This window comes from Platichthys flesus, chromosome 6, assembly GCF_949316205.1.
Source record: "Platichthys flesus chromosome 6, fPlaFle2.1, whole genome shotgun sequence".
In the NCBI taxonomy this organism is placed as follows: domain Eukaryota; kingdom Metazoa; phylum Chordata; class Actinopteri; order Pleuronectiformes; family Pleuronectidae; genus Platichthys; species Platichthys flesus.
Window position 1 is genome coordinate 11,280,031 of NC_084950.1, and position 118,358 is coordinate 11,398,388.

Genomic DNA, 118,358 nt, shown 5'->3' on the forward strand with positions numbered 1-118,358 from the left:
TAAAACGCACAATTCCAACCTCGACTCACCCTTAGACAAAATAGTCCGTCGTCTGGCGGCCATGCTAAAGGAGCAATATATATTCCAGCCAAATTTAGGAAAACAGCGGAAACCAACTGCAAAATGGAAGAAATTGCTTAAAGAGAAATGAGAAAAGGCATTCAGGGAATTGTGAGGGGCAAAGGTGCTCTGGGCTTATTTGAAATCACTTTCATTTCATGATTTCATTGGGTCAATCACAGCACTGAGGTCAGAGGTCAGCTGAATAAGGAGATTTAAACTCTTCCCACTGTCCCCCTATAGAGAGCTCGGCAGCACTCATCCAATTTTTGCTTTGTCAATACGTGTGTGTGTGTGTGTGTTTGTGTGAGAGCTGTGCTACAAATCACATGGTCTGACGGCTGTGTTCTGTGTGAAGAGGCTGATGTGAAGTGGATCGTGGAGCGTTCTCTCTCGGGAAAGGCCCTGTTTAAATATGCTTTATAAATGAAACACATGCCTATAAACCCTGTTCATGGAGGTTGCATTAATTAGATGTTAATTAGCTCGGTGATAATGAAGTACCACATCAGATTTCACCTCCTCGGCCCCTGAGCAGTGTTTCAGTTTATAGCTCTTGTCTGTGATCGTGCCGTTCTGTGGCTGTTCAATTAAATATTAAGACGTAAAGTTGTCATGCGTGATGTCACATCAGTGGTTGCAGCTTGACAACACCTTAGCAGAGACGTCTGAGTTGCCCAGGCCAGTCTGCGTTTTCATCAGTGCAATATTAATGTGATGTGATGGTGTAACAGCCACTGATCACAGACACACACTTTACCAGCCTCAGACCCTTGATGTTCTCTTTACGGATGTTTAGCCACAACACTATGGTTTAATTAATTGATGAGTGGATTCATTAAAGATATTGCTGCTTTACTGCACGGTGATGGCTCAACCACCTGTTTTGCTATGGGAAGCTTATGGAAAGCGTTTTTGTAAGATTTTGTTACCTCTGCCAGGGAGGTCATGTCTTCACCTCTGTCCATGTGTTTGTTGGTTGATTGGTTTGAAAGCAAGATTAAAAAAATCCAGATTGGATTTGCATGAAACTTTTGGACTGTTATGTGTCTGAAGGCCCATAACTACGGTGGCCCTGAGAGCTCAAGGAACAGCAACTTAAGAAAACACATGCAAGTTGACAAAACACAAGCAAAGTAAGAAAATATCTTCATCAATTTCACAACACAACACAACACATTACAGAAACGCGCTGCAAATAGACACACGCGCTGCAAATAGACACACTCGCTGCAAATAGACGAACGCGCAGCAAATAGACGAACGCGCAGCAAATAGAGGCGACAACTCAACGGAAGTGTTTCCAGAGGACAGGTAAAAGGGATAGACACAGGAGACACTAAAACGTCCAATACACCATACAATTTCGGTTCCGCACAGGGTTCGGCAACCGCGGCTCTGGAGCCGAACGCGGCTCTTCAGTCCCTCTGCAGTGGTTGTACTGTACAGTGTTGTGCATATGTTTCGCGATCGCTGAACTTAACGAATCACGTTTCATATTTTTAACGTGAACGTAAAGATGAACGTGATTGAACGTCACGTCACTTTTTTTCAATCATCATCGTATCAGGCCCTCATGAAATACCAGGAGCGGGTGTTTGTGTGTTGTGTCTGTGTGTGTGTGTAGCTGGCTGACCGGTCTCGGGTCTCGGGGCACCGACCCCGCCCACTCGCTCAGAAGAGGGGGCAAAATGTCTCTTCTGATAGTAAAGGTTTCAAACCCCTGCTCACTATGGACAATACATTTCCTCACAAACAGGGGCTTGCTTGTTAGCGCTTCTTATTCAGTTTAACAGGAGAAGACGGCATGTCTCTAGATCGGACCATCTTCAGAGCTCACTGTGGCTCTCTCCGAGCGAGTGGGCGGGGTCGGAGCCCCGGTGCGCTGGCCACACACGCGCACACACACACACACACACCCACGCCCGCTCCTGGTATTTCATGAGGGCCTGATACGATGATGATTTAAAAAATGAACGTGACGTTTAATCACGTTCATCGTTACGTTCACGTTAATAATATGAAAACTGATTCGTTAAGTTCAGCGATCGCGAAACATATGCACAACACTGTACAGTACAGCCACTGTAGAGGGGCTGAAGAGCCGCGTTCGGCTCCAGAGCCGCGGGATGACAACCCCTGTGCGGAACCGAAATTGTATGGTGTATTGGACGTTTTAGTGTCTCCTATGTCCATCCCTTTTAGCTGTCCTCTGGAAACACTTCCGTTGTGTTGTCGCCTCTATTTGCTGCGCGTTCGTCTATTTGCAGCGCGTGTGTCTATTTGCAGCGCGTGTGACTATTTGCTGCACGTTTCTGTAATGTGTTGTGTTGTGTTGTGAAATTGATGGAGATGTTTTCTTACTTTGCTTGTGTTTTGTCAACTTGCATGTGTTTTGTCAACTTGCATGTGTTTTCTTAAGTTGCTGTTCGTTGAGCTCTCAGGGCCACCGTACATAACAGTCTTGTGAGTGCTATTCTAGTTATTTGTGAATTAGTATTTAAGGACGGTTCCTGTTACTAACTGGTGTATAATGAACATGAGTGTAACGGTAATGAGCATTAATGCCCATTAGTTTGGTCAACACAATTTATTTTGTGTGATCAACACAGAGGAGGCCTGCTAAACGTAAACACTTTTGGTTTTACGTTTGGCGTTTGGTGTCCAGGCAGTGAGGCCAGTTACAGTGATCAGACATGAACCACTCATGTCTTTACACCCCCCCCCCACCCCCCGCTGCGACTGAGAGAGGCAACAGGCATGTACCTATTTTTATTTATTTCTCTCCTTTCCTTAATGGTCTCACCGCCTCCCAGTGCTCCGAACCCAACGGGCATTGTTGCCATGGCAACGGCAAGATGCAGCTCAGAGCAGAGGTGATGATTTGTCCTTGTGTTGTGTCCACTTAGGGAGGACATTGACACACACTTAACACAAACACACACACACATGGAGATGCAGATCCTGGTGGTATAGCCTCACCTCTTCCATGTCCAGTCTGTGTTTAATGGTTTAATCTATTGCACTGAAATAAAACCAGAAACCTTTTGACATCCAAACACTGTTGGAGCAGCCTACAATGGGGCGGCCATGGTAACCTGTCACATGTTGTGAATGTAAACAGTAGGTTATGGTGCAGCTTCAGCCGTGTGAGCATATGTGGGTATGTGCGGGAAGTAGGATCACGGTTTGTGTGTGTGTGCGTGTGTTCGTGTGTCTGTGTGTGTGTGTGTGTGTGTGCTTGTGTGTGTGAGTGTGAGTGTTTGAGAGGGTGACTCATGTCTTGTCTATAAAGAGAAGGGTGAGGGTGATCAGGTTGCTAGGCGATTAAGAGCCACTATTGTCCCTCCAGACAATAGTGGACCCGTGAGTGCCCTCTCCTCTCTCTCTCTCTCTCTCTCTCTCTCTCTCTCTCTCTCTCTCTCTCTCTCTCTCTCTCTCACACACCCACACTATAAATGTACATTTCTGCTTGACCCCCCCGGTCAGGAGCTTGGGCGGGAACTAGGAGTTGACAGTGAGCTGGAGGAGTGGAAAACGAAGCAGTATGGGCTGAGAGGATGAGAAGATGAAGGGATGGAGGGAGAGAGAACAGGAGAGACAGAGGAGGGTGTGAGCAGGGGAAGAGAGAGAGGAGGAGACCTGTACCACGAGAAAGAAAAGACCTGCAATCATTTGCCACATTGAGGGGAACAAACGTAGCTGGAGGCACCGAGGGGAGAGGGAGAGAGAAGGGGACATGCAAAGAGAGGGAGAGAGGGAGAAAAAGAAGCCAAGGAGAGGGAGGGAGGGGGAGAGAGAGAGAGAGAGAGAGGCCGTCCATGGACATTGCACATTGAAACCACAGTGCTTTGTAGAGGAAGATCACAGACCAACTGACAGGTCGGTGGAAGAGGGAGAAGCACTGGAAGTTTGGCTCTGCCCTCGCTCCTCCTGCTCCCCGCTGTGTGTGTGTGTGTTTGTGTGTGACAGTCACACACACACACAGACACACACACAGACACACAGACTCTCTCTGTGTGCCTGTCAGTTCGCCCGGCTCTCTGGGTGGGTAGGGAGCTGCGTTGTGGAGGAGATGTTCGCTCTGAGGATGAGACAGCGTTTCTAACAGGATCTATTCGCAGACTGGGATAATACACTGACACAGCCGTGGGGACCCGAGCCCACCAGAACCAATCCAATCAGCCATGGAGGGACTACTGTCTCCAATGAGGACGCGGGTAGGTTACCATGGGGATTGCAGGGCACTCTCCTGTTTTCCTCCACAGGACAGCAGCACCAGGATGGCACACGGGGCAGATGCAGTCTGTCCTGCGAGCCGGCAGTCTGCTGAAATGAATCAGTCCCTGCCGCACATCACCGTGGTGATGCTGGAACTTGAGCTGGGAAGTTTCCGAGCTGCCGGCGTTGCTAGGGGCGCCAGGCAGAATGCTGGGTGTGAGTGGGAGACACAGCAGGTCTCAGATAGTACTGACAAATGTTACCGCTGTGCAGAAACCTGAAATAGAGTTACAGTTTGCATGCAGTGTGTGTGTGTGTGTGTGTGTGTGTCTGTGTGTGAGTGTCTGTGTGTGTGTGTGTGTGTGTGCCCTTGCACTGATTAACAAGGGTGTCTTTGAATGACTCTGTGTTTCAGAGTGGTGCCCATCTCCCTTCAGTACAAACCACTGGCCCTTTGATTTACGATAGAGAAGGACAGAGCGGAGAACAGCGGTGCAAGGGAGGAACTGGTCTCAGCAGTGAATCGGGTGAATGTCTAAAAGTGTCAATTCACTATTGTTCTTGTTAAACACAGCCAATGTCTGTGTGGTGGGGGTTTTTGCTTCATCAAAGTACAACATGTGTCTCACAGTGATTATTTGTGTCCACACAGAAAAAGGCTTTATGTGTGTGTTTGTGTGTGTGTGTGTGTGTGTGTGTGTGTGTGTGTGTTAGTGATTGTTGTGTTGACTGTAGGGACGTGCATCACTGAGGCTGATGGACACACATCATCATGAACTGACTGCTGCATATGAAGCGCTAATTAATGCGATGTGATCACTGCTATGCTGCGGTGCCTCGGTGTGATTCAGCACAATGCGAGATGATGAGAAAGATTATGAAGCTTCCCACTGTCAGCTAGTCGTCTCACTCGTGTGCAAAAGCAGTGGTCCTGTGTCTATGCTGTGTAGCAGCACGCCCCAGATTTAGCAAATTACATGCATATCGTCAAATTGTGGTACCAAATTTTGCAGATTTTTAATTGTTCGACCCTTCCTCCTCCACGATAATCTGTGACAGCTCTTTCTCAGACAACTTTAGATGAAACTAAGTCCAATTCTGTTCAGGGTTGGAGATTCAGTCTGTCCGTCGAGACCTTCATCATATGGAGGTGGGGGTCTGAATCCTCCCAACCCTGTTCATAGTGAACAGTAATGGACCCTGTAGAGTTTCTTCCCCCAGGCTGAGATTTGAAATGAAAACCTTAATGTTTGAGAATAGTGATTAATATAGGCCGATGTAATGTGTTGGAGAGGGAGTACTGTAATAGAGAGGCTGTAATGGTCTTTTTGATATTCATAAAAGGCATGATTTAACCTTTTGCTGTAGGGGAGAGTGATTTTCTGACTGCCATTAACATTTCTGACCATATTCAGACGCAAATGTAATGTTGGATTAACTGTGAAACATCGCACCAATTTAACATCAGCTCAGAAACCTAAAATTCACAGTTTTTTTAGTCTCTGTTTGTTCTTATTCCTCCTTTTCTTCCTGTTCAGGACATATAATTAAGGAACCTTCCTCTTTCCTATACATTCCTCCCTTCCTCCTTGAAGTTTTATTACCACCAGTACAGACCTAAGAATAAATATATGCCCTCTGCATCCTCCGACAAATTTGCATGTATTTTTAATGTTTGATCATATTCCAACAAATAGAATTAGCTGAAACTCCCACGACAATAATGGGAGCCTACACATGCTTCTCTCCGCTCACCTCTCCTCCTTCACCCTTTCAATTCACATTTCTTCCTCTGCTCTTTTATTCACTGTAGTTTTGGCCCCTTTTATTCTTTTTCCCCTGTGGAATATGTGCACACACGTATTGCTTTGAAAACAAAAGAGGGTGCACATCTCTTTCACAACTCTCCGTCCCGTTTGTCTGCCCACCTGCCCATCTGCCTGTCTGTCGGCCCCTCACCGCTTCTTTGGCAGTTAATATGAGCCCTGTAATTGGTATTTGCACATCGGCCCATGATCTAATCCAAAGAGGAGAGTTAGCGGGCTGTTTGGAGATAGACTTGGCTTCAAAAGATGTGGCGCCAAATCAAGCCTGCTATATCTGTGCTGTCTGCCACCATGGCCAGATTTGCCCAGGAGCTGTGGGACTCATTTTCAGCGACTAAATGACTTTTGCATTTATCTTCATCAGCCACATTGAGCTTCACATGCCCCGCAGTCGATCTGCCTATCTCAGATTTGGGCATCAAAGTCACTTTCGTAGATGTATGTGAATGAATCACAGCCAGATGAGCCAGTGCAGGAGTCTGTCAAAGTTTAACACCGCATAATGTAATGTTTCTCACCCCCTGAAATAAAAGATAGAGAGGAACTGGAGGAAAATGGCAGCTTTGATTTGAGATTTTTCATCCAATCTTTCAATTGCCTTGTAAACAGCGGCAGAGTTGAGAAATGTAGAGAAACAAACCTCTGATATACAAACTGTTGGTGACTTCCCAGAGAAATGTCAGGGTCTGGAACAAATCTGAGAAAAACGACTTTAAATGTTTATCCTCTTTACCTTTGATCTAAAAGAAGTGGCAGCATCCCATTTATATATTTTGAGGTTTTGATTTTCTTTTTTTTGCCCCAGTATCTTTCACGTGTCCAAAGACAAAAAAAGAGGAAAGAATCAATTCCTTCTTGACTTATTATATGTCCTGTTTCAGGTTTCCACTAACTGTGACCTCAACCCAAGATAGCAGGCATGGAAGAGCAGACGCTTGTAAGAGCTGCACCCCTCCTTTTCTGCAGTTCACTAAAAATGGGAAAATAGTGCTGAGATGGCTACGTAGGCTATCTACTGGACTTAAGTGGAAGAGATGTACTCGTGTCTCCACTCGGCTCCCTTTCCTTTTTACCTCGCTCAAGCACATTTTCTATTTTTCATCCCGGCCCTTTGTATTGCTCTTCCTCTCCATTTCTTTATTTAAAATGACAGTAATGGGCAGTGAAGCAGGAAAATGAAATAAAACAAGCGCCAGTGAGTTGTGCGTCTGTGTTATCCTGCGTGTAGTTACATGAAATGGAAAATCAGGTCAACACAAACACACAGTGCGTTCAGAATATAGAGAGAGCAAAGTAATCCTGTGGGAGTCTGAGAGAAGTGGCTGATTTGTTCTTTTCACTCCACGAACTTTGCTCAAGTGCGCTACTTGTTATTGTATAATATCTCTTCTGGAAATATGGGAGAGAAAGATCAGATCAAGACATGCATACACACACACACACACAAACACACACACACACACATACACAACATAGTAAAGCACAAGTTCCCCAGCTGTTTATTATATATGCATATAAGTAGAACACTGAGCTCCAGCTCCACATAAGTCTTCCTCCTGAGGATGTGTACTGTCATATAAGTCACATCATGTAAACATCAGTTAGTGTGACTACGGCTTGTGTGTGTGTGTTGGTGTGTGTACGTGTGCACGTGTATCAGCTCCAATCAACTCCTCTCATGTGTTTGCAAATCAATAGGGAGTAGTTATCAAGAGATTAACCCTGTCGATGCTCTATCAGTCTAATCAGAGAGGCTCCTCTGCTCCTCCTCTCTCACTCCTGTCGTTTATCTGATTGCTCGCTCGCTCTTTCTGCACAGTGTCACTGCCTGTCCCCTCTCTGAGTGTGTATGTGTGTGTGTGTTTGTGGTTCCAGCTGCCCCCTAACAGATGGAGCCATTACAGAAATGGCCAAGCACTTGGACATACATGCACACTCGCCCACAAGCACATATTTATTGCATTAAGGAATGGCGTAACAACACACACACACACACTTATCACCGTCTCCGCACGGCGAGGAGGATGAAACAGCCAAGGGGGAAGTGACCACGCTCTGGTCCCTGCAGCCAACCGCCTTGCAGCTTGGATGAAAATAATTAGGAGAGAAAGGCAAAAGCTGGTGAGGTTTGGATTTGCAGCACAAGGTGGAACTGCCTTTGGCAACACACTCAGACAAACACACACGCATGCAATGCACAGCAGGTCGGCTGGCAGCATTTAAAGGCCAAAGTAAGCAGCAGGGGGCGGGGTCTTGTGACTGGAAGTACATGGGGCACCTGCTAACACACACACACACACACACACACACACACACACACACACACACTCACACACGCACACACACACTGATTGGATGTAGAGCACCATCTCCCAGCTGTCACCGGAGCCTAATAAGTACATTGTCAAGGGTATAGTCGGTATCAGGGACAGTGCAACAATGGATTTGATTTTGCAAATGTATTCACGTCTACTGTGATTTAATTTAAAATATAAATATATATAAACCAACTGGAAGAAAGCATGCTTTTTCATTTATTATGTATCTTTGCATCTGCGTGATAATAGGGGTATAATCATGATTTGGTTTTGCTGATTGAATAAGGTGAAACTGATACAGCTCGTACAAAGCTAATTCCACGTAATAGTGTCTATTAGCTTTATTAGTTTCAGTATCTCGATACAGCAGAGACAGACAAAGAGCAGAACTGCTGCTTTACTGAAGATGACATCAGCGCACGCCAGTGAGAGAGAGGGAGAGAGAGAGAGAGAGAGAGAGAGAGAGAGAGAGAGCTACTCCCACATGTCCCTGTTTGAATCTTTTTCTTTCTGCCGCACATCTCCACTTTCCCCCGTTTGGTGAAGCCTCGCTGATTGTCAGCCGTGCACCATCTCTGATCCTGTGGGTTTGAGGGTGTTTTTGAGCCTGTGTGTGTGTGTGTGTGTGTGTGTGTGTGTGTGTGTGTGTGTCAACGCGTTAGAGAGCGCACGGCTGTGTCAAGCATGTCAAATGTGGTCTTGTCCCCTTGAAGAGGCCCGAACGATGAGATCAATCAGAGCACAATTGAGCGACCAGAGGAGCCGACCGGCGATGCACTTAATGTTAGTCGTAGTCATGGAAACAGGGGGGGGGGGTGCAGATTTTCCACTTCATTGGCTGCCATCAAACTACAGGCATGTTGAAATTATTCTCCAAGAAAGGCGATTGAAAGATGGAAGGGGGGGGGGGGAATTAGTCAAGTGTCAAAGTGCAAAGATACGCAGCAGAACAAACATGAGCGTTGTAATTATGTCAACAATACTTCAGTTAATGCATTTGTGGGTGTGTGTGTGTGTGTGTGTGTAGTCAATGTGGAAACCTCACACTCTTAAGGGGCTGCCGCCTCCCGATTATTTTTTCCCTGTACTGCTGTTAGCCTTCAGAGAATAAGAGGAATTGCAATTACGCTTTCTCATCCTGGAATATAATTGCACACACACACACACACACACACACACACACACACTCGGACATCTTTGATGAACGAGCAGGGGATCAGTCGTGTCACCCCTGCGACAAAGGGTGACCCTGCATTGCACATGTATCATACATCATCCTATCACTACATCTCCATATCAGACAATTTTTCCCGCATACACATACGTTCATTAAGGGAATAGCAGCCTCCTTCCTCCCCTCAACCTATTAGCCATTACTCCTTATCTCTTTCAGTCTCATGCATCTTTCCTCCTCCCTTTATTCTGCCATTTTCACCTCAGCCTCCACAAACGACCCACCATTACTCGCCTCCATCGCCATACGTCGTCCCCTGGGGCTCTGAACTGTGACCTCTTTGCATGAGCAGAGAGCGAGGAGGCCCCACGGCAGTCAGTAGAAGGAATCCTTCGAATTTGATTGGTCAACCAAGACCTTGACTGGTGCCATCACTGCGCTGAGGGGAGGGAGAGAAAGGTGAGTTCTCGTAGAAGAAAGACAGAAAAGAGGGAAAATAAAAGCATGCAGGGAGCTCCTGAGAGTGAAACTGCAAGGTGGCAGGGATCCAGAAAGGATGATCTCTTTGTATCTGCTGATGGCTAAACATTTGGGGCCCTCATTCAGAGCTGATCACTTGGAGCTCCACATGTGATGAAGCTGCTCGCTGGCAGGCAAAAAAGAGGGAACTTGTGACTCGATGCACTTCAGAGGTCTACATCCTCCCCAGGCCAACAGAGGGAGTAAGCAGCCTCAGAAACTGCAGTGCAGAGGGAAGTGGCCTCTTCAGAACAGAGGGGGGAAAACTGTGAAAGCCACCATTCAAATACTGGCATTATTGCATCAAGAAGACAATCTCTTCAGAATATAATTTTGCAATACATCTGCGCTTCGATTGTGCACCTTAATAGGTACAAAATAGCAAAAGATAAAGGCAATAATAAGGAAATCTGTCAGTTTATATCAGTCATCAGTGCAAACAGCATGCACATGGTTTACATTGGACTGTAAGAGATACTTGGGACTTCTCCTTATATAGACTTACAATATTACACGTGCAATACAAACACCAAATGTGCACACCCTGAACACATACAGACACACCGGTCAATTTGCAAACTCCATAGCGTCTCCTCAGCTCCAGTCTGCCACCAGACAGTCTTACGATGTTGTCGATTCAGGCTCCCAGCAGCGAAGCCCTGGGCAAGCATGTACAGAGCCGCTAGAAGAATGGGTTGGTAGATGGGTGGATGGGGGCAAAGTAAGAGGTAGAATGAGAGATGGTGTAGGTGAAGGTGCCATGGAGGTAGAGGAATAAATATGCTCAGAGTGGCAAATTGAACATGGAGGATGGAGGAGAATCTTGGAAGCTGTTGGAAGCATGATTTTCTGAGCAGTCGTCCATGACACCACTGGCAGATTACCGATATCCTCCTGCTTGAGTGATCTTATTAGGGGGGGCTTCTTCTTGGGGAAACGCAGGGATGGGGAGCATGCATTTAATAAATGTTTCTGTCTGGAAGAGGCACATATCAGGGGAGTGCTTCCAGTATGTGTCTGCACGCGCTCAAGGTCATTTCAAAATTTGCTTCTCTATCATCAGGGGCTTACCCTCTTTCTTGCCTCATTAACAAAGTGTAGCACAGTGTGTTTTTATTTGACACCTATTGTCTTGACACCAGGTCCGTACACTCGACAGCGGCTGCCAGGTATCCTATTATCACCTTGCCCTCACGCTGCATTAAACCCAAGTATGAAATCAAGGTTGCCAGATTTGATGCTCATCCATCCTCCGAGGAATACTTACATCATCCTGATAGTCTTGCTGACCCTCTGTGCTCCCATTACTTCTTGTTAAAACAATTAAATGTGGCATGTTTCAGATTTATAACTCATCCCTGTGTGTGTGTGTGTGTGTGTGTGTGTGTGTGTGTGTGTTTGTTTGTGCATGCACATGTGTGTGTGTGTGTGTCTTATTCTGAGCAGATGTGAGCATCTGCCATTGCAGTTAGGGCCATTAATATGTGTCTAGAGGTGTATGTATGTGGATGTGTCTGTTTTTCAGGAGCAGATGTTGTTATCTGCTCTGTTTGTACGAGCAGCGATTTAAAAAATGCATGTGTGTGTATGAGGCATGGGTTGTCTCATACACATGTTGAGGGTATTGTTTCCATTTATAAAGAAATGGATCCTACTCATATAGATTTGATATCACATTTAGGGATCCTGAAAATTGTTTTTTCTCATATGCAAACAACCCTCTAATATGAAATACCATTAGACTTTGAAACTGTTTTTCAACGTTAGACACTTTGCTTGTTTTTACCACATGCAGGATATAATTAAAGCTACATGTCAACTCTTGCATTGGGGAACAAAACCAAGGAAGTGCCTAATAGTAGATAGAGCTAAAGCAGATAATAAAGAAGAGGCCGACCCCTTTTATTCAGTGCACCATCAATCTTACATGGAATGTCATCATACTTGTCCTCAAGTGGGTGCAGTTGGGAGCAGGTTATTATTACTCCTCACTATCAAAGAGTTTCCAAATGATAGTGCTTTGTAAATGGTTATGTAACTTTTTGTGGGAAATAAGTTTGTTGATTCCCAGAGGCATCAAACCCTAAACCGCCATGTTGCAACATAACTGTTAACCGTCTCTGTGTGAGCGTTGATCTGCTCTACCGGTTTGTCTGTGTGAAAGTCTGTTTGAACCTCTTATAAATGAGTTACGCGTCCCTTTAATTCTTCTTTCATGAGCCGTCTCTGATAGCGTGTTTGTGGAGTCTTTTCCCAATAAGATGTTGTGTGAGACTTTGAACACTAGAGAGCGCTGTGCGATGGGACTCCCTTGCCTTTCCCAGAGCTTCCTTATATCGTGAGCCTCAGTACTTCAGTGTCCATGTCCATGTCAGTCATTCATTGAGGGAGAGCGAGTCCTCGAGGCCTTGCTGTTGTATCTGTGTCTGCACTTCTTTCTGTGAGTCCCTCAGTAAAGTGTATGAGAGCTGAAAGAGAAAAACTCCTGACATCGCTTCAGATGATTGGCTGTTAGATGCAACCGGCCTCCTCCCGGCCGTGCTCTATCTGATGTATCGAGCCAATAAGTGGAGACCTTCAGCTCTAATGAGCAGTGGTCTGTGGCCCTGCTGCTGCTGCTGCTGCTGCTGTGTGTGTGTGTGTGTGTGTGTGTGTGTGTGTGTGTGAGCGTGTGCGTGTGTGTCTATGTGTCTGTATGTGCTTGATGGACGTTTGGCCCCAATAAACACCAAGCTTTTATTGGGCAACTTCACACTTGCTCTTATCTGTCATCACACACACACATACACACAAACACACACAAACACACACAAACACACACAAACACACAGGCCAGTGGAGGGGACCAGGTGGGGAAGGAGGAGAGTGTGTGTGTGTGTGTCTGTGTGTGTGTGTGTGTGTGTGTGTGTGTGTGTGTGTGTGTGTGTGTGTGTGTGTGTGTGTGTGTGTGTGTGTGTGTGTGTGTGTGTGTGTGTGTGTGTGTGTGTGTGTGTGTGTGTGTGTGTGTGTGTGTGTGTGTGTGTGTGTGTGTGTGTGAGTGTGTCTGTGTCTGTGTTTTGTGACAAGGAAACAGTAACATGTATAATTAATGACCTTATCCCGCTCCTCCTGCTGCTCGAGAAGGAGACATCGAGCGGGGGAAAGACAAAAAGATGGGAAATCATGAGAAATGGGAAAAGTGAAAATGACAAGGATAGAGGGAAGGACATGGGGGGGGCATAGAGAAAGGAAGGAAACATATGTTAAAGGCTCCACTTGATTATTAATCATGAGTTCATCATGAGTTGGCCATCGCTGCCCCTGCTGTCTACTGGAGGGGCAATTATGTGGGATATGCCTCCATGTTCCCTCCCCACCAAATCCTCCTCCACCTTCATTTGTCTCTCTGTTTTGCCTCCTCTCCCTGGTGTGTCGCCTGCAGCTCCTCTGTTCCCATGGCAATAACAGGAGCCGAATGTAAATAAATGGTAAATACCAAGGGACCGGACCTTAGCTCCCTCTGACTGATCAAGCCCTGTCAGTCACTGCACATCGTTTTTTGGAGTTGCAGCAAGGACAAAGGCTAGAGGAAGATGGGAGGTGCACTGGTTCATAAACAGGGAATCCCAGTGGGGGCTGTGGCCCCAGGGGGGGGTCAGTCTGGCTCTGCTCGGTCAGCCCACTCCCTCTCTGGATCCTTCTTTGATTCCATGGTTTATGCAGACATTTAGACAGAGAGAAACAGTTGCAGACTGAAAAGAAAACAATAAACTCAACTACTGCATTGTTGTGATGTTACATTTTTACTTACAAAGATGGCAGTGATGGCCTCAAGTAAAGTCATGAGGTGGAGATGATCAACTCAAATTACATCTTTCTCTCCCAGAACCCTGAGGGCTCCTCTCCTCCTCCTCCTCCTCTCCCATGTTAACAAAGACACTCTGCCTGAGTCATTTGGCCGACGTTCGTCATTGGTTTGTGAGGCAGTGGAGGAGCTGCGGCACCTGTCATAGGTGCAGGGCCCCATCTGTACAGTAACAAGCAGCTTAGTCTGCTGCCTGCAGCAAGGAGTGGAGCTGGCACCGTCTGGCTTGGGTTACTGCGCTCCTGGGAGAAAACATGCACGTGTGTTGTGGATCATAGAATGAGTAGGTTAACAAGAAAATTAAGGTTTTACTTAGTGTGTGTGTGTGGGAGTCTGTGAGTGTGTGTGTGTGCGTGTGTGTGTGTGTTTGACACGGTGTGCACAGGTGCATCCTCTTTGAACTTTTCATTTGTTTGTGCGCATACTTTTCTTTTTGTGGTTTGCTTGTCACAATGATTCATTGTCCATCAAGAAGGAGAATTGTCTTCTTATGAAGAGCCGAGAGGTTTACGAGGGCTTTGTGCACAGCTGCATCCTGCATGTAGACAAATGGGTCGGAGGCAAATGTCTGAGCGATGAAAACACTTGTGCTCGAGTGTGAGAAACACAGGAAGACTTACATTAGTTTATGGGTTTTCAGTTGTCAGCTACAGTTTCAGAACGGCTCATCAGATTTTCCGTCAGAATCCAACTGAAAGGATGACAAATCAGATTTTTCAAGGTCTTCTGTAAATTGTGTAAGTTTATGTTTGTTGGTTTCGAAAACAGGCAATTTGAGTTCTCGTCTTTATCTCTGAGAAACTATTGCAGGCATTTAACTTATTTCTGATATTTCATGGAATAAATCATCAATTAGTTCCACCTATCCATCATCAATGGGGGAGCTGGAGCCAATCCTAGCGGACAATGAGCGAAAGACAGGTCGCCGGTGTGTTTCACAGGACGACTATACAACCACAAGGAGGAAACAAGAAAAAAACAATGAAAACACGCTAACTCCTCACAGAAAGACCCCGTCCAAACCGAATACCTTCTTACTTTGAAGCAACAGTGCCAACAATCTCACCATTCTGCTGCATTAATGAGTTATTTAGAGAAAATGATAACTCATAAGTGAGAACACCAAGAAGGTTCGACCCGGGTCATTCTGCATGAAGTCTGTACTGTATGTCCTCTTGGTCGGTTTTCTCTGGATACTCCAGCTTCCCTCCACAGTCCAAAGACATGGGGATAGATTAATTGGAGACAATAATTAGACTGCAGGTCTGACTACAAACAAGCATCAATATGTAAATCATCAGAATATAGGGCAGTGATCCATTTCATATTCTCTGCCAACTATTAAAAAGTAGTCACACACACACACACACACACACACACACACACACACGCATAGACACACACATCAACATATGTTAGCCCATGTTCCCCTCTTTTTCCCAGTATCCCAGTGTTTCCCCCGGGAGAACGATCATGTATAACCCATTTCCCCTCATGATCTGGTCTGTAAATATAAAATATTTAGGCGTATCATCAAAGATTTAAGGCTTACAGGGCTACAAATCAGATTCCTAATCGTAGGTGGTCTTTGGGGTCGCGAGTCTCACGTGCATTTCTTGATGCTAAGTCAAAGTGAGTGTGCCATTTGCACGCTAGAGTAATTCATAAACACTGAGCAGACATGCGTGCCTGCTCACCAGAGTGTTAATTGTAAAAATCAGTGTTAAGGAAACAATGTTTTCTCATCCACTTAGCGGTGTTGCTGGGTACGTGTGCGTCTTCCCGTGTCTATTTCTGTGCATGGCAATCGACTGGGAAGTCTCCTCGGCGCTGGGTAAAGTGGGCTAAGTTTACTGGGGCAGAAAATGCTGAAGCGTGACTCAATCCAGTGCCTTTATACAACCAGCCACGAAAATATGCCTCTGTCGCATTCTGTCTGCTCAGTGCCTCTCAGACACACTCACCCTGTGGTGAGAGGCTCGTATGTAGGACAGGGAGGACAGACGTAAAGGCTCCGAGCAAGTTAGCAAAGGTGGAAGGTGCGTGTATTTGTTTTGTGAAAGTCCTACATATCTCGTGTGTTGTAAATCTTTTACTCGAGTACATCCAAGAACATTTCTACTCTGGGCTGAGGATGAATGGGTCCAGCTACAAAGTCCAAGGTGACTTTCACTGCAGCATGAATGACATAAGATAGGAGAGCGCACCTGACTCTATCCTCACAGGGGCTTTTGTAGAAGTTTCTATGCAGACACACACACACACACAAACGCTGAGAGGGAGAGAGACAACAGAGAGCCATTCACTGGAATGTGCAGTGACATATTTGGGGTGCAGAGTGACACAGCAAAATTTCCGATTTGTACGAGTGCTGCAGAGAATGACTTAGCAGAATCCCTTTTATCTGCACCGCGCTGTCCTTCATCACTCGAGGCCGAGGGAACGAGACGCACGAGAGGAAATGAAGAAAGCTGTAAAAGACGGCACAACTGTCAGGGAGAAGATAAATATAATGACAGGCAGCTACAGGACGTGTTTGGTTATAATAACGCATTCAGACAGGAAAGGGCAACAAAAGGGATAATAACCGGGAGTAGAGCGAGTCAAAGAAGCCATTTGAGGTTGTTTGGCAGACATGGGATCAGATAACGTGCACTGTGTTGCCTTCGTTGCAAACATGCAGACTTTAACACCTGCCTGCCCAGTGTATAAGACTGGCAGTAAACCCTTTAGCTGCAAACAGGTGCCTAAGAGGCTTTATCAACATGTCTGGAATAGATACTATTTTTGTGTGTGTGTGTGTGTGTGTGTGTGTGTGTGTGTGTGTGTGTGTGTGTACCAATTGGAAGCCTGCCCACATCTTGATTAGCACACATCCCTACTTTCCAAGCCAGGTGGACATCACGATCAATCAGTCTCACCCAGACCCACGTCCTGTGTACTCCTGCTCAAAGTGAGATTTAAAGAGTTTTCTCTCTGCCGCCATGAATCGGAATCACAGGGGCTCACTAGGGCCAGTACTGTGATGCAAAGTCTGAGCTGCTGCCACCACCCCGGCGTTCTCGTCGCTTACGTGGTCACGGAGACGGTCGACCTGCAGGCGGAGAGCGGCGGTGAAGAGAGATGGAAGAACGCTTCCGACAGTGACTGCTTGAAACTGATTCATCTCAAGGTAGCGAAGTTCATATTTAGCTAAAGATAGTAGGTGAGGTTAGATTTTCTCCCCTGTTTGTTGGTATGTTTGATGGTTTTGTTTGTTGACAGGAATATGCAAACATTACCACAACAGATAACAGATTTCCACAAAACGTGGGACTTGGGCCAAGATAGAAGCCATTACATTCAGGCATGGATCTAAACAAATGACTGGATGCTAAGTTTGTTTATTTTTTCCCTTCTGAATTTTTTTACCAATATTCCAGTGAATAATGCATGAATCATGATGAAAATGCATATTTAGGAGATGATATACATGTGCAATATACAGGGTCTGTTGGGCATCTCTATTGAGAGTCATTCTAGTTCTTATGTTAAGTATTTGGTTAATTATTCCAATTTATCATGTTTTTATATGTATCAATATATACTATATAGGACTCAGAGGAGTTTCTTTTCCATATTTATATTAAAATAAATCAAGCGCAGAAACCGAAGCTTGACAGTTCAAACTCCCTCTTTTCCCAGTAATACGCTTGTATATGTGCATTTGTAAGAGCATGTGAGCATGTGATGGAGCATAATGTGTTTCTTGCTTCTGTGAGGTGAGGTGATTTTTAGCTCTTTCTGAGACGGCTGGTGTGGTGATTCATTCCTCTACCTTTACACACACACACACATACACACACACACACACACACACAAACACACTAACACACACACACACAGACACACACATACACACACATACATTGGATTACGCACAGAAATCTGGGTTTTAACCCCAGCCGTGCCAAGAGGAACTCACACTGGGACACGCTGTCCTGTGTCGCCTCTCTGTTGGGGGCTAAGCTCTTCATTAATGGGAGAATGCTGTTCTAGATGGGCTACCTGCCGCTCTCTCCGCTCTTCACTGCATCCAGACTCCACGTGCCACCTGCCTCACAAGTCTTAGTGGCCATATACTGTCCATCTTCACCACCCTGTGTATTTATAATGCATGAGTGGCATGCAGATTGGAATTAGAGGGAGTTATTAATGGCGTGGTGTTACACATTCACAGCATTAGAAGCGACTTCAGGAAGACAGGGAAGCCTCCTGAGGGCAACAAAGGCCTGATGGATCCCAGCACTCTGTCGTTAACATCCAGTGGTGTGTATTATGGTGTGTGTGTGTCTGTGTGTGCGTGTGTGCACAGAATCCCAGCCGTGCAATAGATTTGGTTGCACCCCGCTGCTCCTGACCGCGGAGTTGATGCGAGGGCTGATGAGTGGCTGTTCTTGTCGACCTCACACAGAAGAAAAGGTCAAAGGGCAAAGGTCATTGGCACTCTGGGTCTATGTGGCTTTGGAAGAGAGCCGGATGAGGACATGGGGGAGAGATTAGATTGAACTGGACGTCTATGAGGCTGAGAAAGAGAATTAAAGCAAGAAGGAGAAGAGAGAAATGGTGAAAAATGTTACCTGAGACATTAAACCCAAATATGTGAAGGGGTTTGATTTGGAGAGAAAGGAGGAGAGATAACCATCAGATTAGGACGTCAGTGATATAGAGTTGCATCAAAATCCATTGGTTCAAGGAGAACAGTGAATTCTTATGTCAGAAACTGGGTTTTGTTAAGATTTATCAAGAAACATCTTCAAGTTCTGCTGAAAACCCCTGATGAACGATGGTTTCTTCACTGTGTGCGCATGTAGATACGGTTCTAGTGGCGGAAGACAGCATGAGGGGTAAAAGGAGGGAGAGAGAGAGATGCATGTATTAACATTGATGTAACAGCAAATCCTTATGTGCCTCATAAAGAATGCTGTGTACATCGTATAGTTTGGCCAGATGAGAATAAACCCTTTTGCAGTAAATCCTCCTTTAATTGCAAATAAATAAAGCATATACACTCATCCACACCTAACAGTAGAACATTTGAGAAAATTCAGAAAGAATTCCAATTTAAATAAGAATACTGTATTTCCATAACACTTAGAGAAACACTAGAGACATGTAGAAATGGTCAAAATTTAAGCAATTGATGCTTATTGTACATTTTAGACATTGCATCCTCACTGCGACATCATCAGAGACATTATCTCAGACCTGATAAAACTCCTCCAGAGCCACAGAAGACATCATACAGCTGTTTTCACAGGCTGGGTGCTACTGTACATGCCAACTCTACATGACTGACCTTCATGTGTGAAATTGGTGGAATGCCTCTTTAAGGAAGAGTGTGGCTTTGTCACTACAGAGCCTGTTCTTTCCTTGCATCTTATGTCACTGGTAGATGTGGAATAAAAGGACCCTGGATCAGTGGGGTGGCTTTGAACGAATCAACGTACTGTAGAGAAAAACTTGTTCTCAGATCTTCTGCCATCTTTACAGTCTCTCTCTTTACAGCTTGTTACTACACAGTATAGTCATATCCTGTTTGGTGTAACAACCCAATTAAACTTCCTCTGCTGTGTCTGACTCAGTCGCCCTCGTCCTTTATTCCTCTATGTCTGGTGAACTCAGAGACTAGCGGGGGTCGTTCCACCAGCGCTTGCCAGAAAAACAAAAACAAGCCCTCTCCATGGCATCCCGTCAACATCCTTCTTCCCCCTGCTTCCCTTCTTTTCTTCCACTTTCCTTCCTCCCTCACTGAATCACTGCCCCATCTACCTCCCTCCCAAACCCTCTCCTTGCCAATCAGCGCTCTACCCCACGCGCCCTGTCCTCTTATCACCGCCGCCCACCCCTCCCTGCCACTGTTACATAAGCTCCAAGTCATCCATCCAGGCCATATCGCTGTTTATTTCCCCCTGTGTGTCTATGGGAGCCTCGGCAACCCAGGGCCGACCCTTAATGAGGCCGCTACAAAGACCCATTGATGAGAGGCCCAGTGTGAGAGACGATGACCCCAGCCAAGAGCACCCAGAATTGGGCATCAGCTGCCCCGGGCTCTCCCGCCACACAAAGACGTCCACTGTGGACAGGGACCTGAAAGGGCACAGACGAAAGAGAGGGAGAAAAGAGAGAGGAAATATCCCGTTCAAACAACTTGGAGAATGTGAGATAGAAACATGTAAAAAGAAAAAAATGAAACAGAGACATGACCACATCACATATTATTCGCTTCCTCCTCCTCCTCTTCTGTGCATCCTAGCAGGGACAGTGAGGCTCACTCAGAGCCACGGATCATAACTCAGATCTGATCTAGGGACAGTATAGGCACAGGACACCATGAGGACAGAGTGAAGCCCTTTGAGGGGACCCCGCACTCCTTTTTGGAACCATTTGGAGCACTGATCAGAATCCAGAAGTTTTTTTCGGGAGCCAAGTTTATTGGAGATATTGTTTATTTATCCGACTTGGACTTTGGGAAGCTGCACTGGATGGAGAATGAAAGGAGGCTGTGGACATATTAGGCTGGACTGAAAGGAAAAGAAGCTGTCGAGGCATGGTTCGTTGGGGAACTGAAATATCTAAAGTCTGAAATGGCTGAACTACTCAAGTCGTCTGTCAATATCCCATAATAACACAAAATCCGAGAGAGGAAGGGAAACAGGAGTCCGGGTCCTGATTGAGAATTTTGTCGGAAAAAAAACTAAATCTAGATTCTTATTCGTCTGCGTTATTTTGGGATCAGATGAACGATGACTCTCTCGGCTCGACTCGAGGACATCGAGGTCACCCTGGAACACATGCTCATGGATGTTTTTGTAAGTTTGCCCACTCGCTTCTTTTGTTCAGTTTCACTTTTAACACACTTATCTGACATCAACTGAAACGGTTCAATCGCCGCTCTTCTCCCAGTTGTGACCTCTCCAGTGCATAATTGCAGTTGGAGACCAGAGGCAGACATATGTTCGGGCCTTTGTCCAGATGCTCTCATTAATTGGCAGAGGGGGGGAAAAAAGTGCTGATTAAACATCAAACTCAGAGAGAAAGAGAAAGAGAGAGAGATACAGCAAATAAAATGTCAGACCACAAATCCAACCTGGGTTAGCCCCCTGAGTACAGTCTTTAGGAGCTGTCATCCAACTAACTCCGAAGTCTTAAATCTATATGCATGGGCTTACACTCTGCAGCATTCACATTTATTTGCACCTATCGGCATGAATCTCTTGACGGGGAGTGAATGAAATCTCCCAAGTAAAGGAAGTGATGATTGACGACTGGGAAATGAGGGATGAAAGATGAATGAGACAAGAAGGAAAGTGTGATGGCTGTGATAGAGGTGGATTAATCAGGCCGCTGCGGTTTACAAAGCATTCTGGGATGAAAAGTCACTCACACACATACACACACACATAAGCAAGCACTCACACACATTTAGCCACAAAAACATATGAAGGCAAATACAATCCATCTCTCTGCAGACATGCGTGCGTTGTAAATGCAACAACAGGATCCCTGGTTGCCTCGGTTTGCCGGCTGCTGTAATGAGTTTGGTTGTTAAGCTGCTGTTTCGCTTTAACATTGTTTACAGGCTCAGGCATCTGTTGGGTAGAGCAGTAATCTCTCCTTTTCCCTGAGACGTTGTGTGCTTCCAGTATCAGCACTCGTTCTGCTGCTGCAGGGCGACAGCGTCACTGATATGTGCAGAGATTTACCGCCTGAAACCGTCAACCTATATATCGGAGATTTTCATTTTCTGTACATCCAATCGACGATTTACCATCAAAGCAGAAAGGATTAGCGTTTATGGCCAGATCAGGATTTGGGTTATTTATGCACTTGGTGGGGGGGGTTGAAAAATGGACGTCACCAAAACGCTTCCTTCCTCTATGCTTCCTCTTAGCATCCTAATGAGGCTGCTTATTTATTTATTTCTCTAATTGCTGGAAGAGGCTGGGAAACAGAGGGTTATCTGGCCACTTTGCATACTTAAATGAGAAATATTCAAATTGGCACGCACCCTCTCCAGTCTGGTTGCTCACTTTGCATGCATATGTGTTGCATGCGTACTTCATACTCACCCGCACATTAACACAGCTGCTTGGACATGCAGGACATGTGAGCTACGAAGAGTCTATTTCAGTGAAATATGTGGCATGGACCAGGCGTGATAAACTCATGAAAACATTGAGTCAGAGGACGTTAAAGCACGAGACTAATACAATATACAGTATACTGACCTTCTGTGTAGAGTGTGCGTTCTGTGCGTTTGTGTAAATTAACTCCGCTAAGCACAGAGCCGGGGGTCATTATAATACAATCATGACTGCACTTCTTCATCCTCGAGTAGAAATGGACCTCTGGAGCCCTTCCCGTGCTTCTCATTGGCCGGGAGCATGCGGCTTGAGTGTACAGCTATATTCAAGGACGCGGCGCTATTTTTCATTAGCAAGGCAGCGCATATAAATGATTCAGAAAAGCTGAGAGGAACCGAGGCTGTGAACTTTCTTTGCAACCTCTCTTATTGCTAAGAAAAGGAGGTCACTGTTTTGTTGCCGTTGTTTGCTCGCAGGGAAGCTGAACCAATCGTTGTTGCTCTTTCAGGTCGACACCTTTATTTATCTTCTGCATTCAAGATAGTAACAGCTTACTGACAGCTTAAAATTCAGAAAGAGTAAGAAATCCCCAAAAGTCATCGAACGGTTTCAAGAAACAATGCACAGGTTTTTAAAAGAGAAAGTCTTTTCATTTACAAGGCAAAATACCAAATCACTGATAGTCATTCATTTCATTGAATATCTTGATATCCTTGACATTTTTCATTTTCTGATTTAATTTTTCTAGCTGCTGAAAAATGTGTTTTATCAGCTCCTGGCAAGGCTGCTGTGTATTGTGTGGCTGGTCCACTGAACTATGAGGACAGAGAGCGAGAGAGGGAGAGAGGGAGAGAGGGAGAGAGGGAGAGAGGGAGAGAGGGAGAGAGGGAGATGGCAGCCCCGCTTTGCAGAGGATGCCTCAGAGTCTTCCACAAAGGCTGACACTCACATCAGGAAATGAAGCGGCGTGATTAAAAATGCATTCAGTCCTTGTGTAGTTTAATTGAATCTCCTCCTCGTGCACCCCACAAATTGCCTCCCCCACTCACTCACCCCCAACGCAATCCTCTCCCCCCCCCCCCAACATCCTCATGTCTTCCACCATCCTGGCCTGGAGGCAGAGCTAAACGTCCCTTCTCTCTCACTCCTGTTCCTACCACATCCCCCCCCCCCCTCTCCTCCTCCTCCCCCATACCCCCCCTCGTCTCCTCTGAGAGGGGACCTCGGCCGGATGTGATTGTTCCCATCACAGCTGCACTGCACTGCTCCGCTTTGCTCTTTTCTCCTCAGCGCCGTCTCCTCTCTCCTCTCTTTCCAGCAGCCATGAAGCACCATGGTTCATATCTTTGGGAGCGCGGGTCTGTCACAAAGGGTCTGCGGGCTCCGCCAGCATTCATACTGCCAAGAGCACAGAAACAGTGACGCAGGATACCACGAGCTTGTGCTTTCTCCACAGTGAGGAGTGTATCACGACATTGTACAGTGTGTGTTTGTGTGTGTGTTTGTCTACTGTTCTCTTTTAATTGTGCCACTGTAGACGTGCCAGTTCAGATAGAGGCTATTGACTGGGTCGGTTATGTGTGACCATTCTTTTATGAAATGGGTATGTCTTCTCCCCAGTGACCTCCTCCATCTCCTCTCCTCTTTATCTCTCTCCTTTTCTACCCCTCTCTGTCTTTTGCTCTGCCTCGCCCTCCATCAGCACTGATCCTGTTAACGTTAATCTGATCATGGTATTGATCCGCATGAAGCGGTGAAGCAGTGTCAAGTTGCATCAGGGCCAAGGCTTGAATATGGAGAGTTTTCAAAGCAATGTCTCTGCAACCTGACCCTTTTAAAATAGAATCAAGATGGTGACATGCTTTGTTTTTCTCATGGTGAACAAAATCCAGTGGATAGACACCAGCAACGTGTTAGTCCACCTCTCAGTACTCCTTTACTGTCATAGTAGGTATCACTCCTCAGATTATGATTTGATCAGATTCATTTCTTTGATATCCCCCACCCCCCACACACCACACACACACACACACAGACACACACACACACACAAACACACAGACACACATTTTTTTATTAGGCCTCATGACAGCAAACACACCAATCACAACATAGTTTAGCACAGGTAATCCAAAAATCTGAAACATGTAAAGCTGACATAAACATACTAAAAACATTAATGCCAAAACAATTTAAATAACCTTGTCAGATTTACTACTGAAATGTGTGTCTCAGTTCCTTGTCTCGTTCATTCTGTGTGAATAATCATCCAAATAGGTGTGGGGGGGGGGAAGAACAATTTACCATATCCAATTTTCATGTCTATAAACTGATATTATCATTCAACCTTTAGTTTCCATCATGAGCAGGATCATGATTCTGCCGGTCCAGCACGCTCTGAGCTTTTCCAGTAGACTTGGCTGAATAATTTAAGAGCCTTGAATGCTTTTCATTTGGCCAAATTGCATATCTCGCAGCCCATTCAAGTCTGCCTCCACTCTCATAATAGACGCCCGAACGTCCCATTGGAATGATATATTCTAATTCCATTAAGGCATCGATGGCTTTATGATAGCTGCTCACGAGTCTGGATGTGAACCCAGAAAAAGACAGTTATCTTTGAGGGCGACGTCTTCTCAACTTATCAAGGTTATAAACACAACACATTCAGAGTGATGTTCAGTCTAGCCACATTCCAATGGCTGAAATGTTTAATCATACTGAAACACACAGACACACACACACACGTGCACACACACACAAACACACACACGGTCACCTCACAGCAGGTTGAGCAGATGTTGTGCCGATCGACAGGGTTTGACCAGGACAACCTGTCCCAGACTTTCACCAAATCGCCCAAAATACAAATATGGCCTAGTTTTCACAGTGAGTCACACACATGTCCGCATTTCCTCGGGTGCTCTGTAACCTCTCTGAGCATACCAACGATTTTTTTCTTCTGCAGGCCTTCTTACGTAGGCACTGGTGAGGGGAGGATAATTGAGGTGGATGGTCCCCTGTGGAGAAGCCATTATGATTGGTTCTGGCCTGATGAAGGAGGCCCCTGCTTTCTTCTCGCTCTCAGGAGGAAGAGGAAGACGTCACCAGCGTGTACACTCTGAGAAATGAATTTAATTAAGCCATCACGGTTGTATTGTTTACTACTATATGACTCTTTGTGTGTGTGTTCCTGTGCTGTAGCGCAACCCTCTGTAATTTGCGAAAACCCTAAAACATAAACATTCAAGCCCCCTCCCTCGCAGGCTGCACAGAATGGGTCCAGCTAGAGGGTATTTCCATAAACACACCCACCCACACACACAAACACACGCGCACACACACACACAAAGATACATACATACATACAAACAAACACAGCGGGGAGCAGGACCATAGGGATGAGTCAGACGGCCGTGGGCAGAGACTGGCTGGGCTATCAGGGCAAATTACTGTGTAACAATTGCCGGGATTCTACTCTTGTGAATCACTGCACCCTATTATTACAGCTACAGAGAGAGGCAGACACACACTCACACACACACAGACACATTGCAGTAGTAAAACCTGGGTAATCAACTTGCTTTGTGCATCCTCATTAGCATCTCTCCCAAGCAGTCAGTGATCTTGTCTCTTTATTTCTTTCTCTCTCTACTTATCTGCTGTTTTTAAATGTTTTAATAGCGATTAGTTCAGTTTCAGGAAACTTGTTCTGAGTCTTGCAGCTCGTTTGCCTGATTTGTTTTACATTTTTTCTTGTGTTGTGAGTTCAGTTTTGTATTTCATATATTTTCATTACCAAGTCTAAGTCCCATTTGCCTTCACTTCTGCATGCACGTTGACTGAAATGGGTCATTGTGCATCCAGCCCGAGGCATCAAGAATAGTAACATGTTGTTTTTTCCCTTTTAATTATTTCTTATTTTATCCCTGGCTGTCAAGAAGAGGGCTTATCACCTCGCAGGATTTGAAGAAGTGGAATTAAAAAAATGTTGAAAGGAGAATACACGAGCTGCGGAGGAGAACAGACGAACACAAACCGCACTTAAACTGTTCAATTAGGAGAGTGTGCTGCCATGTCCCTGTCAAGGTCTCGTACGAAATCCTTATTAGAACAGCCAGGTTTTGTCTCCTGAATCCGCGGCGGTGGTTAATCTCTGAAACACACACTCACAACTCAAATAGAGAGAAATGAGTGGACTCTTCTGGATTCGTTTTTCAGTTCCTTCAGTACGTCATCTATACGAGCAGGATGTCTGCAGACCACGCTTATATAAAGCCCTCTGATATTTCTCATGTAGGCCATACACTGATGTGGGCCAGGGTGTTGAATAAATAATGCTTACTGGGGATTACCTCTGCAGATGATTTTCTCCTGTATATGCTTGTCGCTCGGTTTTAGCACAGTGTGTGTGCGTGTTTGTGTGTGTTTGTGATAAATACAGTGACATGTCACTAAAGCCGTCAGGGGTCCTTGCTTTAAGAAAGGCTATGGGGGAATGGAAAGGGCGCTTGTTTGGTTGCTCATTTCGACTGGTGGCTTTAATCTAATTTTACACCCTTATGACCCGGCATCAAATCACCTCATAACTATGATACACAAGCTAAATCTTCCTGGTTATAATCCAGAGCTACTGGGTTTACAACAGCCACCAGGACCTGCACGGTTATACAGTGTAGGTGAACCGGCGTGTGCGTGCATATGTGCATATATACTGGACATCTGCCTGCATGTCTGCATGTGTGTTGATCCACTTTAGTTAATCAGCTGGCAGTTCAGTATTGATGTGCAGAGGCAAACAGAGCTCAGCGGTGAGTGATGACGAGAATATGACAGTAAGTCACTATGGTGCAGCTGTAACTCACGGGTCCAATAGCTTTAATGGACATGTAAAGACCACCATGGTGGATGCAGGGGACTGACTCAGCTCTGTGGCTGCAGCTGCAGCTCTCGTGATGAAGGAGCCCGAACCCCCACTGTACTGTAAAAACTGCCTTTTCTGCATGTAGACGCTGAAGTGATAGGATGATCAATATCTGCATGCATGAGATGTGTGTTACAAGGATGCATGTGTGTGTGTGTGTGTGTGTATACTATCTTTGTGTCCTAGTCCAGACAAGTGCAGGGAGAGAAAGCTGGATGTGGGATTTCAAAGATAATCTCTCTACCAGATGGCAAAACATCCCATATTCCTTTTGAGGTTCCCCACGTGATCCCCTGTGAGAGGGAGTGTGCTTGTGTGCGTACGTGTGTATGTGTGTGTGTTTGTGTGTGTGTGTGTGTGTGTGTGCGTGGGGTTGTGTGTGTGTTTGTGGGGTAGTGGTGGGGAATACATGTGCTCAGACACAATTATTAGTGGATCACGTGACACCAGTGCGTATGCTAATAACGGGCGTAACGTCACATTAATCCAGTGACCTGGTTAAGCCCCCAACTGAAGGAAGTGAGTGTGAGCGGTGAAGAGGGGGAGCTGCCAGAGAGCTGGAGTAGAGGGAGGAAAGACAAAGCGCGCTCCCTCTCTCTCTCCCTCTCCCTCTCCCTCTCTCTCGCTCTCTCTCCCTCTCACACACACTCATTCACGTCCTGGGCGGCAGAGGGGAGGGGAGCGTCTCTGAGCGGAGCAGCATGGGCAGTGTCCTAACTCAGAGGGAACTAGAAGCAGAAAGAGGAACATAGGAGCAGTTGTGTTGCTTCTGCACACACATACACACACATACACACTCACACTCACGTACACGCTCACACCACACAGGCTTCTTTCCACATTTACGCACCCACGCACAAGCTTGCGTGAACCCCCGGCTGCCAGGCTGGACGGGACGGCGAGGACACCCACCTCACACACCCGCACACATGCTCACACACCCACGGAGACACGCACTCTGGAGCGCACTATGGGGGTCCAAGGCGCAATGACACCCGGGAGGACCCGCCGGCTGATGCTCAAGCTGCCGGTGGGGACTCTGCGGAGGAACAGTGGAGAGAGGGTAAGACTTCTTCCCTTCTTCTCTGAAATTCCTCTTCCTCACTTCTCTCTCTCTCTCTATCTCTCTCTCTCTCTCTCTCTCTCTCTCTCTCTCTCTCTCTCTCTGCTTCTCCTTTCTGGAAGTCTTGCCGTGATGTTCTGTGTGTGCAGTGGGATTTAGAATGGGAAGGTTCTCAGCTAATCCAGGGGACGGCATTAGGTTGGAGTTGGTGAAAGGCAAGTCAAAGGCAAAGCTTTTAATCTCTACAGTGGACAATGTCAGTCAAAGTCTGCCAGTCCTTCCAGTCTCTGTCACTGCTAATGTATTCCACTGCTGTCCCGCAGCTCCCAAGGTTACAGGGGAAGTCTCTCTGCATGTGGGAGAGCTGTCTTTGAGTGCAGCTTGTTTGCCTGTCACTGTCAATGCACCTCAACCGACCTGAGTCATGGGTTGACCTCCTGTTATCAGGTAAAGCTGCTCATAGTCTTCTCCTGCATCTTCCCTCTCAGGGGTTGGAGCATTGTCCCATGCCTGGAGCTCTGTGGAGCAGCTTGTGTGTCGGGGCATCAGGAGCCTCGGTGTTTGCGTGTTTTCCCGTAAATGTGGGCGGGTGTGGGCCGAGGACAGTAGATAATAGTTTCCTTGCAAAGATTAGACGTGGAATGTGAGTCTCAGAATTAACCTTTATGTCTCTGCGTAGACGAGACAGGCTCTAACCTGCCAGGTGATTCATCTCTTGTGCTGCTCACAAAAGTTGTTTGCACCAGGAGAAAACTGCATGTGTGTGCAAAAGGAACGCACACAAGAGATGCGAGTGTGTGTGTGTGTGTTTGTGTGTGCTTGATTCCCCCATGCTCTTTCATGTTGTAAAAACACTGGGGTTAAGTGGATCAAACTTCAGTGCAGTGTGTGTTCAGGTGATGAGTGACTCAGAGTTATGGCTCATCTAATCTGCTTTCCCCTCAAAAAACCCTGATGCTCAAAAAATTATACTATAACTAATTTCATCTGGCTACTCATTTCCTCTGGATGTGATGTGATGTGACTTCAGTTCTTCTAAACGCCACAAGCCCATCGGTGGCTTTGTAGTTCTTCTCTCTTTGATTGAACGTGCGCACAGGGGGATACACGCAAAGCACACGCATGCTTTGCTCATGCTACCGTAAATTACGCAGCGTGGCCACTGTACATCAGATGAAACAGCTTTCACTTTAATAAGCTCAGACGTACATATTCCCACCCTGCAGCCTCTACCCGAAAATAACTGCGATGAGCTTCACACTCTGAGCACATAAATACTTTAACATTATTCCTTTGCAGAGGAAGAAGAAGAACAAGTCATCTCACTTCAGAGAATTGAGGGGAAGACCCATCTTTGAGACTGTTGAGTTAGAATTGGTCCTGATCATTTCAGGACTCGCTTTTCAAAAACTTCCGGACGTCACTTTTTTCAGTGGATAATAAATTGATTATACGAGATCTATAGAATCTGGATTGATGTAGTAATAGTGCTTGATTGGAGGAAACTATTCACTATCCTGAGGAGAGAAGTAATTGCTACCGGTAGATTGGCTGGCAACCACACACGCATGCACTCACACTCACTCACACACACTCTCTCACACACACACACACACAAACACTCACACACTCACACACACCCAAATCTCTAGGTTTTCTAACGCAGGAAAGGAGGGAGGCCTCTCTCCCCGCTCTCTCTCCTGATTGCGTTCTGCCGCCCATCTTTCTTGCAGCCAGCTGTGTGCAGACAGACTGAAGGGGGATTACTTGTTGTGATTTACATACTCTCGCTCATTCATATGACTGTTGGGTTGTGCTGGGGGAAAAAAACGACTGAATGGTTGCATGTGCATCAGCTTGCCTGTGTAAAGGCAGCGACTGCATCAGGTTTTCTAAGCGGTTATCTATCGGACCACGCGGGCCGAGAACAGTGCTCGATAAATCGACACAGACGTCTTAGAAACTGAATTTAAATCATCAGAGTGCCGGACCGACTCCTCTGCCTGGTGTTGGCAGGTGAACAAAGCTGAGTGATCTACCGGTTTGTTCCCCTGAGGGATTTTATAAAAGGTATTCTGTCTGTCGTGTTATGATTTTACCCTCCAATGTCCTTTGCAAAGCTCTGAAATACTTTCTCTTCTACACACAGCTGCAGCTTTGTCCTGCTCTGACATGTTGTGTTAGATAACGCATTTTGTTATCATCAGTCTCTGCCTTATATAACTGCGTGAGCTGCATACAGACACAACCATACAGGAAAACATATTGACAAAAACTGTATTTATATGCAGCTGACTGAGCGGAGGGGAACGCTGTAGTGGCGATGTTTACTGCTGATAATGTTAAAAGAATTTTTCACTTTTGGAAAGCCTAGTTTTTTTCATGGCCTTCTGCGTTTCCTAGAGTACACACAGAGGTCGGCGCACATCCCCACTGACTTTCCTCAAAAAACCATTAGCAATAACCAATTTGTTTGAAACATATCTTAACCATGGATCCTCCAGATTGCTTTTCTACCACCTCATCTGGGCCCTGTCACATAACTAATGCAGATGAATGGTGTCATGTCTGTGTCAGAAGTTTTCTGATGGATGTGGGGTTCCTATCACAGTTAATTGAGTAATATCTACAGGGAGAACACAGCAATCCTTGTTTCACGGTCGACAGCGATTACGCGCCTGAATAGAACATGCACCGTTAACCACAGAACAATAAAAGACGAGACCAACTTGGTTTCTGGACGTTGTTTCGACGTGAATCGTTGTCTTTTCTCAACCTCAACTTCTCCCCCTACTCCTTGTTATTGTGGTTCAGAAATCCCATCTAAATATCCAGACTTGTGTCGCTTCCTTCCCCCTCGTTCTCCCTTTTCTCTCCGTCTTTGATTAAGTAAAAGTGGCCGCGATGAATGAAGTGCAAGAGCATGCAAAACTGGATTGATGGGTTTATTTGGTTATATAGTAAATATGTTGACAGTGTGTTATCATGAGGATGAATTACACAGTTGGTGTTGACGTTTTAAAAACAGCTTTTTTTTTTTAGATTACATCTGTGAGCAGTCTGAATTAGGATTATCCTCCTTCTTTGTTATCCCGCTAACGTGTTAAGCTCCTCAGGTCTTTTCTGGTGAAATTAAGAACAAAAACAACAAACAAAAAAAGGAAAAGACTGGATGTGTGTGTGTTTGAGGGGGAAGTGTTAAACAGATGGAGAAAATACATTTCAGATTTTAGGAGGCTCGAACGCTCTCCGAGGAAACATGTTGTTGTCAGGGGCACCACGGGGGAGCGAGGGTTTAAAGGTGGGAGGAGGGGGATCACTGTCAGCGAAGGAGAAGTTCACACACGCACACACACATACAGAGACGCGTACAAAACACATTCACGAGCAGGACAGGAATGCAAACAGACAATAGCTCGACTGTAATTTGCCACTATAGGCCTGGGAGCTGGAAGCAGCCAGACGAGTGGTGAGGCAGGAATACTAATTGATCCTTGTTACCTTTAAACATCTTGTCTGCACCAATCACAGAGAAGGTCAGCGCTGGACTCGGGCGTCCTGCGGGTCAGCCTCTTGGTTCTCATCACACTGATCTAATTGCCTCGATATTAGAGTCAGGATTCATTTGTGCAGGTGTTAAGTTAACGTGGAAACAGAAGGAACACCATTGACTACAAGTTTCTGTTTATTTTTTTAAAGCCAAATAGCGGTTTCGAACATTACCCCTGGAGCGCCACTCTGCCTCGCTTCAGTATTGATTCCCAGAGATCTCAACCTGGCCTCAGGACAGTAGGTGAGAGGGCTTTGGTCAGTCCGTCCAATTAGGGAGACAAAGAAGAGAAGGAGAGAGAAAGAGGGGAAGAAAGAAAGGAAGGTGGGAATAACTGCAGCTAAAGGCTCCTGAAGCCCCCTGCACCACACCCTGTTCGTTATGAAAGGGGACCCCCCTTTTCTCCCCAAGGCAACTCAAAAGGAAGAATGTTTCTGAGCGAGGGAGGCGGAGGGGAGACAGGGGAGACTCCAACCCCTCCCTCCACCTCCAGCTCTTTCATCACTCTCTGCTCCGATTTCTCTTTTCTCCATCTTTTATTCCGCGTCCAAAATCAACCAGCAGACGTACAGACGAGTTCAAAGTAAATCTGTACAGAGCTCGATCAAACAACAAGGAGAGGATGAACGTCTTCTGACTGTGAGCGAAGGCCCCAGCCACTGAGCTGCTCATAATGGGTTTTCTCTGTGGAGACAGTTTGCTAGCGAGGTAGCTATGGTGAGAGTGGACTCCTCTGTCCTCTGCCAAAACATCCTCAGTGTGTGATTGTGTGTGTGTGTGTCTGTGTGTGTGTGTGATCCTATCCTCTGCCACCTCCAGAGTGATTTCCTCATTATCTCTGCTCCTCCATTCTCAGAAATGGCTTCGCTGAATCCGTTTGAGAAAGACTGGGAGACACGGAGCAGAGAATAAAGACAAGTGTGGGTTGATGGGAAGACGCTGAATTCCATCAACCCTCAAAACAGGATGTGGAGACCCCCAAAATGATTCCTGAAATATCCCCATTACAATCTGTGCCTTTTGTTAGACAGAGATAACACAACTCAGTGTGAACGGAGGCGGTGTCTGTGACTCACTCATATGAAGGGGTTTATTCATAGTTCATAGTGTGTGTGTGTGTATGTGTGTGTGTGTGTGTATTGCCTGCTATGACTGAATTAGGAGAATAAAAGGGAAAGTTGGGGAGAAATACTATGTGTTAAAGACTTTGTTATAGTATTCAACCCGCTCTCGAACTATGTGTGTGTGTGTGTGAGTGTGTGTGTGTGGGTGGGTGGGTGGGAGTGTGTGGGTTGGTGTTTATGAGTGACAAAGAGAGACAGAGCGGGAACGGGCTAGAAAGAGAGAGAGCCAGAGAGGCGCAGTCTCTTGTTTTCCCGTGGGTGTACTGCAGTAACACAGTAATCCTCATTAATATTTATCTGCCAGGCAAAGTGGAGAGAATGATTAGCTTGAGAGTATGCATGTGTGTGCACGAGTGAGTGTCAGTGCACGTCATATCCCCTCGTGCATGTGTGTGTGTGTATGTGTGTGTGTAACGTATTACAGCATATAACACATGAACTAGGTCAACTTTTATACTTAAGAGACTTAAAAGTCCTGATGCTTCAAAGGTTTTGTGTCATCATGGGGGTTGTTTGTTGCGTGTGTCACAGTAAACTGTATTTTCAATTTAATTATTCCAAACACATATGACCAGGGGATACTGAAAGTCGTGCCGTGCACACATATACGTGCACGTGTAGAAGCTCCTTGGCTCCATCACTCTCTATCGAGCCACATAACGTTATGCTATTGATTTTCCTGCTTGCACCTCTAATACGATCACATTAAACTAGACTGATCAGAATTGAATTTCAGACTTGGTCCATACATGTGTGTCACTTATAATCTCTGTCACAGTGATGCACAGTGACGGTGGTGTGTGCATGTGTTTCAAATGAGATTGTAAGTGCAGCTGTGAGTTGTACAAATTTACTCTCATCTAAACATTTAAGTAGAAGAAGAGAAGAGTCCTGCACTTTCTGTTGCCTCGTTAACACAGCAGTCTAAGGGAATTCAAGGGCCCAGAGTTGTGAACGTTCTGTGACCCATTTCCCTCCACTGCTCTCCCTCCGTCTCTCTCTCTCTCTCTCTGACACAGCCTGCGCTCTGGTATAACACGCCTGAGTGAAGATCAGAGAGCAGGAGCAGGATTGAGAGATGGGAAGAGATATGAGGGGAGATGAGCGAGAGATGAAAGAGTGAGAGACAGAGAGAAATGGAAGCAGGAGAAAGCAAAGAGGGTAAGAAGGAGACTACTGAGACCAGGCGAAGGGGGGGCGAGAGATGAGCGTCTACTCCTGATTGTCCTAACTCCTGCTAAGCGTGGGCTGACCCAACGAATGATGCAGTACAGATTTGACAGGGTGGCCTTAAAAAAGTCTACAATGTTACAAACAATGAAAATGAAAACCATGATTCAGTTTGAGTCGAACCAAGACCAGTCCTTTTGGTAAGACATAATTTGGTCTATGGGTCTGGAGTGCGATTCGAGGCACGTGGTTCAGACGAAACTGTAAAGTCCAAAGGTCTGGACCAAACAAGGTCGGCTTGAAAGCATCCTAAACGTCTGATCTGATGTATCTTAAATGTTCTGGAAGGACTCCAATAAAGGTCATCACGAAAAGTCTCTAATACAGACCAAAGAAGAAATGATAGTTTTGTGTTTTTGTTCTGTTTCTGGTCAAGTTTATGCATCAAACAAGCCTGTGAGCTGGTTTGTTGACATTGGGAAATGCATGTTTAGTAGCTTGAGAATGATGAGTACTTGTTGTGTTTAAACCCAGTCGCCGGAAGTGCTGATGAAACAAGCTGTGCTCTGTATCAAAAGTCTTTCAAACTTTGGATAATTTAGATCAAGGCAGTGGAGTCTAAACGACACAAATGTGTTATACTTCTAACATATATATTTTCATTTAGGTCTTTACAAGTCTTACAGGGAACTTGTTTACAGCTGTAGATGATCTGATTTGAGGTTTATTTACCCTCATCAATACGTGGATGGACGTGTGTGGGAGAGAGGACGAAATAACACACAGATTATCTCACTGTTTGGCTTTCGACTCCATCTGTCCATCTCAAGGCTGATTGTATAAGCCCAGCTACAGTGTCTTCTCCTCTCCTCCTCTTGCCGACCAGCTGACACTCCGCCGCCGTCGTCTGTTTACATCATGGGGTTTGCGCGACCTTTCCCAGGATTCAGCAGGACATTGCAAACACATAGAATCATGGGAACCGTGCTGTGTCATACCTAACCTCCCGCCTTTCCCCCCCTCACGAGCACAACAAATATTTACACCCCTCGTAAATTACAGTGGCTGAGAGGTGAATGTCTCCAGCCTTCGAGTTCACCTCCAGCCAAACTCTGATTCATTAAGGAAAATTCTCACTATATAGAAATACCACACATTCCTCATGGGTTTCTCAAGGATTCAGTTAGAGCGCAACACAAGGCCCTGAGAGAGAGGGGTGGGAAACTGGGACTCACACTGCGGAGGGAGCGATTGTGGAGCATGTGGTTGGTGAAATTAAAAAGATGGGACTTTAATGTATCATTGGGGATTAGGATTTTTGTGCAATGAACCATTCTGTGTTTTCAATTAGACATCAGCCAAGGAAAATGTATAGTGAAGTCAGAGATAGAGAAATAGAAACATAGAAGATACTCAGCCTAAGTGCCGATAATGAGCATTTATTTAGTCTTTATTTGACTTTTCTGTGTATTGCAGTTTATTATGATATGGCAGTAATTCACACATGTTTGTGCTGACTCTCAGTAACAAACAAATGTGATATGTCAGACACACAAACGTATACACACACACACAATCTCAGCAGTACAGGATTGACCCTGTGCATCGATAAACCCCTCCATGTATCAGAGGGGGCTGCGATAGGCCATTTAATCCACACTGCCAGATTGGGTTTGGTTGCAGGGCAGAGAATTACTGTACAGTACCAAGATATTGAATTTATTATTGATCAAGGCTTTCTGGAGAAAATGGAAGGAAAGTGGAATAAATGAATCAGAGCGGCTACGGGAAAAAAAAACTCCCATTGGCATTTACATTTTTTTTTTTTTTCAAATGTTAAGACTGATGTATGAGTGACCCAGAAAAACGTGGGCAGTCAGCCAAAGGTAGAACAAGTATGTGTGTGTTTAATTTTAGGCAAGATTTAACATTTATATCAAACATAACACATGAGAATTGATCATTAAAGCTGTATTGTTTCAGGAGGACTGTTAGCTACCAGAGTTGATAACTGACTGGCACATACACATGAGCACTGTGGGCTGGGCACAGCTTGTATACGGAGGATGTATTGCCTCCATGTGGCCATTGTTGCAAATGGGTGTGTGTGTGTACTCAGTAAGGATAAGGTTTTAATAAAGAATTAGGTTTGATGTAATCATTTATATTTACATTCTTTCAGTGTTTAGTGTGCGCTTTGGTTGGTTGGAGTTGCAGATGGGTTTGATATTCCTTAATTTGGGGGAAGAATTCAATAGGTCAGGTCAGGATAGTCCAGCCTGGGAAAACAGGCTCAGGGGAAAAATGTTAATTTCCTTTTTTAAAAGCATTCTGGCTCAAATCCCAGCGCTGTTAGAACAGGGTTACATGCTCGAGTCTTTAGGGACAAAATGTCAGCATGTTTCAGCTCAGTGACTATTTTAGTCCGTGTATGCATGAATGCACATGTGTGTTTCCTCTTAAAATGAACAAACACACACTAAGACAAGGTGTCTGAGAATGTTTGCAGCGTCCCTCTTTCTCTTGGAAAAGTGAAGTTGTGTGTGCGCGTGTGTGTGCACGTGTGTGTGTGTGCGCGTGTGTGAGAGCTGAAGTATTAGAGTGCATATCGCTTTAAAAACAACTACCAGTCAGGGAGACTGAGAGACCGGCTGCATTTCCTTAGTGGGAATGTTTGTGTTTGTAGCGCTGAGACCAATGAACAGAGGGTGCATTGCTTCAGTGAGAAGGAAAGAGAGAGGAGAGAGGAACGGTCAGCAGGGACCATTAGCTGTGTGGGACTGGGGCAGGAGGACGAGCAGGGTTTGACCTTCAGGAGGCATCAGTCTGCTGAGTCCCAGGGAGACTGAGAGGACAGACAGGGACAGGGGAAGGAGAGGAGAAAACCACAGGGTTATCCTCTCACTGTGGCTCACCTCCAGAGATGACCTAAATATTGTCTGTTGGCGCTAAGTGGTATCAAGAGGACCATAAAGGCGAATCATATCTTCTCATTCCCTGCTGGGCCTCTGTGGATTTTACCTGTAGTGACTCACCTGGGCAAATAGTGGTTTGCTAATGTGATGTCCCACTGATCAACCCGTGCTGCTCTACATACCTTTTGGAGGCACGTCACTCACAACTGAGAGCTCGGTGCCGTAATGGGGGCTGTGTTGTTGAGTCTAGACGAGGCGATCTTTACTCGGCAGGGTCTGCTGTGGACTCTCACCTCCACGGCCTTGCAACGCTTGCGTGTGCATGCCAGGAAGCTTCCTGGACCCCTGCACCTATTTCACACAAACAGGTGTGTGCCAAGGCCACTGTACCAGGTAGGCTGAACCTCACCTACACACGGGAAAAACATAAACTAGATAGACATAAACATACTTTCAAACTGGCACATAATAGAAGGGATTTAAAACTAAATAATATCTGTTAAGGTACATGGGGATAACTGCAACCAACTGTTGTCTGACTCCCAGCTGTCCCACCTGTGGTGATGGGCATCCAGGACAGTAATCTATCTTTAAATGGATGGTTCCACACTTGTGTCCAGGTTTGTGACGGACTGAGAAAGAGAGGAGGAGAACAGATGAAGAGCTGCAGGTCAGATGTGTCCTTCAGGCGATAGAAGAGGTCCAGAGACAGGGGCAGGGTTAAACATGACTGATTTGTGTCATTAAACAGTGGAGGACAGAACTGGGTTAGATGTCATGGCAGAGCCCCAGCTGGTGAAAACACCCAGCTGACACTGTATTGTAACACAGTGCTCCCTTGCTTGCAGTGTTGTGCCATCAACTAAATCTTTTGCACGGAAAAAAGCTGCGTTGTGTTATATTGCTGTCCCTGGGTAAACTGCTCCTCTGTTGGGTGTTGTTGTTGTGTTCAGGACTAATAGGAAGTTGTGTTGCTATGGTCACTATTAAGGAACTGGTAACTAAGCTGGTAAGAGTGTCGGTGTAAACGTGGATGGACTACGCTTTCACACGGGAAACCAAAGAAACACTTTTTATGCACTGACCTGTCACTGTAGTTCCCCTCGTCACTAATTTAATTGCTCTATTTAAACCGATGGGTCCTTTGTGCTTCGTGTTTGTCGAGGTGTGATTCAGCAAAATGGTTGATCAGTATTCACGTCACCGTGTCGGGATCAGTACTCTGGGCTTTCACGGAGCCATTAGTATTCCCCCGGCATCTCACCTGCCCTGTGTGCAGCTGGCACCACCAGGACAAACCCAACAGTCTCACAGATGACAAAGACCACTTCACATCCCCAAAATGATCAGTGGAGTAACATAAACACACACATGCAGAATACACATCAACACAAACCCACACTCATCCTGCCTTTTTCCGTTGAATTCCCTTTTGAATCTCATGAGGGGAATAAGCTGGAATTTGTTATTCTAACTTTTGTCTTCAAATGTGTTTTCATCTGGCTCCTAAGTAAGCATCCTGAGGGGAGGTAACACAATGAGAGGAAGCTGAAATAATACACCAGACCTCCCTGAGACAAACCCGTGCTCAATACCCCCTCCTGGTGCAGGGACACACTATAGAGGCTGCGCTAAAACACTTATCGAACGCAGATCTTTCCCAAACATCCTACGGAGGACGGCTTAGATGAGCTGCAAACAATATCTCCCCCTAGCCCGATGCAATGGTACGCTCCAAGGTGGATCAGTTAATAGTGGAGGGAGTTGAAAAGGCAGGGAAGGAGGGGTCAGTGTGTCAGGCTGCAGGATGGGGATATCCCTGGCTCACTGCGCTGACTCCCTGCCCGGCTTCCTTCATTACTGTTAATGAGATACCCATCCTTACACAAATGGAGAGAGAGCGCGACAAAAGACAGAAGCTCTTAACCGCGTTGTTACGTATCATCAACTTGTTTCCACTTTCCCTACTACCTTTCCACCTTCAAGTCTCTGCCTGAAGTGAAAATACATTTCCACTCCAGTGCTCTGATCTGAACCTGACTTTATACTTTTTGCCCTTTTTTGCAACCTAAATTACTTCTTCATTTCTTATTTAAGTCTCTCTCCACTCTCCTTTCAGCTCTCACTAGGGAAGGGATCCATCAGCAGCAGTCCTCAATCAGGAGACAGGCCCAGACATTTTTTCCGGACAGTGACTCATTACAAACGGGTGACAACGTAAAGGAACCGCGCTAACATGCCTCAACTACTGGAGGGATGAAAAACATTCTTCCAAAATATCTTCCCCCATTCTGTGTTTTAATGATGGTGGTGGAGGGCCCAGTCTCACGTTGGTCAAAAAGACATTCTCTTGTGAGGGCCACAGCGTATGATTCAGCAGCTGGTTTCACGCGTGACACATTAAATGTTTCACATATGAAAGAAGGCAGCAGGAGATTGTCTGGGTATGATGCGTTTATACCAGGAAAAGGGGCAGAGCAGTCAGGAGGCATGACGTAACGTATGTATTCAGCTGCAGAACACCACAGGATTTTGTTTACAGCACATTGACACCGGCATCAGCCCGTATCGTGAAAAGCTCTCGAGTCATTCCAAGTTCTTGGCGTCTTCTATTCTGTTACGAAATTGAAAAGGACATTTCCCTGCTGTATTTCCACATGCGCAGCTGAACACGTGTCCAGAAACTCTTGTGCGATCAGGTTGAGATCCTCCGGTTTCTCTACTCATCTTCCATTTGTTCCCTTTAATCTGTCGCCTGTCTGCACGTTGAAGTGACGACTTTATACCCAATGTGCTTTGCATGTTGCGTGGATCCGCCGTCTCGTGCGACCGATCTGCGGCGTGACATTAGCAGACTGCAACATTTGTGAGATGTTGTTTGCTCACCCATACGTGCTCTTATTTCTCTCGTGAGAGAACGCAGCAGCGTGTTCACACTTTCATCAGGCTGAGCGATATTGACTCAACGGATCCAGTCACACATTTTCCTCCGGTGGCGTGACCCTGTAAGTAGGGTTAGCACAGTCGGGCGTGTGAGGGCAGTGCTCAGCGGCACAGCTTTAGATGGTGTCTCTGGGTAATTCTTTGTCACTTCTCGTGTCGCCTTCCATTCCCATGGATTTCAGATGTGTACAGTGTATCTTACTGCTTCTCATCTTTCTCACATCACCCAATCCCCCTTATTAACACAACACCCCATCCCAAAAGCAGGATGTCCTGTGTGTGTTGGGAGGGGAGGAGGGGACTATACAAACACAGGTGGCTGGACCTCCCGCTGAGCTGCAGGAATTTAGAATTTACCTGTAATCATTCCTTCCCTGCGACTCACAGGAGTTGCTACACACGCCATCACTTTGTTCTCAAGAAATGTGAAGTGACACGTTGTTATGCAAAAACTCATCCTCAGCAAGCTCAACATCCCTGTAAAACATTTCAGACTTGACAAGATAAACATCCTATCACAGAGCCGGCTCATTTCCACGGCTATAACAGGAGCAGACAGGAAGGTTCTCCTTGTCTCCATAAACTGAGATCCAAGCTGGTTTCCTAGCAACGGGATCCCGCTGAAAAGTTTTATACATATTTTAAATCTACAGTATCTTACATATTCATGACAGGGTTTACTGCTGTTAGTTTGAGGCTCCACTGCAAGATATTCAGCATTGAGAAACAGGCCAGTTTACTCCCACTGAAGTCATCTGGTCCTGTTTCCTGTGAGAGTCGTCCTGTCACTGATCATATTGCTCGCTCACTGACGAGTCCCAGCTCCTCCTTTATGATACGAAGCAGAGACACTGCAGCGGAGACCTAAAATAGCCGAGATACACAATCCTCCCTCTGTCTGGGAGCCGGTTCACTTACGTCTCCTGTTCATGGACTGATAAAGTTTGGGCGCTCAGTCAAACTGGGGTGTTTTCAAGCAAGTGGATTTCTTGGAAGAAGACCCGCTGCGATTTCCTGCAGCCCCCCCCCCCCCACCCCCCCTTATTCTGGGTATGACTGCACTCAATTCAGCCTCAGTCTCCCCGACACTCATGTTCAATTTATCATCCATTTGTTCTTAAGTTGCACTGAAACAGATGTCAATAGATACACTCATGGCAGACAGGCACATATCCAGCACAAACAAATTGTCTTACAGTCCAGTGATTGTTGAGGTTGAAGATGAACTTGTGACTTCCTACTGACATTTTTTTTGGATCATTAGCCTCGTCTGGCAGCCATCTTTGCTCTCACTGCCAAAGGCATGGATCTGAATGTGAGAAAAATCTTTTCCCAGAACCCGACACAGAGAGATTTGGGTAAGGGAGGGGTTAGAGGGCCAGAACAGACATTGTCTCGCATTTTTCCAGTGCCTTGCTGTTTTTTTTTTATTATTATTTGTTTGCAACTCGCTGGAGGCATGTTTGTGTTTGATATCCCTACATAGGCGCGCACACACTCACACACACACACAAACACTCGTCGGTGGTTGAAGCCGTTTACAGTGTCTCCCTTGGGAAACAGTCTTATTTGCATGGTTTGTCTGGAAAACATTTCCACTGGTCCATTCCCAGGCTTATCAAAACCATGGTTCGTCAGTGAACATGTGTGTGTGTTAAAGAGAGCGAGGAAGAGGCTCATTGGTGTCTGGAATTAAGAAAAAACAGATTGCTGCAGAGATTCATCAGCAGCTCAGCCATGTGGAAACAATTTCCTCACCACTCCAGAAAATCGTAAATCATGATCAAACTTTTTTTCAGTCATTGCTGTTTCGTTGATCGAAGTGTCTGGTGGAGGTTTGCAGTCTTGCTACATGTTAAACATTTCAAATTACTCTTCTTCATGTGCCGTGTCATTTAGTAGGTGTGCACCCCAAGCTTCTTTGACATGCCAGAATCTAATCTCTCTGGTAGTATGAATATCGCACGCTGCTTGATAAAATGATCGATCACTTTATTATTTACAAGAGTTTCTCCACGCTTGCTCTTCCTCACATGGTCACCATACAGTCCAGCAAATGGGCTAAACTCTGATTACTGATAAAGCATTAGTGCAGTGCCAGTTTTAAACCTGCTTATTTCAAATGGGTAGTTTGCTTTGGCCTGTGGTGATGCTGGTTGCAGCTTTCATTCTGAAACTGTAAAAAGTGACCTGCAGTAATTGAGCCGCAGCGAAGTAAGGACCTGCTGCTGGACTCAGTGTGCAGGATCCTGAAGCTGCACAAAGAGCTGTTCACCTAATTCAAAGTTCGGCGGTTGAAGCTTGACTTATTGTGCACTACTGGAATATCAGTTGTCGTTGCTGTTATTATAATGTGCCCATTGTCGTGAATGTGCTGTCGTCGTGATCAACAAATCGCACCAAATTTGACATTGCCCTTCCTCGGGTCCTTAATATTACACATGCCGAGTGTGACGCCGATAAGATGGACGATTCTAGAGATATGTGTTCCACAGACAGACAGATCAAGATAGAAGGAGTGAATTACAATCCATAGTGCATTATTGTATTTGTCAGGCATTCTCGGATATCAATGATGTAATGACTATCGACTGTGTTTTTTATTTAATCCAAAAAGGATTGCCGAATATGAACCCTTTCCCAGATATCAGTTGCCATGTTGGAGACGATTCGGTTGTCAAACAGGATAAAACATTTGAGTTGCAATAACTGGCCGGAGCTACACTGGGCCAAGTTCAAGCAGCCTGCTTGATAAATCTGGCTGGTATCCCTCTAAATCCTCGACATGTGTCTGAGCTGATGTGGCCACAGCCAAAAATGAGAGTCCAGAGCAGAGTTGATATGAGGCTTTTTGGAGGTGGTCCTCTTCTATTGAGTTAAACTGTGGCATTAGTGACAAGGATATAAGGGTTTATAATGCTTTAGGTTCAGAGGTTAGGGCCTCAGTATAGAATGGTAATCCCTGGGGATTACTGAGAGAATCTAGTGAATATCTGAGGAAATCCCTCTCAGGGACTCTCAGATCCTCTGTTAGTATGGATATTAGATCCCATAACAGTGTGTCCACATGTGTTTACCGAACAGAGGTTTAAAGAGGTTTAAAGTGTGTTAACCATGAGGGCTTAACGAAAATAGTCCGAATTTTTCTTTTTACAAGCATCAGACCGGAGTATGTTTCTCTACAGTCGTATTCAGACATGAATTTTCTGACAACTGTGCCAACATATTCTCCGTAGTTTTCACTAGAGGACAGGCAACTCCGACATTTGCATTCTTGCATACAGCCACAAAAGAATTCTGAAGATTATCTGGAGTTCAGTGCATTTCTGAACGCATTGTATTGAAAAGATAAAAAAACTTAGATAGAGACAAATACATAAAGAGTTGAATGTATAAGTCACACTAATGCTGAATGAGCTCAGACAAATATGATGTTCACGTGTCTGAACAAGCTCCTCCACTTGATTTCCAAATGTTCCTTTGGGGAAACTCAGTCAGTCATAACTCAAATCAGTCGTCATTTAGAGATTAATGTGAAAGCAAGCTTGAGGACTCCATTTTGGCTCATTAATTTTTACGATACGTTTTTTCAGCACTCTCTCATGTGTCTCTCTCAAGCATGAACACCTGTAGACTAAATTATGTATATATATATATTGGACTCTAGTAATATATGCACACTCACATGAGCCCTGCAACTCTTTGGACTCGATTTCTGTTTTGGTTTTCGTTGGTTTCATATTTTTCCCGTGGATTTCAAGCTTACCTGTAAGAGCAGGTATTTGAGTAATATGTCTACCTCTTAAGCTAAAAAAATGAACCCACTTCTCATCTGTAACTTTGCTACATGATTGATCAGGTTTTCCTTATTTACTGAGCAAAAGCTTTCCACCTCACTCTTTCATATTCTGGCTCTCCTCCCCGAGGGGAAGAGGCCAAATGGAAGACATTCAATACCTTTACAATGACAGGATTCCCTTTGGACAAGAGGAATTACACTCGCACACACAAACCCACACAGAGCACACATACTTGCCAAAGGGCTCTCCCTGCAGATTAGCTGGGTCATTTTTCATTACCCTGGCTCAGAGGAATCAAGTGTGTAGTAATGGAGCACGGTCACATTGAGCCAAAGCTATGGAGGGATAAATCCTGGACTGCAGAGCACATTGGAGGCAGACCAGACACGCTGCAGGACAGAGCGCCTTTCGGAGAAACAGACAGACCCTGCGCTTCTCCATTTGTCATTAGACGATACCCCAGACTAGATCCTGGAGGGAGGAAATATCTGAGGCTGCAACATATTCCTACTTTCTCCTCACCCCTCTCAATTACTTCGGTTTTCTTTATCAAGTTGCCTCTATTTGTTTACCTGCCTTGTTTTTGGTTTATTCCCACTTTCTGTTCTTCTCTTCCCACGTGAATTAATTTCCCCTGCTATCGTCACTGTTGTTTATTGCTTTTTTTCACACCTGTCTCTGTGCTGATCTCGCACATAAACCACCCCGTATGCCATCTGAGCCAGTTTAGCCTGAGGGAGACCAGGAGTGGTAGGACAGGGCGATGATGTGGTGGCGGTATGGGGATGTCCCTTTGTAAAACCGCAATGTTGACTTTGCGGAGCTACGGGTTCCCTTGTCTGTGCCGAATCAGAGGATCACGATACTGTCGTCAGCTGGATCAAATTCTCTTTGTGAGGGAGAACCTTCTATTCGTGCCTTTTTATTTTATGTTTATACCCCAGGGCCGTACTGTGCATGTTACTGTGTCTGAGCATTGTCTTACAGTGCCTCCTCCTCTAAGTGCCCTACGTTTCTGCCAAAGAGTGAACCACGGAGACGGCTAGATCTCCCAGAAAGTTGTCATGACAACTTTTGTTTGCATCTTAGCCTGGAGAGCGTGGGGGAGTTGGGCTGGTCAAACATTTATGTGTGTGGGTGTGGGTGTGTGTGTGGGTGTGTGTGTGCATGTATGCAGGTTCTGTCCATGCCACTCTGAGTGCTTTTAAAACCAGATATTTATTATGTGGATAGAAGCCTGCGGAGCTCCTGGAAAGCAGGTACCTTCAATGATGTTGTTCTGTGAAAGTCTCCCTAATTAGCCTGTAGATCTCTCGAGCCCCTGAAGGACACACGCACACAAACACAAACACACAAGGGCAAAATTAGCCAAGAGCAAAGAGGATTTGGGCTTCTTTTTTTTTACCCAAACCCCCTTTTCTCCTCTCCCCTGCTGTTCTGGTCTCAGGGTAAATGTTTATTAGGCCAGTAGAATACATCAGGACTGTGACACATCCACACACACACATGAACAGCCTTATCTTGTGACTTCTGAGGACTTAATGTTGACTTACATTAATTTCTTTGGGACTGACTCAAACCTTAACCATATAGCTCACGACCTTAGTCTAATCTTCACCGAAACTGAACCTTACAATGACATTAAAACACATTTTCAACCCAATTTGTATGATTTATCTTATGAGAACTTGCCTTTTACCCCATAAGTCTCCATAATGTAACTGTTCAAACAGATTTAGGTCCCCACAACATGGGTAATACCACACACACACGCACACACATCGAGGCACTGCACACAGGAGTTTGCAGACAGGACTGTTTAATATTCAGCATGCTAAATGATTAGAGTGTTTGGTATTCCATCCAGTCACAGGACAGAGGATAGAGGCCACTGGAGTTCAACCGCTCTGCAGTGCACATTGTCCTTGGGTTTAAGCCGAAACCTGTGTGTCTCTGTGTGTGTGGGGGGGTTTGTAATTGTGTGTGTGTGTGTGTGTATGTGTTTGTGTCATAAAGGCTACGTTTGGGGACAAATATCAGAACAGAAACTAGTCGATTGGGTACAGCTTTGCCAATTGTGGAGAACAGCTGTGTTCCCATTTGAAGCAGCTTTTTGGGTCAGTGGTTAAGGTCAGGGTTTGGGTTAGGCAAGCATTGGTTATACGTGGGGTCAGGATCAGTAAGTCGCTTTTTTGCTTGTGTCAAACTGAAAAGTCAGGAAGTCACAAGAAACAAGAGATAGAGGTCATAGATGAAGATTCCTCCATCAACAAGGTTCAGTGGGTTTACAGACGGACTACAAAGATAACACACACCACACACACACACACACACACACACACACAATACATTTATATATAGAATACTATAAGCACTGTGGAACCAAACACCCACACCTACGTCACACTGTCTTCTTCATGCTTTGCCAGCAGTATCGGTGAACACAGGGTCACTGGGGTCTACAGTGATTTCTCACTATGTGAATTATAGATGAAGAGAGGAGGTGTGGGGGTAAAAGATCCTTCCCCTCTGAATGACTCACACTTGCATGCACAGACACACATTGACAGCCGAGATCCTTGCGGATCAGCCCCCATGATCGCCTAGACCGCATATCAACAAGATAACAGTCCCGAAGACGTGACATCCCTCACACCTATTTGGCCCCAGACCTCCCTGCTCTTCTTGTTAGTGTGTATATGCGCTGGCTGACCCTATACCCGCCTCCCCCCATCACTTTGTCCTCTGTCCTTCCTCAGAAGCTACTTTAGATACTGACTCACCTCAGATCTATTTCAACCCGAACACAAAGCAGATGTATGGCCACACTTTCAGAGGCACACCCACCAAGCTATACACCAACAGACGACACACACGGTCGTGCTCATTATGGCTTCATCAACTAAGTGCTTCCTTTAGGTCGGGAATTCAAGGAAGGTCCAATCCTTGTCAGGAAAGGGCAACTCTGACCGGGGGAAAGAAAGAGTTGCTTCTTCTCCCTCCTGTGGGAAATAAGCAAAATAGAGTAATCCGTTTCGACTACTTTCAATAGAGCTGATCACTAATTAAATAAGTGCCAACACATCCGAAGTTATGGTGGCATTAAAGACGGATGACCTGAATGCAGACTGAACACAGTGGCCAGTGGTGACCTGCTCTCAAACTGGCACACTGTGGCGCAGTATCGTCGCACTGTGCTTTTATTTGCTTCTTGGATATCATCAAGCTGTTGACGTTTTCTTTGGTCCCCTTTTAGAGCTTTCTGTATTAAATATAACTTCAGGCTCCATAAGAGTGCCTGTGCACACGTGTACAACTCTGTGACCCAGTTATTTTCTGCAACACAGTGAAAGCAACAGAATACACAGCAAAAGCAGGAAAAGAGATTGAGTGAGTTGTGGATTCAAATAGGGAGAGAAAGGAAACAAATGAGGGAAGAACGAGGATGTTGACATGAAACGAGTGAGTGAACAGAGAGGAGCAGGCTCCATTAGCAGAGTTTTGCATGAGCTGTTTCGAGACATGAGCTCCGGGAAACTGGGTCCAGACATTCACAGTTTGCCTCTCACATATGAGGGACATAGCAGGTGATCGTCTGGGTCAGACACTTTCACAACCAAAGGAAATGGTCCGGTGCAGTCAGGTGCGAGGGGGCGTGGATATGACCTATCAAATTCCGCTTTGACCTCAGGCTCATTTTATGACCATACAACTTGTTTGACAATTTTGCAGTCTTCCCTTAAAGCTGTCCATTCTCATTGTCTTTCAAAGTTGCCATCATGGTCTGTCTATGTACAGTATATGCCTATATCCACATTTGTCACGTGTTAGAAATGCCATCAACAGCACACAGTCGCTCACTGTCAATTTTCTCTGATATTTCCCCTATGTTTTCTTTCATGGGCTCACGCTGACATTTTCTGGACATTTCACCAGGGGGCTGTCAGGAAAAGTTCCAAAACAACTTGGACTATCCAACACTCGCATCCCTCTGGAAAATGTCTGCACTTGAGTGAATGTTTGAAAGCAGCTATGGATACAAAAAGAGACTCAGTTTACACCAGAAGATAAACACTCAGTGTTAAATCAATGACATATTTATGCTGCATATTTACAAAAGCATTTCATTCATTTTAGATCAGATATTTCAACTGTGGAGGAATCTGAAAGGAATGAGAAGGGGAATTTTAGACGATCAGGAATTTCTCAAGAACAAGGTGATGTTGAGTTATGACAACAAGGCAGATTCAAATTTACTGTAGTTATATGAAATACTAGCTCACTGCCTTTCTGTGCTATTCTGAAACCTTTCACAGCAAAGTCATTTTTTATGTAACGTCTTATTCTGATTCATTGTGGATTGAAGCCCCTCTGGGTGCACATGGCTATGAAGTGGATATATCATGAATATGAAGGCAAAGATGGGATGTGTCGCTTCAACACAGCTAAAGTTAGGATCACGCATAAACTATGTAGCATGATTTCTGATGTATTCATAGCGCTGAAAGAAACGGCTCATAGCTACTTTCACAATAAAAGTCTATAAAATTCACAAGCATCTCCATCTGTCAGTCTTAGTCAAAGTTGATGCAATAGCTACAAATTTAGGTAACCATGTCCTGGGAAAAAAACAAAGAGAAAGGTTTTTGGTCGAGTCTGGGAGCAGAGCTTTGTAGTAAAATGAGAACAAAGCCGAGCTGGCTACAGAAATATCTACAGTTTGTTTGAAGTGCCAGTGTGTTTCTGATTTAAGAAAAAAAGAAAAAAACGCCCTAACTGGAACCACATTTCAGTCCCAAAGTCACTCACGGGCAGGGAGGGTGGAGCTCACAGACACACAGAAAAACACACACACACACTCCCACACACACATACACACTTATATATATTGAACAAACAAAACAGATCTCTCACAGTCGTTTCTCCAGACATTCCAGGCTGCTTTTCCATGACCCTCCCTGCTCCATCTCACCGTCCCACTCCGCTGCTACTTGCTAAATGGAGAATAGGTCGGGATGTGGCGGTTATTATTTTTCCGTTGGATTCTTAATAACCCACTGAGCTGAAACTGTTGAGACCCATCGTATGATTTGTTGAATCTTATGTTGTAGTTTAATCAGCACCATCTGCAGATACCTTTGCATCAAAACTGACGAGGAGTCATAAAGCTTATTCAGCTATAATGATCTCAGCATCATAAATCATCGTAGGGACCGCTGGTGTCAGACCACGCTTGCGCTCAAAGTGACGTGTTTAAGAGAGTGTGTTTGTTTAGTCTCCACAAGTACGGGAGAGACGCAGGCAGAGACAGAGACCGTGGAGAGTGTGTGTGTGTGTGTGTGTGTGTGTGTGTGTCAATCTCAACTGCCTACCGCAGCGTCCCGCAGTCAGGGTTAAAGAGATTCCCCATCTTGATTCAATTAACCGTTCAGCGCTGTTTATATCACATTCCACCAATATAGGTTACCTTTTCCACCACAGACCATCAACCCTGTTCCCCCCCGCTCGACCCTAAAACCTGACTCTTAATACCCACCGCCGGTTAAACCCACCTCACCCATTCGGATCTGTTCCCCTTTGGAGCCCTCCTCCATAAAAATACACCAGATCAGCACCTCATTACAACCACACCTCAGCCCAGAATAGAAGCCCACCGGCTCCATAGCACTGCTCTGTCAGGGCCCAGATATGTCACACCTACAAGTGTTTCTCAGCTTGTTCCTCTTGGCAAAGGTCCTGTAAAGGTGACCGATGTGTAGGGGACACAGCAGACCAGCAGCTGTACCGTCGCACACTACCTGCCTTGTTTCCTGTCTGCCTTCCTTTTCCTTTCTGTCTTATTTTGTGAATCTTACCCCCCCAGCTCATTCAACTTCTCTGGCAGTAGTCACATCCTTTCCAAACAGGATAAATAATTCATAAACTCTTGTAGCTCAAGTGTTCAGGTCCGTCCTTCTACATATTCTTCTTCTCCTTTCTTTTTTTTAAGCTCCTGTCATTTTTTTGTTTTACCCCATTCCTCCACTGCCGGCATTGTCCCCTTCTCAGCCCCCTGTGCTCTGGTCAAACAACAGGGCCCTTGTGACAGCTAACCGAGGAAGCAACCAATAAAGAGAGATATGTATTTGACCGGAGAGAGAGGGACCAGTGTACGCAATAAAGCCAAAGAAAGAGTCATCTGGAGATGTTTAAGTTGGACAGGCCAGTTTCCGGTGTCTGGAGCAGGCCAAAAATATCCAGAAACAGAAAAATCCAGCAGGACAGGAAAGGATACACCTCCTCGTTTCTCATGTGACCTTCTACATTCAGCCAACTAAGCTGAATTGTTGGGCTTGCAGCACAAGCGATGGTAGCAGCACAACTGTTGAAGCCAAGCACATGAAATTGAATTGCATCTTTGTGTTGCTTAATGTCTGGGAAGAGAGTCTTTGTTAGGGATTCGGAAAATTCTAGATAAAGCCTTGCCAGTGGTATTTCAAATATGGTGCAACTGCATTTGATTCAGACACAGACGCTGACCAGTTAAGATTGAAAACAAATGACCAATTATCCCTGATGCTGCCAGTTCAGCTAAAGGGATATATATGGATAGCGTATATGTGCTGGGCTACATGTGGCCTCTGTGTTTTCATAACATGGGGAATTACTCGTGTTGTAATTCAGTTACAGGCTGGTCTACAGTTGCAGAGTCATTCAAGAGCTTTATTGACAGTAGGTTTGGTTCTATCCCTGCCTTCACAGCACACATTAGTATCTATTTATGGTGCCAAAAACCAGACTGATTTTGTTATGTTAACAACTTGTGGTTTCAACGGCTGCTGCTCCAGCTGTACAAGGTGAGTACAAGTGCCCAATTTAGGTCATATAAAAAAAAAAAAAAGCGAGAGCGAGTGAGAGTCAGTCCAACGGCTGCAGCGGAGAGAGAGCCAGAAGTCACGCCAGCAAATCAAACATGAGAGCGGGGAGGTTTGGGTTTGAAAGTGCAGACAGGAAGTGACAAATCCCAACTGAAACTCCTACTTGTTGTTGCAAATTATCATTCAAACATTTAGGACTTATGGGGAAAAGAACATGCATACGATGTAGGCCTGGTATATATCATGAAAGAAAACTTAGGGCATTTTCACAGCTTGAAGATTCATTTCTTTGTTACATTGTTTACATCAGATCTGGTTAGTTTTGGTTTCACATTGCAATGTAGGGAGCTCTTATGTGCTCTTATATACATACTTCCTGTCATCCATCCTACCTAAAGGACATTGATTGGTCTGAGGACAGTCATCCGTCTGACGTCAGCGTGTTGTGTTCTCGTCTGCTGCATTGGTTAACATTTTGACTAAAGTGCATTGGAAAAAAAGTAGTCTTTCTGTTCTGATTTACTTGGTAAATTTTGTTACCACTGTAATATTATTATGGTATTACTACCAGCAAAACAAATGACCTGCTAGCAATCCTGTGAGCCTCTTCCGCTCCTTCTTCTCTTCTTTGCTGTCTCTACCAGCCGCAAATCGTCCCGAAGTCCAAGCCATCCCAAAACAAATCTCACCGAATCATGGTCAGAACGAGACCATCTCTTTGGTCGGAATAAATGTTGGTCCAATAGGCCAGACCTTGGTCCAAGGCCCCCTCCACACCTGTTATTTTGACTGAAAGATCAGCCAGTCCAGACCAAACACGGCAGCTGTGAACGCCCCTTGTAACAAATACTTTATTAGGTAACACACAAATGAATCAGGTTTTTGTAAAAATTGAAGTATGCAATTGTGTTGCTATGACTTCACTTCAAGTTGTACGAACTTAATTCACAGTTTCTTCCAATTTATGTCATGTTGGCGCAACATATTTGAATATGTTTATATATATATATATATATATATATTTATCTTTTTTCATTGTTATTGTCAAAGTCCTGCGTGGAAAGCGTCTCTCAAGGAGAAACCTTCCTCCCAGGCATCGCTCACTGGTGGTGACTTCATATGAAGACTGTGATCCACGATCACTGTTATTTAACGGCACACTTTAATCAGTGTGTGTCTGCGGACTGTTTGGGTTGGTGGGCGCGCACACACACACACACACACAGAGAGAGAGAGGGAGAGAGAGAGAGAGGTAGAGAGAGAGAGAGCTGCAGTCTCTCATGGCTGGGAGCTGCTGCAGAGCGGCCCCGCTCCTCTCCCCGCCCCCACATCTCGCCTCCATTATTCCCGTGTCTTCGCGGCAACTCCGGTGACAGCGGAGAGAAACACGGCGAGGAGGAACCGCGGAGCTGTTACCTGTGGTGTCTCCCGGTCGTCGTCCTCTCCTCCCCCCTCCGCGGTTGCTGACCGTTGGTACAGTCCCCCCCTCCACGCACCCGCACACACACACACCCTCTCCCTCCACGCTCCCGTGCCGGTAGCGAGAAACAGGAGGAGGCGGAGGAGGAGGAGAGGTGGTCGGGGGCGGAGGTGGTCGACCGGGACTAGACCCGTGAGAAGCTCCCTGCTTTCGGAAGGAGGGATGTGAGGAGGCAGCCTTTCGGAATTACCTCCTATCGTGAATGGCGCGGACCTCCGGCAGCTCCGAAGCGCTTCGAGGACACCGGGGATCCGCGGCGACCCAACTTATCGGTCACTGACATGGATGCTGATGTGCCTCCTCCTCTAGGCCGGCGGGGAGAAGAGGGGTTTTTTGACGCTTCTCTGGCGGCAACACGACTCGTCTCTCGTTGGATCTAATCATTTCATTTATATATCTATTCTCTCTGTGTGTGGGAGCTATTTTTCCTTTGCGTGGGAGCTTCGCAGGGAGCGTTTTTTTGTTTGCAAGGTAACTAATGATACTGCACTGACCAGGCATCACTGTCAACTGTGTGTGTGCGTGTGCGTGTGTGTGCGTGTGCGTGTGGGTGTGTGTGTGTTGTTTTCGTGTGATGAGCCGGTGTGAACATGGCCGCCTAGCGCTGTAGTGTCAGCTCTCATTCTTCATTTTCATCTCCTCAAATCCGCCTGCTGTTGTTGCCGGTGTGTCAGGCCCGAGGATGGAGCGAGGTTCGGCCGATTCAGACCTGACTGCTCGTGAAAAGCTGCCGGAGGAACCGACATGCATGAATCACACAGAGCAGGGAGGCGGTGAAGGGCTTTTTCCACATGTGCCTGTCATGATAAGAAAGTTTACAACATGCACCAGAGCACCAGTGTGCTGCTGTGGACGAATCCAGTGACTCATTGTAAATATATATCTGCTTTAACTTTAGATATAGCAGGGTTGGTGTGTTGTCCTCCACCAGCTATTCATAGAAACTTCAGTGCATTTGATTTCATGTTGGGTAGGAACCAAGCAGCATGCGTCCAATACCACAAAGTGAATTTTAAGACTCACACCAGCAAGAGTCTGTCTCTGCCACATTGAGCTGCCTTGGTTTTAGCCTGCAGGCAATGATTTGTTTCCTTGACGTTAAGGTTTGTTGTATTCCCAGGTGCCTCAAGCAGAGTCCCAGTGCCAGTGTGTTTGTGTGTGTGTGTGTGTTTGTGTGTGTGTGGCTGCATTGCAGTTTGAACAATTCTGCAGACAAGCAACCTCAGTGGGATGTTTTGTCTGTATTTAGTCTCTCATCTCATGTCCAGGCTCATTAATGGCTGATTCGATTTCCGATTAGTTTAGCCAGCAAATGCTTTCACATAGTATTTACATCCAGATTGGTGACTTTGTGTATATACTCGCCACATCAGGGTTCTTCTATCACTTTCATTAGGTTATAATGAGTCTATTTGCACCACTGAGCTACTACACAGTAGTCATGGCAGTAATTGCCATCACTGTATACAATATAAAGACGGAAAGATTTGGAATTGTAATCTATCTCCAAGAAGAGACATGAAAACAATGGGCAGTGTTGGAAAATGTACGGTGTGTGTGTGTGTCACGGACTGTGTGCACAGGTGCACCCAATCTAAACCCTCAAACCACAGGAGATCAATGGGGAGTGGGAGGGTAAACCGAATCCTTCAAAGTAGCAAGAAGCCACACATGCACGCACGCACACACACGAACACGCGCACACACACACATTCAGAGTTCACACTGGGATGACCGTGGAAAAGAAACTCTCCCTCCCCTGCCTCTGAATTTCTTCACTTTTCTTCGTCTCTCCGTTAAACTCTCACCTCCAGCCTGCCACCTCAATGCCAGTTGGCCCGAGCTGTGAGAAAGTGGTTGTACATTATACTCATGTTGTGGACACACCCTTACCAAATTGCCAGGGCCTCAGGTGGCCAATATGATCCTTCTCATGGTGAAGAGTTACAAACCGGTTGTGCTTGTGCTCATGTTTGTGGCATCTGTGCTTTGACGGGAGTTTCTCATCGAATGTTGGACAATGGGCATGTCTGTCTCTCCCCCCTTTCGCTTATGTCTCCGTCTCCTCCAACATTTCTTACCCCTGCACCCCACCCATGTATCCACCCACGCACGCACACACACACACTCACACAGACACACCACCCCCCTTCCCCCATCTCCCAGATGCGAGGGAAGTGTGGGAGGAGCCAGGGGGCTGTTCGTGTTCCTCAGGGTCCCCGCTTCCTGTCAAGTTTTGGAGAAACTCCACATGTGCTGAAAACACCATAACATACACACACAAACACGCTACATGCTGAACACTGAACAGAGTTTGTATGTCTCTTCTGAAAGTCTTGTGGATTTTTATAACCTTAGTCTTCTGTTTGTTTGAACAGTGGAGAACTTTCGGACATGTTTTAGCTTTATCTATCGTGGGAAGTGTTTCATCTAACTTGTATGCATGCGGTGCAAATTTCCCACAGTTGACTGCTTCGTCAGTGCACCTGCCTCAGTGTTTACGGATGAGCTAGGCAGATGGATATTAACAGTTTTTTTGCAGCTCAGCTCTGCAAACCTTGCATCAACAACGCAGACAAACACTGGAGTGAACACTGTCAGCAGGCAGCCTCACTTGCTATGGGCCTTGTGCTGATGGATAATGGATTTCCTGCTCATGGAGCAGCATTAGAAATGTCAAAGGAAGGTAGATGTGCAGGACGCTGTCTCTAGTGGCTCATGGTGTGCAGTTAGCTTGGCTGTTCTTGTTAGGACGTATGCAGACATGCTAACACCAAGCTTGTCATTCAGCCAAACTCGAGTTGCTTGTACATTTAAGTTGTTTTCTTCACATTTGGCAGCAGTGGATATCCATAAAAAGACTGCTTCTGATATGCATTAGTATATTATGAAAATATACAATATACGCATATAAACAAACTGATTTCTTTTTTTCTTTGTTTCTTAGATGACAGAGGGGAGGCGATGTCAGGTCCATCTCCTCGACGACAGGAAGCTGGAGCTCCTTGTACAGGTGAGTGTCTGATCTCTCCTCTCTCTTTGCAGAAGCTCATTTCTTTAGAGCGAGGGAGAAGGGATGTCTGGTGTCCTCAGGGACTGAATTACTGCTGACCGAGGGGAATTCAGTCAGCAGTAGGTGACTTTGCACTTTCTTGATGCTCACCTGATCTCTCTGCACACACACAAAATCCAAGTCGGGCGTTGGTGCTGCAGACCCTGTCCTGACTTGCTGTCCTACAAGCTAAAACTTTCCCCCTTAGCTCATGTTTATCTTTTTAATTCCCCATTATTTCTGTAATCGTTACATAATCATCTATCTTTCTATATACCTTACTTGTCTGACTGTCTGTCAGTGTGTCTGCATGTCTGTTGACGATGCTGCATCTTATCTTTCAAATGACTTTGAAAAGCCGAGCAGCATGATGTCCTCCTCCTTCTACATTCAGCTTTAAATCCTCCCAGCAGGTCAAAGGCAGCAGAAGCACTTACAACAAGCCAGTCTCTCCTCTGTTTTCAATTGTATACCCTTACTTTCTCAGCTAGCTCTTTGTGACTGTAGATGTGCTGTCACACTTAATAGGAACAAAAAGTATTTTATGACACACATTAAGGGAAGATAGGGATTTTTAGTTTTACAGAAGCATTATTGTAAGAAGCTCATTCAACTCTTCCTGACCTCCCAAGCTCCTCTGGGGTCAGACCATTACCCGACTCCACTGGAAAGAGAGAAAGACAAAAGGAGGTAATTGCCCAGGAACAGGAGAAGAGGCGCAAGCAGAGAATAGAAAGATTGATTCAGAAACTCAGGGGGTTGAAAAGTGAGATGAGAGCTCAGGAGTGGAGAGACAGGAGATGATACTAAAGGGATGGGAAAAGAGAAGAGAAAATGGAAGGGAGAGCCGGGGATAGGTCTGCTGACTTTCTGATTTGATTACTGTGTCAGAACTGATGCTCTCTTTCAAATTGGTACTTCTCTCTGGTCTCTCCTCTCTTTCCTTTTCCATCTTTCTGACTTTCCACTCTTCACCCTCCATGTCTTGATTTGTCGCTCAGCGTCTTGCTTGCCTTCACCTGCCTATTCGCCACTGTCTCCATCCAAGGCTACATTCACCAACATACATTTTAGTTTTATATTTCATATCACTTTTGCTACGTTTGCACCTGCTATACATCCTACTCTCTAAAACTGAGGCTTTTTAGAAACATTATACAAGTCATGTTGGCACACTGGGGTTGTGTTTTTATGCTCGATGGAGTAACTGAGACCCATGTTCACTTTCTGATTGAGTTTCATCGGTCACTACTCTACTCAAGTGGTGAATGCAACATTACGTTACGAACCGTTACTATCAGTAATAGTTTCACCTCGTCAGTCATCAGTCTGGGCTAATTTACTTTTAATATGCTTGTTCTTAATCCATTGCATTTTCTGCAAGCGACCGACTCCATAGTAGACAATCTACTTCCTGTTTACACCAACACACACATGGCCACTGTATTTTAAATTGCGAATTTTCATGTGATTTGCATTTTCAGGTGTGTTTGTATGGATGGAGATTATTTCAGACATAGAGCCAAAGCCAAAACTAATTTGAATTGAAAACAAATAAGTGCAGACAGCTTGAATCTGTAGACCTCCTCATCAATCCATCCTCTCTCTTTCCCGCATTATTCATGCTTTTGTCCATCAGGAATGGATATAACACAAATGGACTGTTGTAGGGTTGAATGAAAACGCGATTCTATTGAACACAAGCTGCTATTGAGACAATCTTTTCTGTTTACCACATAGTATATGCACGTTTGGCAATGTTATTAGCAAGTGAGAAGACATAACAGCAAAGGCCAGAAAAGGGGATGTTTTTAACAAATCACTGTCATCTAAATCAGGAAACTGCTGTCTTTCTTTCTCTTGCTCTGTCCTCGTTTCTCTCCGCTGTGCGGATGTACAAAGAGCCAGGGAGTTGTTAGTAGGACCGCAGAGAATTACAGTGTTATTCTTAGTTTTCCAGTCTGGTAAGAAGCAGTCACGTCCTCTGTTCAATTCCCTAAAAATGACTTTCCTGAAGGGATGATCATAATTCATGAGCATTGAGAACATTTGTATTTTTCATTACTAAGGATGTGTATATCCAGCATTGCACGCTCCACTGGGCTACTTCATGTCTCCACTGATAATTTACTGTGGTCAATGCTGTCCTGTCAAGGTTTTCAGTCACAGTTCCTGTCTCCACTCCAACTGCTCCAGCCAACTCGCCCTTCTAGAGACTGGATCTCACTACTGTCACTGACTTATAACACTGACCAGCTGTTTAATCCCAGTAGTGCTGTTCACCCTTTTCCTCTTCCTCATGCCTCTCCTCCTCCTACCTTTGATTGCATGTCCTCTGTGGTTTGTTTATGGAGCACCGCCTCATTGGCAGAGAACCTTGTGCCAGAAGGCTCCCATGGACCAGGTTGCAAAGATTGAAGCTAACCACCAAATACACCACCGTGTGAAGAAATGTCAATCATTTGGCTATCGCTCCCTCGGGCTGGTGTGATGTAGGGTAAAGAGTGAACAGGGTATTGAGTCTACATGCCAGTGTTCATTTGAACGACCTTATGTTGGAGACTAGAATGCTCCGCCCTGACACAACGCTCTTGATTACCACATTTATATCTGGATTATTAATTAGATCTGCACCAAACTGAACACTCTCACAAATATCAGTGTTCTTAACATAGCAGATTTTTCATTAAAATCTATATAACTATATAAAAATCAACAAAAATGTTGCAGAACTCCCTGTCTCGCAATGTCAAAGAAAGTCAAACAAATGTACTTGATCTGCCGCCTGATCTGGGTCAGCACCAAAATGTATTGGATTCTTACCTGACCCATACCACATTCTCCCACCAAGTTTCGTTGTTATGGATTTAGTTGTTTCTGCGTAATCCTGCTAACTAAACAGAAAACCAATAAACGCAGACAAAACAATAACTTCTTTGGTAAACATTTGAATTTTACTATAAGGTGCCTGGTGAATTGCTATAACGATTAAGCACTACAGCATAGTTAGCTGTAGTTAAAATATCAAAATCAGACTTCAGGGGCAAAATTGAGAAAATTAATGATAAGCATGTGAGTAAAACATTTCCTTACCCATCCTTGGACCCTTAACGACTGCCGCTTATAAATCATTTAGCTCACCATAAATCTGAACAACTCTGAAGGACTGACTAGCTGTTTGCAGAGATTAGGCTGTGACTCGCTGCCAGCCTTGCAAGTTGTTGAGTGTTGTCACTTGTCTGCAGGTTTATTCTAGTATGTCTCCTCCTCATTTGCCCCTCTGTAATTCTTACGCTGTTAATTACCTGTGCTGCTGAGGAGGCACAAGGTAAATGTCTATTAGCAGTAATGCTGTCTGAGCCAGCAGAGAGTTTAGTGTCTGAGAGTTGGCTCTGTACTGGGTGTTTGTGTGTGTGTGTGTGTGTGTGTGTGTGTGTGTGTGTGTGTGTGTGTGTGTGTCTGTGTCTGCATAGTCCGGATGTGTCTGGAGTGTGTCTCTATTATTATTACTTATATTATACCTGTCATTCACAGTATACAGTATATTGCTCTTGGTATCTTCCAAAACATTAATAAACACTTGTGTTAGGTATCTGCCATCTCACAGACAGTGTGCAGTGTCAGGATGTGTGTGTGAGTGGGTGTGCGCGTGTGTGTGTGTGTGTGAGAGAGAGAGAGGGGGGTTGTAACTTGAAGAGAATCAAATTGAATTATACAACCCAGTACAGCCCATGTGATTTTTACATTCTGCTTGGTATTCATAACAATGTCGTGACAAGAAATTCTTTCCTTGTTCTTTCTCATCTTCAGTCATGCACTTCTGATATTCAACAGTATATCTGGGGTGTATAATGCTTCTACTTTGGCAACAGCTATGGCCGTCCTTAGACCTTTATTTGTACGTATGTCCATCCCATTCTCGTTAAGGCGATATCCCAGGAATTTTTACAAATTTGGCACAAACTTGCACTCAGGAATAAACTGATAAGATTTTAGGTTAAAGTCGAGGTGACATTCTTGGGAACAGACAGGAGGAATTACATCTGCCACAGACGTTCTCTAGGATTCCAGGATGACCTGATTACAATTTTACGGTCAAAGGTCAAGGTCACAGGACACACTGTTGGCCATTACTCAAGAATTAATAGACTAATTATGTCTAATTTGCAGATAAATGTCCCATAGGAGAAAATTATGAGTTGAAGACTTTCAATATGCAAAATGTCAAAGGTCAACCTTACCGTGATATCACAATCAGAAACTCTTTGAAAACCACATAAATCAGGAACAGAAGGGATCGTCACCATATTTCCTTTAACTCGACTCAGGGATACGACCATGAGGTGCTAATTCTGGTTTTATCTTCATATCATCTTTGCAGGGGTTTACTGTCCCTGTCCGCCATCTCATTGTTTTTTATGCCTTGGTGGCACAGATGATGTTGTTTAATTGATAGTGTTGCCAAGGCAGCTGACTGCTGCTTCGTGGTAATAAGAGACCACCACTGCAACGTGCCCCAGACTGAACCAAAACACGTATTACTACTAATGCTATAAAGACTGCCTGTTACTAGACCTTAAATTTCCACATCTAAAATGTTTTGAGCACTTCAAAGAGCTCTTGTGTTGCTCTCCTGAATGGCTAGAGTCCCATTTGGAGAAACAACAGAGCCAGTTAGAGCTTTTGGGGATGTGACTACCAATTTTCTCAGAATGAGACAGATCAGGACTTTAAACACTGTTATGGTCAGCTCTATAATCACTTCTCGTGATATATTCAAGTAAATGTAAACATAGAATAATTACAAACCTATCATGTTCTTGATCCTTTTCTTTGTCATTATTCTTACTCCAATTATGTATTTGACTTCAGCAGGGATACGTCAAAGGGACATAGCGACAAAATCATTGAGCACAGTAGCCCTTTTTTATTCAACATCATCTGTTTTATAAGTATGATACATTCAAATGTCATAAGACACAATCAACCTCTATTTTTGCTCCCCCTCCAGCTCGCTCTATCACTGCTGCTCTCTCCAGTGCCTTTTTGTGCAGCAGGATCACTGTAGGCGTTGTGCTTATATGAGATCTAGGTCACTGAAGATGCATGTATGTGTGTGCATGTGTGTGGGTGTGTGTGTGTGTGTGTGCGCTTGCTGTCTGCATGACATCACCTCCTTCTCTTTAAATAGCTCTTCTAGCCTCTGTCACTAAAGTTGTAGCTGTGAAGTGAGCACAAAGCTCAGGACCCTTGGGGAAAGATTATTAAGAATGTAGGCAATATAGCACTAAACTGTAGCTGTGTGGGTGTGTGTGTGTGTGTGTTCTACAGCAGTGCTCTCTGACCTTGCTTTATATTCTTATTGAAGAACTCCATCATTTAAACACACACCACACACTCCACTGTCTGTGAGTGTGTGTTTGTATTTGTTTGCACACAGTATGTTTTCCTCACCACATGTGTTTCTCTTGCTTGTTGTGATAGGGCTGTATGCATTCGGTATATGGGCTTGTCTGTTCAAATATGCATGTAGATTTTGTGTGTGTGTGTAATGAAATTGTAGGCAGCGAGGCACACCCATGGTTAACCTCAGGGTGGGGCGTGCTGCTACTCAGGATGTCACAAACCAGCAGCATATGGCAGCAGTCCCTGGCCTCTGCTTTGAGATGCTCTGAGGGATGTGATGAATGGAGACACATACACTATATAGCACGGACAGTATTCCACAACATTAACTAGCTAGCAAGCTCTTCTGCTAGCTGCACAGCCCTCTCCCTGCAGTAGCGTCATTCAGCCCAGAGCCATGACTCTGCAGTAGAGGTGTGGGTCAGGGAGTTGGAAAGGGGAGAGGGAGGGGAAGGGCAGGGTACCTGCACTGTCAGCAACATCCCCACACTCCATCCATCTTTCTCGCAGGCTCTCTCTCATTTATCCCCTCCTCTCTTGCTCTTTTCCCTGGTGTTTGTCAGAATGCTTAGTCATTGCATTAAATCAATAGCTGAAAGAATACATTAAAACTCCACCACATGTACTTGTTCCAATTAAACTGCAGTTTGATAAACCACTACACTCACACATGACAAGTCATAACAGATACATGCAATCACAATAAATAGAGCAATTCTAACATGTTTGTCTCTTTGCAGCCCAAACTGATGGCAAAGGATTTGCTGGATCTCGTGGCCTCTCACTTCAACCTCAAGGAGAAGGAGTACTTTGGAATCGCATACACAGACGAAACGTGAGTTTAAAAAATGCAGTGCACAAGATGTCTCTCAATAGCCAGAGCTGTTCCTTTAGTTTATCCTGTTTGCTGGAATGGGTTTTGTCACTGCTGCCCCTGGTGAACAAAGGAATAGAGAGATCACTAGAGTGGAGTTCACAGGGACATTTCGATGGGTTTCTTTAATCTCACAAAACCAGTCTCAGTTTCTTGCAGTGTCACTGACACCTCCACCAGCGCTGCTGTCATTATAGACAGAGTTAGAGAAACTGAAGCTAAGGAGGATTCTCTGTCAAACACAATGTGGAATAGCAGGCTTAATTTTCAGTTACTTAAAAAAGACACAGCCACATGTAATTGCCTTCTGTTTTGGGTTTATAATATAAAATGTTTCCACATAATGTGACTGCTCCACCACGACCTTTTAAACTAATAGTACCCATAATTGACCTTTGTTGCATTAATAAAGAAATCTAAATACTGCACAAAAGACATGAACTATTGTAAAATATATATATATCTTGTTTTGTCCTGTCTGTTCCTTAGGAATTTTCAGTGTGGTTCTATTGACTTAAATTGTTTGTTGCAGCCTGATTTAGGTATGAAATGGCTGTTTGATGTAAAAATATTCTCTTTTATCTCACCTCCCTGGCATATATCCTGTGCTTTTTACTTGTTTTTCACTTACAGATGAAAGGTAAAGGGTTGTAACGCGTTGTGATGTTTGGATGAGGCTATGATTGTCTTGCTCTGGGCTAGCAAAAGGTTGTAAGGGCCGTGTCTGCCAGGAGGATTGTTTTGAGAACTGTGCTTGAAATGCAAAACTGACATTCAAATTAGCTGTACTGTGTTTTGTGACTAGAAAGATTTAAGCATCACAGCATGATAGCCCAGAACAAGTCGTGCACGCATACGAAGGATTTACATACAGGCAAACATTTCCACCACCTCCATGTCTCTACTTTTGTTTCATCTCGTGGATCTGCTGATGTCAAGCAAGAATGGCCTTTGCTCTGTGGCATTTACACAGCTGTGAAACATTATGTAGCCAGTGTCAGTCCAGCAAAGCAATATCAGCATTGCTGTCCTAGTCTCCCAGGGCTAATCCTACGGCGTGTGGATTTTTAAGGTGTGCCCGGGGAGAGCAGACGCCTCAGCTCTGAGTGCTCAGTGGTCAAAGAGACTGTATGGAGGGAGGAAAAATGGAGGGAGAGACAGAAGGAGAGCGACTTGGAGAGAGATGTTGCTCAGTTGCTCAGGATACCATGCAGGGTTACCAGGGTGACAAGCTGTCTCTGCAATTTCCCTCTGTTGGAGAGGGGAGAGAGAAATTAAAGGAGGGGCAGAGAAACGGGGGGAATTGAAGGGAAGGGAATGATGGTTACACAAAAACAAAAAATAGAGCGTATTGAGGAGGAAATATTATTTGTATAACCGTGATGTTGTGATTCAGACATCTCTGGATGAAAGCACTGATTATTTTTCTTCCTTTGTCTCATCAGGGGCCATTTTAGTTGGCTGCAGTTGGACCGCAGGGTATTAGAACATGAGTTTCCCAAGAAGTCTGGTCCTATTGTCCTCTACTTTTGTGTCAGGTGAGTCTTTACTTTTCTTCAGTAACTAAATCACCTCATGTTCACATATCATCTGAACATTGATGGTGTTTGAATGTGTGTGGGAGAGAGACAGAAAGATGGAGAGAGTGTGTCGGTGTGTATTTGTGTAAACGCACATGCAGTCATTTGGTAATGGGAACAGATTAACAAGGTTAGTTATGACAAGCCCCTATGAAATTGCTTTGACCCCCAGTGTTTAACTCCCGCCACAGGGCCTCTCAGCCAATCATGAGCCACTGAGACCTCATCAGTATGCTGTGCATGCAAATCCCATCACATGGCTTCACGGCAGAGTACCATACTCCAAACAAGGTGGCAGAATGCTTCCCCATAGGGAGAGAAGTCCTATCATTTATTGTTTAAGCCAGAGCTGTAAATGTTTATGTTGACACAATGAAACAAACAAAAGTTACAGTGAAATGCTAAATAGGGTTGAAACTATCACTGTGTTTAAATATAAAATATGATGATATCCTTTGTGGGCTCTAATTATTACTGTTGCTGCAGTATGCCCCGCCCACACCTGTAAGTTTTAGTTTTAAAACATAACTGGCACCCACTACTTTTGGTATTAACCTCCATCCTGAGTGAACCGATCACAAGAGGACTTTGTTAAGTACAGATTTCAACATTGAATACATCCTGAGATTTGATCACTTAAACCACATTCGAAGGCGTCCTGAGACTCTTGTGGCCCAATTTTTTTAGCTGTGTGAACAGGGCTCCATAAGGATCGACCTCTGACCTGCAACAGTTTCACAATGAATCATACAATTGTGGTTGCTGGTGACACATTCAGGTCGTATTTAGATGAGGTGTGAACATATACTGTCCCTAATGCTGTTCACTTGTGATCGGATCTCTCAGGACAAATGTTAATACCACGTCTGAACAGGGCCACTAAAACGATGACACTGTTACCCACATTTACTTCCTGATTGGGTCTCAATGGTCATGACTCCAATGCTAGCGGGGGGAATGCAAAGCTTTGCTAACTCCGACTTTCATTTATCTCATACATCTCATCCATCTTGTCATTGGTCCAAGCAAGGAAATCCCTGGTCTCACTTCTCATCATCACTGTTTCTCATTGTTATATTTTCTTCAACTAAGCACCAACTGCAGAGCAGACAATCTGCTGCCTGTTCACACCCGCACATTCATGACTAAAGGAATGGTCATTTGATAAACTTTAGTGTGGATGGAGATCATTTCTGATATGCAGCTCATATGCTCCTTAAAATCAGGTCCTCAGTTAAAAGCCAACATTTCTATGACCTGTTGTGACAGAGTAATGAACACAATCCCACACTCCTCTCCTAGCCTTTATACTCATCATACAATGACTCCACTCATATAAAACTCTCTTGACTCACACACAGGTCCTGGATCATTTGGGTATATGTGACACAAATACAGAGTGCATGCTTGTGTGTGTTTTTTTCTTGTTTGCATGTGTGGGTGCTTGAATAGCCTTTGGAAAAAGAAAGAAAAAGGCACCTGACCTAAGAAGATATTTTCTGATCTTTTTAGCCTCAAATAAAAACACTCAACCCTACCAACCCACTCCTGCCCCAGAACACACAAACACAGACTCACTCACACGCACACACAGGGACTTTCAGTGGGACCCTGAAAGGGAAAGACAGGGCTTTGTTTCGGGTCCAGCGGATGTTCTCTGTCCCTAACATATCTCGATGATGTCATATACACCCTAGGGACTGAAACTTGGTTAGCAACGCACATGGCAACGTGACGAGCATTAACCCTCCCTAACAATGTGAGTGAGCAGTCATTTCCAGCTGACATTTACAACACGGCTCAATTAATGCCACAAGGGGTCGGCCGTACAGAAATCATGTGTAGCACATGCACCCATTGTTCATTCTATTTTGTGGGTAATGTAAGGCTGAGATGAATACAGTATATATATAGTTGGTATTACTCATTTTTTGGCCATATCCAACCTTTCAGAGGAGTTACACTGATTGCGTCTGGTACTGACTTATTTAATTGCCCCTGTCTTTGTCTTAGGTCAGCCATAGAGCCATATTAAACAACTGTGTGTTTGTGTCTGTAATGGTGGCGGGGCAGTCAGGCTGGGGGTCAGTGTGTGTGTATTTGCATAGACTAATAGGTGTTTGAGGATGTTGGTAGCAGCACTGTGACATCATGAACTTTAACACCATTTGGAGGCTTTATACCTCCCCCCCTTCTCTCCTGCAGTTCAGCCCAATCTCTAACCTCAATCTCTCCAAATGTCACACTGACTGCACCACTGCTACTCCCACCCCCCTCGCTCTGTTCGAACGCCACCATGCTTCTAAATCCCCCTGTTACACAGAGGTCCTGTAATATAGTCATTAGGAAGACTGTCCATTATGCTGCTTTTACTGACCCGAACCAGCTTGTGCTTATTCTGCTCCCATGTTTGATTTTAACATAGCATGCGGCTGTTCCCTGAATCGGAGGGATCGTGAGTCCAAGTCCCACCAGCTTGCCCTTTTACACATATAGCCATCCAGCTCTGTGATTACATCAGTTAATGGTATAAAAAAAGAAAAAACATCATCCTAACATTTGGTTTTCATTACTTTTATACTGAATATTAAGGTGGCATAAAGGTGCAACATTCCTACCACCAACAAAGTGTGTAAACGTGGCTTAAGAGATACATACATTCAGCATTCAATAAGAACAACCATCAGTCTAAATGTCAGGCCTGAATCCATTATCCGTCCGTGCATATTGGTTTCATTAGCACAATGACAGGTTTCCTGGGTGTAGGTGTGTGTGTGTCTTTCTGCAGGTGCGTGCACATCATATATTTTCATGCTTGTGTGGTATTATTGTGTTACTAGTAAATGCCAGGCTCATGCCCACCGCCTGCTGATTCAGTGGGTGTCTTTTTGCATGCTTGCTGCTGTGCTGGCAGCGTGTGTATGCCTCATCAACACAGTGGCTTTAATTAAATGTTCACACTGAATATTGACAAGGTTCCTCATTCTCTCTTGCAGCTCAATGGGTAACGCGATTTACACCCTCCAATATTGATCCCCCTACAATCTCTTTCACTCAATACCTACGCACACTCTCATGCACACAGAGGAGCACATTCATTCAAGTACCCTCATAAGAACATGTGCATGGGTCACATTATGACCTCTTCACATCAAGATTTATCAAGTCATACTGAGGGTGTTTATGGTGTGTGGTGATACATGTGACTTTCCTGTGAAATGTTATGCACAATGCACGGAGGGGGCTAGAAAAGATATGCCAGGGGACACATGAGAGCATCTGCACCACATAGCATCTTTTTGATATACGTTTCCACCAGAGTGGAGCTAACAGTGAGCAGCTTCCTACTGTAGCATCCAAGCTCCCCTCTAGCTCTGCATGCATTCATGAGCTAAATTTAGACTGCATTATTATGTTAGTTCCCTGCTCACCATTCTGCCAGAAGTGGGTTACTGTGCTTCTCTCTCTCCAGTGTGTGTGTGTGTGTGTGTTGTGGAATCACATGTGCACATGTGCATGTGGAATCACTGCTGATGAAGCAGAGTGGTAAACAATGGGTCCAGTGCATCATGTGCACATTCTATCCGCCGGTGAGTGTGTGTGAGTTTGTTTTTGCACATGCGCGTGCACATTCACATTGTGGACGCTCTCACAAACAAATAGTGTATCATGGACTGGCACCATGGTGTGAGAGAGAACTGGTTTAAAGTGGAAGTGAGAGGACGATGCACTTCAGATCAACCTTTGGTATGGTGTGCCCCCCTGTGGTCACTTTAGTCACTGCACTATTTCTGTCACGTCTGCACAGTTATAGCATGCATGTTAAATCTGTTCTTATTTCTATTTGTGAAGCAAACACATTGTACATCACTAATGGTCCTTATGGGATTAAAAATATTTCTCATTGTACCCAAGGTCAAGCACCGTCATTGTTTCCTTTACTGTTGCAGATTTATTGAGGTTTTTCTTTCTGTGTTTTCAGATTCTACATAGAGAGTATATCCTACCTGAAGGACAATGCCACTATTGAGCTTTTCTTTCTTAATGCAAAATCCATCATCTACAAGGTAAATGCATTGATCATAAGGTGCTATATATTTCCCGTACAGTTTATCTGTGATAATGGTCAATTATAGTGTTTAGTCCAGAGTCCCATTGAGCCGTTGAGATTCTTAGAAATGTTTCTATAAGAAAGATTTGCTTCTGGGCTGTTACGCTGTGATTATGTTGACTATCGGGCTCTGCACCTTTAATAACATGCCACTTCATCAGCCCTATTTCTGTTTCTAAACGAAGAGATGCCCAATGAGGCCATCTTGGAAACAATAAAACCCTAATGAAAAAAGGACACATATTTGACAAATAGAGCCTAGAGATGTATATTGTGCATTAAGTAATTGACTTAACTAGTTAACTAGTTCATGATCTACTAGTTGTGCTTTAATAACTTTAATTTATTCGTTATGTCCAGAGGAGGGCATATGTGGCCCAAAGGAAAATAATTATCAATACATTTCTCAGTATAGACCTAGTAGAAAATGATGATATATATATATTAAATTATTTTCTGTGCTGAAACTGGTGGCCAGTTTCCTCTTAATCAGGTCCAGTAAATTTTAGAATGAACTCAGAGCTAATATTTTACTTAGAATATAGAGTTTTCTTGTTCGTCTCACATTGTGAAATAGTCAAACAAACCTGAGTGTTCGTCAGAGGCTTCAGGTTAAGGTTATAGACTCAGTTGTAACACCGCATGCAAGTACATGTATCAATGTCTCGTTAGCAAAATGCTGAAACTTGAAGAACAGTCACAATGTAGCCAAGTAATCAGAGATAAAACTGTCCCACAAACAGAAGGTATCTGTATGCTCCCCATCAGCAGCTCTGGTAAAATGTCCTTGAAGAGAACACCTAATCCCAATCTGGTCTTTTATCTCACATCTCCTGATAAGAAAATCCGCTGAAAAAAGTGTGAGGGACAAATAATCTCCCTCGTAGCTCCACTGTGAGATGAGGATCCCAGAGGGACAGAGCTACAATGTATTTTAAGTACACCTGTTTTGCAGATATAACGTAACAGATGAGGATTTGTTGGTATTATTAATGAGAAACATTTAGATTCTCTGCTGTGGGTATAAAGTACAAAAACACACAGTGTATGATGATTTTAGGGAGAGTTTACCACCCAGGGAGGGTTTACACTGTCTAGTGTTTCATTCTGGCCGTCAGATCTCCCCACTAATTAAGAGGCGGATTGTAAAGGGAACATTCCTGGCATACTTGACCCACTACTACTAGCTGCCCTTATCCTCCTCCTTCCCCCAGCCAGCAATGCTGCAAAAATAGGCATGTATATATGAAAGCATGTGAATGCGAAGGTTCAAAATACAAACCAACACTGATTATCATACTCTTAAAGAAAGGTCAAAGCAGCCAAAAATCTCTCACACTCACGGTCACATTTAATCAACCATGTCTGCACTCTGCCTCATTCCTTCTCCGTCCGCCTCAAAACGTACAAAAATTGTATTCAAAAAATGAAGTTGTTTTGGAGTAATCAGTAACGAGGGCATCCGTGCCTCCCCTCAACTCCCTTAAAAATAAACTTTCCCAACCCCCCGTCACTTTGCCTCTAATCTCTGAGCTCCAGCCTCATGAAATTAGAGAAGGGAGAGAAAGAAACATAGAGGGAGAGTGGTAGGGACATGAAAGAAGCTACCGACCCATTTTTGAGAAATGGATGACGTTCAGAGACATGTCTACTTTTACTCTCCACATCAGCATATTGTATGTTTTTTTTTTAACTTGATGCCAACAAACGCAGAATATTAAACTCACGTCTTTTCTTTTCTCTTCTCATTTCAGGAGCTTATTGAGGTGGACAGTGAGATTGTCTTTGAATTGGCTTCCTATATTGCACAAGTAAGATAGTGTGTGTGTGTGTGTGTTATTGTGTGTGTATGTGTGTGTGTGTGTGTGTCTAGATATCTGTCCTCTTCCAGCACTTTCTCTCCTATCCCTTTTTCAGAATAGGTTAGTCCATTAGCCATAGTACTGCAAGGTCATGTTACATATATACTGAGTGGTGTGTGTGTGTGTGTCTGTGTGTGTGAGGGTGTGTGTGCAGATGTACAGTATCAGGTATCTGCTCTGCTCCCTCTGAGATTTGACTCCAGATGGAGGCTGTTTCTCTCGGATTCTCGGGCAGTAGACCTGTCTGAATGTTCACATTTGCAAACAGAACAGAAACACACATTTATATTTCACTATATTCTCTTTCTGTTTCTCTTCTGAAGGAGGCCAAAGGTGATTTCACCAGGTAAGCACACAACCAAACAATCTCATGTAATGTACATGTGTTTGTCCTCGTAGCCGGGAGCATTTAGATTACAGGTCATGGCGAACAACAGTGATAAAGCTTCAATTATTTAAAGGGATCAATAAATATTACACATATCCCCTTCGGTAACCAGGGGGGATATATAAAGAAAAAACATCCGTTCTCTTGTTCAGCAGTGCATGCAGTGATCTATTTGTCTCACTATTTATGACCGTTATTATGATTATGATGAACCACATGTTGGGTCAGGAGGTGAGCATCCTGGCACCAGATTTACTCACCAAGAAATCAAATCTGTAATCAAGTTTTTCCAACCAAGGAACCTTGTCTCATAAAAGCGAGAGGTCAGTTACAGATCGTAACGTTCACAAGGCTACTGAAACCACACTGAGGACTCATGGGTAATATATAGCTCTGTAGCAATCATTGCGGTGATGTAGCTCATTGTGAGGCGAGCTGTTGCTTTTCTGATTCTCTTTCCCAGCTCTATCCTCTTCGTTGTGTTGCTGTTGTTTTCTTAATTGAAAATCCAGCATGCTGTCTTGGGTCCAGATTTCAAAACAAGGCATCATGATACCAGTTGTTTTTGTAATGGACGTGTGACGGCCCAAGCTACTTCTCTCCTTTACCAGTCTTTATGTCGCATAATCTGTCTCATCTGTTTTGTCCCTCGTGATGGGAGTAGCTGGGTTAGTACATTGATATTTAGAAAGTAGCGGCACAGACACAGACAGATGAGCAATAGAGATGATATCAGTGGTCTGTCTTTTCCTCTGCTCCCCTGAGCATCGAGGTGTATCACTGACAACTGTATATGTTTCCAAGCTTCATTTACATCTCTCCCTTCTATCCCTCTTCTTTCCATCCCTGTTCCACTTTATTTCACTTGCCTTCAGCCTGTGCTCAAGAGAAAAGCATGGATTACGAGAGTTATTTCCTTCCCGTTTAATACAGAGCTCATGATTTCCTGACACAAGTTAAGAAAAACATTAACATCCATCCTTAAACACATATTAATTAAATCCTGTAGAGACCGAGCTCCACAGTCGATAGATTACATTACACGTCAATTAGCTGACACTTTTATGCAAAGCGACCTCCAATTAGTGCATTTACATCTATGAGGGGCCATTCGGGGTCCAGCATCTTGCTCGAGGACACTCCGGCATGGGCTGGGCCGCCGACCTTCTGGTTGGAGGACGACCGCTCTACCCCTGAGCCACAGCCGCCCACAGATGTTTCATGTGAGCTTCTACGGCCCACATGTGGCTCCTCAGACGCACTGTACATCTGTGTGATGTTGGCTTAAATGTGTGTCATCCCCAATCCCCCCTCATCCCTTTGTTGTATCGCACAGATAACAGACTAGAGCAGTCATCACCTCTGACCTCATTTCCGTCTGTGAAAGGAGTAAATAAATACAGCATCCCACAGAGGGCTGGAAATGTGACACACGCTCTAGACATTCCTCTTCAACCTCCTCCCACTTTCCTTACCCCTTCCTGCCGCACACATGCCTCTTAAAGAACTGTAGACCCTGCGCTCAGTAAACATCTTCATTACCATGAACTGTCACACTCATCCATTCACCTCTCACTGCTCCTCCTCCAAAACACTCATTATGACGATATATTGATAGAAAGTGTCATTGTTAGAGCTGTTTCCTTATGGCCAGCTCCCCCACATATTCTAACAGGGTACTCACTCAAATGGATATCTACCAATCTATTCTCGCAGCTGCATTCACACGTAGAAGAACAGTTGGGCGGGGTGGACGGGATGGATCTCTTCCAGGTCTTTAGCTCATAGGTTGTCATGTTCCCAGGGCTTTCCCCAATCCTCCGGGGCCTTAGCAAATGCCAGGGAGAGGCTGAGGGATTAAAGCGGGATATTAAGACCTTCTGCCATTAGAGGTCTGAAAACTGAAACCACGGCCAAGTCTGTTAGGCTCGCTGCGTGGCTCTGTCTTATTTACTTTGTGTCTGTCTTTACCTTTTTCCTCACCCATCCCTGTTTTTATCTACCTTTATTTAGAGGTGTGCGTATGTGTCTCTGTTCCAGTTTTTCTCTCCTCTGTTTTCAACTGTCAGTGTCCCTGCAGCTGTTCAGAAATAGTTCCCAGTTTCGGAAATACAGAGCATTTAGGACATCTGTATTCATTCCTCTTGACTAAACGTAGTTCCTGTCTCCGCATTCTTCCAAAGTTAACATTTCAATTCTGAGAAACTTCTGGGAAAAAATTATCCGTTTCGCTTTAGCTTGTTATGCTAGATATTTTAAGCGTTCGTTTTTGAATGCAACCTTGAGGCCTACAGCAGAAAATTGCTCTTGCAGAAGTAGTGTTGACCATGTATTGTGGTTTCCTCTCCTCCAGCAATGATGCAACCAGGTGTGACCTGAAAAAGCTGCCTGCTCTGCCCACCCAGGCCCTAAAGGAGCACCCATCCCTGGCCTACTGGTGAGCGAAAAGTCCATTATCCAGAAAACCACCAGAACATTGCACAAGCTTTCCCTCTCCTTCCTTAATAATGCTCTTTTTCCTCCTCATTGTTTGCTCTCACAGTGAAGACCGGGTCGCAGAGCATTACAAGAAGCTCAACGGGCAGTCCAGGGGCCAAGCTATTGTAAAGTAAGTGTGTGTGTCTGTGGTTGTGTTTGTCGACTGTATGGAAGGTTGTGTTTTCTGTAACCCTTACATGTCTGTCTTTCTGCTCCTCACAGTTATATGAGCATTGTAGAGTCTCTGCCCACATATGGAGTACATTACTATGCTGTTAAGGTACAGTTTTACTACTCTGCCTTTTCTTTTTTTCACACACGCACCACACACATTTTTGTTCACTCAGAACCTGCAAGCAGACTGCTTGGGATTTGGAAATAGGATGGAGCTAAAAACTGATGTACACTTCTTTCTGTATCGGTCTCTGCTTCTGTTGTTATTACTCTCTGTCCGTCCCACCCTAATGCTCACTTTATCCTGAGGTATTTTTGTTTTGTGTTGTAGGACAAGCAGGGGATCCCTTGGTGGTTGGGTCTGAGCTATAAAGGAATCTTTCAGTATGACCACCAGGACAAGATCAAGCCCCGGAAGGTGAGATGTTGTGTCGACTACACAGCTTTTGGCTTGCCTCTCAATTAGCATTAATAAATTCACAAGTATAATTTACACAATTTTATTAATTTTCTTTTGGTTGTGTGTAAACATAATGATCTTAAAGATCTTTTTCATTGTTTTCGCAAGATCTTTTTTCTGGCTTTCTGTCTGTGCCGTGTCACCTCTGTCCATTTGTTCCATTCAGTGAGTGGTGGTATTGTTTTTTGCAAGAACACGAACAATGCAGAGCGAATACTACACTCTGGAGACGTTCAGTCTTGGAATGTTTTGCGTCCTGTCCTGCTTTTATTTCGGTGGATGAAGTCCTCCCCCCATCCTCCAGACTCCACCCAGCGGGTCGTCTGTGAAAGTCTTTCTTACCTCACCTCTGACCCCCAGTCGTGTTTGGGGCCTTCATCTCTGGCATTCAGCCATGTCTCATAGGTTGTTAATGGGGTTAACAGCGTCCCACCATACTGACTGATCACCCAGGCACATACAGTGTCGCTCATAAACCCACACACACACACACACCAACAAATGCTCGCACTCTCCCACACACAAGAACTCCACTGAACTCTGAACTCACCATCCTGATGAATACTTCCTGTCTGCCACAGCTTTCCTGTTTGCTGCTAACACTGTGCTGAATGTGTGTGTCATGTGAAGTACATTCCAGTCACGAGCCCTAATCCTGCCTCATTCCTGAATTCTCCAATCATGTGGCTGCCAGGATGTTAAATCGCAATGGTGATGGGAGGCGGGGGGGGGAAGCACCGTCCAATTGCAATACAACCAACTTCACAATCCAATCACACTAGACTCAGACACAAATGCCAGATTATGCAAGATAGGAAGCCTGTTTTTTATCGCACAATGTTTATAAAGCGAGAAAGTATTAAGTTATTGCTTTGATTGTGATTAATGTCACAATAAAGAAATGAGGAGAGGTGGAGGGAAGAAGGAGTTAAAACCTTCAAACACAAGTGACTTATCAAGCATTCAGCTGCCATAGCAACAGTCAGTGTGAGTCATTGGTTCGTTGAGCTTCAGGTGTGAGCCCCTCACTTTCCCACTCTCCTTTTTTTTTCTCATTCTCCCTCGCCCTCACACACACGCTCATGTTTCGAACAGGAGAAAGAGACTGAGCCTCCTCGTTGGCAACTGTGATTGTAGTCTAAGAAGTTTGACTGAAAAGAGATTTGTTCATGCAAGTCTTTCGACTACAACCTCCAGTGAACACAGTTGGGGTTTTACAGAGAAAACAGAGTTGCTTCTTTATTAAAGCTGGTCATCGTTTCACAGAAAAAGACTCATAGAGGTCACCAGCAGCGTTCCATGTTATTTTAGTAATGCGAGTCATCCCTGTTTCAACAGACTGAAGGAAGAGCATTTGATTTGGTGATTAGTCAATCAGCCGGCCAGTCCACTACCAGTAACCACGGAGTCAGAGTGTAATCACCAGTTTGTCACTGTTCACATTTTCAGCCCAGTGAGGGACAACACTACTTATATGACATTTTGAACCAATTTGTTTATGTTTTCATCACAATCATTTTTATTTATTAATAATTGACTCCATGATGTTCGGCAGTGCCGTATTATACTGTAGGTGTGTGTGTATGTGTCCTGAAGGCAGTTGTGTTTAATTTGTCTCTTTACGAGGGAAGTTCCTGTTGTTTCTAAATGAAAACCATCCACTGCACCCTCCACGTTTATTTGGGGATACTACTTTTCCCCCTCAGCTCACCGCAGGCCACATGCAGCACACACACACTGACAGGGGCCTGCAGCCTAACCACACACGTGCTAATGCCTTGTTAGTGGGATCTGACTCATTAAGGGAGAAATTATAGGGTCTGTGTATTGACTGACTTAAGGCTAACACGGAGCAGCTTCTGTCGACACTGATGAAAAACAAAAGACTATGGTGAAAACTGTTGTCATCTTACTTGCATTTCAGTGCAGGTTTCTATTTTCTGCAGTGGATCAACACACTCATTTACTTCAGCCAAACTCTGTCTATGTTGCATTTTGAGCAAATAGGGAACTTTATTTCCATTTCGGGTTTTTCCTCCCACTGCATCACCACAACCAAAACAAAAACAACAGGAAGCGACCCCACAGTATATCTGTATCTCCATGACAACCTGTGGATGTAGTATTGCTCACCAGAACCCCACCTATGGGTGAAACAATAGTCTTTGGTACCCTTAGGTCCACCTCTAGAAAATAATAATACGTGGCCTCACAGTTATTCTGGCCTTTGCTTTTTAAACGTTCTATTCTTCCCAGAGTCCCCAGGGAGTTGACTGCACCGAATAAAGGCCTTTACCCTCTATCACGTCTGACCTTTTCATCTGTAACGGATGTGTAATCATGTTCACAGATATTATTATGAGACAGACATGGGTTCGTGCATATGAGCACCCTGTTGCTTGTGAACAATGACCAGTCACTTCCTTTTGTCGTGTGTGTGTTTGTGCCAGTAAGTGTTTCACAGTCAGAGGGAGGATTTATAGCTGACGCACATAGACATGCAGGGTCCTCGCCCTAATAGCAGAACAGAGTCTTAAAAAGAGTCTGTCTGCAGGATTTCATCAGATATTAAAGCTATTCACAAAGTAGTCACAAAGACTACAAAGGTCCAATTCTCACAACATGCATATGTACCAAGAGCAACAGTTTGAAACCGCACGGAAACACAACACAAGATGTCTAGTTTAAACTCGACACTGACCTTGTTGCCCTTTGTTCAAAGTCGTGTAACTTTTGTTAACGTTCAGCATTTTTATTTAAACCCAATTTGCACACATGTACACATGAAAAACTTATCCCGAAAACATCAAAGTCCACTTACAAAATTACAGCAACACTGCAAAAGATAACTTTAGTGGTCTCGTGCCTGAACACAGTTACAAACACCTGTTTTATCTCTACGGCTCCGCTCCACAGCACACGCACACATACACACACACACACACACACACACACACACACACACACACACACACACACACTCACACACACACACACACACAAACACACACATACACACACCAAAGCAAACTCACTATCTTCCCTGCCCACTATTAATAGCACCACGCTACATTAGCACTTCACACTCCATTGAAAATTTACGGTACACAAAGAATCTTGATAAGAGCACCAGTTTGCTTTCTTCATACTCATGCACTACACACACATTGTGCATAAATACATACATTAGATTGTGTTTACATTCTGTCTTCGTAATATATAATATTTCTCCCCCTGCTTCCCTTTCTTCCCTGTCATCCATCTGTCCATTGTTTTCCCAGCCTGTTCAAATTCCTGGGCTGTGACCTGTTCCTCCCTCAGCTCCCTTTCTCCTCGTTCTTTCCCTCCCTCATCCTGTCATAGCCGGGTCTTTGACTTTGTTTTGATTCCCCCTGTTTGCCTGTTTTCTACTTCCCTCACTTAATGGCTGGTGCGTGGCTGTCAGACGTTTGTGTGTGTGTCCATGTTTGCATGCCTGCTCCAGCTGATAGTTGCAGGCCCTTTGTGTTCTGAAATAGTCCACACCACCTTTTCTCTTAACAAGAAACAGGCTCCGACAATGTCACTGTGTGTGCGTGGGTGTGTGTGTAGAACCGAGGTCTGACTAAACAAAGCAAGAGCACTTCAATTGCAGGGGCCACATAAACCTTTTTCCCCCTTCATCACTCCTCCCCTGACCCCTTGTTACATACACACACAACCACACACACACACACACACACACCTCCCAGCCACAGGGCCCAGAGCAGGAAGCACAGTCCCTGAGGGAGGGAGGAGGGGTCAGGAGGAGGGAAGGCATGAACGCCCCCTCCCTCAAAGCAAAGCTCCAGGAGAGGTGGAAACCTAACTTCACACACTTTCTCTCGACCAGCACACACACAGACACATGCCTGCAGATGGTGAACACCCACCATCCAAAAACTTTCTGTTCCCTTGCGTCTGGGAGGATTTAAGCAACACACACATGCTGCGCAGTACGTCTTGGGGGAAACTTTCTCGCCCAGCTGGCTTTGGCTTCATTTAAAGAGCAGCCGATGGTTTATAAAGTGGACGGAAAGAGAGCAGGAGAAAAAAAGTTGAGCAAAGGAGAGAAAGCCTCCTCCCTCTCACGGTGTCTTTCTCCAGAGTGAGGTCATCCAGCGCAGGGATCCGCTGTGGACAGGACAGCCTGGTCTGGACCTGATCAGAGAGCCCCAGACGAGGTCCTCTTCTCTCCACCTCCTTCTCCGCTCATAACTCCTCCTTCCATTTTTCTCCTCCTCCTTATCCATTGAATTTTTTTTTTTCATAACAAATTGGAACATACATAGACGAGAAAAGAGGATTTGGCTGAAAGCTGTGTGGATCTAATGTGAGGCTTGTTTTTGCACGAGCAAGCCCTGAAGATTGTGTGTTTCTCCTGAACCTCAGGTGTTCCAATGGCGTCAGCTGGAGAACCTCTATTTCCGAGAGAAGAAGTTTTCAGTGGAAGTTCATGACCCCAGAAGGTAATTTTATATCACAAACTTGAGCAACTTGTCAACTTGCTACAGTTTGACTTTCACTGTTTGTTTATTTTTTCATTTCAAGTTTAAATGTTGAATCTTTGCTTGGATGATTATTATCTCATATGGCTCCTTTCATGATTGAATGTTATTTCAAAGTATTTCAGTTTCCCCATAGTTATGGATGCAGTCCAGTAGCATTTACTGTACTTTACCACTGTGCCATATGTGAATGTGTAAAGACTGAAGCTACATACGATGCGGTGCAGGAAAGGAGAGATTTGAATCTAATTCCATAATGGTTGTAGAATTTGTCTTGGCAATAGAGCAAGATATTGGGGATGTCCCAGTGGAGCCTGACATAGATTGATAGGCTGATTATTAACAAAAAACCATGTGCTCTCTCTCTCTCTCTGTCAGACACACATTCACACACACATGCAGGGCAAACCCTTGATAGAAGGAGAGATGGCTAAGTAATGGCTGTTTTGCGGAGGAAGTGACCTCTCTCATGTTTATTTAACATGGCTATATATGCTGAGTGTTATTCTACAGACGGAGGGAGGGAGGGAAAGGGAGAAAGCGAGACTGACGGGGTGAAAGAGAGAGCAGTGGTGTTTTCTTTGAAGGAGGCTGTCATTTGGGGCGAGCGGGTCTGTTGCTCAGCTACAGATGTGTGTTTAAACAAGGATGAGTAAACAATGGGGAACATCGTGTGTGGCTCTGCAAGAAATATCTCTATCAGGTCTGCTCTCTAATATTATTTCATCCTTCTCAACAGCAGCCGCAGCACTAGTCTTTTTGTTAATAGTCTTGCTGGTAGCGCAGTTGAGTGTTTTCACCTCTGCCTACGTGTAGCTGTCTTTTGTATTCAGTGTATATAAGGAGGCCTTGTGTCCGCTCCTACTGTAGGGCGTCGGTGACAAGAAGGACGTTTGGTCACAGTGGCATCGCTGTGCATACGTGGTACGCCTGTCCCGCCCTCATCAAGTCCATCTGGGCCATGGCCATCAGCCAACACCAGTTCTACCTGGACCGCAAGCAGAGCAAGGTCAGTCAGTCTCACAAGACACACACTTCAAAGCACACAGACCACAGACCTACTTAGAAATGTACACGCAAACGCTGCAAGCGTTGTCAAGAGGTTTGCAATGACTCTGCTTCATGTCATATCTTGAAACATTCTCTGTGTTCTTGTCTGTCCAGTCAAAGATCCACGCAGCACGGAGCTTGAGTGAAATTGCGATAGACCTCACGGAAACAGGAACTCTGAAGACCTCCAAACTTGCCAACATGGGCAGCAAGGGCAAGATTATCAGTGGCAGCAGTGGCAGTCTGCTCTCCTCAGGTCAGTTTATAGTCTATATTCGTGTGTGCGTGTGTTTGAGGGGAAAAAGGGGATGTATGTGTGTCTCTATGTGTGTGGTGGGGGTGTTAATGGACAAAGGGGGAGAGAGGAATTCTGATATGTGAGTGTATTTGTGGTTGCATATGTGGTAATGAGGGGAGTCTTGTTGACAACTGGAGGGACAGAAGCAGCTGCTTCTGGAAAGAGGCCCCTGAATCTCTGCTGAATGTTCTCACACATCTACTGTACACAAATCCCCACCCACCGTCTTTCTGTATGTACCACTCCCACCCCCCCATGTCACACAGACTCATCCTCCAGAGGCCCCCGGCCCCCTCTAAATTTAGAGAGTGAAAGAATGAGGAGAACTTTGCCTCGGCCTTCGAAACAATGCTTATCTGTGCTGAACGAGTAACGAGTGTGACAGACATGAGCTAAAATAAGCATAGAGAGAAAAATACCCTTTTAAAACCAAACAGCCATGTAAGTGTGTCGCAAAACACAATTACTGAACCACCAAGTTAGCTACTGCTGCAGAGACAAGTATGTTAGTCCTGGCATGCAGCTATTTAGATTACAGTACATCTTATCAATCAATTACTGTTGCAGGAATGTTCTACTTCACTAATAATTTCCTGCTTGTTCCTCTGATTGCATCTGTTTCTTCCTTAACCTCTATTTCTGTCAGTAAAGATACATAAATCTCTCCCTTCCTCCCTAATCCTTGGCTTTTATCTCTCCAGCTCTCCAGTCCTCCTTATCTCCCTTTTCTCTCCTCTCTGTTCTTCTTTAGTTCCCCCCCCCCCCCCCGGCTCATCACACACTGTGTCTCTGTCTAATCTGACTTAGTCTTGTCAGTTGTCTCATTGGTGTTTGTCAGCTTTTTGTGTTTGTCAGATTTCATGATCTGCAGCTCGCTGACTGGAGGCCATCTTTGCCCAGCAACATAAATACGTCACAGGAGTGGCTGTGTCACATCTATAATAGTAATAAAGTTTATTTATATGGCACTTTTCCTCAAAATGATACAAAAGACTTAACAGGAAGGAACAAAACCAAAATATTACAAGCTGAAAAACCAGATCAGGGAATAAATCGAAATAAACAAATTAATAAATGGAAATCAAATATTCCAAAATGGTCTCGGACAAAGAGGAATATAAAAGAAGCTAAAGAGCGAGTCTGTCTGAGTTCAGTGGGCAGAGTTTTGGGACTTAATAATAGCCAAAGCTCGATCTTCCTTTCCACTGAGAATTGTTTTTTAATCACCTCCATGTTCCTCCGATTACTGCCACAGCCAACTCCTCTCTGTCTGTGGCACTTTAAACAGAAGGATCTAGATTGTAGGATTTGTCAAATCAAATTAGAACTCTGAAAGAAACGTTGCTTAAACAGATCTAAAACACTGAACTTAATTATAACTGTTTTGGAACAACAGAAAATGTTGTGCTGCCTCAAGTTTCAGCAGTGGTTAGTTTTGTTTTGATGCTATATTTGACTGGATAGTGAACCACAGAGGGTCACAGAGAGAGCAACAGAGAGAAACAGAATGTGTGTGTGTGTGTCTGTCGAAGTGTTTGTGTTGTTTTCAACCAGGCATGTTGCAAACAAGACTGGCACAATCTGAGTCTTGGAAATTGTGCGTCACAGACTTTGTCCTAAACTGCCCCTTCCTTGAAACACTGAAACTCGGTTTCCTTATCGAAGCACACCATTCACTTCCCTGTAAACATCCTGCAAGGCTCGCAGGTGCATGAACCATTTTCTCCTTCCCCTCCACAATCGTCTCCACAGAATGTCCCCACAAATCTAAACATACACACACTGGCTCCTGTCTGTTGCCCTCACGTCTTGTGCTGTCTGTACCCCTCAGGCTCTCAGGAATCAGACAGCTCCCAGACAGCTAAGAAGGACATGCTGGCAGCACTAAGGGCCAGGCAGGAAGCTCTGGAGGAAACGCTAAAACAGAGACTAGAGGAACTGAAGAACATCTGCATCAGAGAGGCGGTATGAGAAAACACAACCTTGAAAACCAAAATACCTTTTAGCCCTTCTTTCCTAGTTTTATTAACCTGGCACGCTCTTGTGTTTTTCAGGAACTGACAGGGAAGCTTCCGAAGGAATATCCTCTGGATGTGGGAGAGGAGCCGCCCACAGTGAGAAGAAAGATCGGTACGGCCTTCAAACTGGACGAGCAGAAGATTCTTCCTAAGGGAGAGGTGAAGATTCAACTCTCAATTCTTCTTTGTACCACATGACCACACTCTCCAATGTCTGTGCACAGGTTTAGTGAAAACAGGAGGTCAACTGGAGGTGTCAGTGTTTGAAACAAACTGCTACATGTATCTCTGACGGGCACTGGGCTGGAGGAATTGGAATATGTTGAATGATGTAGAGCAGAGAATCGGCTTTATTGATCACAACTGCTGTTTAACAGCTCAGTGCAGATCAAGTGTCTGTTTTACCATCCTCCAAGGTCTTAAGCCACAAAGCCAGCAGAGCATCTTGTTCAGATTTAAATCTGGGTGGTCCTAATTCTACAGTTTAACAGGTGATCGGAATTTGCATCTCAGCTTGGTCCATTACCGACATCGTGCTCTATTCACACTTAGATCTATATTATCTACATGTCACACAACGAAGAACATGTGTCGAACCAAAGCTCCTTTGACTTCACAGCCTGTTATAAGAATCAAAACGGCTTTACAGCCTATCACCTGTCTTAAACCTAAAAGGACACAGCTGTACCCTAGTGCCTCAAAGCAGAATGACACAAACAGAATTATAACGTGTAGCATATTTGACTATTCAACATATAGAGATTGTCATGTGAACTTATAAATAACAATTTTTTATTTTTAATTAAAACATATATAAAATGACCTTTGGCCAAATAAAGGTTAAAAACTTAATGGATTTTACAGGTTGTTCAGAATTAACACAAAACCTTGTGCGTAAAATGGCACAGGGTGATGATTGATGATTATTAAGTGATCCCTGCTCATTTGTTAAGAAAGCAAAGGAAAGTGAGAGCACTGCAAAGCACCAGTCTGAGTCGTGAGTAGCTGTACTGCGTCTTTGTCTTGCTGTCTTTTTTTGTGCCATGGGTAGATTTTCCAGAACAGCAGAACATCTAAAAATAGTCTGGCGGCATGCTCGCCATAGGAAGTGGTGATAGTAGGATTTTGTGTGTGTTTTGGTATGTGTGCAGGCATGTGGGCCGCTGAGGTTTTAAGCTTTGAAAAATAAAAAACGGTGGAGACAATATCACACAACTGCCTTGCAAAGCAGAAAGATGGTGTTTCTTAATTCATGCTGAACACCTTAAACCCGTACACACACAGAAACAGAAGCCGCCCTGGCAGCAGTGCGATGTGCTGTTAGTGAGAGGGATTCCACAGAACTGAGGTCGTCCAATAAGATGTCGACCCGATTCAATATACATCCCCCCTCGCTCTCTCTCTCTCTCTCTGGGGGGGGAAGTCAAATCATGTGTTTTCTGACATATGCGTGTACACATAAAATGCTGTACAATGTGTGCGTCTGTGTAACAAGACTGCCTTAACTCTGCTACTTATCTGTAATTACATTCACAAGTTTCTACTATGCTGTATTTTAGAACAGTGTACGACAACATGTATTCTGTTACACAGACACACATATGGCTGTGAACACATTTTCTATGTTCTTGTAGCTTAACAAGTCTATTTTTATTGGTACACCTTACAGTCTCTGCTCCACAAATCTCAGGAGAAGTGTAACGGAGGATAGGACGGATTGATGGAGAGGTTTTATTATTTGGGGACAGAGTGTGTCAGTATGCAGTGGTGAGAAAGTGCGGGGCGGCAGCACAGATAAATTATTTCCTCTGTGTGTTTTCTCTGGAAAAGCTCGGCCTGTGTTGAACCAAATGTGTTCATGGGAGAGTTAGAGCCTGAATACGTGTCTGCAAACAAAGCTTTGTTGATTTTGGATTCTGAGTCGATTTCTGTTGCTAAAACTGTGAGCAAATCCAGTGTTTTTGCGCTTGCTTGTGTCACTCTGCTGGCACTAAAACCATATGTGTGTGTGCTTATCCCAGGAAGAGGAGCTGGAGCGGTTGGAGCGGGAGTTTGCCATTCAGTCCCAGATCACAGAGGCAGCCCGGCGTCTGGCCAGCGATCCTCACCTAACTAGTAAGAAGCTGAAGAAACAGAGGAAGACGTCTTATCTGAACGCACTGAAGAAGCTCCAGGAAATTGAGAACTCTATCAATGATTGCCGGGTCCGCTCTGGAAAGAAACCGACGCAGAGAGCATCACTTATCATTGAAGGTACCAATAAACACTATTTATATGAGCTATAGTTGCCCATAATCCTCTTTCGTACTATTTTCAGAAGGCTTTGAGTGAGGCCTTTAAGACATCATCTCTAACATCTTGCTTTTGTTTCTCTGTTCTTTAGAAGCCAATATTGGTTCTGAAGACAGCTCACTGTCCGACGCACTGGTCTTAGATGATGGTGAGTCTTGAGCCTCCTCATTATTCCCAGATATATAGTTCGTTCTAATGATGAAAACTGGTGTGGAATCTTATTTCAATTATTTCTCTTTTTCAGATGACCCTCAAGTTACAGGTACCCCCACCTTCTCTCCAGTAGCATCACCTCACAAGGGCCTCCCTCCTCGGCCTCCATCTCACAGTCGGCCCCCTCCCCCGCAGTCCCTGGACGGCCTGCGACACCTGCACTACACACGCTCGGACTACGACAAATCACCCATCAAGCCCAAGATCTGGAGTGAATCGTCACTGGATGAGCCCTATGAAAAAGTCAAGAAACGCTCCTCTCACTCAAGGTACGGGCAACTTAATGTTAGCCATCCCTTGAGAGTAGATCTACGATATATTTATGTTCATGTGTGAGGCTTCTCAAAGTTATTTCAGTAAACTGTTATAACAACCACAAGTGCATTTAAGTTTTAGTTCACTTATTTTTATTATACCTCACTGAGTCGAGCGTGCTTGAACACCACAAATGTAGGTTGATGCAGGATGCCTGTTTAAATTGAGCATACAGTATATATATTCAAATGAATAGGAAATATTTGAACCTTTTCCCTGCAACTTTCTAATTCACAGGCGGTTCCCGAGCTCGGGCAGTGCAGAGGCAGGAGGCAGTAACTCTCTGCAGAGCAGCCCCATCAGGAGCCTCCCTCACTGGAACTCTCAGTCCAGCATGCCGTCGACCCCGGACCTGAGGACTAGGAACCCACACTATGTACATTCTACTCGGTCAGTCTTGAAGCCTTCACTTTTAAATGTTTATTCAAGGGTTAAGTCACTTTGGTTAATATAACATCGGTTAAATTCCAGATTAGAATGGGGTCACAGGACCCACAGCTCTCTCTTGTTTGTCTAACTGCTTTTGAGAGTTTCCAAATGAACTGAAAGTCGTTTCTTTTAATTCATGCCTACAGGTCAGTGGACATCAGTCCAACCCGTCTGCACAGTCTCGCTCAGCACTTTAGGAACCGCAGCTCCAGCCTCGAGTCCCAGGGCAAGCTGCTCACGTCCGACCCAGACACACACCCGCACACCCTGGGAACACTGGGCAGTCCGGACTTCTTCCTGGTCCCAGGACGCTCCAATGGCTCTGACCCTCTGGATGACTGCTCATCGTGCACCAGCCAAAGCAGCTCAGAGCATTACTACCCCGCCGGTGGACCCCCTGGCAGCAACCCCAACTACTCTACACTGGGAGAGGACTCACCCTCCAAAGCCAGGCAGAGGCAGAGGCAAAGGCACAGGTAAGAGTGGTGGAGATACAGGGTTTCTTGACACAATCCCTGTTTTATTATATGTATAAAAAAATTGATAAGATGTTGACTTGTGTTCTGTGTCCAGGTCTGCTGGAAACCTTGGTTCCTCTAACTCCGGCTCCATGCCAAACCTGGCAGCTAAGAACGGCTCTGTTGGGTCCGGTGGAGGCAGCATGGGAGGGGGACAACACGGTGTTTACCTCCACAGCCAGAGCCAGCCCTCCTCTCAGTACCGCATCAAGGAGTACCCGCTGTACGTGGAGGGCAGCCCCAACCCCGTGGTGGTGCGCAGCCTGGAGAGCGATCAGGAGGGCCACTACAGCGTGAAGGCCCAGTTCAAGACGTCCAGCTCCTACACAGCCGGGGGACTATACAAGGAGGCCTGGGGGGGAGAAGAAGGAGGAGAAGGGAGCGGCCGTCTCACGCCGTCGCGCTCTCAAATCGTACGGACTCCGTCATTGGGGCGAGAGGGTGGTGGAGGAGGAGGGGGGAGGACAGCGGTATCTGATGAACTACGATGCTGGTACCAGAGGTCCTCAGGGAGCGTGAAGGAGAGGAATCATTCACATTCGGGATCCACCTCCTCCGAGACAGGGTCACTGCAAGGCACTCTTGGACATGGACGGGGGAGCAGAGTAGGGGCACTCGCCAAGGGCTCACCAGGTGGGTCGCCTTCATGTGTTCTCATCAACCTTTTTTTTTTTTGTCATTTGGAGAAAATAAATTCTTCATTGTGTTTAAGATTAAAGCCTGGGAGTTGTTAGTTCAATAAATAATTATGTGTGTTCAGACGCTCTGACAATTTTAATCTTGAATGCTAGAAGGACTTGAGGTTATGAGATTCAAGGCTGAGGTAGATCGGGTCTTCCACCAACTGGAAGATCGCTGGATCGATTCCCCGGCTCCTCCAGTACGTCCTTTGAAGCCATACCCTGACACGCAGCTCCCCAAAAAATGTAACCACGCATCCAGGCAACGCAGAGCGCACTCTGTGTCACATCTCCTCCGACGTCATCAGCTCCAGCTCCGACATGATAACACTCGCCATGCTTCTGAAGTAATCAGAGATGCCAGAGCATGACCGGAAACCGGAAGAAACACCAACACAGTAGCATAGAAACTCTACGTCCTCTAGCGTTTACGGTGGAGTCACAAACACACACCTACGCACAACTATAAGTACTCACAATGACGTAGGCCCTGTGCGTAGCCTACGGGGTTACTCTGTCGTAGCTTCGATGCAGAGTCATTCATCGGCCTTAATGTGCTGCCTTGTGCAGGATTGTACTTTGTTATCACATGTGGATTACTAACAGTAACTCAGAACACTACACTCACAAAAGAGCAAAATTACACAAATAGATATCTTTAAAAAAATTCAAAAGGCACAGTTGTGTTTAGATGATATAAAGGTAATATGGGAGTAAATTGCAGTAGTTTTAGACAAATATATGGTGACGCATCATTTTGGATTAAAACTGTAGCTATGCAAGGGGAGAGAAAGTGTAAAAAGTTTTCACTGTGTTTATTTATATTTGTTTGTTTTTATCTCATGCTGCTGTATCATATTCAGCCTGACTAACTGTCCGTGTCCCCCCCCCCCCCCCCCCCCCCCATAGCTGCTTCCCCTCACAGCCAGAGGAGTATGACGCCCTCCAGTGAACACGCAGCAACGCCCACTCCCCCCTGTAGCCCACAGCACATCCTCAACTGGCAGAGCGGGTAAGAGACACACACACACACACACATGAAGCGGCTGAAACAGGGGGACAAAATGATTGAGGATGTGACTTCATCTTAAATTTAGGACCATCTGGATGCTGCCCTCTCAGCTTCCTTCTCACCATCACATCACAATAGCACCCTCTCAAGCTTTGACTGTCTGTTGTGTCTGTGTCAGTTATTCTGAAAACTAAACTCTAATTGAAACCTTTTCTTTCGCACTCAAATCATAACACTCCTCTTGGCTTTTCATGCTATTTGTGTAAATGGTTTTAACACTGCATCTTCACTTCCTCTGGCTTTCGTCCCATCTCTCACAACGTCTGTCCTCACGGAGCAATTTTCTACCACCTAATATTGTCGTTTCTTTTTTCGTCTCTCTCTCTGTCCGTACTAACCCTTCTTTCCTTGTGTGTGTGTCCTCTCTCCTGGTTTAGAGGCACAGCAGACTGCTCTCCTACTGAGGACGTCTGTCAGTCTCCCCCTCAGCCCAGCTCTGACGCATAGAGGTACTGTCTGTGCTTTCGGCCTCCCAGTGGTCTAGACCTAGAGTGTATACTGTTGGGAAGACACAGCAGCAGCATAAGCAGACATTGCAAACAAAAAAGGAACTTTAGGCAAAAATAAATTGGGACAAATTTACACAAGATTGTGGAAATCTGTCTGTACACAATAAATACACGATAAAGATGCTTTCAGACATGCACTGAACTCTGGATTATCTCCTGAAATTATCCAGAGTGGATGTATGTGAGAACACTAATATCCGCCCCCTAGTACAAACCAATGACACAGGTGAGAATAATAAAGATTATGCGTTGATGAGGGTTTTCTAACATGAGACAAACGCGAAACTGAAATAGACAAAGACAAAAAGATTCAAATATCAGGATGAAAAAGTGCCATTCTTGTAGAAGAGGCCGACAAAGACGTTTACTTGAAAATGACAATGAGATTCGAGAGCGTTTGGTGATAAGGGCCGACTGCAGCAGGGTCCATGCATCATGTGCTGCCTCCTATATGCTCTACCCAGGCGCCACCTCTCGCCTCAACGCTCCACAGATTTCCCTGTTGTTCTGAACAGGTCTGACTCAGACAATCGGCTGCGTTCTTTATATAGAAAAAGCCAGAGAATATCCTCACAGTTTATTCCGGACATCTTCATGTTCCTGTCTGAAAACAGCTCGAATGTATCATCGACTGTGCGTGGGCTGACAAACGACGAGGGTTCACAATTTCCCGCTCTGTTGGGTGGAGGTGTGTGTGTCAGGTGCTCGTCTGGCTGCATCTGCATCTGATCTCTGCATGTGCTCTGCTCTGTGTTCTGATAATGTGGCTGATTCCCTACAGGGTTTACTAATAGACAGACTGAACCATGTGCTGAACGTGTGGCACCACGAGAACGTTCTTCTTAAAAACGAATGCTGACATCTAGAAAATCGTGTAGATGATGTTTGTTTTAGATTTGTTTGATTGATTACCTTTGGAAATGAGGAGCTGTCATGTGACGTCAGTGCCATCCTGCTCTCTCTTCCTCCGCAGGTCGTTCAGTGACTGTTTTCTCAGCAGCCCCCTGTGTTCGGAGCTGGCAGACGTGCAGTGGTACGGACACGACAAGGCCAAACCTGGAACCCTGGTCTGAGACCTTCCTTTAGGAGCCGAGAAAAGTCCCGTCGCCCTCTCCTACTGCCTCTCCACTGTCCCTCACTACTACCCATCGACAACCAACAACCTCATCCTTAAAACCCTACAAGATCCTGCCCCGACCGGACTGGTGGACTGGATATGAGCCTTCCTCCTCCTCCTCCTCCCTATATCCCGCCCTTCATCCATTTCCTCTCTTTATTATGCCCCCTCCTCTATCACAGCTCAGCCAGACAGGGACACACTCACTGGGCTCTGATTAGGGCGGATCTCATCAGACAGACTGAGACGTGCCACCTCAGCTGTTGAACTGTTGCCCTGGAGCACCAAGGAGCTCCGTCTGTACCCCCCCCCTCAACGGGACGAGGGGGAAGAAGCGATGGGGATAGAGAGCACAGAAACTCAAACTCAACGAAATTCAACCATCGGCCATTTCCAGGATCCGTTTCATATCTCAACCCCCCCACCCCTAATCTAACAAACTTTAGTGCATTGCCACCAGATCTTTACTGGATTTGAGCCACCAGTTTATAACCCATTCTCTGCCCTCAAACAAACTGTGTTGGTCTTCATTACTCCCATCAGTTGTGTTTGTCTTGTTTCTGTTCGTTCATTTCTCCCTGCGTAATTATAGATAAGAACAGTTGACACCAATTTATCAAAAATCTGGATTAACACACATGACTCTTCGGTTTTTAACCCACAACCAAAGACAACTACTGGATTGACTGGTCACACCTTGGGGATAAGAGCGACTGTGAATTCGCAGGATGGTTTCTGGGACGCTGTCGGGACTATTGACGAGGACTATAGCAATAACAAACATTGTACAAGTCTACGAAGTGGCGTGTCAATCCTGAGTGAACTGGAGCACATGTTCTCGGCCTTGTGATGCCTGGAGTTGAGGCTCCTCAGTGCGTCTCAGGGAGAATATGGTGTTTTGGTTATTGTGTCTGGCATCGAGCTACGTTCTCTGGTCTTTTACACGATTCCACTGTCCATAGCAGTTTGTTTGGCCGCATGGTGGTGGAGGACGAACAGTGCTGGAGCCAGCGCGCGGAGGGTCGTGTTGGAGCTTCATCTTTTAACATGACCACACACGATCACAGTTCCTGCAACGTCTCATTCCAGCTCTCCACATCTGTCATCTCCCTCCCTGACAGTAGGAGATGATGTGGCTGTTGACACCTGCTGGCGTTACTTGTAGTTTGACATTGAGGCTGTTAAGTGATAAATCCCAACAGTGAATCATCTTGTTTTTTATCACTGCTGTCTCCTCTTTGGTCTTGGTTTTATTTAGCAGCTCACGCCACGCTGGGTGTTTGCATCAGTCCCTCTGTAGCGCTGTGTCTTCTCCTCTTTCTGTCCGTCTCTTCAGCATGACAGCAGCATCCTGACTGAACACACACAGTCTGAACTCAGTGCTGGGCAGATCACACGCTGACTGTCAAAATACTTTGCATCTATGGGCACACACGAGTACTAATATATTTGTGCCAAACATGTTACACTTGTACTGTACTTCAGCGCTGGAACGGCAACTTGTTTGAGCTGTAGATCCTTCAAATCCCCACAGTGCATAGACATCCTATTAAACAGCAAGGAAGCAAGATTCTGCTTCACATACGATTTGGCATCAGACGGCCTGTTAAGGAATAAGTCGATTGTACTTTGGTTTTAAAGCACAACGTTAACAGTGTGTGAGGGCTGGAGCTACTACTGTTGTATGTTCTCATTTTCCACTCTCATCTACTGATGAGTTGTATCGAGGTGCAAACAGGCAACTACAAAAGCTAGAACCGCAGACGAGGCATTAAATAATCATATCTTTTACAGCACATAGATTCATTCATAGTTAATATTACCACAGTGACAGGGCAGATGACAAGCCATAATAAGAAGTGAGGGAAAAAGCCTCTTGAGATGGAGCGACTTATTTTATCGCACGTCCCAAACAACAATCACATAATCAGAACAGGGTTAGAAAAGCACACCTGGTTTTGTACAAAGGAAGTTGAGCTGTGCATGTTCTCGCTGTCCCCGAACCAGTTCCCCTTCGCTCCCCAGATCAAGGTTTACCCGTTGTTCCGTCTTTGCCCAAAATGTGAAGATAATGACAGATGACGATTCTGGATAAATCGTGCTTGGGAGCGTCGGCGTGAATCTTGCTCTGTCCCTCGCTGTGGTGTTTCCTTGATGCACAGTAGCTGTAATCGGCCACTTTCTAGACTATTTCCCATGAGCAGGTTTAACCCTCTCTCGTGCCCCCGTGCATGGCTGGTTCTCCGAGAGCTCTCCACCCTCGCCCGCTCAGATTGTTTAGGTCTTTTACCCAGGATTGGAACTAGCACTCGCCAGTTACCATCACTCTATTTAATCGGGAGCTATGACTCCAGTGTATTCAAGGTTGACCCAGCTTTTTTCACTGAGAGTCTGCCTTCAGACTTTGCCCGTGCATGCCATGCAGATCCACTGATATCAACCCTAAACACATCCAGCACCTGAGTTCTTGACGCGAAGATTAGCACGTCTTTCTCCATAGTGTCAGCCCCCCCCCAGCCCCCAGAGGGTCCCGTTCTGACCTTGTGCAAACCTCTGACCTCTGAGCCCGATGTGATGAAGTGTGACGTCCCCTCTGTAGTTCCAAAAAAGCCCATCTTTCCTGTGCTCCATTAAGATGTTTGAGGTTTTTTGTAATACTCCCAAGAGAAGTGAACTAACTTTTATCAGTCTTTTCCTGTATGTGCGGAGGGGCACCGTAAGGTTTTGTGGGGTTTTTAACATTGACATTCATTGTTTTAACAATGTTCCATTTTATATGAATCAGTATTGTTTTTGTTTTTTTAGTTCCGACATTGTAACGACCCTTTCAGGTGCTACAAAATGACCAGTTACTGCTTTGTCACATAGGATCTAGACATCTCTTCACTGTTATCGATAGATTCAATACCAGATGTGCAAAATGAAGCTTATTTTAACAAACCGTTTAATAGTAGAACACTTCCCCTCGCAGACAATAGAGCATGTAACTTGATTTTATCAGTTCTGTTCAACTGTAACAATACATTAAAGGTGTTGTAGGAAAAAATGTGGAATTGATAAGAAAAAAAAACTGAATTCCACAGTTAATTTATTCTTTTTTCTATTAAAAATTTGTATAGTAACTTTACATTTTTCAAAACTGTGTTGTTGGAAATTGATGATGAATTTTCAAGATGAGAAGCCGTGGTGGTTCTTGAGAGTAAGAAAAATAAATTATTGATGAATGTTCTCAAGATGATGCTTTCGTCGGGTTTTTTTTTTCATTGAAAAGCAAAGACAGGAAGTTATTTAATCCCTCACTTCCTCACAGATTAAAAACCTTCCAGGCGCTCAGCTGAGAGGTCAGAGTATCAGTGAGAGTCTCCACATGGAGTCACCACTTCCGCACACACTCACTCTCTTGTCATCACATCCAGGCCCAGTCACTTCCCTCTCACACGCTGACCCTCAGAGGAGGAGAGGGAGGATTTCCTGTGGAGTCAGAACCGAGATACACTCAGAAGAAAGACAGGAGATGTTAGGAAGAGGAAACGACTCATCAGCCAGCAGCGGACCCCCTCATTAAACATCTGGGCAGATTATTTTCCCAAGTCGTGACAGGGGTTGGCTGTAAACACTCTTTCTGTCTGTGACTGCAAACATGGAGCCACTCGAGTGAACATGCAAGGAGACATCTGAGTAAACCGATCACGTCTATGAACACTCATATCACGAAGCCCCAGCGACACAGCTTGTAAACACACACTCAAACAGACGTTGTGAGGTTTCACCATACAGTAAAGTGGTTAATAACAAATGAATCAAATCCAGTTTCTTTCAGGACATCAAACCTCACCATTCTTTTCTTATATTCTGGTCCCGTGTCCGTTCACTAATGAATCCCATGCTAGTCTTTGTACTCGGTGTGTTCCCATAGCAGCTCCACAAACCAGGCAACAGCTGGAAGCTGTTAGCCTGACATGCCGTGAGAAAGTAGCTGCTCTGTGAGGGTTTTTTCTGTTCACTTGCACAAGTCTGTTACCATGTCTGAGTGTGTGTGTGTGTATCTGTGTGTGTGTGTGTGTGTGTGTGTGTGTGCTCTACAGGAGTGCTCTCTGACCTTGCTTTATATTCTTAATGAAATACTCCATCATTTAAATACTCACACACACACACCACATCCTCCACTGTGTCCGTGCAGCCTTGGACATCTATCTTTGTGAGGACCAGCTCACGTTTTAGGGCCATAAATGCTTTTTTAAGTCCTTTCAGATGCTGTTCAGCCTCTAAAAATAGACTGTTACCATTTTATATACGACTAGAATCAGGCTGGGTCTCATGATAAAGTGAGTGAAAGACGTCGTCACCATTTCATATAGATCAATAAACTGATGAGTGCTCTGAACATGATGAAGAAATCAGTGGAGCATGAACCTTTACACTCAGTGATCATCAGATCAGTGAATTATCTCTTCATTTTTAGTCCATCCCATGATGTCCTCTCACATAACCTCATGTAGGTTTCCTGGTTTGAAGAGAATCACTTTTATCCTCTATTCTTACTCTAAATAGAGGAAGTTGATCTGTGAATCTGACATTAACATGAAAAACTGTGGCAGTGCTGCCTCCTAGTGGTGGATATCAGAACAACATGAAACCCACGACAGCTATGTGAATATTCAGTTAAATTATGAGATAGACTAGGTTTGTTTACAGCTGTTTAATGTTATATTTTCTTTTTATAACAGCTTTCAACAGAAAGCTTTATTATGAAACATATTCATCCCAAACAAATCTTAAATCAGGAGTGTTCACACAGTCTCTGATTAACATCAGTAACCAGGATTACACAGGAGGAGTGTCCACACTAGTTTGAATGAAAGAGCTTCACAGACTAAACACCTCTTGGTCCAGTAAAGGTCCATTTGTTTCATCCGGATCCTGTCCAGAGAAAAGAATCTGACGTTAACTCCAGCCTGAACAGTGTTCTGTCTATCTATGGTTTTACTGGTGTATTGAGCCAATTCCTCCTTCATACATCCTGTCCTACTTTATTTACCTGTGTGAGCCGGTTGTAGGCCTGAGCCTGAGGAGCAGAGTAGCGACGCAGGCCTCTCCAGGACAGGAAGAGAATGTAGAGTGACGACAGAAAACAGAAAACACTGAAGGCTACAGAAGTTCCCCTCGCAACATAAGAGCCGGCACGCTGGTGACAACAGGGAGCGAGTGAGAAAGACAATTACACACTGATCAGAAAGCAGTGATTTCCACACATACAGTGTATCGTCCAAGAGGAGTGGTGGATTCCCTCAAAAACAGATCTCAACACATTTCCTTGTTAAAAAGGAATAACTTGAACTGCAAAGGTACCTGTTGGCTCGTGGTGAGAGGAGCAGGGTGTGTGAACGTGAGACTGTTGGCCAGGAGAGCAGAGAATCCAAACAGAAGACTGAAGACGTTCAGAGCCATCAGGAGGATGATCTGTGTGGAGTCAAGACGCAAAATCAAGTGAGTTGATACAAGAGTCCGACTGGTGTATTGTACATGTGAGCCTTTAACAGATGGATGCACTTGTATGAAAACTTTTTATTTTGCAGGATAACCAATGCAGAATTGTTTTGCTTATTAAAAAATTAGCAAAATTATATGGAACAGTAAAAAAAAACTGTTCCATATAATTGTTTGTTTTTGTGTTTTCTTTTTATTTACAATTATTTGTAATAAAGTTTATTGCTGAACTGTAACTTTTATTTATTCCTAATTATCAGTATTGCCATCAGGCCTCAAAATTCCTTATTGGTCGGAGTCTCGTTGATGTACAAAATAATGACACAAGAAATGATTAAACATTTACCTTTAGTTTTGTGGCTTTTCTCTGAACCTCCATTGCCAGACATCCTGCAGCCACGTACTGTAACAACACAACAGTTAAGACCCGGTGTCTGACTCTGAGTCAGTCTGAAATATTCACATTGTGAACGTGAACTCACAGATAGGCTCGACCACACAGGCGTTGTCATGGCGATGGCGCAGTTGTAGCCCACACAAGCGTGAGTGACTGTGGTGAGAACGCACACTAACGCACTGAGGACTTGAACCACCTGAGGGGGAACAGGGAGCATGAGGCAGGTCAGACTGGTTCACTGCTGATACACATGTGTTGACCAGTGTGTGGCACCTCACCCCGCTGACTAGAAGCCTGGTGTTGACCACAGTCCCGAACCAGCGATGGATCCTAGCATTGTCCAGCTCCACCTGACCACCGGCCTGGGCCTGTGGGCTGGTCGTGGGTGTCTCTTTAAAGAACACCTGGTACAGCCCCTCCTGAAACATGTTCTGTGTCATCTGTAGAGGAACACAAAAGGAAAGTCAATGCTGAGGAGCCAAACCCATTTACTGCTCCGACGTACTTCATTCAGATTCACTTGATGTCAGCCTGAGAGGCCACTTACCTTCCCCGAGAGCTTTAACTCATGAATCCATAGGCCCTCATGTCCTCCTTTACCCTCATCTGACCAGACTAAGAAACATTTAAACTTCTAAACACCTTCCCCCTCTCTGCTGCCTCACTCGTCAGGGAACCACAGAGAGGCAAAGTTCACTGGAGCCGGTTGATAGTGAACGGTTAAAGTTCACTAAGAGGTGGAGCGACTTGTTACTCACTTTGTATTTAGCTGCTATCTCCCCGGAGATCCATGACTGGATCACTCACACACAGGAGAGAGGAGATCAGGGCGCTGGTCAATGCCCTGCAGCAGTGACCTGAGGTTATAGGATCATAATATAATATGACTTTCACATTGAAACAACAGTTAATCAATACTGTCCAACTTTCCTGTATAAATATAGAATTTATAAGGATTGGAGATCAACCATTGTAAGAGGATGAGGGACATGTGTATTTGACATAAATTAAACTATTTCACTGTGATACATTCTCACCTTCTAGTTGAGGGAAATGGAATTGAACAGATTGAAAACATCCGAGATCTGCAATTAGTTTTGTTTGGGAGGAGGGCTCACAAATTTCATACACTGAACAATTTTAAATTTGTTTTGTAGTTTATTTTGTTTTGTAGTTTATTGCCAACTCCCTGAAAAGTGTTTATTGTGTGTGTTTTTAATAGCTTTGTGGATAAAGTCATGTTTTCACGTTGAAAATTTGTATAAATACTGTCTGTTCCAACTATCAACTCCCCCACCTACATTGTTGTACAGACAAATCAAATCAACATTTACAAATAAAAACTTTATTCGATCGCATGAATCACAGTAAAAATTAAATACAGACTATGAGGGTGAAATGATTCAGTAAAAGCAAAAGCCTATTTTAAAAAATTACAGCAATACAAAGATAAAAAAAGATCATCTTGATTTTTAGCTAGTGTCTTTGGTACTTCTAACTGTTTGTTGAGCGGCAAAAAATGTATTTGTGGCATTCAGCTCTTTGCATGCAGATATTCCTTAATTATTATAAAATTATTGTTGACATAACTTCTCCATAGATGCTGAGGTGGAGTCTGATGTTGAGGCTGCGTAAGGTTTCAACACTGGGCCTCCAATGCAGGGAACTCTTAGCCCCACAGACTAAATGAAATAGAAATTACGTTTACTTTAAAATGTGCAATCAAACAAATGAAACAAAATAGCTAACTTGACATGATCACAATAGGGACACAATTAAAACCACTATTAAACTGTATTTAGTCAGTAAATGCCATTAATTGTGTGGTAAACAAACGTGGAGAGCAGTGTGAGGATGTTGGGCAGATGGACCCAAAGCTGGAGGATCCTTGTTAAACGCGCCCAGGCCCGTCAGACCCATTCTGTTTTTCCCGGCAGTGTTTCTGTGTCTTCGTCGTCCTCCTCTGTCCCACGAGTGTACAGGTCAGCCAACCTGTTGAAAAGGGGCCCCCACTGACTCAGGCTCCGAAAGTCCTGCTCCTCATCCGAGTCTGAGGAGGTGAGGGAACTGAGCGAACTCGCCTCAGAGCTGACTCCTTCGTAGTCAAACACCAGGAGAGAGTCAAAAGGAGGAGCTGTGGGGTCACTGTCAGCCGCCTGCAAGTTCTACAGGGGGGAGTCAGGGAGATGATGAGCTCCCACACACATACAACAGACATCTTTAATAATGGACTACACCTGGCGTTGATACAAAACAGCAGATCTTTACACGCTTAACCAAGTTATCCCGGTAAGAAGCTCTTTACATTTTTCAGCATCACTCACGTTTTCAATAAATGTACATATCTCCTCATTGGCTTGGGGCAGGAGACGGTAGCAGGGTCGGCTCTGGACGGTCGGGAAGACGTCAGTGACCTTGTGATAGTTATCGGGCCGCTTCTGAAGCTGGCTCAGGTCAAAGTCCTGGAGGAGTAGAGAGGAAACACACATTCAGTCATTCACCGATATCTCATCTCAATAACTCACTGTGAATAAACAAAGAGTGGCTTCAACCAATTAGCCTCACAACTCATCTCACCTGAAGGTAGATGTGGTTTAAAGGTTCAGTGTGTAACATTTAGTGACATCTGGTTGTCAAGTTGTACGTTGCAGCTGAATGCCCCTCACCTTAAAAACCCTGTGGTAACCTTCAGTTGTCATAAAAACTCAAAAGGTGTTTAGTTTGTCTAGTCTGTAGAGAGGACCTGCTCCCAATGTAAATATAATTCATTTAAATATAAAGGGCCCATTTCAGGGTACAGAAAACAAAATTATACTAATATAATTATAACACACTAGTGAAAAGAACACAAGGATTATTTTGTATTCAATTTCTGCCAATAGATCCCTTTCACTTAAATCTTGCACACTGGACCTTTAATACAATCATAATCTGTAGGAGCCGTTATGCGATGTGTTATTTTGACCACTAGGGGAGGTGTAGTTTCTTTTCTGTCTAGTTATTTCAGTGGAGCACTTGATTTATATCAGAGCCAATTCGTTTTGAGACGGAGGTGCTGGAGACAAGGACAAACTTGGACCTTATCTCATCATTTTAGAATCTGTTATTCATGATATTTATGTCTTCTGTGTGTGTCATTATTTTACCTCAGTTGCCCCCCAACCTTCCCTGTTAATCAAGGTCATGTTGGCATATGTGTAACAAGCGTGCAAAGCAAGGCTCCAATTCTATGCCAAAAAATATTATATTATATATTATTTTGATTCTTTAAATAAAAGTCAGCCGTAAATGAACCATGGGAAACATCTTGTATAAGACGTCTTGAATTAAGATTTGTAATGTCTTTGTCTTCTCTCCTTCCCTACCTGGTCTTCTTCCCCTCCTCCCTCTTCATCATAGAGGAAGATGTTGTCCCTGGGCAAATCTTCAAGGTGACGGAAGTCCTTCACCGAGCTCCTCCTCCTCCTCCTCCTTCTCCTCAGCAACACCAGCAGCAGCAGCGACAGCAGAAGCAGCACTGAGGTTTAGGGGCAGAAATGTGAGAAACTAAAGATGCTATAGTGAACAAAAACAAATGTCGGATTTAGTGTTAGTAAGAAAGACCTGCTACGTACATAAAAGACCAAAAATCACTCCCAGAACTGAAGTTGCGTGAGAAGAGATGTGCAGACGAGGGGCAGAATGTGAGAGGAGGCAGGTGGAACTGGCTCCTTCACACTGGCACACCTCCACAGCCAGTGTGCTGTCTTGGTAGAGCATGCCCACATCATAGATACGCATCAGAACATGGTAGTCACCAGGCGACAACTCCCGCTTGGGGGCCAGAGCTGCCACGCTACCTGCGAGGGGGCAATAGATGGAGCATTAACACCACAGGGGGTCAAATCACACCTTCTACATCTCATCACTGTTATTTTTTTAGTGGAGTTACTGGTGGAGTTGGTGCTAATGGTCCAGTTGATCTTGTGCTCTCCTTGAAGCTCCACGATGAAGGGTCCAGCGTGACCCGGTCCGTCGAGGTCCCTGATGTCCAACCAGGCAGGGGCCGGGTCCTTGTTGCACAGAGTGGCTGTTCTCTGTCTGATCACAGGACGGTGGTCGTTCACGTCCAGTAAGGTCACGACCACGGCTCCTGTCCCGGTGGCTGGGACAGTGTCTGGAAGCAGAGAAGAAGAAAGACTCAGCATCACTCATTTTACTATCATTGTTCTGGGGGACCAAGGGCAAAGGGATTAAAATGTTCAAAGTGAATCTTGATTTCCCATCGAATAAAACATTGAAAAGAAAATTTAGAAATTGAAAATGGTTACCGTTGTCATAGCCCAAAATCAGGACTGTGTATTTGCCGTCTTTGACAGAATGGGACTCTCTGTCCATGCTGCCTCTTACTTTGACCAGGCCGGTGTCTTTATCGATACTCAGCCAATGGGCAGTGTCATTGTGTATTTTATATCTGGAAGCAGGAGAAAAAGTAACAGTGTTCATGCACAGAAACCCACAACATAAATGTGTCGACATGTGAACAGTGTGCACGTGTGTGTCCATCACCTCACGCTCTGTGTCCTGGCTGTATCTGGGTCCTCAGCTCTGACGCCGGCCACAGAGCTCCCGGCCCTCACGTGCTCCGAGACGCTCACCAGGATCTCGGCTGGACTGAAGACAGGAGGCTCGTTCTGGTCCTCCACCGTCACGGTGACGATGGCCGTCGAGGTCCACGTCGGCCCGGATGGCGGCGCCTCGTTAGTCACCGACACCAGCAGAGTAAATTCAGGAGTGCTCTCAAAATCCAGCTCCTGGGAGTAAGACGGAGAGGAAGGAAGTAAGTATAGCGACTCATGTAAGTTGGGTAGAGCTACAAGCAGTTGGCCGACCTTGGCTGTTTTGATGATTCCCTCCATTTTATTGGCGCCTGTGGTGACGTTGAAGTGTCCGCACTCGTTGCCGGCGATTATTGAATATTTGGTGTTGGCGTTGGGAGATCCCGGCTCGTCCTTGTCTGTGACCTTTAACCTTATGACCTCCGCCCCGGCTGCATTTTCAGGGACGGATGTGGAAATCTGAGGTGGAATCAAGACAACGATAATCAATGAAGTCACAAATTTAAAAATAATTTAGATTTTGAAATACATTTCCAACTCACAGCTGTGACGGTGAACTCTGGAGGGTTATCGTTGCTGTCTGAGACGCTGATGATGACAGTGCAGGTGGCCGCCAGCCCCTCCCCCTCCATGTCAGCAGCCTCAATGGTCAGCTTGTACTGCGGCTGGGTCTAGCACAGGGAGGGGAGTTTAGGAGGGAAGTGAGGGATGAGACAAGAAAGAACAGAGCGATTTTCATACTGTTTTTCTACTCTACCTCTCTGTCCAGGCCTCCTGCTGCCACACTGATCAACCCGCTCAAAGGGTTTATGGTAAACATGTCCCCTCTGGGTATTTGAGGCGTCTGATTCTTTATCTGATACTTTATTATTGCATTGCTCATCTCTGGGTCGTCTTTATCCTCCGCCGTCACCTTTAACACGGATTCCTCTGTTGGCAGCAAAACACAAGGGGCTTGAAATACACCGGTAAGGAGTTAAAGTAGAGTTGAGAAGCTTTCGAGGCTTTTCTCACCGACTTCAGCGCTTTCGCTCACTGTGCCGTAGAAATGCTTCTGAGTGAACTGTGGAGCGTTGTCATTCTGGTCGATGACGTTGATGACAATCTCCATGGGCTCCTCAGCTATGGTCTTCTCATTCATTGCGTGGGCCCACAGCTGCAACACACAGCACATACAGTATATTCTGATAGCACAAGGATGTAGACATGTTGCCGTGGAAAATGAGGTTGTTCTTTTGTTTCAGCTCACAATGTATTTGTCCGTCTTCTCCCTGTCTAATGGCTGGGTCACGTACAGAACCCCAGATCGCCGATCGACAGTAAAAACCCCCTCAGGACGCTGATCCGCCCCCGCCCCAGTGATCTTGTACGTTATCGCCACCTTCTCGTCATTGCTGGATTTGATCTAAGGCACAGTCATACAGGTATTTCAGTCAAGAGAGACAAATGCATTCAAAACTGATTAACTCATATATTGCCGCTGCATTTACCTTCACCATGTATTTGGGAAATGGACCCCTGTCGTTCTCGGGGAAGTTAATCGCAGGAATGACCCACTCCCTCTTCATCCGTTTCAAACTGCCGGCTACATGTTGAAAATCAAAGGAGGGGAGATGCTGGAGGCCCACAAAGGAAATGGAGAAATCATAAACATTTAATTTAGATCAGAGTTAATCCAATAAAGGAATAAAAAAAAAATAAGAAAAAGATAGATTTACCTCAAGGTTTTCATAACAGTTGTCTGTTTTGTTCAAGCAGCGTGGTTGAATCCCTGCTGTAGCCAGAACAGCTAAACACTGAGAATCAGACATTAGCCAAATGTAACATCCACACCATAACATATTGTAACATATATATTTGACATTACTTCTGTACTATTTTACATTAAAATACATATTATTTTACACAAAGTAATTGGTGTTAAATTATTTTCAGTCTTAAAAAGGTCAAAATGTTTTACAAGATTCGAGGATAAATTGAACAGACTCTCACACACTTGAATACCTGCCTGCTTACTTCTGCACAGTCTGTAATATATTGAACTTATTTGTCTACTTTTTTTAGTTTATTCTTTTTTGTGGATTTTATTTTGTTGTATTTTTACAGTTGTACTTTAGCTTCCCATCTCTATCTGTTAATTGCATGTTCTTTTGCTTTATCTTTCCCATTATTTCTCTACTTCATATGTTTGCCACGGACCAAACACTAAAGCAAAAGTCTAATTAAAAAAACTACTTGCCGATAAATCTGATTGTAAAAACCTACATATACTGTGTATGCACAAATACACCTTAAATAGGATTGTACAAAATAAAAGGTTTGCTTTACTGAAAAAAACTGCTATAAACTTAGATTAAAAAAATATCTAGTAAAAAATGTGTTTTTGCATTTTTTTCTTACTGTATGTGGAAGTTCGAGGTCTTCATCACAAAGACAAAGACTAAAATAAAATAAAAACAAAAAACTGCCCTTTTTGCTCTCTTGTCAAACACTCACCTGGACGAGGCACAGCACCAAAATCACCACCAAACTCCTGCTGCTCATTTTCTCCTTCAGAATAGAAACCCAAGAGATCTGTTCTCCACCGTCACTGCACCAAACGTCCACTTGATCTGATTCTTTTTCTTTTTTACTGGTTTTACACCTTCAGGATTCCTCAGTCAATATAATTTAATTAATTCAGCATTTCCCCGACCAAATCCAGTCACCATTATTCCTTCTTCAAGCTGCCTGTGGCATCACTGATCATGTTGCTCCTGTTGAGGCCGAGTGGTTGTTTGATTTTATCAGTAAAAAAAAATTACGCTGAGGGTGCAGTTCAGGCACCATGAAGTAATGCAGGTGTGTGTGTTTATGCAGGTGATGCTTTGCCCTCTCACCTTTTAAAAAATAATTAGTTTCTGCCCATTTGTTTTAATAACCTGTGAAATTCTTCCTTGGTAAATGAGGAACTTCAGAAAGACACACAACACTAGCAGCATGCATTGAAATATATAAATCCGCTTTGATTTGACTGGTTAGACAATTGGACCGTTGGGCTGAACTTTTGTGTGTGTTTACCAAACACTGGCGTCTCACATGACACTGACGTGATGGATACGATCGCTGTTTATTTTGAAAACCGTTTGCCGTTCAGCTTAAACACATCACATTCTCTATACTTAGACAAAAGTAAGTCAGCCTCTGTGTTTCATTGCTTTTTATCCTAAATGTCATTGTGGTTAAAAATCACTCAGGAAGTGTAAAATTTCACATTTCTTTAATATGAAGCATGTGCACATCTCGCCCAGTATCAACTTAAATACATCTGACATCACATTATAGACAGCACACTTCTACAAAGTTTTCAGTATACTTCACATTTTACAAAGAGGTAAACAGGACATAACAAGACAAAGATGGATTGTCTAAAGCAACTGTGCAAGACAAAAGAAAAAGGGAGTGTGTGTGTGCAATATTCTGTATCTTTGTATTTACTCTCAACATTTCAACTTACATCACAACGTAGAAATAAAATGTCCTTCATGAATACACAGAGTACAAAAACTTGTATTTTGAAATGTTAAAACGCTGCAAACATGAACATGTGACCTCTGTAAAATGTATGGAACAGTGATATTCAAAGAAAGTAGCTGTACACTATACGAAGCTGTAACTTGTCCCTTCATATTAAAAGCATCTATATATCAATGTATGTAACAGGTTGTAATGATGGACCTTTTCATCCCTGACAATAGTTTATCTCTCTCTCTGCCCACCATTGTAAGAAGAAATGATTCTGTTAGCTGTGGTCAGGTCGGGGCAGGTCGGAGTTCAGATACACCACAGTCACGGTGATGTCGTCCCTGTACATTCGAGCCAGGTCCTCTGGGAGAGAAAGCATAGAGGCCAGTCTCCCCTGGCAGAGCTCTCCGTACTCCCCTGTGCCGAGGGCATGTCGGATGAGGTGCGTGGAAGAGTTGGTGTCCAGGGCGGGGGAGGCCCGGGTCCGGCGTTTCAGCAAGAGTTCAAGCATGTTACCCAATTTCAGCCGCTTCTCAGACGAAGAAACTGGAGCCTGGGAAAAAAGAAAGGAAACAACAGAGGAAATGTTTGAGAGGTTTATATAAAAGCTATGCTGGGAAATCAAAATACTCGTCACCATCACTCGGCAAACTGACCTGCAGGTGAATCCCACTCAGGTGCTCTCCAACCAGTCGCACAGCCTCCTCGTTTCCCAGTTCATCCCACAGCCCGTCGGTGCCGAGGATCAGGAAGCGGTCCTGAGGTCTGAGCTTGTGATACGTTATCTCAGGTATCACGTCCAGGTAGGGGGGAGTTAGGTAGTTAGGTGGAGTGTACTGGTACAGGTTGAGAGAGTCCAGATCCACTCCAGATTCCAGATTGGCCAAAATGCTCTGCTGCAACTCATAGCTCCACTTGAATCTCACGTCACCGAAAGCACGCAGGGGCATCAGAACCTGTCGACGGCAGAAAGGTTTACAAACCAGTGACCATACTGTCACAATTTAACTGTCAACTCTCTGTACAGTGCCAGTTAAATCATAAAGATCTCTCACCCCCAGCAGTCTATCGTCTGTGACCACCGTGTGGCTCTCTGAGGGAGGGTGCTGGGCTTTGATTCGCTCCATCTCAGTCTGGTTTTGCGAGTTATGGTCCTGTGACAGGGGTAAAGCACTCCATGAGCCGTCCTCCTCCAGCACCCCCAGTACTGCTCGGCAGTCGCCAGCATTAGCCACGTGGATCCCATCTGTGCCAACGTGAGCCACAAGGGCGGTGCAACCGGCGAACGCCACCTGAGCAGTTGACGATGCAATGCGTGTTAATGTTGAGTGAGCTTGAAAACACTGAAGCAGCTAAAAAAGGTTGATGTTATTACCTGGATGGCCGTGCTTTTCATCAGGTCGTTGGAAAGAGGGACTTGTGCCTCCAGGGAGATGTCAGCGTCGAGACGCTTGAAAGCACATTCCAGAGCATCAAAGGGGCTGAAAGGAAAGAAAGAAAAGATCCTCGTACATTTGTGGAGAAACAAAGCTTGTGCAGATGCCTCCACACAGGGTCCAACACATCCCTGAAGGATTTGACAAGCATGAAAATGATTTGAAATCATATGTTTAGGCCTTCGCAGTCACCAGAACGCAACCAAATAAACAACAATCTTTTTTAGCAAAATGCTAGAAAGTGCTTTCAACGGCCATCATCACAGCAACAATTGAGATACTTCAATGAGGGTCTTCTAGAAAATTGTTGTTCAATCTCTCCAGTACAGTTTCAGTAGAATCAATGTCAAGGTGCATTGAAGCTGCTCTGGTATCATGTGGTGCGACAAAGCAATATTATGTTTTGGTTTTTCCTCTCATTTGTCACTGTCTGTATAGTTACATATACACCCACCCACCCACCCACCCACCCACCCACACACACACACACACACACACACACACACACACACACACACACACACACACACACACACACACACACACACACACACACACACACACACACACACACACACACACACACACACACACACACACACACACACACACACACACACACACACACACACACGTAAACTTACCTCATGCCGTCACCATGCTCCTCACTCTCCAGTAGATCTTGCCAGAAGACTCTGAGGTGGTTGATGTAGAGCGAAGCTGAGTCACGATAGTTGAAGTCAGCATGGTGTTTGTACCACTGCAGGATAGGAGGAACAGGTCGGCCGTACTCCATGCTGTTCTCAAGCTCCTCCAAGCTCCTCTTGGGCATCATTGCGACTGCGATGTAGTACAGTAGTCGCTCACTGACAGCCTGGGCGCACGCCCAGCCACCATGACCGTCAAACACTCCAAAGAGCATGCCCTTCGACTAGACAAGAAAAAACAAAAGGCATTTTACAAAAGAGGGGGGATAGCGAGCTGATTGCACCAGCAGAGGAGAGAAGATGCAAACCTGGAGGCAGGTGGCTGCACTGCGACGGTCCTCATTTGGCGTGTTAGCAGCGAGCTGGTTACTCTCAAACTTGGTCACAGAACTGAGGCCCCTGCCATCAAACTCTGGCAGATTCACAATCTAGAAAAGACATGGACAGATACTGAATGTACATACAAATATCTTAGTTAAAAAAAGAAACTGAGGTTGGAAGCAAAACATATTTCACCCTGCTCCTCCCTCACATACTGCAGCTTCGATATCCAAATAGTATGTTGTCCTGAAGGGAGGTGTTAGGTTAATTGGAGACTCTAAATTGAATGTAGCTGTGAATGCAAGTGTGAATGGTTGATCGTCTCTGTATGTCCGCCCTGTGATGGCCTGGCAACCTGTTTGCCTCTGGCATGGCATCAGCTAGAAAAAGCATTATGCATGATATATGCATCCTGAAGACAGATATATAGATGTGCATTACCTGCTCATTAGATCGCAGGATATTGTTGACCTGGAGCCGGTTGAGCTGGAGGTCTAGATCCTGATTAGTCGAGAAGCGCCGTCCTCTCTGAGACCAGCCTGCTGAGCCCTCACCACTGGAGCGCAGGTGGACGGATCTGAAGGTTGTCCAGGATGAGAAGGTACAGCGGTGGGCTGGTGGAGGCTGAGAGGAGGGGAGTGCTACAAGGTGGACATGCTGCATGGGAAACAGGTGATGACAACATAAGAATGTAACCCACCTCAGATCAGGCTTGGATGAACCAGACGTGTGTCAGGATACAAACCTGCAGGGGGCTGGTAGAAGACAGTGTGTAGCTGGAGGCTCTTTGAAGGATGCTGGCGTACACACGACCAGACATCTCTACCGCAGCTCTGAGTGCTGAGCTGCTCAATCCCCCGGTGCTCTCTACATCAGGGGAAACGTAAATAGATGGGTCATGATCACATACCTGATAATCAATTAGCTCACACAGTTAGCTTGCGAGCTGGGAGTAGCCAGCTTCAACTGTACACGACAGACCACGTGTTAACATCCAGCAGCTAACTAGCCTCACTGACACTGTTGTGTATACGTGTGAACCGGTGTGAACTCACAACACGACTCAGCTGTCAACACGAAGAACATGCAGTTAGCTTGCTAGCTAGCTAGCGCCTGCGCTAACGTGTATCATACGAGCTACACACGTTCCGTCAAACCCTGTACTTCAGTTGAATATGTGCCCACGTTGTGGAGCAGCGGAAACATTTAAGTGACATAGTGAACATTGAGTTAAACACATTCTTACAAACTTAGTAATTACGAATGAATCAATGCAGGTCGACAGGCACCGGCTCCGTACGTCACAGTGACGTAGCACAACGTCTGACGTAGGCACCCGACTCACTGCTGTAGGGTTAATGCGTAAGTTTATATATTATATTTTATTATATTATATTATATTACATTATATCATGTAATATTATATTATATTAAACTCTATCATATTATATTAGACTGTATTATACTAAACTATATCATGTTATATTTAACTATAATATATCATATTATATCTCGTTATTATATATTTTTCAAGTTGTGCATCAGTGTGGACTGAGGAATTCTTTCTGACAACAGTGTTTCAATGTATCTGGGTTTGTATTTTTTCCTGACAGAGTAAACATCTTGTCGAGATATTGTATATTTCACTCACTGTTGAATTTGCCAGACGCACACACCTGCATTAACTATATATATATATATATATATATATATATATATATATATATATATATACATTTTTTAAAGTATAGTTTACATTTTGCAGGTGAACATTGTACATTTAAAGTGATTTTATCGTCATCTATGTTTTAGAAAGGACTAAATTACACTAGAGATCAGAGACAAAACCAGACACCACTGCCGCTAAGCATAAACCACTAGAGGTCAGCAAATTCACTCTTTAAATGATTTCTTCTCACCAAATGACAAAGAACATTTTCTCAATGACCCGATATTTAACCAATAAATTTGTTTTTACAGCATAATACACAATTATAGCTGAGAGTTCTACCTCCATCACAGAATAAGTGAACAGAATTTAGTTGTTGTGCTCACAACATTGGACATTTACCTTTGTAAAGTGAAACCGCAGCATCTTTTAAGAATCAGTGTGTGTCTGCCCTGTCAATCAATCCAATCCAGATATGTTACACCTATGTTTTATGAGTCATGTGACTTGTCCCCTCCCCCAGAAATTGTATGGTTCTTTGTTCCCTGAGATCATCCCACCACATCACTCTCCTCTCTCCATCTTTATATTGCTGTTAGCCTGAAACTCACCAAAATGCAGCTCTATCATTTGAACTTGTCACCTGCAACAGTTTGTCAACAATTCATCTCTAACTCCAGTTGTACGTTCTTTGGAATTTTTCCTGTGAGGAAAGCATTTAATTTTGTTACAGTGCAAGACGTCTTGCTGCTCTAGTTTAATTCTGACTCCGGAGACTGTTTCGTTCGATCTTGAATCACAACAGTTACTAAGATTTATAATATGCTCTGTGTTTTTGCCATATTTTTGTCATAATGCTACGTTTGATGTGGTCTTGTAAAAAAATACAGGCTGAATGAAATATAGATGTGAGTCTGCTGTATGTGATTGTATGAATATTTAAGTAGACGTCAGCCGAGGGCAACTGGGTTTCTCCTGCATCACTCTTTCATTCTGTGAGGGGGATGCTCTCTTTCTCTCTCTTTCTTTCTTTTTCTCTTTTCTCTCTCTCTCTCTCTCTCTTTCTCTCTCTTATCTCTCTCTCTCTCTCTCTCTCTCTCTCTCTCTCTCCTTTATTGGCATGTTGGCATGAATGTCAACTGAGCAGTAACGAGATAAGAAAAAATACAATTCATTGAGAAGGATAAAATAATGATAATAATAATATTAATATAAATTATACAAAAAAACGATATCTCACTCTTTCCCCCTCTCTCCGCTGCTCTCCTCCTTTCTCTTTCTCGTCTGAGGCCTATCACCTTACAGTGTTTGCCTGTAACTTGAACTCTCATATTCAACCATCTGTAACACTCTAATAAGCTTCACACTGCGGCCCCGCTGCTCTGTGATCAGACCAGTTCATTCATTAACAGTCCTGAGTGTGGAGCGAGTGTATCAGTGACTGGCCCCGGATCAGATGGTAACCAGAGTCCTGCTGGAACAGTGGAGCCCAACCCCAGCTTCCAAATTCACAGCAGACCAGGGACTACCTGCTCGAGTAATGGGACACTAAGCCCCGTCACACTGCAACACACACACACACACACACATAAGGCCTGAGATGCTCATGTGCATGCAGGTCGTCAGGGAGGCAAAAACTGTGAAGGGCAGAGAGGAGAGGGACCCTCGCTTGCACCCCACCAGAGAACCAGCCTGGGAATCTGACCTCTATAGACGGGAGGATGATGTGACGACAGATCGACCTAGTGACCAACAGAGTCTGGACTTTAAAGGTGAAGTCCACTGATGACGTAACTTGTGTAGCTGCTACCGGACAAATGGGTGATTAATGCTGAAAGAGGACATTTTGAGACGAAGGACGATTCTCAGTAATAAATGGGCCAAAATGAACGTCCTCTTGTGCATCAACCTCTAGTGTTCTTGCCTTCATCCGTCTTTAAGGTAAGGATGTATGTTCCTCCTTGGAGATTGCTCAGCCTCCACTATAGTGCCTGATTATATACAAGAAGAAAATCCACATCAACTGATGTTGTTCAAAAGCCTGGGAAACCCCAAATGCACCTGATGTCAGTGCAGTTAGGGTTTGTTTTATTGTCTCTCTTGGTAACTTGTGAATCCACCAGCATGCATGGACTACCTTGCTCATCTCTGGGCCACTGCTTTGGAAATCCATCCGATGCCAACCCCGACCCACCAACACCTCCGGAGCCGAACACCTCCAGGCGGAGTAGAGACAACCAGAGGCCTCCAGCTGCAGGTCCAGTGGTTTCCCAGCCAGAAGCTCTACGGGGCAGCACACAGGAAGAGCACGACCAGCCTCACAGGACTGTCAGCTGTATCTCCACCCAATCACACACCAGAACCAGAGAAGTAAATGAGACCAGCACAAACTCTATCTGCCACATGCCGGACAGAGATGATGAGCCAGGATTCGAGTCACCTCCAAACTGCCATAGCCTCTCGCTGAGCCAAGAGGATGATGAGCTGGACTGTAGTCCAGAGCTGGAGATGAAATATCCCCAAATCCCCCGACCCTCCATTATAATCTTACAGTCCGAGGTAAGAAGGCTGTTAACGTTGTAGTCAACTGGTATTCGCTTAGACGAATGGATGGATGCATGGACAGATAGATAGATGGATAGATGGATAGATAGATAGATAGATAGATAGATAGATAGATAGATAGATAGATAGATAGATAGATAGATGGTTGGATGTACTTTATTGATCTCAAACTGTTACAGCAGCAAGGTATCAGGCACATGACACACCAAACCACATTTATACAAATTTGAAGAATAAAACTATAAAAACTTTGCATAATACACACACACACACATACACATAGAAAGACATTTATATAGCCAAATTGCCTTGCAGTTGATAATAGGGCTTGTGTAATACATTTTATAACCACAGGAGGGAGTGTAGAACCCAAGTGAAATCTACTCTGTGTAAGAGTTAAACTCGGCAGAAGCAGATGAGCCTCTGGTTGCATTTAAATCCTTCATTCCTCATTAGACTATAACTTTTATTCTTTCGTAATGAGGTAGAAATGTCAAAACACACACACACGTGCACACTCACACAGCCACTCTGAGGTCAGGGCGCTCAGTGACTGGAGGTATAGGATGTCAGTGAAATGTGTCCTGAGCTCCTGTTCAACAAGATCTGTGTTTCCTGATCTCTGTAAACACAACATCGTGCTTGTGTGTGTGTGTGTGTGTGTGTGTGTGTGTGTGTGTGTGTGTGTGTGTATGTGTGTGTGTCTGCGTGTGTTGTGCAAGTCAAAAGTATTGTTTCTATGTCCCAACCAAAAATCTATCATGCACAACGTCCTCCTCCTTATTCAGAGAAGGGAATGACACATTATGTAAAGCCTTACTCACTCTGATCAATAATGCTGATCAGCAGTGGAGGCTGCAGGGGAATGAGAGGGAGGAGGCGGTTTGAGTAGGAATCCTGGAATTGACACAGCTGATTACTTCATCCAGCGGGAGATATCTTACCAGCAGATGTTCAGACATCTGGCGGGGCTGATGGTTTTAGGCCAGAGGATTGTCAGTTTGATAAGGGCTCAGTTTAGGGACGTGCCGGGATAGTATCAAAACACATGGTGGATTTATTGTCGCAAGAATTAGGGTTTTTTAAATTCCTTGACAACTAAAACATCCAGCCGACTGGAACCAGTACTCAGATGTATAAGAGCTCTTTGACTGCCTTGTAAGAGCCTCCCAATAAAACTACAGCAGAGTTGCTTATTGGCCAACAACACAACACTCCTCCATGGTTAATAAGGTTGTGAATGTATAGAACAACCCCTCCCCCGTCTTAGCTGTTATTGTTGTGTCCGATTGAGTTGCACAACTGTTTTTTTCCTCCACCGGGGAGGGTTTGTTTTTCACCCATGTCTGTTTAGATGGTTGGTTTGTCTGTTAAATAGCAGCATTACACAAAAACAACTGAACAGAAATACCACAAAACTTGGTGGAAGGATGTGTTAAAGGTCCGGAAAGAACACTTTAAATTTGTTTGCAGATCTAGATCAGGGGGCCGGATCAGAAAATATATTTTAAGTTTTTCTACCATTGCGAGGCAGGATGTTTTTCAACAGATTTCTGTGAATATGTGAAATTTGGTGCACCATGATTGTACTTAAGGGAACTGTTGGGCCTTGGCGAAGGTATGTGCCCTGTGCCTCAATCGAGTTTCCTATTTTCTTCTGAAACAGGAAGGCGATTTCACAATGTTTCCTTCAGCAGAGTAAATATCAAGCACATGTGAACACCCAGGGCTGGTTCTTCATTAAAGTGTGATTTTGACAGATGGTTCAAAAAACACTGATTGACCCACTGGAACACAGGCTTGATCTGAGCATGTGCATGGACCCCTGCAGCTTCTTATCAGCTGACCACACAAATCACAGCCAAAAGCCTTTAGTGATTCCTGCCTCCAAGGAGCAAATTAATAGCCCCACCCCCTTGTTGTATAGCGCCCTGGGGGCTGAACGTGATAGTGACAGATAATGTGAAAAGATGTAATTTGCATTATGTCTTTTAAGAAAAACGAAGAGTGTGTGAGAATGAAGAGCACAAAATATCATGTACCAGCTCTGTGTGTCATTCCACAGTGTGCAATTCTTCTGACTTAATCATTAGTGTCTTTGTTCAGTCAGCAAACACAACAGATGCAGCTCTGATCCCCTGATCCAGCGCTTTATCTTTGTGTGTGCATGAGTGTGTCGGTATCAGTGTGTGATGATACGGGTGTCGTATTGAACTCCAAACCTTCCCTTGAAGGTCAATACGTATACAGGGCTCTGACTTGATCCTGAGCTGAACCCCCGGACACAGCGTTCGGAACAATAAACACACACTCAGTGACCGGAGTGTGGTTCAAACAATAATGTCTAACTAGGAACATATCATGAAACTTCTTCAGTACAGGTATCGCTTTCATGCACACACACACACACACACACACACACACACACACACACACATACAGCAAGACACAGTAGTGAAAGATTACCAAAGGCTGCTTGAGGTGGGATTGAACAGAACGGCAGAGAGCAAAGAACATAACTAGTAACACATAGAACAGTCTGTGCTACCACTGGCCTCAAACTTCCCTCTGAACTGTATTTACAGATACACTATGTGTGTGTGGGTGTGTGTGTGTGGGTGTGTGCGTGTGTGTGTGTGTGTGTGTATGTGTGTATGTACGTGTGTGTGTACGTTTGTGTGTGTTGTCTCAGTCATTTAGGTTGTAAAAGCAGGTTTTAGCCTGAGAAGGATTTAAGCAGGTATCCACTTGTATCTCTGCCTGCAGGCCTATATCTGACCCCACATTCTACAGAGCTGTGGATCAATCGGTCACAATGTTACTAAACAGGCCTTTTGTGCAAGCAAGGGATTTTATATTGTTTTTTTTCTTTTTGGTCTAAATTTAACCACTACACTATGATCAGCAGCGATTTTATTGCCCCTCAACTGCCCCCTTCTTTATTCAGCCTGTCCTTATTGACGTGATTGTGACTTGGCGGTGCCCATTAGATTGATGTGTTTGTTAATCAGTGATGACCTTACTCTGACTGACAGTATCCCTTTGTGTTCCCTCCCCACGCACTCCCCTCAGGAATCAGAATTCCAGGAAACAGTGTCTGACAGGTCGGACGGTAGGGAGACAGAGGATGGAGGGTTATCAGGTACGGAAACCGACACAAGCTTCCTCCTCCGCTGCTTCTTTTCTCTCCACCTCCTGCTCTTCCACACTGAAACTGCTGGGAACAGAGTTCCCAATATGGAAAATGTTTTTCATGTTTTGTCATGACGGAGAAACACCTTTGATTTTATATGTTTCTCTGTGTGTGAGGAAATGATGGGTCACACACTTGTGCCCTGAATGAGTCATTATGAAAATATTTTTGTTCTCTTACTTGTTGTCTTATGAGTGATTAGGGAGATTTCTCATTGTTCAACTATTTTAGATAGTGATCCAGTGGACAGGACGGACACTGAGTGTGTGTGCACTTGTGTGTGTGTGTGTGTGTGTGTGTGTGTACTCATCTTATCGCGTCTTTAGGAGTTTTTCCAGTGTACAGACTGACCTTGACAGGGCTGACTAGTGGAAGTCATGGGGACCAAAGCTGGGTCCTAAAGAGGAACTGGGCTGTCCACAACGAAATGTCCAATGCAAAGTCCTACAGGGGATTCTCGTAAAACTGTGTGTGTTTTCTCTTACAGATATATTTGTGAGGACTTTTATGACCAAATAAAACTAACAGTCTTAGGACATTATGGGAAAGTGAGGACATTTTGTCCGGTCTTCACTTTCTGACCCTCTTTCAATGGGCTGCTAGACTTGGTTTTCTGTCTAGGATTGGTGTTTATGGGTTTATGTTTGGTTTGGGTGGGGCATTTAGTTGTGGTGGTTTAAGTTAGGAGAAGGGGCTAGGGAATGTATTATGCCAATGCGTGTCCTCACTAAGCCAGAAGAACAAGGGTGTGTATGCGTTTGTTTCTGTGTGTGTGTGTGTGTATGTGTGTGTGTGTGTGTCTGTGTGTGTGTGTGTGTGTGTGTGTGTGTGTGTGTGTCTGTTTGTGTGTTTCCTCACCTTGCCAGGATGTCTGGTAGCATCTGAGTGCTGGTGGTTACCTTGGCGATGAGTCTTGGGGCAAGGGGTGGAGGGCAACAAATGGGTGAAAGGATTGAGTTGAGTGGCTTATTAATAATGTGATTGAGTGTGTACATTGTGTGCATGTGTGTGTAATAGTGTGTGCCAGTAGACCTGCAAGGCAGAGAGAGAGAGTAACAGAGCCTCAGCATGTCCCAGGCAAGGCTGCCCCATCTACAGGGAATCTCCGTGCCTTTTGTTTTCTAACCCTTCTAACATTACAGAGAATGGATTTTGGGGGCGGGGGGTTGGGAGGTAAAATCATCTCACAACAATAATATGACTACAGCCTCAGCCACTACAACACAACTGAATCTAACACAAAAAAACCTAATTTTGAAAGTTTCAGCTCAACACACGTGGTATTGATTGTTTTTGGTTGCCGTTACTGTTATTTTTGTCCACCCCTTGTATATAACATCCCATAATTTATAAGGTATGTGTCAGAGCTAATGAAAGGATGTTCTCTCTCTCTCTCTCAACAAAGGTAAACCAACCTACAGTGCTGTCATTAACGCTTACCTAAACCAGCCCAGTGTTTTAGATGCTTTTAAAGGATTAACATCTTAAACTATGTCTCTGTGCCACAAGCACATTTGCCCGTGTGCATGTACACACACACATACACACACACACACACAGAGCGAATGAGAGAGAAACAAGAGAACATCTGCTAAATATGGTTCTTTCAGAGTTGTTCTATCAACACAATGAGCAGTGTTCGCCTCACCACAGCAGTCTCTTTATTCCAATGAGAGAAATTGAAACAATACAGGCAGACTTCTGTGCCCCCCCTCCACCAGGGATAAGAGGAGAGATTATGATTCACCAGGGGGTAATGTAAGTACAGAACCTCCTGTGTCTCTGTCTTTCTCTCCCTCTAACACACACACATGCACACAATAGTCATGTTGACCTTGATTTCCTCTGGTCACGGTGTGTCTTTGTGAGTGTGTGTGTGTGTGTGTTGTTGTTGGAAGGGCCTTCCTGAGCTCTAGGTTGGAAATCCTGCTTATTCACACAAACAGGCAGAAAGAAAGAATGAAGGATGGACAAGTGAACAGACAGATACATGTTTAGTATGTTGTGTGTCCTGTAGATTTTAACACAGGCCTGTTCACCTCCAATATTTTACTTGAAATCTTTGTTTTCTTTTTACACCTTTAATTATTAACTTCTGTTATTGAAGGGTCTATACAATCTGAAAGCAAAGGTCTAATGGTGCTGTTATGAAATATTAGACTGTGTTTGCACTGTTTGTTTGCACCTACCCCAAGCAATAGAACAGCTTTTCATGTCTGTATTTGGAACTAGTACAAGGAGTGTTGAATGAGTTAAAGGTGGGGTAAGTGATTCTGGGGAACGACAGTTGATATTTGACAAACAAATACACCTCTCCCGTCACTGCTCATCAGTATTGGAAATAGCCACCATGAACATTAACCATAACTGTAGACAAAGTACACACACTACACGTTCAAGAACCAAATCAGCCGAGACAGCTACACTGGCGGTGTTTCGGGACCACCCGGAGGACGTTGCCCACCGGTGTGTGATAGCCGCAGCCCACAGTGTGGTCCAAAGGAAGCTCCCAGTGGTCTTTGCACGTTGAAACGGCTCAATGAGGTCCAGAGTAGTCTGTGCTGCTTCAGCACTTAGTGTTTAGAGCGCTAATCTGAAAAGGATTGGGAGTGTAACGTCAAGCAAGAGAGCGGTGTTAGCATTTCCAGTGGTGGTAGTTGTTATGTGCTGAACGAGTAGTGGTGGTGTCCGTGATCTGAGGTCATTTTGGATGTAACAGGTGATGTTTTAGCGTACTGTTAGCATATACTGTTTATGACCATTTCAATGAAAATCGCTCTTTATTGCTCGGAGACCTCCATCAGGCTCCTACCGCTCCTTTAGCCCCTGTTCTAAGCCCAAACACAAAAATAGCATCAATTAATGAGTCAAGAGTGCAGCAGAGATATATAACCACACACACATAAACACATGTCTGAGATCATGTGAGCAAATAGACACGTTAAGTTGTGAACACATTTGTTCAGTAATGTGGATATTTCACGTCTTACTGTACAGTAACTGAGCCATCTGCTCTCCTTTCCTGTTGGCAGTCATCAGGCTAAGTGCAGTGCTCTGCACAGGGAAGCTCAATAAATCTGGGTGGCTCGACCAGTAATAACAGCCTCGGCGACAACATCCAAGAGCTGCAGTGAAATTACTGTATCTGGAGCCTTTTTTTGCATGTGCGTGCATGCCTGACATTCAAACACATGCAAACACGGACACACACAGGCATGCAAATACCGGAAATCACACACAGTCCGTAATTTGCTCATCTGCTGCGCTTGAGAGAGACGTTTTTCATTTGAATACAATGAGTTTGTGGTCAGATTTGCCTCAAATGGCTGGTAGAAGAGGGATAAGAGGAAAATACACAGCAATGAAAAATAAGTATACAACTAGTAACACAAAAAAAACGTCCCAGGCCCATGTCTTCCACAGAGACGCAGGCCTGAAAAAAAGTGTCTGGGATCAATGACAATGAAATGTATTTGTCACAGGAACTTTAGTGGCTCCAGGCGGCACTTTACGTCTCTGCTCTATTCGTAACGAGGGACACATCTGGGCTGGTGTTGATGAGAGACATCAAGAAACAGGCAATTCAGACGAATAAATAGTGAGTGACAAATACATATCTACATTAGTGAGAATGCCAAAGCAAGAGTTTGGGTCAGCTGAGACGTGGAGAGTTTGGGTGGCTAATGAGGATAGAGAACAAGAGATCATTTCACAAGTATGCGCAGAGGGTGACGCATCCACTGATCTCACAAACCTCATCCCGCCAGACACCATGGTGCATGTGTGTGGGGGTGTGGAAGGGCACACTGTGGCATGAGTCATCGAGCATTGATTGAATTAGCTGAACTTTGGTTGAACACTCACAGGGATAAGAGGGAAAGGCAGGATCAAGCTGAAAGCGTTATTGCCCAAAGAACTGCAGATGGCCTGAGAGTGAGGGTGTCACCCACAAGCAGCCAGCCTTGTTAAAACTACACAAACAGTCGGCACAGCATTCCCTCTTCGTACTCGCATGCATGCAAACACTAATGAAGTCCCAAAGACTTTCAGTGACCTAATTGGCGATTTCCTCCAAAACAAATGTGGAAAATCGCTTTAGGACATAGATTTGATCTTGTGGTTTCTCCCCCGATGCGGCGAGGTTGTGAGGCCTGAACTGTTGCTTGGTCAGACGGGAGAAAGGGAGAAAACAGAGTGGAAAGAATGCATTGAGTCCGTTCAGGATCAGTGAGAGCCACGGAGAAGTTCAACAAGTATCTCGGGTTTAACCGAGAGCTCCTGAACACACGCTGCTTCATCATATGGTGGGTGGACTGCTGGTGTAAACCCCCAATCATTCAGAAGTAGGTCACGCACGTGGTCCGCTGGTGTTTATGCACACTGCAATTATGTGCAATTATTTACCACCATCACGATTTTTTATCCTTTTGTTATATCACGCTCACAATAGAACAATAAAGAGATAATTTGGTCTTTGTGCGATTATAACACCTATTTGTTACGTGTTCTTTTTCTTAACCATTGAGCAAAGGATGTTCAGAAAATGTGTTCATTGTTTAACTCATCTCAAGAATATTCTTCACTTTTTTTTTCCCAGAACAGATTCACTATTATCAGTTGTGAGACCTGCCCACGCTGACAGGAAAGCCTCTGTGTCACCACAGTTTCAGATAACTGCCACATCCTGTTTAAAGAGGGGGGGTCCTTGGAGGCCTGACAGAGAAAAAACATAGGGGCTCACATGCATAACCTACATGTACACACACACACACACACAAGCTCAAGAATGGTGGGAAAAACTGGGACGATAACAGAAACATCTGTCCCAGAAATTAGACTTATACCAGCAGTGTGTGATAGTGAGGAGGGGGTTGTCAGGCTGTCCCGCTCAGGAGAGGAAACCCCCATGTACACACAGGAAGCGGTAACAAGACGACCTTCAGCGTCCCAACCTCCCCACATCTACGAATCAGACTTTATTTACAGTGAAACAAAGTACTCAGGACTATGGACTGTGTGTGCATGTTGACACATCAACACAGGTTTCCCCACAGGTCAAGGGACATGCAAACATTTGGAGCTGGCGTCACGTTGTGTATCCATGCACCACAAAACATTTAGGTAAACATGATATAGAGTTTTTTGTGTGTTTTTTTTAGTTGAAACCACTATGTGACTCGGAAATTAAACTGTGCCTCTGGATCTCTTCATCACCGCTGCGGTTTAAAAGAAGAAGTTAGTAACTTCCCCGAAACCAACTGAAACGGAAACAAGCGATAGAGGCGATATCGCTTGATCTGCAGGGAAGTTGTTTTATAGTGAAGTACTTTCTTCCTATAGCAGTAATGGTTTATACCTCTTGTGTGGTTTAGTTAAATAAAACTCTCTAACACAAATAATGAGGGAGTGTCTGTTGTGTTATTTTAAATGAAGCATAAGCTCTGAATTAATCAATTGACTTCGATGCCTTAACTGTCAAGGTAAAGTCTAGAACAAAATTAGATGTTATAGAGAGCAACTTACAGACAAGTAGACAGAATAAATGAAATACATATAAGTACAAACAATAAATAGAATGAAACATGACGTATGAAAACAGATTTCTTCAGTTTGAAGGTGAGACCTCTCTCTGGTCTGTAAAGAGTTCACTGTTTTAAAGGGGGTTATTGGCCAGACTATTTCTTGGCCATAAAAAAAATTAATACATTTTTACAAAATCACATTTAATACAGATAAACAAGCAATATAGAAAAGTTGGCTTAATATATTCAGGTAGGAGTGTAGCTAGCAGTTTCCCTTGTTTGCAGTCATTATGCTGAGCTAGCTGCCGGCTCTATTGCTACAAATTGAGCTTACAGATATGAATACAATTCTTATCTGACTCTCTGTAAGAAAGATAACAAATACTTTTATGTAGATCCCAAAATGTGGAAATATCCGTTTGAGAAACAACAGCCCATGTGATACAGTGGTCTGGTGGGGATAGTTTTTAGGTTTGGTTTCTCTCACACATAAACACACACACACACACACACACAAACACAGTCTGTACACATCTGTTTCCTGCATGGTGGGAGCTCAGCCCCACTCTGGAGGGAGGGTCCCCCTCTGTCTGAGGAGATCCCTGTCATGACTCATCCTATTGTTCATCTCAACACTTTAGTCATCCCCTCTCCTAAATTATGAGAAGGTCCTTAGGAATGTTTTACTTCTCAGACGTCCCCCTCTTCCCACATGTTTAGATTTCTATCCAGACCCTTTGGCAGTTTTGTACTCTCTTTTTTTTTTGGTCATTTCCAGTAATCCTGCTCTTCGGTTGTGCAGCAACTTAGATCTTTATCCAAAACAGGGATCAAACCCAGTAAGAGAATAACACTGTATCTAGCCCCTGACCTAAGTAAACCGTCAGAACCCCATGAAGCTGGGGGCTTGGGTGAGCCGATTGAACAGAAGGATGATGGATAAGCAGATCCACCTTCATCACTAAGCAGATTACTCTTTATCACAGAGAATGCTCTGGATATTCAGTCTGCACCGGCAGCAGCAGCAGACTGAGCTGTTGTAGTCTAAGTGACGAATGATCAGATGATCCGGCTGTGGGAACAAACTCAAACCATAACTTCTTCAAGAAATGGGGAAAAGAGGGAAATTATATGAGAATTTTGGTGAAGGCCCATATACAACTTTTCCTCCTTTACTGGTTATTCCCCCTGATGAAGCCCAGCATGCTGCAACTTTTTGACTTTATTTCTTTATTTTTTTCATCATGCTGTAGGTTTGTTAAGTATGATTTTGTTATTTTTCTCATAAACAGTCAATCAATCAAATTGTATTTGCGTAGCCCATATTTACAGATCACGATTCACTGATGGGATTAAACAACGTGCACAAGGTGCAACAATCTCTGTCCTTATCTCTCACAGGTGAGGAAGAACTTCCAATCCATACACCATAGAAATTGGATTAGAATTTTAATATTTAAATATGTAATGTCAAATTATATTTTGTAACCACATACATTTCTAACAATTATACAAGTATAAGAAATTGTAAGACTGGTCACTAAAATGTGTCCACTTATATATTTTTAATAATATAATGATAAAATCATACTAAAAATAAAAGAACAAGAATATATCAGACTA

At 44.6% G+C, this 118,358-nt stretch overlaps 4 protein-coding genes across 6 annotated transcripts; 1 reads left to right on the forward strand and 3 right to left on the reverse strand.

Moving 5' to 3' along the window:
* Positions 1-36,661: 36,661 nt before the first annotated feature.
* Positions 36,662-90,569, forward strand: frmd4a (FERM domain containing 4A). Of its 2 annotated transcripts, XM_062390045.1 has the most exons (24): positions 36,662-37,227; positions 54,862-54,927; positions 61,113-61,207; positions 62,692-62,784; positions 66,809-66,893; positions 68,692-68,748; positions 69,123-69,145; positions 71,541-71,624; positions 71,730-71,795; positions 71,888-71,945; positions 72,171-72,257; positions 76,710-76,786; positions 77,696-77,834; positions 77,990-78,131; positions 80,005-80,138; positions 80,228-80,350; positions 82,213-82,444; positions 82,575-82,631; positions 82,728-82,965; positions 83,249-83,401; positions 83,587-83,916; positions 84,014-84,591; positions 85,548-85,650; positions 87,193-90,569. In XM_062390045.1, the coding sequence occupies exons 1-24, from the start codon at positions 37,060-37,062 to the stop codon at positions 87,290-87,292; spliced, it is 3,288 nt and encodes a 1,095-aa protein (XP_062246029.1). In that variant the 5' UTR covers positions 36,662-37,059; the 3' UTR covers positions 87,293-90,569. The 2 variants fall into 2 exon arrangements, with proteins under 2 accessions (XP_062246029.1, XP_062246028.1); XM_062390044.1 differs by lacking the exons at positions 36,662-37,227; positions 54,862-54,927; positions 61,113-61,207; ... (7 more) ...; positions 72,171-72,257; positions 76,710-76,786 and adding an exon at positions 86,088-86,159 and having other exon boundaries at positions 77,698-77,834.
* Positions 90,570-92,020: 1,451 nt separating this feature from the next.
* Positions 92,021-93,911, reverse strand: si:dkey-30c15.13 (uncharacterized protein LOC558731 homolog). Its single transcript, XM_062390046.1, has 7 exons — positions 93,768-93,911; positions 93,499-93,660; positions 93,306-93,416; positions 93,170-93,226; positions 92,686-92,796; positions 92,375-92,521; positions 92,021-92,256 (listed from the first exon to the last, which is right to left on the reverse strand). The coding sequence occupies exons 2-7, from the start codon at positions 93,658-93,660 to the stop codon at positions 92,203-92,205; spliced, it is 642 nt and encodes a 213-aa protein (XP_062246030.1). The 5' UTR covers positions 93,768-93,911; the 3' UTR covers positions 92,021-92,202.
* A 671-nt stretch (positions 93,912-94,582) lies between these two features.
* LOC133955378 (B-cadherin-like) lies at positions 94,583-100,731 on the reverse strand. 2 transcript variants are annotated; one of them, XM_062390196.1, is made up of 15 exons: positions 100,315-100,731; positions 99,537-99,614; positions 99,309-99,434; positions 99,068-99,223; positions 98,833-98,974; positions 98,576-98,748; positions 98,361-98,489; positions 98,092-98,277; positions 97,769-98,013; positions 97,531-97,673; positions 97,152-97,376; positions 96,835-97,059; positions 96,586-96,737; positions 95,545-95,682; positions 94,583-95,385 (listed from the first exon to the last, which is right to left on the reverse strand). In XM_062390196.1, exons 1-15 carry the CDS (start codon positions 100,360-100,362, stop codon positions 95,131-95,133), a joined length of 2,421 nt encoding a protein of 806 aa, XP_062246180.1. In that variant the 5' UTR covers positions 100,363-100,731; the 3' UTR covers positions 94,583-95,130. The 2 variants fall into 2 exon arrangements, with proteins under 2 accessions (XP_062246180.1, XP_062246179.1); XM_062390195.1 differs by having other exon boundaries at positions 97,769-98,277.
* Positions 100,732-101,060: 329 nt separating this feature from the next.
* Positions 101,061-105,102, reverse strand: pdp2 (putative pyruvate dehydrogenase phosphatase isoenzyme 2). Its single transcript, XM_062389001.1, has 9 exons — positions 105,033-105,102; positions 104,532-104,653; positions 104,228-104,443; positions 103,774-103,893; positions 103,403-103,689; positions 102,698-102,803; positions 102,378-102,614; positions 101,979-102,278; positions 101,061-101,875 (listed from the first exon to the last, which is right to left on the reverse strand). The coding sequence occupies exons 2-9, from the start codon at positions 104,604-104,606 to the stop codon at positions 101,600-101,602; spliced, it is 1,617 nt and encodes a 538-aa protein (XP_062244985.1). The 5' UTR covers positions 104,607-104,653; positions 105,033-105,102; the 3' UTR covers positions 101,061-101,599.
* Positions 105,103-118,358: the final 13,256 nt, after the last annotated feature.

What these genes read in the sequence shown, in the direction of transcription:
- frmd4a (XM_062390045.1), top strand. Translation starts at nt 37,060, where the DNA reads ATGGGGGCTGTGTTGTTGAGTCTAGACGAGGCGATCTTTACTCGGCAG. An exon ending in CAAAATCCATCATCTACAAG is followed by an intron (nt 66,894 to 68,691) that starts GTAAATGCATTG and finishes TTCTCATTTCAG; the next exon opens with GAGCTTATTGAGGTGGACAG. An exon ending in AGATTCTTCCTAAGGGAGAG is followed by an intron (nt 80,351 to 82,212) that starts GTGAAGATTCAA and finishes TGCTTATCCCAG; the next exon opens with GAAGAGGAGCTGGAGCGGTT.
- pdp2 (XM_062389001.1), bottom strand. Translation starts at nt 104,606, where the DNA reads ATGTCTGGTCGTGTGTACGCCAGCATCCTTCAAAGAGCCTCCAGCTAC. An exon ending in GTGCAGCCACCTGCCTCCAG is followed by an intron (nt 103,690 to 103,773) that starts GTTTGCATCTTC and finishes TTTCTTGTCTAG; the next exon opens with TCGAAGGGCATGCTCTTTGG. An exon ending in CAGACGATAGACTGCTGGGG is followed by an intron (nt 102,279 to 102,377) that starts GTGAGAGATCTT and finishes TGCCGTCGACAG; the next exon opens with GTTCTGATGCCCCTGCGTGC.
- si:dkey-30c15.13 (XM_062390046.1), bottom strand. Translation starts at nt 93,660, where the DNA reads ATGACACAGAACATGTTTCAGGAGGGGCTGTACCAGGTGTTCTTTAAA. An exon ending in CTCTCACCACGAGCCAACAG is followed by an intron (nt 92,522 to 92,685) that starts GTACCTTTGCAG and finishes TGTTGTCACCAG; the next exon opens with CGTGCCGGCTCTTATGTTGC. An exon ending in CCTACAACCGGCTCACACAG is followed by an intron (nt 92,257 to 92,374) that starts GTAAATAAAGTA and finishes TTCTCTGGACAG; the next exon opens with GATCCGGATGAAACAAATGG.
- LOC133955378 (XM_062390195.1), bottom strand. Translation starts at nt 100,362, where the DNA reads ATGAGCAGCAGGAGTTTGGTGGTGATTTTGGTGCTGTGCCTCGTCCAG. An exon ending in CAGAGTTCACCGTCACAGCT is followed by an intron (nt 98,278 to 98,360) that starts GTGAGTTGGAAA and finishes ATTCCACCTCAG; the next exon opens with ATTTCCACATCCGTCCCTGA. An exon ending in GCCAGGACACAGAGCGTGAG is followed by an intron (nt 97,674 to 97,768) that starts GTGATGGACACA and finishes TCCTGCTTCCAG; the next exon opens with ATATAAAATACACAATGACA.